Source organism: Panthera onca, chromosome C1 (assembly GCF_046562875.1).
Source record: "Panthera onca isolate mPanOnc1 chromosome C1, mPanOnc1 haplotype 2, whole genome shotgun sequence".
NCBI lineage: Eukaryota > Metazoa > Chordata > Mammalia > Carnivora > Felidae > Panthera > Panthera onca.
The window spans coordinates 14,640,572-14,770,390 of record NC_138346.1 but is presented as its reverse complement, the minus strand read 5'-3'; the positions used below and the strand labels follow the sequence as shown (position 1 = coordinate 14,770,390).

Genomic DNA, 129,819 nt, shown 5'->3' with positions numbered 1-129,819 from the left:
TCTTCAACCAACATCTCGTTTCCTCCGTTTCCCCACCCCTGGTGACCACTGTTCTAGTCTATATGCCTCTATGAGTTTAACTTTTTAGATTCCACATGTAAGTGAGATCATGCAGTATTTCTATTTCTATGCCTGGCTTATTTCATTGAGCAAGGTTCATCCAAGATATCACAAATGACGGGATTTCTTTCTTTTTTTTCATAACTGAAAATATTCTATTATTACCCACCCTCCCACACAAACACACATAAACACACACATATATACCACATTTTCTTTATCCATTCATCTATCAATGGACGCTTAGGTTGCTTCCATGTCTTGGTTGTTGTGAATAATGTTGTCATGAACTTGGACTGCAGGTATCCCTTTAAGATACTGACTTAATTTCCTTTGGAAATATACCCAGAAGTGAGATTGCTGGATCATATAGTAGTTCTATTTTTAATTCTTTGAGGAACCTCCATACTGTTTTCCATAATGGCTACACCAGTTTGCATTCCCACCAACAGTGTACAAGGGTTCCCTTTTCTCCACATTTTCACCAACACTGTTATCTTTTGTTTTCTTGAGAACAGTCATTCTAATCAGTGTGGGGTGATCTCCTCTTGTGGTTTTGATTTGTATTTCCCTGATGATTAATGATGTTGAGCATCTTTTCATATACCTGTTAGCCATCTGTGTATCTTCCTTGAAGAAGTATCTGTTCAAGTCCTTTGCCCATTTTTAAATCAGGATATTTATTTTCTTGCTATTGACTTCAGTTTCTTATATTTTTTGGATATTAACCTGTTAACAGATATATGGTTTCCAAATATTTTCTTCCAGTCCTCGGCTGTCTCTTCATTCTGTTGATTGTTTGCTTTGTGGTGAAAAACCTATTTAGTTTAATGTAATCTCATTTGTCTATTTTTGCTTTTGTTGCCCTTGCTTTCGGGGCAATATCCAAAATATCACTGCTCAGACCAATGTCATGAAGCTTTCTCTCTATGCTTTCTTCTAGTAGTTTTACAGTTTTAGATCTTAACATTTAAGTCTTAATCCATTTTGAGTTGATTTTTTTATATTAAATATAATTTATTGTCAAATTTTTTTCCATACAACATGAGTTGATTTTTTAAAATGGAGTGAGATAATGTCCAATTTCATTCTTTTCCACATGGGTAACCAGTTTTCCCAGCATCACTTATCGAGAGATTGTCCTTTTCCCATTGTGTGTTCTTGGCACCTTTGTTGAAGATCAAACTAAGTTTGTTTGGTTTTTTTAAGCTTATTTATTTATTTTGAGAGACATAGAGAGTGTGAGTGGCAGAGGGGTAGAGAGAGAGAGAGAGAGAGAGAGAGAGAGAGAGAGAGAGAATCCCAAGCAGGCTCCACATTGTCAGTGCAGAACCCAACAGGGGGCTCAATCCCATGAACCAAGAGATCATGACCTGAGCCAAAATCAAGAGTCAGATGCTCAACCAACTGAACCACCCAAGTGCCCCTCAAACTAAGTCTTACAGATAAGCTCTTTACTCCACTTTGTGGGTAACTTGGCTGAGAGCTTTAGAATCAACCATCTCATGTAACAATTGTCTTTGTCACCACATGTGTTGACCACGTTAGGAAGCAACCCGATCTTGATTTTCAGTGAAGTTTCAAAGTCTGCATTTTAAATAAATGCCCACATTTCAATGAATTTTAAAAGTTTTAAATAACTAGAAAACACCATAACGTGTAGAAATTTACTTTGCTACCTTGGAGGTATAGTCACTATGCCTCCTGGAAATTGTCACATGGTATATAATCTTTATCTGATGGGAGATGACGTTTTCTCAATGTACTGCATGAGAAGAAGTTTAGAATCATAATTATCATGTTTTTTGCTTTATCCTTTTTTGATAAAATTCATTGTGGAAGTTAATTGTGTCAGGGAGGGAAGAACAATATATACTAGAAACCAAAATTCTTATAATGTTAAAGAATTTTTATAAATAAAATATTCACCTTCTTTTATTGAAGGGGTTTGGCTCTGAATGTCAGGGCATAAGTCATAAAAACTCACTAGGTGGTGATATCTGAGGACCAAAAGAAACCAGGCTCTTTCCCCAGACCCCAGCCTATAGAATTTGAGGTCTTCTTAATAAGGTTATATTCTGTCTTACAAAGAACACATCTCTGAAAACAAGGACTTGAGGGCCACGACATCACAAGTGAGGAGAAAGCAAATTTAAAAGCCCTCCTCATCTAGCAACTTTAAGAAAAATCATCCTCAGGATGTTGGGTGGGAGGATGGGCTAAATGGGCGATGTACATTAAGAAGGGCACTTGTTGGGATGAGCACTGAGTGTTATACGTAAGTGACATGTCACTAAATTCTATTCCTGAAATCATTATTACACTATATGTTACCTAACTTGGATTTGAATTAAAAAAAAAAAAAAAGTCACCCTCAGTCTGGAGTTTTAAATATCTGTTGAGAACACAGCCTTTTCTTTTTTTTTTTTAATTTTTTTTAATGTTTATTTATTTTTGAGACAGAGACAGAGCATGAATGGGGGAGGGTCAGAGAGAGAGGGAGACACAGAATCTGAAGCAGGCTCCAGGCTCTGAGCTGTCAGCACAGAGCCCGACGCGGGGCTTGAACTCACGGACTGCGAGATCATGACCTGAGCCCAAGTCGGACGCTCAACCGACTGAGCCACCCAGGCGCCCCGAACACAGCCTTTTCTATCAACACAGGTATAAATAACTCCATAATGGAACACCGTTACCGTTTTCTAAGAATTAACCTGAGAAAAGATATTTTTACTTCCAAGAAGAGATCATAGTAAAAGTGACATTCTAAAAGGGCAAAGTTGAATGGTGACAGAATCATAAAACCTCAGCATCTTGAGAACAAGACTCAGCTGTGGGTCACCACCAATGGAAAAATCTATTCAATCCAATGTCTAGAAAATGGTCAGACCTTCACTAGAGAAATGAAATCCACACGTTTTGTTAGCGTTCTCTTTGCATTTCCCGTCAGAAAATTCTTTTCCTCCCATCTGTTACCGTTTACACCAATTTTCCCTGATTTTTATCCAGAGAGTATATCAAAACACAATATCACACTATCCCAGGAGTAATAGCTAACCCTTCACATATTTGAAGATGCCTTTTGGTCTACCATAAATCTTTCTCCTTCCAGAAGAAATAAGTCTGGTTTCATGTTGTCTTCATATTGGTTCTATTTGCAGATCTCGAAATCACTCTTGTGATTCCTCCAAGATTTCTCCATAGGCTAAATGTTACTTTTAACTGGGGGCACTCAGATCTATGTCCAAAGTTCCAGTGAGAGGCTGGAACTAGGTCTGAGTTTAATTGTGGATTCCCTTCTAGTTCTTCTACGTTGCAACATTCTCTCAAGATTGGGTGCCTGCCTTTGTTTTATCTTTGAGAGAGGAAGAGAGAGAGAGACAGAGAGAGAGAATATGAGCGGAGGAGGGGCAAAGGGAGAGAGAGAAAGAGAGAATCTCAAACAGGCTCCGTGCCCAGCAGAGCCCAACTCAGGGCTCGATCTCATGACTATGAGATCATGACCTGAGCTGAAATCAAGAGTCAGATGCGGGGCGCCTAGGTAGCTCAGTCGGTTGAGCATCCAACTTTGGCTCAGATCATAACCTCACAGTTTGTGAGTTCAAGCCCCGTGATGGGCTCTGTGCTGACAGCTCAGAGTCCGGAGCCTGCTTCGGATTCTGGATGCTGTGTCTCCCTCTCTCTCTGTCCCTCCCCCGCTCACACTCTGTCTCTTTCTCCTTCAAAAATAAATAAACATTAAATAACTTGAGTCGAATGCCACCCAGGAGCCCCTGCCGGCCTTCTTAAACAAGGATCACCGATGTAGGACAATGAACAAAGAGCAACTCCTTACTCTAACCATGAGTTCAAAGAGAAGGATGATTAGGAACGTGATACACACATCTATAAAGCCCGTATAAAATACAGAAATGCGTTCCAAATTCAAAAGAAGCAACAAATTGATTCAAGTTTATCCCATAATTGCACTGCATAAGGCAGTGTTGAGAGATTTAGTCCTCTCAAGTTCTGCTCTGAAATGAAACATGGCTTGTGTTGCGGTGTCTGGTGTCTATCACACCCCAGAGTTAATGGTCTCGCTTGAGAGAACCGGCAGAATGAGCTGTATGAACTGTGGTGACACACAAGAGTTCGTCACCTCCCGCAATTAACTTTGTCCAATTCATCAGTCTAGTCATTCAAGGCCTATTTGAACAATAGGCTTCAAGAGGTTAATCAAATACCTTCATTGATTAGCATTAGCTTGAGAGCAGGAAAAAGAGCAGCTGGAAGGCTTTTTTCCAATATTTACAAAGAGCCAACTTACATTTCAGTTAATGTCATAAACAAACTTCATCTGACTTCAGAATACAATACCCAGACATTCCCCTTCCATAATATTGCTGAGACAAAAAGAGTAATGGAGAGGCAGACTGATAATACTCTTTCGGAAAACGCCAACTCCAGAAATAACCACACAATCCAATGAAGTGTGTTGAGCAACGTTGACTTCCTACATTTGGCCCAAATACCTTGGCGGGTGGCCATTTTGCTTCACCAAGATCTCTCATCCCTACCCCAGAAGCCCTTCTGAGGGGTCTGGTTCTGTCCCAAACGATCCTTTAAATCCAAACATGTCAAGTTAATCCAAGAATGCCCAGTCCTCAGAATGTCCACTAGTATAATCCTCGACCTGATGGAAGATAGCCCGAATTTCTCACTTTGACCCAGAATGCAAACTGCTCTGGGCACTTTCTTAATTTTATTTCTGAAGTATGTCCAGGGAGGCACCATTTGGCCTTTTAAGGATGCGCCAAGCAGACCAGCACCGAACTATTTAGTCTGCTGTTCTGAGCCACTGTTAGCATTTTCCTTCTAGTCGAAGATAAAAGGCGAAAGCATCCGATAGCAGCTTTAGTTCTTAATGTCTTCAAATCTCCCTGCTCCTGACCTGAACCCATGGAGTAGACGCAAAACTAGCTTCTAAGGAGAGAGGTCTCCAGGAGCCTCTTCCTACCTCCAACACCGTTACCCCAGGCTAGCCTGTATTTCAGGATCTGAGCTGCAAATATAAATACACAGAATACGCTCCTTTCCTCCCATTCCATCAACTTGATAGGCCCTCTGGTGCCCTGTATCCCATGATGCCTCACTTAAACAACACTATTGCTAGAGTCCTTGCCTCCTTAGCCTCATTCCCAACTTCGGCAACCACTCTACAAACTCCTAGCCCAGATCAGCTCATCCACTCTCCTCTCTGCTTCCCTGCTGAAGCATCAGGCACTCCCGATCATAGAAAAATCAGAGGACTTTGCAGACTGGTACTACTTTAGATGTAGGAAGGTCCGGCTCAGTGAACTCCCCAGTGTTATTTGGGAACTCTCCATCCACCTCTTCCTATAAAGGGTTGCTAGGCAACTCCCCCTTCCATTTCTCAAGGGGGTTATTGCAAGTCACCGTAATGCCCCTCCTATTCCCTACTTCCACAATTACTCCCTGACTCTGGGAAGATAAAAGTCGAGAGGATAAAAACCATTCTGCAGGGTTTCCTTAGCTCTCCCGCCCCCAACACACCTGTATACTCACATGCACAAACTTGGTCACCCCCCACCCCTGCCAACTTATTTTCTCCCTGGGTCAGAGGACACGACATCATCTTCTGCCCTGGCTTTCAACCCTCACCGATGTCTTCAGGAGTGTGGATCCGTCATTCTGACACTGGCCCTCCCTTCTGAGACACGTTACACATAGATATTGAGTAATTCCAAGTTCCCTCTCATGTTTAAAAAAAAAAAGCAGTGATCCTCAGGGCACCTGGGTAGCTCAGTCGGTTAAGTGTCCAACTTCAGCTCAGGTCATGATCTCACAGTTCGTGGGTTCGAGCCCCGCGTGGGGCTCTGTGCTGACAGCTCAGGGCCCGGAGCCTGCTTTTGGATTCTGTGTCTCCCTGTCTCTGCCTCTCCCCCTCCCCCCACCACCTTTCTCTCTCTCAAAAATAAATAAACATTACCAAAAAAAATTAAAAACACAGTGGTCCACTCTGGAATCCCAACCTGGACTCAGCAGTCAGTGTCAAGAGTCCAGAAAGCGCCCATACCTTCTGGCCCAATAAGCCTGCTGTTTAAATCTATATTAAGGATGTGCCTTAAAATGCAGATAAGTATTTAGGCCCTAATGCTTACTGTAGTTCTTTATAGAAAAACACACATACATACAAAACAAATACAACTATAAACTACCTAAATTAGCAATAATAGAGAAATTTTTAAGTGGTATTTGTTAAATGATTTCAGTAAGTGAGACTGTCTATAGTACAATGTCAAGCTTAAAAGAGGAATATAAGATCGTACATGAAGTATTATAGCAACAATCTCAAACTATACTCACATAGAAATTATATAAAGACACTAAATGGTTCATAGTGTTTATCCTGGAAGAGTGGAATTCTAAATGCTGTTTTCTACTTTGTACTCGCCTGGAATTTCCCAAATTCATACGCGTGATTTTATAATTAGAAAAAAAATGCATAATGAAAAGAATATTAGCAAATTCAATAAAAATCAGTCAGCATTCTATCTGGCGGCCAAACACTACGTAAATGTCAAGGTGCTTGCAACAAATACAACTATACCTCAAGGAGACCGTACTCTACTCAAGAGACCCTGCAGTACTATGTAATCAGACAAGTGGGGCTCACAGCTGGTGTCCTGGCCACACAACTATACAAGCATAAGGACAAGGGCGGTAGGGAAGGAATATGCAAAATGATCATTGTTGCCATACTGACATGGGGGGCCCTGATAGCTATTTTTCTCTAATTTCAAAACAATGCTATTTAATTCTGACAACGAAATGAAGAAAGGGAGAGGGAGCAAAAGTGGACCTACAGGTTAGGCTTTACTCACATGAATGAGAGTATTGCTTTTACGACAGGCTAACAAACTCAATGGACCACAATCAGCATTTGTTTTATGTATGTATGTATGTATGTATGTATGTTAAATGTAATTATCGGCAAGTTAGCTAACATACAGTGTATACAGTGTGCCCTTGGCTTTGGGAATATATTCCCATGATTCCTCACATACAACACCCAGTGCTCACCCCAACAAATGTCCTCCTCAAGGCCCGTCACCCATTTTCCCATTCCCCCTGCCCCCCTCATCAACCCTCAGTTTGTTCTCTGTATTTAAGAGTCTCTTAATACAAAGGTTTGCCTCCATCTTTGTTTGAACTCTTCCCCCCCGCCCTTCCCTTCCGCAATGGTCTTCTGTTAAGTTTCTCAAATTCCACATATGAGTGAAAACATATGATATCTGTCTTTCTCTGAGTGACTTATTTCACTTAGCATAATAGCTTCCAGTTCCATCCACACTGTTGCAAATGGCCAGATTTCATTCTTTCTCATTGCCGAGTAATATTCCATTGTATATATAAACCACATCTTCTTTATCCATTCATCAGTTGATGGACATTTGGACTCTTTCCAAACTTTGGCTATTGTTGAAAGTGCTGCTATAAACATTGGGGTACATGTGCCCCAATGAATCGGCACTCCTGTATCCTTTGGATAAATTCCTGGTAGTGCTATTGCTGGGTCATACGGTAGATCTATTTTTAATTTTTTTAGGAACCTCCAGACTGTTTTCCAGAGCGACTGCACCAGTTTGCATTCCCACCAACAGTGCAAGAGGGTTCCCGTTTCTCCACATCCTCGCCAGCATCTGTTGTTTCCTAAGTTGTTCACTTTAGCCACTCTGACCAGTGTGAGGTGGCATCTCACTGTGGTTTTGATTTGTATTTCCCCTGATGATGCGTGATGTTGAGCATCTTTTCATGTGTCTGTTCACCATCTGGAGGTCTTCTTTGGAGAAGTGACTATTCATGTCTTCTGCCCATTTCTTCACTGGATTATTTGTTTTTCAGGTGTTGAGTTTGGTAAGTTCTTTATAGATTTTGGATACTAACCCTTTATACGATGTTATTTGCAAATAACTTCTCCCATTCCATCGGTTGCCTTTTACTTTTGTTGCTTGTTTCCTTTGCTGTACAGAAGCTTTTGATCTTGATGAGGTCCCAATAGTTCATTTTTGCTTTTGTTTCCCTTGCCTTAGGAGACATGTCAGGCAAGAAATTGCTGCGGCTGAGGTCAAAGAGGTTGTTTGTTGCCTGTTTTCTCCTCTGGGTTTTGATGGTTTCCTGTCTCACACTTAGGCCTTTCATCAATTTTGAGTTTATTTTTGTGTCTGGTGTAAGAAAGTGGTCCGGTTTCATTCTTCTGCATGTCGCTGTCCAGTTCTCCCAGCACCATTTGCTAAAGAGACTGTCTTTTTTTTCCACTGGATACTCTGTCCTGCTTTGTCAAAGATTAGTTGGCCATACATTTGTGGGTCCAATTCCAGGTTCTCTATTCTATTCCACCGGCCTATGTGTCTGTTTTTGTGCCAATACCATACTGTCTTGATGATTACAGCTTTGTAGTACTGGTTAAGGTCCAGGACCGTGATAATTCCAGTTTTGGTTTCCTTTTCGACATTACTTTGGCTATTTGGGGTCTTTTGTGGTTGCTTGTGGGGTCTTTAGGATTGTTTGTTCCCAATCAGCATATTTTTAATGAAAAAGGACAGAACAGAACATAGCAGAGCAACCACATATCTTAAAGGTATGTGGTTCAAGAAACTTGTTCCTATTGTGTATACTTATACTGAGTAGTCGTGTAAAGTACATTTCTTGCTATTGGTTGTGGCTAAAAGAGGGACAGGAGGAGAAGGAGGAGGAAGAGGAGGAAATGGAGGAGGAGACAAATACAAAGACACTGAGCCTAGTGAAAAGGTTGTCCACTGAAGGTAAAAACATAAGGAAAAAATATTTTTATGCGAGGCTAGTCAGTAAGGGAATGTTAACATAAAAATAGCCCTTTATTCAGCATTAATATTTTAAGCTCTTAGAGAATGTGGGGTACCAGAAAGAATACTCACATACAAATATTTTTTCCCCCATGGGAATGCAAGCTGGTGCAGCCACTCTGGAAAACAGTATGGAGGTTCCTCAAAAAACTAAAAATAGAACTACCCTACACCCCAGCAATTGCACTACTAGGCATTTATCCGTGGGAGACAGCTGTGCTGTTTCGAAGGGACACATGCACCCCCATGTTTATAGCAGCACTAGCAACAATAGCCAAAGTATGGAAAGAGCCCAAATGTCCATGGATGGATGAATGGGTCAAGAAGATGTGGGATATACATACAATGGAGTGTCACCTGGCAATCAAAAAGAATGAAACCTTGCCATTTGCAACTACACGGATGAAACTGGAGGGTATTATGCTAAGTGAAATCAGTCAGCCAGAGAAAGACAAAAATCACATGTCTTCACTCCTATGAGGACTTTAAGAGACAAAACAGATGAACATAAGGGAAGGCAAACAAAAATAATATAAAAACAGGGAGGGGGACAAAACAGAAGAGACTCATACATATGGAGAACAAACTGAGGGTTACTGGAGGGGTTGTGGGAGGGGGGATGGGCTAAATGGGGAAGGGGCACTGGGGAATCTACTCCTGGAATCATTGTTGCACTAGATGCTAACTAATTTGGATATAAATTTTAAAAAATAAAATTATTTTAAAAAATGAAAATTAAAAAAAAATTTTCTTTTCCCCAAATATGAGAAGCAGCCATTTGGAGTGGATCTCTGGGTGTAGCAACCATGATATCGCAAACAGTGAGAAAGCCGACTTTCGATAAGAGCAGCATAAGGTCAAATAACTAAGTCCGCTTGTGACAACAGGAAGATGCCCTCTTTGGAGTAGGAGTGAACTCAAACTTCTTTTTTCTTAATGCAGACAAACTAAAACAGCAAGTAAAATGGAGGGAAATGCCTCACTCAGCCGTGGGTGTGACTCTGCCCTTAGAACAAATAGAAAAAGAAAGTAAACCACTGGACACAGTAAGAAAGCAAGGAGAAAAGATCAGTTGGCAGGTTTCTTCCCGAATTATGTCCAGTTCCATTCTGTGCCCATAACAGGGACTCAATACCTATCGGTGGGACTGTTGGATTTTGAGAAATGGCAACTAGTCCTGTAGTAATATTCTGAGAACTGAGTTTTCTTAAGGCTTAGAGAACATTATGGTTTTCTCGAGTGGACCTTTTAAAAGCCTGGGGTTTCATGGGGCATCGTAAGTTTACAACTGGAATCACTCTTCTCCAGATGCAATACATGCGTCTAGGATTTGTATCTTCCAGGAGTTCTGGCAGCTTTTCCCGACTGGTTTAGTAGTCCTCTGGTCCAAAGAGCTTAACAGCATCCACAAACAGAGAGATCCAGCTACTGTTCTAGATCGATTATAACCGTGTTACACACAACGGGTCTGGGCACTCATTCCTTCAGAGCTGCCGCCTCTGAAGCATCAGAGGGGCTTCTGGAAGGTGGGATGGGACATCCACGGTTTCTTTACCAGCCCCATGCGTTCCCCTCCTCAAAAGGGCTCTAGCCACACACAGCTCCCTCTTCTAGAAGCCCAGCAATCTTCTCTCTCTCTCCACAAAGGTCATTTGCTTAGCTCTTTCGTGAGGTGCCCTTTTTACAGATTTTACCAGCACACCCTGAGCGGCAATAAGATTTTCTAGACTACGCTTTCCCAAAAGCTACATCGTGCTTTCAGGATAAAGGTTCACTGACAATCTGTCAGTCCTCCAGCTTAGTGACCCTTTGGAAATTTGTTACATGCTAGAAATTAAAACTGTACTTTTTTTTAAGTATATTTATTTATTTAGAGAGAGAGAGAGAAAGAGAGACCGCATGCATGCAAGTGGGGGAGTAGCAGAGAGAGAGGGAGAGAGAGAATCCCAGGCAGAGAATCCGTGCTGAGAGCACAGAGCCCAACATGGGGTTCGATCTCACAAACCACGAGATCTTGACCTGAGTCGAAATCAAGCATCAGACACTTAACCGACTGAGCTACCTGGGCACCCCAAAATTTTACTTCTTTAAAACTTGTTGGGGCACCTGGGTGGCTTGGTCATTGAGCATCTGACTTTGGCTCAAGTCATGATCTCGTGGTCGTGAGTTCGAGCCCCGCACGGGGCTCTCGGCTGTCAGCACAGAGCCCGCTTCAGATCCTCTCTCCCCCTCTCTCTCTGCCCCTCCCTCACTCATCCCCTCCCCCTCTCTCTCTCCCTCTCTCAAAAATAAGTAAACATCTAAAAAATAAATAAATAAAACTTGTGACCTGTCATCCAACCAAAACCATGTGTCTCAGCCACTGTTGCGGATCACATCCTACGTATGCTGTGCATTTACCGCTTGGCCAGCCCAAATTTGATTAAGGGCATTTATCACCAGGCCGAGCCTCCAGGGGCTGCAAAGATAACACACGTATCAAGCCCAGTGCAGAGTCTAGCACAGAGTAAACTCTCAATAGGTCTTGCTATTGCCATAAATCACCCAGGAGTCAGCTCTACCCACTGATACTGCCATTGGTTTTCACTGGGGCCAAAAATTCTCTGCTCCCTCCTTTAGAATCACTGCTACCCCGTCTGTTTTCCCTCCTCGGTCCCCGCGTTGATATGGAGAGTCTCTGCCAGGCACCCACAAAGGCATTCTGTTGATTCCTGGCGTCATGATAAACCATCCAGTTTCTAGCTGACTTGCTACCTAGTCTCCTTAATTAACCTGCCTAATGCTTAATCATGAGTCTGCCCCAAAGACAGCCCAAACTTGCATGTAAATCCTTCAGAGCTCCTTTCTTTCTGGAGACCGATGGTCTTCTGATCGTGTATCTACCCATTCTCTCCCAAGTTCTCTGTGAGGTGTTTACTTAAGGGCTCCCCATTTCTTCGTGTGTGTGTGTGTGTGTGTGTGTGTGTGTGTGTGTCTCCAGTTTCCTTTTCTACACCCGAGTGATGGCAGCCCATGTTGTAAAAAAAAACCTTTTTTTAACATTTTTTATTTTATTTTTTGAGAGACAGAGCGTGAGCAGGGGAGGGACAGAGAGAGAGGGAGACACAGAATCCGAAGCAGGCTCCGGGGTCCCAGATGTCAGCACAGAGCCCGATGCGGGGCTCGAACCCACGAACTGTGAGATCGTGATCTGAGCCGAAGTCAGATGCTCAACTGACCGAGCCACCCAGGGGTCCCTGGCGATTCATGTTTTAATTATTAGTGTTTGCCTTCTCTCCTAGCTCTTTGTTTGAAAGGCAGGGCTCCTCTGTGCAAGGTAGTCACAGGGGCAGCCTGGGTTAGCAAGAACCGTGTGGCACTGAGTCAGCCATCAGTTCCCCTCTCCAGGCCCCGTGTCTTCACCTAGGGAACAGGAGAGCAGGGTCACATATTCAAATACCTTTCAAGGGCTGGGCAGAGGCAGGTAACATTTTAAACAAAGGTAAAGGTTCAGGGTAACATAAGAGGGGGTGGAGGAAACAGTGAAACTGGAAATCACACATTCCGACGAAAGGGACAGGCATAACTCAGCCATACGAAAGCATTGCCAAGAAAAACTAGGAGCCAGTCTCACTGGGTCTTCAGATTTTCTCTTTTCCAAAAGAAGCCTGAAATCTGGGTGATTATGGAAAATACTGTGATTATTTTAACATTGGCAATTAATAATAATAATTCTAAGAAAACACTATATAAGCTGAGCAAGCAGACTGTGAGTGGCTGCAGCCTCGAATGGCATTCAGGCTGCAGGCCTCATGTGACACTGTTGAATGAGGGGGCAGCTCAAGTCACAAATAGCATGCGTGCCCTCAATCGATTTCCCTTTTCTTGCGATTTCTGAATCTATCTGTTTGAGGAGGTGGTCCTCCGACCCGACAGTCTCGCTCCCACATCCCAGCCTAATAATATTGTCAAATCCATTCTGAATCAGAATCTCCTATGAACTTAATTCATCAAATTATACAGGCTTCTTTTCTGCAAGATTTCTAGTTCTGGTTTCTGTCTCCACAATAAAAGAAGATGAAATTTATATGGAAAGTCAAATCTACACAATCTGAGAATCTCATTTGGGGCTGGCAGTGCTAGCCTTTTCCTGGAAACTAAATATTGAAAAGCGGCCACGTTGGCCAACATCTTTCGATTCTTTTCCCAATCCTTGCACACCATCTGGTGGCAGAATGGTCTGCTTATGACAAGTGACATGCTCGGTGAAGAAGGCGAACGGGATGAGGAGGAAAGAGGAAGAGCAGAATTAGAGGGACAGCCAGAGAAAAGGCAAAAGGAATGAGATAGAAACAAAAGTCACCAGTCAGCCGCGAATTAAAGGATTCACTGCTGAGAACTAGCTGGGGACCATTTATGTAGGACTTTAAAGATCCTTCTGTGAAGAAAATTCCTCATAAGACTGTCTGGTATCCACCCACCTGTACTGAGCAGTAGTGTTTACTGGGGGGAAGGATGGAAGGATGGCTGGCTGGGGAGCAGCATTAGAAGATGGAACAGGTAACCTATTGGGGGTAGACTGCATCACCCCAAAATTCATATGTGGAGGTCCTGACCCCCAGTAGCTCAGAATGTGATCTTGGTCACTGCAGATGTAACGAGTTAAGATGAGGTCATATTGAAGAGGGTGAGCCTCTTCTCCAATATGATAGGCACCATTCTAAAAAAGGCGGCGGGGTGGGGGGGGGGTTTTGGACACAGGCACACACACAAAGAGCATGCCGGGGGGGGGATGGAGGCAGAGGTGGGAGTGATACAGCAGAGACCAAGAGTGCCAAGGATGGCCAGCAACCCCCCAGAAGCTAGGAGAGAAGTGTGGGACAGATTCTCTCTGGGCCCCCAGAAGGAACCAGCTCTGCAGAAACCTTGATCTTTGGACTTCTAGCCTCCAGAACTTTGAGGTGATAAATTTCTCTTGTGTAGGCCCCTCAGTCTGTGGGACTTGATGACAGCAGCTTGTCTGTGGCTTTGAATTTTATGTCTTCTTTTTTAATCTCAAAAAGCACGACTGCTGTTTTCTACGCCATTATAATGCCTATCCTAAAACCGCGTCATCTACATTCCAGAGATAAAGTTGGCAGATTCCACTCAACTTTGCAAATATTTATTCAGTGTCTACCACAGTGAGGTATTTTAAATGAAATAATCACGCATTCCTGGACGCACGAAATGCTGACGTTAGCAAGGACAACAGCGCTGGGCTGGGGCAAACCTTTTCCTCTGAAGATGAGGAAATGCAGACCCAGAGAGCTAGGGGGCTGGACCCTCAGTTGGGTAGCTACTGAGCAGCAGAGTTAAAATGATCTCCTGTCTCCCCTCCCAAGGCTCTTTGCACTCGATGCATTCAACCCCTTTGGGTTTCCAGCAAAGCTAAAATTATTACTCTTCTTCATTTTTTTCTATTTGTGCAAATAATGACAAGCAAGCAAGTCTCATGCATGCTAACACCAGAAACCTATTTACGATGGTTGACACGTGGGAACATGTGGTTGTAACCACACCAAGCACTTTCCATGCAGCACCTCATTTAATCCTCGTCAGCATGTTGTTATTACCCCCATTTACTGATAAGGGAACTGGGGCCCCCCAAAAAGTGAAGTGCCTAGCTCCAGGTCCATCAGCTAGAAGACTCCAGAGCTGGGCTTGATTCTAGAGTTCACCCCTTAAATGGTTCTACAACATCGTCTCCCTGAAGACAGCAAGTACACATCCGTGGGCACCAACTGGGCTGGCTTCACCACTTTTAAGTCAATATGATACTGAAGCACATTTGTCACTAGAAGGCAATGTTCTTCTATGACTGCCTGAACCCTGCTTAAAGCAACTTGAAACTGCAATGATATCAAATGTGAACCAATACATCTACCAGCCGTCAAGTTTCTTCTTTCTTCTTGTAAATCACTCGTGCTCGGTGTGGACAACTCACCCCAACTCTAAGATCTAGCCTCAGAGAGATCACAAACTCAGGCAGAGATCTTCCTCTTTCAGAAAGCCAAAGCTTTATTCAAAGTCAAATGTAGCCAGTAGGTTTTTTTCATTTATCTCCAAGATGAGTCAAGAGGAGCCAAAATGGCATACAAAAATTAGATGCCATCAGGTTTATACTGAGCCAATTTCATGATGCGTTTTAGTGTTACTAAATATCACCTCTCAGAATTCCGTATGTAAGTGCTGTTCGCTTCGTGCAACAATTAATTGGTTTTATCCTAACAGCATGGCACCTAGCGTGAGGGTAAAGGTGATGGGTCCAGCCATATTGGGTACTTAAAGAAAATTGCTCTTGCAAGTCCCAGGGTGGCAGCCCTGCCACTGGGGTGAAAATTGTGTGCCTGAATTCAGAAAACATGTGGGAAAGTTGACGTAACTAAAACAAGAGAGAGGAGCCATGATGACAGAAAGCTCCAAAAGGTATTTTTTAATAACGGATATAATTTTCTTGGCCTTTGAAAGGAGGACTGGACAGAAGCAACGTGGGATGCAAGGCTGTCATTATTCAAGTTCAAATAGAATGCTGAATTGTGACCCACCCTATTCTGCATCTCCCTTTCCTATAGGCTGAGCAACAGCCTTTAAAAACAAAACAGGGGCGCCTGGGTGGCTCAGTCGTTCAGCATCTGGACTCTTGATTTCGGCTCAGGCCATGATCTCTGGGTTCAGGAGATCAAGCCCCCAGTGGGGCTCCGTGCTGCTTGGGATTCTCTCCCTCTCTCTGCCCCTCCCCCGCTCATGCATGTGCAGGTGCACTCTCCCTCAAAATAAATAAACATTTAAAGAAAATAAAAACAACAAACAAAACAACTAAAAACTATTGCAATGAGAGCCAGGTAAAGTTAGAGCCTCCCAATCGATGTCTACGTTCACACACTTAAATTTAGGTCCCATCCGTGGCTTAAGCGTGACAGAACAGCCATCAGGTGGGGGCTGAGCACACGTCCCAAATGCTCCAAATTAGTGGCTGTGGATCTGAGCTGCCCACTAGGAGGTGTAAGCACTAATTAACATCACAATGCACGCTCAAGTGAACATGCCCGCTTTGCCAATGCCATAATTCCCTTTCTTCCAGTTTCCCGGCCCACTGATTCCAAACTATGGGATGACAGAAAAGACCAGGATCTTCTGGATCAAATGAAACAAACGGAAGTTTTTTAAAGTAAGGATATTAATGGTAAAATCTGCAACTTGTGTTTGTACGTCCATCTTCGATACTGCATCTTAGAAGACTTAATTTTGCAGCAGCACTGCAGGAATGGGCACTCTGGTGCTGGTTAGTTGGAAATCGCTAACTCCTGAAATTATATAGGCTTGAAACGCATGTCAAATGCAAGTCACGTAAAAAGAACCCAGGAGAAAACAGTCAAGAAGAAACCACCACTGAAAGGACTTGCCTCTGAATGGCCCAGCAAAGAAAAGGCCAGCATTGAACAGAAGCCTTGGACACCTGTCAGCGGGCTTAAGAAGAAGGCAATTGTGACTACTACAGCTTTAACACGTGTTTACGTGCAGTTTCCGGAAATGCTTCCGGACGGTTTTGTTCTCTACCATTACATTTCCAACATACATTGCTAAAGTCAGGACAAAAGCATTTGGTCTCAAAGTTTATTCTGCCAAGTAAGTGACCTACGAGAAGCTTCAGGTGTGTATCCGGCACCGTTGTAAGTTACTTTAACAAGTATATGCTAATACCTTGTTGTAGGTCAGAATTACAGCTCCCTTCTTCTACTTGGGAATATTACCCAGCCATCAAAAAGAATGAAATCTTGCCTTTTGCCATAATGTGGATGGAGCTGGAGTGTATCATGCTAAGCAAAAAAAGTCAGAGAAAGACAAACACCATACGATTTCACTCATGGAATTTAAGAAACAAAACAGATGAACATAGGGAAAAGAAAAAAAGAGAGAGAGGGGCAAACCCTAAGAGAGACTCTGAACGATAGAGAACAAACTGAGAAGTGCTGGAGGGAGGTGGGGGGGGATGGGTTAGATGGGTGACGGCACTAAGGAGGGCACTTGCTATGATGAGCACCGCGTGTTATATGTAAGCGATGAATCACTAAATTCCACTCCCGAAACTAATATTACACTAATATTATGTTAATAATATTATATAATAATATTATATAAATATAATAAATATATAATATAATATATAAACTATAAATATATATAGTTTATAATATATATTATAAATATAAAATAATATATAAATATAAAATAATAATATATAAACTAATATTATGTTAACTAGAATTTAAATAAAAACTTTAACAATAAAAAAATAAAAATTAAAACATTAAAAAAATGTAGTCTGATCTTGCCAGCTGATCCTTAACCTAGGCTGTTTGCAAGTTTGGATGAGTTGAAGTTGTTTTTTTTTCTTCCCTTTTGCCTTATGCTTTTTGCCCAAGCAGCATACATAATTTAGTTATAATGTTTTTCAGAACTTCTGCAAATGATGATGATTCTGAGATTAAATCTGAAGGCACCTTCTGTGCCTTCCCTAGTCTGAGTACATCAGAAACCTCCATTTCTAACAATGATTGATCAAGGTCCGAATCACAAATGTTACAGGAGAATTGGTACTGTTCCAAGTAAAGGCTGGAGAGAGAGAAAGAATGTCAAACTAACTTCTAGAAAAACAAAAACACAGACAGACTTGGTTACAAACACTAGAAAAAACTTCATGGCTCTCCAGCAGGCATGCTTGCCAAGTTAAAAAGAAACCAGACAGGTTCCAAATGACCACATGCTTTCATTACTAAATGTGCCAAACCCAAATAACCCCTCCTGGTAATCACCCCAGTAAAGTGAAATGCACGCTTTGTAAAATTCACGGTCACATTTCAGTTTCTGATATAAACAAAGCATTATTTTATATCATTTTACCTAGATATTTTATATCACTTGGCTGATTATTTTTATATCACATCATTTACCTGTGTTTTATATCTTTTTGCTGCATATCTTTTTACATCATTTTAGACTCTCCCTTTTACGTATCTTACTTTTGAAAGTTGACTTTTAGTCGGTTACGCATCTGACTTCAGCTCAGGTCATGATCTCACGGTTCGTGAGTTCAAGCCCCGTGTCAGGCTGTGTGCTCACAGTTCAGAGCCAGGAGCCTGCTTCAGACTCAGTGTCTCCCTCTCTCTCTGCCCCTCCCCAGCTTGCACTCTGCTCTCTCTCTCTGTCTCTCTCAAAAATCAATAAAGCATTAAAAAAATTTTTAATAAAAAAAAAAGGAAGTTGACTTTACACTTTCAGTATTTAGAACATATGTGTATTCATTTATATACACGTGATTGAGACTTTAACTGTGCTTTTGGGAGGGAGCCAATAATATCAGATATTGTTCATCTTTATTTTTTTATATTTGAATGAAAAAGTAATTGTATAAACAACATTGCAAGCTTCGCTCGCATTTCCCCCTTTGTATTTCTGCTTTTTCCAAATTTTTAAGTTTTAAAAATTGAAGTGAAGATTGCTAGGGAAACACAGAACGCAGGAGCGACTCTAACAAGGGAAGGGGCTTCCTGGGGTGCTGGGCAGCTGGAGGCAGAGCTGTTATTCAGGGACATCGGAGCAAGGACTCTGCCACACACACCCCCACCCCTGCCCAACACACCTGCTCAAGAAAATACGGCTTTGCTGACGCGGGCTTTAGGTCAAGAAATAGCCCACCGAGTATTTGTAAGCATTCCCCTCATTAAGAAGTGAAAAAATCGTTAATATAAATTCTTCTCGGAGGCAAGTAAGACCCCAGAACACAGGGAGGTGACATAGTTAGAACTGAGCTCCAAGGATTCGGAGACCCCTATCTTGCTGCGATGACTTCACTGGCAGCTTCGAGCCAACACCATCCCAAAGGCCCCGGATACCCAGGATGGGATGAAGTCTCTGCTCCCCCCGCTGTGCACCCCCCTCCCTTTGGATACATTTGAACATCTAGGCTATTACGGAGAATTTAATCTAATACTACATGGAAGTGAGGGGCGTGTTTTTTCTTCTGGTTATTCCATAGGCCCCCCAAAACACTGCAGAAGGAAGGACTCTTTTCAATCACATTTACATTACAAAGTTGCATGATGTATAATTTCCACTTTTAAATAGCTCAGCTTTTCATTAAAAGGCAGACCAAAAACGAGCCCTCAATTTTCGTACTCTGATGGTCAATCAACCAGAATGCACCAGGTTAATATTAGCACTGGAAAACCATACAGCTGCATTTCCTTAGAATACTCAACATTTTCTTTTCAATAAATTTTAACAGGCTGGTGAAGTTTTAAGAGACTTCATTAGCCAGGTCATAACAGTGACTTCATCCACTGCTCCCTTACCATCTGTTCTTAATAAAGCACCCAGACTACAATCGTAGGACAGGCCACTCCCTTGCTCAACATGTTCTCTCCGAGAAACAGCCAAGTTTTCACTGTGACCTACATGGCCCTACTCAATGAGGCCCTCTCTACCTCTGAGGTCACCAGCCACTTGTCCCCTAACTCGCCCTATCCTTAGCCACGCTGGCACACCCTACCTCAGGGCACTAGCTGTACCCCCCGCCCAGCACATTCTGCCCCCACATATCTTCATGGGTCACTCCCTCACTTCCATCAAATCCGTACAAAAATCTACTTCTCAGTAAAGCCACCCTGACCACTCTACAGGAAACGTACTACCCCATCACTGGCCTGGCCCAATACTCTTAATCTTCCAGTCTTACTCCATTATTTTTCAAAGTACTTGTGACTTAATATTTTACTTTATTATTTTATTATACTCAATACACATCATACAATATATGCCCAATGAGGTAGTCATGTTGTCTTTTGTTTATTGATGTATCCCAAGCTTCCAGAACAGTGGCTGGCACATAGTAGGCCCTCAAATAATACTTTTTGAATGAATGAATGATTATGGCAGATCTGTTCTTGTAAGTAGTTGATGAAGCAGTAATTCACTCAGTAGTAGTTCCGTAATACAAAAGAGAAAAGGTAGCGTGTAAAATGTAATTATTTGGTTAACTCACAATAGAGCTGTGAGGATTTAGAAGATTAATGCTTAGTATAATATTGATGGGTTATTATTATATAATTATGTCTAAATCAATCATTGCTTCACATTTTAATGGCAGAATTGTGCCCATGGGAGAGAAGATAAATTAATTTCTTCTAGGGGATGTTGATCTACTAATCAGCCTACAAGTATATTTGGTGCCAATCTTCTTGGATAAGCCTAGGACAACAGATGAGAAAGTAACATGAGAACACTATGAATTTTTCTTCCTATAAATTTTATAGTTAAAAAAAAAGAAGAATCCATCACATATAGTCAAAGAAAATTTCCCTTAGTGCATTTACCAAGACTATCTTGGAGTAGAGGACCTGGGTGGCTCAGTCGGTTGGGCATCCGACTTCAGCTCAGGTCATGATTTCACAGTTTGCGGGTTCGAGTTCCACATCAGGTTCTGTGCTGACAGCTCAGAGCCTGGAGCCTGCTTCAGAGTCTGTGTCTCCCTCTCTCTCTCCTGCTCAATTCTCTATCTCTCTGTGTCTCTCAAAAATAAAGAAATGTTTAAAAAAAGAGAGAAAGAGAGAGAGACTATCATGGAGTAATTGCCATGGGGATGTAACATTTAGTTGATTAACATTTAACTTTTCAACTGGAAACCAAGTATCTCTTCTTCCAGGACATTCAACGTTACCCTTCCCAGAAAATGAGAGGATCAACTATCAGAAAAAAAAAGTTACAGCCAAAGGAAATATCTTGACAACACAAAAGTACACTGGGCCGTGCTGTCTAGCATGTACCTAGATTGTGTGAATGACCGTTGTACAGCCAGCACAACGGAAGCCTCTAAGGACATGTGAAAATTTAGCTAAGTAGGAAATAAAAGAATTTTCTTAAAACCACTCATTAGAGGTAGCCATTTCATTTTTCTGTTTCCCTGGGGAAAAAAAAAATTGTTTCAATTTCCAAGCCAGTATTTTCGGAATGGAGAGCCAAGCTTTTGTCACCGTCCATCCCTTCATGTTTTGCTTATGAATTTTCCAGGTGTCGTCTGAATGGCAGAAAAGTGGCAGGGCCCACCCGCCACAGGACTCGAGAGGGAGTTAATAATGGATCCCATCAGCACTAGCATCAAGGGGGCTCAAGAGGGGTTTTCACGAAAATGTTTCTCTAACAACACTGAGAATCCTTCTAACACCAAGATGCTTTTACATCTTTGACCATACCTCTTCTCAGGTCTGGGCTATTACCTGAGTCCACTGGGTTTCCTACATTTAACTCAAAAGCAATCTTCAAGAGCTTTCTTGATTGCGAAATGAGAAAAGAGTTAGATGGATCAAGAGTCAAGAGCAAGATGTTTTAAAATTTGTATATGCGCTAAAAAAATCGCATAGAGTTCACAAAATGCTAAAGCTGAATAGACTATTGGATACAGTCTAATAGAAACTCAATTCTAGAGGAGAGGCCACTGCCCAAAGTTGCATCACTAATAAGCTGATGATTCAGGATCATTGCCTGGAGACCGTGACCACAAACACCGTTGTGTGTGTGTGTGTGTGTGTGTGTGTGTGTGTGTGTGTGTGTGTTTTAAATTCCAGGACACAGCTGTCTTTTGACCAAAGAGAAATGCAGCTGGGGCAGTGAAAATTTAGACTACGTGGCTTATACATGACAGAGGGAAAATAAATGATACCTGACCCCATCCCAACTCCTCTCTTTCATAGTTTTTGAAATACACTACTCTTAAGTTTGCAGCTGGCCCAAGGAAGCATTGTTATTTCCTTTCTTGAAATAGCACGTGAAAGGGGTGCCTGTGTGGTTCAGTCGGTTGAGTGTCCGGTTTAGGCTCAGGTCATGATCTCAAGGTTTATGGTTCAAGCCCTGCGTTGGGCTCTGTGCTGACAGCTCAGAGCCTAGAGCCTGCTTCAGATTCTGTGTCTCCCTCTCTCTCTATCCCTCCCCCTCTCGTTCTCTCTCTCTCTCTCTCTCTCTCTCTCTCTCAAAAATAAATAAACATTAAAAAAAAAAAAAGAAATAGCACATGAAGTAATGTCTACTTACCTAAATGCAAAGATCAGCCATTTTCTAACACATGGCCCCTAAGTGGCAATGAGTGGGGCAGCAATGACAGATAAGTCATCCTCAGAATCAGAGGTACCCATCTCAGTGAAAGGGGTTAGAAGGAAGGGGCAGGCCTCACATCCACAAAGGATCTCAAACTTAAAATTGGATACTACTCAGGATGTCACAGAAAAGGCCCACTGAGGTCAAAAGGCAGAGACGTTCTTCATACGGACATAAGCTTGTGCCCATTACCAGTCCAAGCTCCTGGCATACACAGTGAATCAATATATTTGTTTTGTTTTGTTTTGTTTTGTTTTGTTTACGAATCCCTCAAACATTTTGCAAAAGGCAAGACGAAAGTGCGTGGTATTTTATGCATGCTGCCTGTGCTAACTGGCTAAGCCTAAGGCTTGAAAAGGTGCCACAATGTTTACAGCCTTGTTCGGGCACTCTCTTTCTTTTCACGTGCAGGTGGCTTCAGAATATGGAAGTAGCCTGCGTTTCCTGTGCCCCACCCCCCACTCGCCGCAATCCATGCCCTGACTCCCTGTGACTCTCGCTAGGAGGAAGGCTATGCTAAGTTTGAGAAAAATCATAGATAAGAGGCTGTGGTGGGTACAGCTGGTAATAGCTGGAATCTTACACTCTGCTTTGTTAACAATAGGAAATGGCCCTTCTCTGCTTTTGTTTTTCATTCTGTCTGGTTCACAGCCTACAGCCTAGGGACTGACATTACCAAATTCTGAAACCAAATGTACTTGAAAAGTCACATTTAAACCATCCCTGGTCACCATCCTAGGCCAAAATAATCAGAGGCAGGTGCCCAGGACGGATTCTCCAAAGACCCTAACAAACGTCATGTGAACATCCACCATTTGCAAAACAATCTCAGGCTTCAAACACAGCAACTCCTAGCTGTACCTCAATCCAAATGAGGCTTGCACATTAAACTAAAAACTATAGCAAGAATTCTAAGACTGTGCAAGATATTTCAGGCTGACAGTAATAACAAAGACCCGATTTTATTTTGTTTTTAATTTTTTTTTAACGTTTGTTTATTTTTGAGAGAGAAAGAGACAGAGCATGAACAGGGGAGGTCAAAGAGAGAGGGAGACACAGAATCTGAAACAGGCTCCAGGCTCTAAGCTGTCAGCACAGAGCCCGACGCGGGGCTCGAACTCACAGACCGCGAGATCATGACCTGAGCCGAAGTCAGACGCTCAACGGACTGAGCCACCCAGGCACCCCCCAATTTTATTTTCAATGAACATCAATATAATTTTTGACTTGGACTTTTAAACCATTTTACCAGTGGGATTGACTGAGTTAGTGAAACAATACCATTGATTCTGTAAATGTTCTATAAACCACATTGGAAAATGTTTGGGTATCTTCTGCTATAAAACTAAGGACAGTCTCAGATTCACCTTGCATGGTAAATTTTAGTCCTGGGCTCCAGTGTAAGACACATATTCCTCGGGAGGGAGAGTCTGGGGAAGGTAAGTCTGGGAAAAACCGTCCAGGGCTGATGCTGGATTCAACCCAAGGAAAGCAGAGAGACTGGGTTAATTAACTCCAGAAAGACCCAAAGTAACAGATCTTTAGCTTCTGCTTTAAGGGTCAGATAACAATCACTTTCCCCCTAACTTTATGAACCGACATCAGATTCCTAAGGACTGCGGTACTAACCTAAAATAAATGATGCACAGATTTGTAAAACCAACTTAACATGTGAACCTTGTAAGAAAACCTAAAGCAATGGGTCCTAGGTTCCTAAGAAATCTGAAAAGGTTTTAACTCCACAGCAAATCCAAGCACATAAACCAATCTTATAGGTACATCGCTTTGCATTCCACAGAACACAATACTATCAGAGTGAACTTTTATCGTCTCAGGTTAATTGGTTAAATTAGGAACGTAGTGTAACGTGTGTGGTGATAAGCCTCTATGACAGAGAGTGGATGATTATTCTTTTCATCCCCATACATTTGGAAAAAAAAAACTACTTCAACTGATAACCCATCAAAAACAAATCAAGAGATCAGATGGTCCTTTTCGAGCAAAGCCAGGGTTCCGGGCCATGAACATGCAGCGTTGCTAGGAGAAGCAGGAAATGTGAGTAGCCACAAGCCATCACAATCATGATAACCACCAGCAAGGAACAGATAGTACTCATATGAGGTCATGGATAGATGTTCTATGATACCTATGTCAGGGACTCAGCTCAAAGGCCAGTAAATGGCAGAGAGGGATTCCAACACACAGATACGTCCGACTCTAAAGCCTGAGGTTTTCCCACACAATCCGCCAGTCAAAGGCAGTCTTCAAACGTGCACAGCGCCCGTGAGACTGCTGGACATACTACATGATGCTTTTGAATCTCTGTTAAACAGATACATAACACTCTCGTCCACAAGACTGCAGCCTGTTCACAAAAGACTACGGGTAACCCTCATAATCTGGCAATGAAAATAAAATAGCCCATAGTGGTGGGATTAGCTCTCTACAGAAGACACAGCTCAATCAGCCACAGTGTGGTCACAGGATGACACGGCTGGGATGACAACCAGAAAGGGCCTCCAGCTCTTATTCGACAGGAGCTGGTCTGAAGAAAGCTGTGTTAGCAGCAGTGGTCTGCTCAGAGTTCTTGAAAAAATAGGACACTTTGGAGGAATCTGTGAACACATCTCTAGGGACAAAGGCACCTGTCTGGCCTCTCCGAGTAGCATCTGTTGACTTGTTTACCTAGAGTGGAGGTAGATATGGCAGCTATGAGGAGGATCACACTACAGACACTGTCACTGGCCCCCCATCTTGCTACTCTGATCCTGCACTCTTCCAAGAAACTTTCTGATCACCATCTAACTTCTCAGGGTCCCTTCTCTCCAGGAAGACTCCAGTCTATTAACAGACCGACCCATATGAACATACTATGCCACATGACAAATTTATTTATTCGTCAATAAAGACAATCCATTGCATGGCGGACACGGTTTGGGGCACATTTATATGTGTGTCATATTGTATTGTTTAATCCACATACCTAGGTGACATATCATATTGAATACAAAAAAAAATTAGTTATTGACACTTCAAAGACTTTCATGGAGTCTTCAAAGTATAGGTGGCAGGGCTAGGTATTGAATTCAGGTAGGATTCTATACCTTTATAATAAATCCCCAAGGTCTAAGGGTAATTTAAAAGGGAAAGGAGTGTTGGTAGACTTGAAAGTCTATGCAAACTTTTAGATGCAAACTTTTAGATGAGTGATTACTCTAGAAACCAGGTCCAGAAATTTTAGCAGATTTTAAGAAGGATTTTTATCCCAGAAAACTTTAAGAACCACCAGCACGGTATTTCGTGCAGGCTACATGCATTAAGGTGACATTACTTAATTGTTACCAATTTAAGTTTCAGTCACAGGCAAATAGTTTAACACTATATTAATTGCTGTTAAAGTAACTTCAGGGCTAATTACTTGATAGTGAACCTGACCTCTGCTCAGAGCTCATTATATGATTCCTCTCCGGGTTCCTTCTATTCTTAAGACGTGAGTAATTAAGGGTGGATGGTGATACGCACATGCATTGGCCGAAGTGCTTCTATTCTCTACTTGGTGGCCTTCATTTCCCTACCCAAAAGGGAGCATCAGACTACAGCCTGCACTGGGCTGGCCCATTTTGGGGTCATAGCAATCAGCCATGTGCAGGTAGGACTGAAGATGGGCTTAACATCTTCCATTTTGAACACCTGTTTCTTTTTTATTAGACTTCCCATGTAGCATAAAGTTTTATTACGGGAGAATACAACAGATGTTTTGCGGTCACTTTTGCTGGAAATCACCATTCCTTATACCACTCAGTAGAGAAACCGGCAATGTAAGATAAGTACAGTCTGTTTTCTCATTTCTTTTTCTTGTGCAACATTTTAAATAGTTACTTTAAAATTCAGAAATCAAACCCAATTTTAGCAACGTGTAGCTATGGAATAAACTCTAAAGTCATTGGCTCCCATAAATAATTGTGTGCATTTTCAGTAAAACTGATATTTAATTATAGATCTTTCTATGATGTTACCAAAAAAAAAATACCACCCCAAGATGCTTTGGTCAATTATATCTTAATAAAACTGGGGAGAAAAAAAGATGCTTTCTAAGAAAAAGGAAATCCTACTGTGTTTATGACTATCTTATTTCACAGTTAACAAAAAAGAAGTTTAGACCTTTTTTTTGGTCACTTTTGCTCAAGGTCTAAAACTTTTAGCTTCCGTAGTCAAGACTGTAGTACAGAATATAATTCTAAATTGGAAGTATATTTTAGAAACATTCACGTTGTAAATATTTGCTAAAAATATAATAATTATTGCAAACCTATTGATCTTAAATATTCTGTTCTTTGAACTCTTACTGATAAAATATGATTATACTCACTGGTTATAAGAAGGAGCTCAGGAAAATGGGATTGAAAGGGTAGTTTTATTTAAAAAAAAAGTCTCACCATTACTGTGTTGGAAAGATTCAGCGTGGTCTTTAGAGTATCAGCATTTTGACCCTGAAACTGATAAATATGGATAAACATCACTTAATCAGACGAGCACATTATTTTAAAGGACACTTTAAAAAACTGTTTTTCTCAGACCAATAGTTACTTATCTTGCAACTGACAAAGAATAAAAGTCCTTTCCAAAGCTTTACACAAGGAGCCAGAATTGGAAGTTTTCACTTTCAGTCCCTTATGTGCCTGGGCACCTGGGTGGCTCAGTCAGTTAAGCATCCAGCTCTTAACTTCGGCTCAGGTCATGATCTCATGATCTCATGGTTTCATGAGTTCGAGCCCCATGTCAGGCTCTGCGTGGACCTTGCAGAACCTGCTTGGGATTCTCTCTCTCCCTCTCTCTCTCTGCCCCTCCCCATTCACTTTCTCTCTCCCCCTCTTTCTCTCTTTCTCTCAAAATAAATAAAAATAAATAAAATTAAATTTTTTTTTACTTTTGAGCAAGTGTAATGGCTTGAATTTTAATAGGTATGGACAAACAGCTGCTCAATAAATATTTATTGCCTGAATTTTCTTTTAAACTGATTGTTGTATGGAAACCAATTTGACAATAAATTTCATATTAAAAAAAATTTTTTAAATGATCATTGGCAAAGATAGGCTCAAATTCTTCCGAGAAATGGGTGTGGTTACCAATACAAACAAGATGAACAAAAAACTTTGTTTCACTTTAAAACTTCAAATCAGTTATACCTATATGTGCACACGCTACCCCCTACCATCTAAAAATACTACAGAGGGACGGAGATTTCATTTAGGTGTTTGTCTCAAGCAGTGCCTGTCCACTGTTCACACTCCACATCTGTGAAATGATGGTTCTGAACAGAAAACAGGAAAGACAGACCTTTCGGGACTGTCCTCCAGAATGGCACAGAGAAAATCTCCTGTCTTTCAATGCCCTCCACCAAAGCACCAAAGTACTCTACTCTTTCTTGGGAGATATCTAGCTCCCAAGTATTTGGGGTATGTGTGTGTGTGTGTGTGTGTGTGTTTTCCAACCCATTCCCCCATGCAGCCATGCCAATCTGCTTACAGGCCCTAGAACATGTGTTACTGGGACCCACCTCAGCAGCTGGCTCCTCCTTCGAGCCCCGTGTCTGAAATACACTCATCACCAAAGCACGTCTGTAACATCCTTTCAAAACCTCTCTCCAGATTCACACTTCCCTCTGAACCCTAGTGCCTCCTGACCACATCTTCATTTTTCAACGTTCTTTGAAGAAACCCATGGTTTAGCAGTACAAACTGCTCTATTTATAGGTTTCCCTCCCCGTGGGATCAGAAGTATCATCAGTTCTGTTTCCCTCATAGCGCTTAATAATCTCCATTTCCGGGGTTAGACCACAGTAGGTGTTCAGTAAATTTGTACCTAAAGCAGAATAATAACGGTGTGCTTCTTTTACACTTATGCTGACTGAAGCCAAAATTGCACTTACGATCGTGCACTTAACGATGCACTCATGACGTTTACGCGCTGTAAACAGACAGATGTGTGAGGAATGCAATGACTCACCACCTAGTTATGTACCCTCAGTGTTGGGACGACCATCAGACCTTCAGGCCAGCTGCAGACATGGAAACTGAACCTGCAAGTTGCACCTAGGACATGTCAGGCATCAACAGCAACGTAAAGACACACGGATCAACAACTCAACATCACACCCCAACCCTGCTTCTGGTTCTGACACATTCAGAAAACAGTGTACGTTAGGTTTAGAGAGACATGGGATTTTCTTGCAGCAGGTAACAGACTGTGAGAGCCAGAAAGAGTTTTTAAGATCATGCCTCAGGTCCAAGCTCGCTTCACGTGACAGCAAGAACAGAGCCAGGAAGGCAGGAGAGCAGTGAAGGTCACAGTCATTGGTATAGCCGGGTGACGGCCCTGAGTTCTCTCATTCCCAATGCGGCAACCCCTACCAGTGCTATGTTCTTCTGTCTTCCTAGTGATATCTGTCTTAAGCTGCTATTATAATGAGCTTCCCTTGTCTTGGGGGTGCCTGGGTGGCCTGGTCAGTTAAGCGACCGACTCTTGATTTCAGCTCAGGTCATGATCTCATGATTTGGCTCATGGGACAGAACCCCACATTGGGCTCTATGCTGACAGTGCAGAACCTGCCTGGGATTCTCTCCTCCGCCCCTCCCCTCTCTTAAAATAAACTTGTTTTTAAAAATGAACTTTCCTTCTTGAAACATACATGAAAGTGATTGGAGGAAGAGAGTTTGGGAGCAGACATACAGGGTAGTGGAGGGAAGGAACAGCAGATGGTATTTTAATGTTTATTTATTTTTGAGAAAGAGAGAGTCAGAGTATGAATGGGGCAGGAGCAGAGGGACAAGGGGATACAGAGTCTGAAGCAGGCTCCAGGCTGTAAGCTGTCAGCACAAGAGCCCAACACGGGGCTCGAACTCACAAACCGAGAGATCATGCCCTGAGCTGGTCAGACACTTAACCGACTGAGCCACCCAGGCACCCCGGTATTTTAAAGGAACTAACCCACTCGGAGCTAAAACACACACACGCGCACGCACACACACGCATCCTAAATACACCTGCAATTTCTGTACCATTGTACTTTGGCTGCTTAGAAGGCAACTAACTCATCCCCAAAACCAAGCAGGGAAGTGAGGCTGCTTCAAACTACTTCTGATGAACTTCCCCAAATGCTTGAGGAGGGTATTAACACTTTTTTAACTCTAAAACTAAAAAAAAAAAAAAAAAAGTTTGTCCATTTTGCTCTCTGGAAAATCCACTCATTCCCAGATGATACTGGATGAATCCTGTCCCACTGGGGCTGATAGACGAGCAAAGGTGGAGAAGGTGGAGTCGATGAGAAACCAGGCTCTCCTCCAGGACTTGCATTTCCCTCAAACTGCCTGTCTCTACGGCCTGCTTATGAACCCTTCCCACTCACATGCATATCTACAGTACGTGCTCTTCTGAAAAGCTGCAGGCAGGATCGTCCTGCCCTTCTGGTCTCAGCCCAGTGCCCATCTCTCCCGTGAGCTCATACCGTGTCCTGTTCCTGCAGCAATTATATAATCTGAACAATATACTTCAAGTGCTTAATCATCCACTCCTGCGCATGTGAGAAATTTCTTCCCCACAACACACATATCTTGCAATCAAGAAACAGATCTACACTTGTGGGTTTTTCTTTTCTTTTTTTGTATTTATTTTTTTAATGTTTACTTACTTTTGAGAGAGAGAGAGAGGCAGAGAGACAGAGCACAAGCGAGGCGGGGGGAAGGGGAGGGGCAGAGAGAGAGGGAGACACAGAATCCGAAGAGGCTCCAGGCTCTGAGCTGTCAGCACAGAGCCCGACGTGGGGCTCAAACTTGTGAACTGTGAGATCATGACCTGAGCCAAAGTCAGACACTCAACCAACTGAGCCACCAAGGAGCCCCTGGGTTTTCTTTTCTAATAACCTCCCCAGTTAAAAGAGCTCAAGGATTCACAAGTGAGGAGAAAAAAAAAAAAAAAAAGCCTGAGAAGTGATTCACGTATGATTTCTCCATTCATTACTTCCTCTGGGCAGAGCAATCAATTTAGAACATACCAACAATACCTGTTAATTGCTTCACTTTTGTCTTAGAGTAACTATAACTCCAATTAGATTTTCTTCTAGAGTCTTTTGAGAGGCAGACTGGCCTTTGGTTCTGTTTCAAATCATTTAAGGACCAAAAAGATAACTGGAAATAGTGGGTAGAAATGTCAGGCAACATTCAGTACGACTTTGAAGTCCAACGAAACATGAATAACTTGGGACCCTATTCGTATTTCATAGTGATGCTCATTCAATCATTCTTAATGTGAATTTTTTTGTGATCAGGAACTTTAAGAGGCTATGCTTAATATGCTAACCTCGATGGTAATGACCACTTCAATGTTTATTAAGAACTTCCATTTTCCTCCTACTGGAGACTACTCAGAACTCAATAAAAATCTGTCCCTCGTGCCTTTATACCTTGACAACAAGGTCTACACCAGCGAACAAAATTTGTTAGGAGGTGGGCAATGGCACATCCATCATCCTCTTTCAAAGCTCAGGTTCAATCTGAGAGAAAGACCTGGCTTGCTATATAGTCAAGTCTTCCCTCTCCCGCTTATTTATTTATTTATTTTTTTACCAAGACTGTTGATATAGACTAGGTTATCTGAATCCTTAAAGTATAAAAGTCATGAGGCCGAATAAACTTTAAAAGGTTGGATGCATGTGCAGTGCACTTAGAATTGAGGTTTCAGCTTCTTAGTAAAGAAACTGAAAGTACTTATTTAGGAAATAAAAGAAAAATGTCCTATACATACACTGGGTTTTGAATCACATTGGAAAAACACTGTGATACTACAAAAACCCTCACCTTCTCCCATCTCCCCGGTGTTTACAGTCTATGATATTTTGTTTCTTTATTTCATTGGTTCAGATAAGTTTCCTGGGGGGGAGGGGGGGCAGGAATCAACTTATAACCCTTTTTAAACATTTTGTTAGGGTTTTTTCCTGTTTCTCTTAAAAATAGCCTAGCTAACGTTTATGGAATGTGTTCCAGGTGCCAGACCGCATGCAAAGGGCTTGAACTGTATTATCTCATTCAATCTGCAGGTAAACCGAGGAAGTGGGCCCTGTGTGAAAGGGATAAACCAAGTGGTCAAGGTCACAGGGCACACATGCAGGGCTTGGGGCTGTCGGCCTCATCACGTGCTCCTCCTGGACACATGGCACTGACATCTGACACCTGCCTCTGGAAATGAACACATGAAGGCTTTAGGGGGTGGGGGGAAGCTGGGCAAAATGCCCCGCGTGTCACTTCTACAGGGAACCAGCAGCTGAACGTTTTCACAACAGAGATGTGTCTTCCAGTAACACGTTCTGTCACCTGATGAAATTCGGACATTTCTCTTCAAAGAAACCTTTTTTTCCAGCCTTTTACAGCTTCACCTCCATATAACGAAAAGTTGCTGCCTTTTTTTTTTTTGTCCTTTTTTTTTTTTTTTTTTTTTTTTTTAAAGGAAGGCTTGGGAAGCTGGGGATATGCAGCAGACACTGAAATCAGGGGCAGAACAAATCAGTGACAGTCGTTATCTGATGCCACATTTGATGGGGCCTTCCTGACTTTTTCGGGGATGTGACTTCTTAATCTTGCTGGAATGTTCGGTTCTTTACTGAATGCAGGAAGGCCAACCTTAGGTGATCTGCCAACCCATCTCTCTACTTGAATGGTTCAGTCCTCTCTGAAGTGACTAGAAACATTATTCTACATTGTTACCAAAAGTTTTCAGAGTCACTGAAGTGAGAAAGATGGTTCACATTTTTCCCCTCAGGTTTTCTCAGTTCTCATATGAAAACAGGTACTAATAGGAGTCTCAGAAGGCTGGCCAAGAGCTCAAGTCAGAGAGAAAGCCTGTGTGTGTGTGTGTGTGTGTGTGTGTGTGTGTGATTTCAGGAAACTTCTGCCTACATCCCAATTCCAGACACATCCAACCTTAAGAAGTTCCAAAACACGCAGGGCACCTGGGTGGCTCAGTCAATTAAGTGTCTGACTCTTGATCTCCGGTTCAGGTCATGATCTCACTATTCATGAGTTCAAGCCCCGCATCAGGCTCTGTGCCATTAAGCACGGAGACTGCTTAGGATTCTGTCTCCCCTCCTCTCTGCCCCTCACCTGCTTGTGCTCTCTCTCTCTCAAAATAAATAAACTTTTAAGAAAAAGTTACAAAACACAGGGAAAAACCAAACAGAGTCTTGCTGGAGGACTAATGTAAATGGAGATATTTTTAAAAGTTATTTTTCATATAATTTAGAAGATAATTAACATTCAAATGGAGAGAACTGAAGTATCTAATAAAACATACAATACGAAGTGAAAATGTATCACACTGGATGCTTAGAGCCCTTCCCAGGAATAATCATTGTTTCTTTCATATCCTCCTGGAAGTCTCCAGTTTTTACACGGGCATATCGGTCTCATTTTACACAAATGAGGAACTAATGTACAGGATTTACACTGACAAACTACACCACACCTGGACTTTTAGGGCAAACCTGGAACGGGCTGGGGAAGCCTCGATGTCCTGTACCCAAGGGGATATGGGAGAAGGACATGGTTCCTGAACTCTCTGTCCAGTCACAACTGCTTCAGGAAGTGACCAAGGGCCAGCTGAGTTGGCCCGATGAATGGACCCACCTCCTCAGGCTGAGAAGGGGTGAAATTGCAGGGCCTGAAGTGGCCACCAACACCAGGACTGCCCCCAATTCCACATGCTCCCACAGGGTCCCACATTGCCCACATCAGAAACACCTACAACTTCCATCAAGTAAAAAAATGAGAGGACGATTTATGAATGCTTTATAATATCCTCTTCTGTGTCATTGGTACAAAATATTTAGAAAGTTTCGAGAACTTTCTACCAAGAACATGGGCTCCAGGACAGCAAGGAGTTTCTGGTTTATTTAACACAACCCCGGGGCCTAGACCCAGGGCTGGTTTCCATGGACACAGGGTTCTTGCCTAGAGCAAGTCCTTAGTTTAGTGCTCTGCAGTCATCTTGAAATTCTCAACAGTTTTTTGAGCAAGGGACCTTACATTTTCATTTTGTATTAGGTGTGACAAATTATATAGCCAGTCCTACCTGGTGCACTGCCTGTCCTGGGGCAGGTGCCCAATTCACTTGTCAAATATATAGTGAATGAATGGAAGTTACTTTAGAACGTAAGTCAACAAACTACAGCCGATAGCCCGATTCTGGCCCGCCCCCTTTGTTTATAAATAAAGTTTTATTAAAACATAGCCACACCCATTTGCATCTCATCCATGGCTGCTTTCACTCTATAATAGAAGAGTTAAGTGACAGTGACAGAGACTTTAGGGCCCACAAAGCCTAAAATACTTACGATCCAGCCCTTTACAGAAAAATTTTTCTGACCCCGTCTTCGAACACCATCTCAACCTTTTCGACCCAAATCACCGAGACAGCAAAAAAGGCAGGTAGCCTTGTGAGATGTAGAGTGCTAGTCTTAAGCAACTAGCCGTACACAAGCTACTTCTTAGGTTTTTTTTTTTTTTATCTTTAAAGTGTGTATGAATTCTGCAGCGTGGACTCAAACGCATTTGTGAGTTTTTTTAATGTTTACTTATTTTTGAGAGAGATAACGTACACACACACGCGCACAAGTGGGGGAGAGGCAGAGAGAGGAGAGAATCCGAGGCAGGTCCGTGCTGTCAGCACAGAGCACGACATGGGCTGCTCCATCCCACACACCGTGAGAGGGTGACCTGACCCGAAATCAATAGTCGGACGCTTAACCAATGAGCCACCCAGGCACCCCCATTCGTGTTTTAGTGCAAAGAAGTTTTAAATCTAAAATGATCTGTGCAAGTCATGATTATCCCTTGACGTCCGCTCTCTACAAGACCAAGTACGAGGCGGCCCAGCTTGCAAACCATGGCCTTAGATTCTCCTCTTTAATAACCCAGGGCGGCCAGAAGCCTCCTGCAGCATTTAAGTACGCAGCGAACCCCACCTCACACCCATCCTTTCTCACCAGCCCGGAAGCCCTACTAAGAGAGGATCCGACAAGGACATGGACATAGGAAATCCTGAGTGCCCTTGTTCTTGTACTGCAGGTCAGTGGCCCATCGCACTGACAGACTCCCGGACACTTGATCATTTTCCCCCGGGCGCTTTGCAGAAACTAGTCAGAGCTTTTTCAGAACTCACTTCTACCTGTCGGAAAGTTCCCGGGCTCGGGACGTGGTCGGAGCTTTTTCGAAGGCCAGCTTCCTCATAACATTCAACGGCATTTCGTTTCTAACTTAAATGATTTGTAGCGCTTCCTTTTCATTGTTAAAAGTCACCGTTTATCCTGCTATCAGCAGCCACGTAATCAGCACAGTTCCTCTGGCCGGTCAGGGTGCTGGCGAGACAGGTCAGAGCTGCCCTGGGAGGCCTGAGGGGCTTGGCTTCTGGTTACCCTGCGCATTCTCTCACAGCACAGGATCTGGGGGCTCCAGATGGTCCAAAGGGAGTTTCTCCCAGGTAAATGGCTAGGATAGGCACGGGCAGGCCCCAGGGAAGAAGTAACCCCAGTGAAGTCTCCGATCACTGCAAGAACCTCTGGCCTGGCCATAGTAACAACAAAATATCATCAAAGGAATGGGTCATGGGGAGATCCCAAAATGCTTATCTCTGGGGGCTCTTCAAGGAGTTTTCGTCCTTTGTGTTGGGGGATGGGCTTCGCTTTATCTGTTACGTCTTAGTCAATAATGAAATCACTCATGGGACCCAAACAGACACACATCGAAAATACCCTGTGGCAAGTACACAATCTGCTGACCATTTCCTTCCAGCTGTTTGTAAAATGTCACACAAAAATCATAAGCTGTTGACATTATTGGCCACAGAAACCAGGAATGGGAACTCAGGAATCACAATCCTGGGGTCGGGTAAACACAAGTCTCACTGGTGTTGTTGGGAGACCTGGGGGAAGGGCTGTCTGTGGTCTCGCCTCTGGGGATAACTGACCACCACGGAGGCCACGTTGCCCTCCCTCCCTTCTTCCCAACCCCCTCCCCCCCACTAATGGCTGCCCAGCAGCTCACACGAGGCTTTGGAGCAGGACAGTGCTCCTTGCTGTAATAAACTACTTCACCCTGGAACTAGAACTTAAACTGCCTAAATAACTACGTGCTTATTACAGTTCACTTAAGCCTTGGACGATTAAATTGATATACTGGGTAGGGAGGCGGGATCATAGCAGGATCTACAGGTTCATAGTTAGATTTCTCCCTCCTCAGCCCTCTGCAACCCTCTTCATCCTTCCTGTTTCCAGGCAATACGGTGAGATTAGGACGAACACGGGGAACTCTGATGTACTTGATTTAGGAGAAGGTGCCCTCGTGCTGTTTCAAACTGACTGTCGTCAACGCTGATCAAGAACTGGCTTCCCAGTTCAGCTCGGGAAAGTCTCTAAACTAAGATTTAAAATCACACCAAAGAATCTTCGACCTTTTTGTTTTTAGCGTAAGTGGATCTCACTTTAGATATAAGCAGCATCCATTATGATCATTTGCATCACAAGAGGATGATTCTTCATATTTCAAAAATGGGTCACCCCTGGAGTTTCTTTCAATGGGTAATTCCTCTATTTTGTTTGCAACGTGGTTTTAAAAGCCATTTCAACTTATCCGAAGCATATGGACTGCATAAAGCAAGGTCCGCTTGCATTTTTAGTAAAGGCGTCCCTACAGCCCTTCAAACTTCACCCTCTAAATCCTCACTGCTATCTTCTTACAGGGAAAAATAAATAAATAAACAAACAAATAAAAGAAAATCCTCCTTCCTCCACCAACATTGTCAACCATCCAACAGTAAAGGCTTCCCACTAAGATGTTTAAATACACTGTGCTCAGAAGCCACGGGGATCCCTGAAACACAATAACCCTCTCATTGCTTCCCAGGGCAGAGGTTTCTAAAACAAAGACAGGGTGCAAAGTTGATTCAAACAAGACAATTCGGATAAAAACCCAGGCCCCAGATTCAGGAGGTATAGAATCCCTGTGCTAGAAACCTGGCCCACGGCCACAGGGATGAAGAACCATCTCCTGTGCCGAGGGAGCAAGTAGGACCGCGTAAGCACCTTTCAGTTTCCTAAGGGAAGAGTTGGCAGGAGTCAAGAACGGAGCAGGAGAAAGACAGAGGGTCACAAAGTGGCCCTCACCAAGAAGGTTCTTCCCAGCATGTGGCAGTAATAACGGAGGAGACGTTATAGTCCCCGAGCTCGGACGGGGGCAAAGATACTGCCCTAAACGCATTCACTTGCATTGACTCACAGAACCTGCCTGTGACTCCTTCACACTCTTAAAAATAGACAGCTCCAAAGACCTTTTATTTATGTAGGTTATGTATGGTTATAGTTTTTCTTTTTGTAAAATTTAAACGTTTTCTTTTTAATTTATTTTTGAGAGCGACAGCATGAGGGGGGGGGGGGGCGGGCAAAGAAAGGGAGACAGAGGATCCAGAGCGGGCTCTGTGCTGACAGCCTGATGTGGGGCTCAAACTCACGAACCTAAGATCATGACCTGAGCCCAAGTGACAGAGCCACCCAGGTGCCCCTAGTTTACATTTTTTTTCAAATCTTCTCAATGTCTGGCTCAATAGAAGACAGCTGGACTCTCCTAGCTGTGTCCCTATTCAATCTGTCACATAATCCCGGGACATGTTAGTCTCAAGCAAACTCCACACACGGTCATGTAGGAATGAATGTGGAAAAGGCACATATCATAGTGCTGTTATAAACTATTATGAAATTCCTCGGGTCTTGTGGATCTCTGAAAAGTTTCAGGGACTCCTTAGGGTGCACGTGGAGAACCCCTTCTAACAAGTTTGGAACACTTACAATCTTCGCTTTACAAATAAGCCAAGTGGCATAGAGAGGTCAAGAGACCGTCCAGGGCCACATTGCTAAAAACGGGTCAGAGCAGGTAAAATGCAAAGAGCAGAACACTCACTTTCATCAGGAATTGCCTGAGATGGTGAATGGTAGGGTTGAGCATCCCGCTGGGCCTATCCGAAGTGCTCAATCACATGAACATTTCTGGTTGGGCGAGGCCTGGTGGTAAAGCCACACATTTCTGCACACATTTCTGACTACCTGATCATACGACACCAGCAAGAAAAAAAACAAAACTCAACGGCAAGTGTTGTCTAGAGGGAGGACCCTGCCCCAGTTCATTCCCACCTCCACCCCTCCAGCAGGCAAGTGATGCTGGCGAGCTCTGCACGCTGTCACCTTGTTCCTTGGGAAACCCGAGCAAACGAACAGAGCTGCTCCATTATTTACAGCCTCCTTTTTACACCGTGCTGTATTTACAAGGAATCCTCAACAAACAACAAGAGGCATCTCCGGCCTGTGCAGCCAGGCCTCTCCCCGGGGCCAGGATCTGTGGTCTTTGCGTCCAGGGGCTTAGCATTCCACCGATGTCCTTGACTATCTCCTGCCCAGCCTGCAGCGGGCCCTCAAGCCCTCAGACTGCCGGTCGCTTCTGTTCCTACTTAGATGTGGGACCTGAGCTCACCTGGGGAAGTGCGACTGGCACAGTTCAGGCCACCTCACTGTCAAAACGCTAGCCCTGGACAGAAGGCAACGGAAGAGGCACCTGAAGCTTCCACGCGAGGGCAGGTCACGACCTCTCACCTGGGGCGCTGGAACTGGTCTCCTTGTTTCTACTTTTTTTGAAACCCCTCCTCGCACCCGAGTCCTTCAGGCGACTCCGCCAACAGTCACAGGCATTTTTTTTTTTTTTTTTTTTTGCGTGTAGAAGGGATGAGATGAGACCAGTAATCTCGCTAAAAGGCTCCCAGGGCTCAACTAAGTTACAATAAAACCCAAACTCCTTAACTTGGCTTCTAACGACCCGCCTCAACTGGACCTGGCCCCTCTCTCTCTCTTTTTGCCACAAGCAAGGATTTCTTCTCGCTCCTCTTTGCTCTCTCTCGGCTCCCACCACCTGCATGGCCCCTGCGGGATCTCGGGCATCTGAGATGTCACCTCCCGCAAAGGGCCTGCTCCGCGATCTCCTCCCGAGGGGCCTCTCCCCTCCGCCATCCGGTGGTACTGGAGGCTTGGGGAGCACTCACTCGCGGCGGTTACCTTTACTTCCCCGGTCTGCCACCCGGCTCCCCATCTCGTCTCCACACCCTCCTCCCAGAAGGTAACCCCCCTGCCAGCGAAGGTCCCCCGCGTCCCCCGCGACACCCTGCACCTGGCCGCGCGCGCCTGGCACTGACCCCGCGCTCAGCGAACGAGCCAATGAATGAAGGAGCGCGCCTGTGGCCCCGAGGGGCCCGCGCGTCCGCACCGTCGGGTGGCGGACCGGGACCCCGGGGTCCCCCCGGCGGCCGCCGCAGGTGCCTCCCGCCGGCGCGCGCCCCCGGGTCACTCACCATGGTGGCCGGGCCTCCGCCGCCCCCTCCCCGGCCGCCCAGGAGCGAGCGGCGAGCGAGGAGCGGGGGTCACCAGGGCGCGAGGCGAGCGCAGGAGCCGGAGGCTGACAGGTGAGGCGCCCGCCTCAGACCATGGCTGCTTCCCACAATGCCCTCGAACTGAAAGTTTGCAGACTCCTCCCCGCGCGGCTCCCCTCCCTCCCTCCGCCCCTCCCCTCTCCCTCCTCCCCTCCCCTCTCCCTCCTCCACTCCCTCCTCCCCTGCTTTCTCCCTCCCCTCCTTCCGTCTCTCCACTACTTCCTCCCCTCCCTCCTCCACCTCCTCTCCCTCCTCCCCACACACCCCCCCCCCCCCAGCCCTCCCAGCCTGGCTCGCAGGCTGTGGCAGGTGCATAAGCACCTGCCCCCGCCTCTGCAACCCGGGCCACTGGGAACCCCTGAGCAGGGACCCCCGAGGGGGCTGCTTTCCTGATTCTGCCCCGGGGAATATGTTATTCCTGTATTCCAGAAATGTGCATCTGCCCCCAGCACTTGCAGATACCCTTAGGGAACGTGGCAGACGCTGCTGGCTTGTCCTAAACCGAGAAGGGAGGGAGCGGCTGGCAGAGCCGGAACTAGAAGCGATCCCTTGCCACCCCCCCCCCCCACCCATTCCCGATTTCTTCCCGTCTTTGTGTATTTTTTTAATGCTGCAATCCGAGGACATAGGTCATTTTATACAGGCCCGGTTTTAGGACGTCTCTCCTAAGACTTGGTGGCGTCGAATGTCCAGTCTCTTCCCTTCTCCGCTTGATGTTTCTTAAGCCTGGAGTTTTTACCTGGGGCCGTAGGAGTGTCCAGACCCCCACGTTGTAAGCAGAGTTTTTGGTGTGTGTGTGTACGTGCTTTTGGGAGAGGCTGTTGGTTTTATCAAATACCTGAAGAGATCCGTGCGGAAAGGTTAAAAACCTTTGCCCGGGTGCTCCCTGGAGGCCAAAATTGCTGAAAGACCTTCCTAGGATTTACTGTGTAATTTCCACGGGGTGTGGGCTGAGAAGATGGGCTAGAAGGCGTGCTCCGTCCGTCCATGCACTGGTGACACATTTATCAGTGCTAACTCTGTGCCGGGTCCTACAGAAGGGGCATGGGGGGCCAGCTGAGAAGAAACAAGCTGTCTTTCTTCTGAAGCTTTTTTTTTTTAATGTTTATTTATGTAAGGAATCTCTACACCCAATGTGGGGCTCGTGAACTCATGAAGCTTTTTATTTTCATCTTTATTTATTTAAGTAAATTCTACACCCAATGTGGGGCTCCTACTCAACGACCTCAATCAAGAATCACCTGCTCTTTCGACTGAGCCAGCCAGTCTTTGGAAGCTTATAGTCTCTTGTGGGACAACAGATAATAAACCGGTAAATAATGATGATTCAAGATAATAATTATAAAGTAAGATGACTGTTAAGTGGGTGACAGGATTCTAAGGAAGGTGGGTGCAGGTGGCTGGGATGGGCTCAGGGAAGGCTATGTACCTTGAGCCTAGGGGGGCAGGTGAAGGATGCCCCTGAGGCAGTGATGTAAGACCTGGAGGTGAAAAGCCGGTGCTTGGAAGGAAAAGAAGAGAGTTGTCCTTTTCGAAAGACCCCAAAGGGGACCTCTGTGGCTGGACTTAAGTGATAGGACGTCAGAGAGATGGCAGGAACCAGAAGCCTGTGGGCCTTCTCTGCTTTAGGGCATCACGTACAGGGCTTACAGCCCCCAAGACGGCAACCGCAAAGTTCTCAGAAAGCTCACCTCCATCACGCTTCACGCCTCCTGTTGGCTTCCTTCCCTGGTGTTGTGGCATCTTCCAGAGGATTCTGGAAGAGGATATGTAACAATTTATGCCCCATCCCAATGGGGTGAGTGTGCCTTCTGACAGATGCTCCACGATTTACTGTGAATTCAGGAGAGCTGCTTTCGAACTTCTGATTGTCACCCTGGGGTGTGCTTTCTGCCTATTTTTGGCCTTTCGACTTTACCCAGTTCAACCGTAACCTTTGCGGGTCTTTTTCCTTCCACTGACTTCAGGGCGGCGCACAGCCCTACCCCACTTGCCTTGCTGAGCCTATGAAAAGCACCCAGCGCCCTCTGCTTTGAGGGTTTTGTTGCTAGTAGAAAGAGCTGGAGTATCAGTGGTGTACATGAAAGATAAAGAAATCCCTGTGGTCCTGCCGAGAGGGTTAGGTAAAAGATTAGAGCGAGAGAAAGCTCCCTCGCAGAGTAGCCTGTGTTAGGGAACGTTTGATTAGAAAATGAGGGGAGTTTGACTTCAAAACCGTTAGCATCTTGGGGCGCCTGGGTGGCTCAGTTGGTTGAGTGTCTGCCTCTTGATTTTGGCTCAGGTCATGATCTCACAGTTCCTGAGATCGAGCCCCATGTCAGGCGCTGATGCTGCTTGGGATTGGGGGGTACTGTGCCCATTGTCCAGATGAGAGCCTGAACACAGAGGTGGTGAGACCGAAGCAGGCACAGGTGGCGAAGAAGAGGGAGAGCTAAGGCTGGTCTCATGGCACCAAGCCTCAAGCTGGTTCCCCCCGAAGCCTCATACGTGACAGTGGGACACAGCAGTGGGTGGTAAGCGATGTTTATTCAGAACGCCCATATGTCTCAGAGGAATAACTTGCATCTTTTCAGGCTGACTTATTTATTTTGAGAAAGAGAAAAAGAGTGAGTGCGAGTGGGGGAGCAACGGAAAGAGGGGGAGAGAGAACCTGAAGCAGGCTCTGCGCTGCCATCACAGACCCTACGTGGGGCTGGAACCCATGAACCGTGAGATCACCACCTGAGCCGAAGCCGAGAGTCAGACGCTCAACCAACTGAGCCATCCAGGCGCCCCTGAGGAATAACTTGCATTTTGGGGTCTTGCTTCTCTATCCCACCTTTGCTCCCTTTTGAACTCCACATCAGGTCTGCCAACAATGAGACTGACCCCAAGGACGACCCAGAGGCCTGTAGCTCAAGACGGTCCACTGGAGAAAGAGGCCCCCTGCTGCAATCCGGATGAGGTCTTTAGATTCGAAATTTACTGTTATAGAAAGAGACCAGCGTGCACAGTGTGCTAACGTGCTTCGGATGAGGTTGAGAGCAGGCGAACGCAATTCTGTACGTGTACGTTTATTCACAACACAATGCCCTGGCAAGAGATCGACTCGATTTATGAGTTTCACTTCTCAGATCGCTCCGGAACTACAGGGTGACAGAAGATGGAGAGAAAGCAGTAAAAGCCACCACCAACCAGGGAGGTGGGGGAGGGGGAGAAATTAGGGACATGAAAATAAAAGTAAAACCATGATAATCCGTAAACCAAAATACTAACTTTCCAGAAACTGGGAGGGGTCAAGCTACAAGGTTAAAAAATAAAGGAAGCAATAAAAGAGAGGCCAACTTCAAAGCCATCTTATGTAATAATCCCACTGCAGCACACAAACTTGATTGGAGCCTGGCCCTGTTGGTCCCCAGTGCCCTCCTATTAATGTCCTAAGTAATCAACATCTCCAATAATCCCTTCTGCAGTATACAGGAATTCACCTTGTCATGGGGAAACAGTTGGTTTAAGGCCTTATGTTCTTTGGAAAATCCCTTTTCTTGTCAAAACAGGACATTTTTTATTCCAAGAGGAAGAACCTTACCCAACGTATTTCTAAAGAATATTTTCAGGAAAATTTTCAGCTAAAAATAATGTAGGTTCATCGTAGATTAGGGAAATCAAGAAAAGCATTGTTTTAAAATCCCATTCTCGTATCAAGAAATAACTCCTATTATATCTGGTGTATTTCAGGTTTGCGATCTGTAGAGCCAGAGGAGGGGAAAGGCGTAGTTGCTAAAACAAAAAATGGAATCCTAGCATATATACCGTTTTACAGTCTGCTGTTTTGGGGTTTGTTTAGTAACATTGTTATTAAACAAATGTTAATTGAGCATTTGCTCTGTGCCAAGAACTATGCTGGCTCCCAGGTATAAAAGAGTTAAAACAGGAGACACAGTCCCTCTCAAAGCAAGTGCAGAGGGTCATAGTAAAGACAAATACTGAACAAATAATACCATAAGTAAATATACAGTTATCACAAATCCTGTGAAAGGAAAGGATAAGGTGCTATGCAAACCCGTAGTAAAAAAAATTCCTGTCGGACGTATATTGTTTGCCTCTTCTGGATTCATGCCTCTGCTTCTGTACTCCCACACACGAGCTGGTAGCCCTAGAGGTGACACATGACCTAGTCCTAGCCAATCAGAGCATTGCATTGTCACAGTGACAATGTTCAGTTTTAATATAAGCAAATACCTGGAGTCAAGTAACCCAAGCCAATGAGACTGAATGCTGGGACACTGTTTGGAATCCTCTTGGGGCAGTATATTAGCTTTTCCTACTGGGTTTGAAGGTGAATGAGGAGGCCGGACCAGCTGCAGCCATCTTGCCACCATGAAGGTTGAGCTTCTCCATGAAGGCAACGCTAAGGAAATGGGGCCTAGAGGTAGGGAGATAATCAGGTGCTGGTGACTTTTTCTGACCTGAATCAAGCCTGAAACTGACCTTGGGTTTTACAGTTATCTGAGCTAGTTTGGATTATCAGGGTTTTGGGTAATTAAGGTGATTAGGGGTATAAAGGTTTTCCTGAGGCCAGGAGGTGTAAGGTGTGACCTAAAGACCGAATGGGAGCTAAGCAGGCCTAAGCCAGAAGGGAGGTTAGGAGTGCAATTGAAGCAGATAGGATAGCGTGTGGCTGGCCAAGGGGCCTGGAGCAGGAGAAGCTGGACGATATGAGCAAGAAAAGCTTGAGTGTGGGGAGGGGCAGATCACATAGAGCCCTGGAGGTCACTTTAGGGGTTCAGAATATGAGACCAAGAAATGAGAAACCATTTAAGGCTTACAAGCAGAGAACTGTCCAGATTGCCTTTTAAAGATGTTTTGGGGGCACCTGGCTGGCTCAGTCGGTTAAGCATCTGACTCTTGATTTCGGCTGAGGTCACGATCTCATGGTCTTAAGAGGGAGCCCCGCGTCGGGCTCTGTGTTAGGTGTGGAGGCTGCTTGAGATTCTTTCTCTGTCTCCCTCTATGCCTCTCATATGCATATGCGTGTGCACGCTCTCTCTCAAAAGTAAAATAAAATAAAATAAAATAAAATAAAATAAAATAAAATAATAGATGTTTATGAATAGTCCCATTTGCTACAATGACGGTGTAGAGAACAGCACTGGAGGCAGACAAGAGAGGACGCAGGGAGGCTTGTTTAAGAGCCTTTGCAATATTTCAGGTGAGAGATGATATTGTGACTCCTACCAGGATGGTGGTTTTTTTTTTTTTTACTTCGTGTTATTTTGTGAGAATTTCTCAAAACCAATTTCTAATCTTTTTCAACGACACTTAGAGGACATATAAAGAGTCCATTCTTGGACTAGTTATATTCTATTTCCTTATAACTGATACATACTGATATTTGGAATCTAAGTCCTTACAACTAAATACGGACCTTGTTTCTGGTTTTTATATCACAATGGAAATCTTGCACATACAAATTTGGTCCAAGCTTCTGGTCACATCAGGATAAATCCATAAAATTCAAATTACTGGTTGAAAGAGTAAACCTTTCTTCAGGACTCTCAATCTCTCTCTCTCTCTCTGGATACATATATATATATATATATATATATATATATATATATATATATATACACACACACACACACACACACACAAACACACACAGGATGTATATATACATACATCAATAAAGATTGTATCAATTTACACTGATATGCACTCCTGGCAATAATAAATACCCAGTGTAACTCTTGAATGAAGAATAAATTTCAGTGTAAGCGAAGTTCCAGCTGAATTTAGCTGGAGAAAACTCGCAACTTAGCTGGCTGGTCTCACCTCAGATTGTTGCTCACAAATATAAATAGGCCTTTGGGGTCCAGAGAAGGCTCCCCTGTCACCCGGCTGCCCTTTCCTGAAGGAATGTTTTCCACCTTCTCCTCCTGCCTCTCTCTCAGCCTCCTACTGTGCTGAGAAAATGGAAGCAATCAAAAGAGAACTTCCTCATCCTTCAAACACCAAATGTCCCAGGCCTCCCGCCTGCCCCCACCTCCACCACCTGCTCATCCCTCTGTGACTACCTGGCTGGCTGGCCCCCGGGCGTCCACTGGGACACAAGGTCCCCGCCCCCCCACCCAACAGAGCAAGGATCCGGTTCTGCAAAGGCCACCCTCTTCTGCGTCACACCTCCCCCCTTTCCACGGACGCACTCCGATGCAATGTTTAAACATGCGGTAATATACTCCATCTTTTGAAAATAAGCCCAAACTTCCTTTGGCCCCACATGCCCTGCTAGCCTCCACCTGTGTCTCTGCTCCTCTGTGCAGTCATGCCTCAAACAGTTCACCCCCACTCTGTCTTCATATCTACTCATCCCACGTTCTTTTGAGCCGACTTCCATTAGGGTTTTGGCCAAGCGACTTTGATCCAGATCGCCAGTGAGCTCGGAGTATCCAACCCACTGGGGTAGCTCTGATCTTCACTCAGGTCCATCCATTAGCAACGTGGAATCAAACTGTTCATGACCCCTTCCCGGACGCTGTTTACTTGGCCTCCGGGACACCATTGGCTCTGCTCTCTTACTTCCTTGGCCATGTCCTTCTGCCTTTGCTAAATCCCCCTCACCCTCCAGTGCTCTCAGCATTGGCCCACCCAGGGTCAGTGTTCACACTCAGTCCCCAGGGTGGCCGAGAAGTGGCAGGAGTTAGGATAGTGGGTGTTTTAAAGCTGCTGATGGAGGTTTGGACCAAGTTTTGAAGGGCACCGGTGCCCGTCGGTTAAAACTTGTTTTACTTTTAGACGCAGTGAGGTGCTATTGGGTTTTTTTCCGGCAGGGTGAGGATGTTGGGGGCGGGAAGTGTAGCGGAAAGGGTTAGCGTGTGGCTGGAACACAGCTGTGCTTGAAGGAGATTAGCTTGAGAAGGTGTTTGGCCGCAGGGCATAAGGGCACGATGTCCGAAGGAACTGTTCAAACATGCTCTATCAGGTGGGACTTTAAATGTACTTCTGGAGATTTGAGAAGAAGCTAGTAATCTGGCCAAGAAATTCAGAGTGCGCGTGTCACTTGATTCACAGACGCGCACGTGGACACGTGTGCACGCGCACAGACACGCACACACGTTGCTGTTAAGGCAAAAACTCCACAGGGATGCAGTCCCTTTACGTTACGGGCTTTATCACTTACTGAATCACCAGGAAAGGCAGGATGGGAACTGTCAAATTGTTTCCATCTCCACATGAACGTATTTCCGGCATGGTTTTCGTGCAGTGGGGATTTATGGAAAGAGGGGTGCGAACCCCAGACCCAGAGATGTGGCAGGGTCGGGACAGATCCTTGAGAGGGTAGGAAAGCCACCAAGTCAAATGCTTCAGGTTTATCGTCACTCCTCCGTGTTCTTCTTGGCAGATACCTTGAGTAGGTCCCGCCCTCTTTTGGGGAAAGTTCTGGAGTGCCAAGCCTTTTTGGTCCATCCATAAGTAGATTATATCCATTATCTCCAGAGACCACAAATTGGCTTTAAAAGCATCACTACATACATAGTACCAAGAGTGGTCTTCCCTATCATCTTTTCTGGACATGCTGAAGGATTCATACAGACACGTCAACACCTCGCTCCATATGTGACGTTATTCCAGAACGAGACGAATGTCTCTGCAGTGACCTGCGTCTCTGCCTTAGAGTTGTAATCATCTATCCAGATGATGTATATACCAGTGCATACTATTCAAGTGTTACTTCCTCACACTGTAGACGCCAGATTTTCTTTAGAAAACGAGCGTGAAGCATGCATCTCGTGTGTGTGATTATGCAAAATGCTTCCTGATGGCTCTTGCATTCTGAGCCGTAGTCTTTGGGAATACACAAGACTTACTGAACATATCAGACGACGTATGTTAGGAAGCCAACAAGGTCTTTCTCTCCAATCATAATGGTTATCTGGTTAAGGGCCAACTGAACTAAAATGGGTCGGATGGGGCAGCTCCTGGGTTTCTCTTTTGAGTTGTCAAATATGAGATACTTCAACAAGGCAGGCTGATGGTTATCGTTGCTACACCGGAAAGAAAATGGAATCCAGCTGAACCCTGATACTGGCTGGCAGTTACAATCACCATGAAAAACGCCGACTACGTCAGCGCGCAGGTGAGACCGGGTACCTCCGAAAGAACCGAGACGTTCACATGAGGGCTAGCCTTTGATTTGATCAGTGCGGGTTCTTAGGCTCGCCTTCCCCACTCTGGGTCCTGGTAGAAAAGGGTTGGCATCATTCCTGGCTGGTGCATTCCACGTTTGTCTGGTTTTTGCCACCATTTCCTCCCTACTCATATCCACCCTACTTTGGAATTCTGAAGATTCAAACAATCAAACGATGGCCACACCCCCGGCTGCTCAGCATATCCAGTGCTGACACTGATGAATTACCCAAGGCATAGATGTGACATTGAGGGGGCCTGATTTATAGCTGGGTAGGAGGAGATACCCTCGTATTCGAGAGGCCTTCAGGTTGGTCCGAAACTTGAGGCCACACTGGTGTCCTATGTTCCCAGCCTCCGGACTCCTACAGAATATGCTGAACTCCCTGGTTGATATTAATTCATTAATTTATTAATGAATTTATTTATTTAGAGAGACAGAGCATGAGCAGGGGAGGGGCAAAGAGAGAGGGAGCCACCGAATCCAAAGCAGGCTCCAGGCTCTGAGCTGTCAGCACAGAGACCGACACGGGGCTCAAACTCACAAACTATGAGATCGTGACCTGACCTGAAGTCAGGTACTCAACCGACTGAGCCACCCAGGTGCCCCTCCCTGGGAGATACTTAAATTTCAACGTCAACCAGAGAACTGTTAGCCCTGGTGCCCCTGATGAATAGCAGTCTTTGGTTCTATAGCTTTTAGTTGTAAACTCCCCATGCAATCCTGTGACCATGCATAGACTGAGCATAAGTACAGAGTCCCTAGATAAATGTATATGTTGGGAAAGGGAACTAAACCTCTAGGCTGGTGATTCAAAATTTGGGGCAGGGAGCAGGAAGGGCAATGGAGAACAGATGGAGAACCTAGACCTCGAGTGAGTTGGGATAGGCAAAGTTTGAGAGTTCACCCCTGCCCATGGAAACATGGCCGCAGACCTGCCTGAGTGCTGGGACTGACTTACAGGAGGAGAGGAGTTACAATCAAAAGTCCTGAGTGCCGGTCTGGTTCCTCCTCCTACAAGCCACGTGACTTTGGGCAAGATGCTTAACTTCATTGTGCCTCAGTTTCCTCACTGGTAAAATGGAAATGATAATTCTTATGCTTCCTAAAGATGCTGCCAGGATTTAAAAGTCACTACTGAATAATTACAGCTCTTCTCACTATTAGTAGTAAATTTTCATTTGTGTTAACGTTATTACAAAAGCAGCTTGGGGCACCTGGCTGGCTCAGTCGGTTGAGCGTCTGACTTCGGCTCAGGTCATGATCTCACCATTCCCGAGTTCGAGCCTCACGTCAGGCTCTATGCCAGCAGCTCAGAGCCTGGAGCCTGTTTCAGATTCTGCGTCTCCTTCTCTCTCTGTCCCTCCCCTGCTAGCACTCTGTCTCACTCTCTCTCAAAAATAAATATCAAAAAAAATTTTTTTAGAAAGCAAACTTGCATACTCACGGACCTAAATACTTTTTCCAAAGCATGTTAAAACGTGACTCCCATGTTTCAAAGCAAGGGAGAGAGCTGAGCAGGAAGGCAAGGTAGCTTGATGGCCCCAGCATGCCACAGGCCAGGGGAGGCACATGGAACTCGAGAAAGAAGTGAATGGTGCAGAACGGTGATCTGCACACACAAGCGGGGGGCATGGGTGACCAGATGGTCCCAAGGCTCCGTAGGGGGAATCATGTGAATGCACACGGGTGCAGAAATTGTCACCTGAGAAAATGACAGCAAGCTGCCTCCTACATTCAGAATCCCGTGTGAGACAATACTTCCTCTTCTGCTGCCGAAAGAGCTCAAGAACTTTATTTCCTTCTTATTTCTGTCCTTAACAAATACTTTGCCATCATAAATATCCAGCTTCATACTGGCTCTTCTCTAGTATGGGTCAGTATTCTAAAAGCAGTGTTAATGGGTAATAGATGCTAGCTGTTAATCTTATCTTTAAAGCAAAACATTCTGCCCTTTTGATCTAGAATTGCAAACAATTGGCAGGAATTCACTCAGCAGCGGAGGTTTTCTGTGCAGGTCTATCCTCTCGTTCTTTTCTTTTTAATTTTTTTTTTTTAAATGTTCATTTATTTATTTTAAGAGAGAGAGAGTGGGGGAGGGGCAGAGAGAGAGAGAATCCCAAGCAGGCTCCGTGCTGTCAGCGCAGAGCCTGATGTGGGGTTCGAACCCACACACTGTGAGATCATGACCTGAGCCGAAGTCAAGAGTGGGACACTTAACTGACTGAGCCACCCAGGCGCCCCACTCGCCGCCTCTTTATTTTCTTAATCCACATTCTTTTCCTCTCACTTGTTTCCTCTCTGGTTGAGACGAAACACATTTTAGAAAATACTGAGGTTGCTGCCGATGTTGTGTACAAGTCATTATCCCTCTTATATAGATGAGGAAACCGAGGCTCAGAATGGTTAAGCTTGTGAAGGTCACCCGCCTTGTAAGGTGCAAAGCTGGAACTCAGATGGGCGATCTGAACCCTGAAGTCCGTGGTCTTTCCACTACGGTTGTCGTTCAGCACCCAGCACCCTAGCACCCAGACCTAGCTAAAGTCTTTAGCTACACTTTATCAAACTTTCCTTTATTCTCATCCTCTGCATTCCCACCTTACTGGGCTGCATTTATTCTGGCCAAACCTCGCAACATTTGTAAGAGTCTGAGGAGGGAAGGGGCGCCTGGGTGGCTCAGTCGGCTGAGCGTCCGACTTCGGAGCAGGTCACGATCCCGCAGTTTGTGGGTTCCAGCCCCGCGTCGGGCTCTGTGCTGACAGCTCGGCGCCTGGAGCCTGCTTCGGATTCTATGTCTCCCTCTCTCTCTGCCCCTCCCCCACTCACGCTCTGTCTCTCTCGCTCTCAAGAATAAATAAACATTAAAAATAAATAAATAAATAAATAAATAAATCATTAAAAAAAAAAAAAAAAAAAAGAGTCTGAAGAGGGTTCTCTGTCTTGCACACAGCGTTCATTCTTCTGTCTCCAGCCTGACGTTCAGAGTCACCACCCTCAACACGGGTTGGGGTCCTACGGATCAGACAAAAGTCCTCCCGAGACCATGGGAGCTGTTAGAATTCTAGACCCCTCTCACTAGAGCCAGGGGGCCTCAAACTTGGGTGCACACAGAATCGCCAAGGAGCATGTTAAAGATAGGCACGCCCAGCCCTGCCCAGAGAAATGCTGATCCAGAAGATCTCTTCAAGGGCTTCTAATGAGATAGGTGCAAGCGTAGATTCTACCACAGGGCTTTGATTTAATAAGTAACCTCACCACTTCTTAACTCTGCAACCTTGAACTGATTACCTAACTCCTCTGTGCCTTTTCCTCACCTATAAATGGAGATACTATTAACATGCGAAGTTTTGGAGTGAGAATTAATCACAACAATAATACCCAAGGGGCGCCTGGGTGGCTCAGTCGGTTAAGTGTCTGACTTCCCCTCAAGTCATGATCTCACGGTTTGTGGGTTGGGGCCCCACATCGGGTTCTGTGCTGATGGCTCGGAGCCTGGAGCCTGCTTCCGATTCTGTGTCTCCCTCTCTCTCTGCCCCTCCCCCCGCTCACACTCTCTCCGTCTCTCTCAAAAATAAAGATTAAAAAAAAAAAATTTAATAATACCTAAAAATTATTTACATGGTGCCTATACGTAGTAAGTGCTTAAGGAAATTGAACTGTTTTTGTTGATACCAAAGTTTGTGAACCTTTGTCGGAGGCAAAAACAAAGATCTCACTCGGACTGTTGTCTCCCTTGAGGCCAGTAGAGGAGCTGTAAATGGAGGTGATACGGAGGTGATATGTAAATGGAGGTGCACAACTCATATTTTGTTGTGAGAAGTAACCAGCAGGAAACCAGTACCCCAGCAAAAGCAGTAATAAAGCATAATTGGAAACTAGGAGGAGTTCCATGGTGGATAAAACCAGGGACCAGCGATGGAGAATAAGGGGGAATCTACTTAGAAGGGGCCTAAAGGAAGGGGCGTTGAATCTGAAGGCTGAAAGGGATTGGGAGACTTGGATTGGAGTCAGCCAGGTGACCAGGATGGGAGAGGACAGGTGAGTGGTTGGCAGAGTGGAAGGAAGGAGGGTGAGTCGGAAGCATATGGGGAGCAGAGCACTCCAGAAGATCTTGGTTCCAGGTGGGGCAATTCTTGTCGGCTCTGCTAAAGACTTGGAATGTTTTAAGGAAAAGAACCTCCTTCCTTCTTTTAGCTTTCTGAGCAAACCGGCACTCATGAGCTCCCCCTATTAAGGAATGCATGAACAGAACACTTGTTCAATACTCCCTTCTCTCCTCTCTGAATCCTATGTTCCATGGTGTCATTTAAGCACCTGGGTGGCTCAGTCGGGTAAGCATCTGACTTCAGCTCAGGTCATGATCTCACAATTTGTGAGCTCGAGCCCTGCTTTGGGTAAACATAAGCCCTGCTTCAGGTGAGCCCTGCTTCTCTCTCTCTCTCTCTCTCTGCCCTTTGCTCACTGTGCCCGCCACCCCTCAAATAAATGGTGTCATCTTTCTCAGGTCATGGCAGCGTGGTATCTGCTTACCTGAGCCCCCCAACACAAGAAATCGTTTTCCTTGGAATGTGGTGGATTAGGAGTGTTCCACATTTTCCATTGCTCCCATTTAATAACTATTGAACATTTGCCTAGATAGTCCTCTGGCGTTAAACCTATATACTTTCAGGCAAAAGGAAAAGTCTGAATGTTAACTCAGAGCTGCATTTCTGGTAACATGAAGCTCCCAGAGCAGTAAGTAACCTCTTCTATCCCTGCCAGACTTAAAGACTAGATCCTAACAGTTTTGTGAGAGGTGTAGTAAGGTTTTCAAGGAAGACCAGAAAACTGAGCTATTTGTAGGCCCAGACATGGCAGGGGAGACCCCCTGTGTTCAGTCTGAGTAATAGCTACCAGAATGAACCTTTTTTCTCCCATCTAAAGGTGTTAAGTGGGAAAATGTCCTTTATGCACCAGGCCCATTCTTAGGAACTTATTTATTCTATAATCAGTGGCCACCTTTCCAAATACAACTTAATTAACAAGAAGTCAGCTTAGATTCAGTGGAGCTAGGAAGTAGGACCAGTAAGCAGCGTCTTTCAACATCACTGAGCCTTAGTGTTATCATCTCTAAAAACAGAAAGTTTGGGAGCGCCTGGGTGGCTCAGCTGGTTAAGTGTCTGACTCAGTTTTGGCTCAGGTCATGATCTCATGGTTCGTGGGTTCGAGCCCCATGTCGGGCTCCTTGCTGACAGTGCAGAGCCTCCTTGGGATTCTCTCTCTCTGCCTCTCCCCTGCTCACTCTCTTTCTCTCTCTCAAATAAATAAACATTAAAAAAAACAAAACAAAACAGAAAGTTTGGACAGTACACAGCCCAGGGGCCTTTTCGATTCTATAATCCCAGGAGACTGGGATCAGAACCGGGGACTGGCTTCTGGCCTTGCCTTTGGCTTGGGTGGTCGAGCCACTGACCATCACCAGGTTCCAGGGTCACAGAAGAGGCACGGGAGAGGATTCAGGGCTCTCTTGGGCACTTTTCAGCTACTTTAAGCCCGTAACTTTCAAAACTTCCACCCAGCTTCACAGGCTTGAAAGAGTCACCATATCACCTCATCCAAGCCCATAGCCTCCCCCAAGCTCAGCCCTCCCATTACACTGTGTGCGGTAGAAAAGATATGGGTCCAAAAGACCAGTCAGGAACCAGGGGAGAATGATTCTGACCTGAAGCCATGGGGTGCCACCTGGGCTTTTCAAACAGCACCTCATCAAAGCAGGGCTGGGAACTGGGTTTGGCATGTGCCCGACCCTGTCTTTGCCTTGACAAGGATACCCAGATTCCCCCTGCTGGGATGAGGGACCTCTAAGTGCCTTGCAGCCCTCTGGAACTTACCAGTTCTTCGAAATTCCGTCTTCTGGCCCAGCTTGACATATCAAAATAGGTCAAATTTACTGGACATTGAGTATGTGGCAGGCAGTGTATGTGTTACTTCGTATGCACTGACTCATTTAATCTTCACCACGAGACTCTCTAGAGGTCACTACTCTCCCCACCTCACAGAGAGAGCAAATCCGAATCCAGAGGTTAAATGGCTGCTCAGGGGCCACACAGCTCCTAAGGGTCATTCCAGTAGCTGCTGTACAGCGGGTGCCCGACGAACACAGGCTCAGTGAATCAGTGTCCAGTGAAGGCTTGTATGAATCAAAATAGAACTCACTTCAAGATCCCACTGAGAAACATTCCCAGGCTGCAGATTCTTCTAGCACTTTCCCTTCCTTTCTAGACATTAGGAGACTCTAGGTCAGCAGCTCTATCCCTGGCCCTTGGGGCGATTTTCCCCTCCTTGACTACAGGGCACTCTTTGCTTCCCTTGGGAAGTCAGCCTTACCCACATCCCCAATCCTGCTCATTCAGACCTTCTTGTAAGTTCCTTCTTTAACTGGTAACAAGAGCCGAAGAGACTGGGCCAGAGAACTGGTATTGCCCAGTATCAGCCTTTCTTAAAAGCCGTGTACCAGGAACTCCAATGGGATCAGGCCACACACCCCAACTCCACCCTGCAGTGAGCTTTGCCTCAAGGGGCACATCCCACACAGCGCTCTCTCCTCCTCCATCAACGTCCCTAAAGTAGGTTCAATCCCTGCTTCATCTGCATCATTTCTAATTGAAGGGAGGCAGAAAAAAGGAACTAATATTTTTTTATCTACTGTGGATACTAGGCTATCCTGCTTTAAGTACCTTAATGTTTACATACACGATATCATTGTACTCATGTGACAGGTAATGAAAGCAATGAGTGCCCAGAATGTTTGCATAAGTTGCAAGTGTTAACTTGGCCGGTGAGTAGCCGCACTGGAATTCAAACCCAGATAAATGTGGAGCCAAAGTCCATGCTCTTTCTACCCTACGCTGTCCTGAAGGCATTCGTTAGCACTTCCTGTTGGCCTCCTCTGGGGGTCCTGCAGTCACCATTTGGGCAGGAAGTGGGAGGGTGTTTTAGAAGCAGAAAATCTGGAATTTGAGGACCATTTCTACAGAGCCCTTAAAAAGTTTAAATCAGGGGCGCCTGGCTGGCTCAGTCGGTTAAGTGTTCTGCTCAGGTCACGATCTTGCAGTTTGTGGGTTCGAGCCCCGCGTCAGGCTCTCTGCTGTCAGCACAGAGCCCGCTTCGGATCCTCTGTCCCCCACTCTTTCTCTGCCCCTCCTGCCCTCTCTCTCTCCAAAATAAATAAAATATTTTTTAAAAGGTTAAATCAAATAACCCAGGTGAAGAATTTAGCACCTTGGTCAGAAAAAAAATAGGCACTCACTGCGTATAAGCGATCCTTCCCCTCAAACCAGAACCGAGAACGGTGAAGAAAATACCCAAATGAATACGTAAATGAACAAATGATTCAATATTTATCCTCTTTGAAACCGGTTCTTCAATACTCTACCTCTTAATCTGACTGTGTTGAAGTAATCAATCGGCTCTAAGTAATAACCCAATTTTCCTAAAGTTCACCAGAGATACATAGAAAAATATAACGAGATATATTTCTTTCATTGAATTAACTCTAAGATAGCCCATGATGCCGGAAGAAAGACAGCGGCTGCAAGGCTTACATGAGGCTCACACCCTTCCTTTTGTGTTCCTTTCAACATTCGATTTCCAGGCACGAAGTGCAAACTGGCATCAGTTCTATAATGGTATTTTATGTTGTGGGATGTATATGCCCCTGTGGATCCTGCTGTGACTCGCTTTGGAGACCCAGGCCATAGGTGTAAATAAATTATGCACTTAATTAGAAGCTTCCACTGCATTCATTAGGAATGAGATGAATATTTTCAGTAGGAGATTAAAGGGCAATTGAAATGATTATGGGAGCACAGACACAACTTTGCAACTAGGGAGAATTTTCCTAAATGTGCAATTGCATTCTCAACACAGGTGCTTAATTGGGTACTAGCCTTAGTTAATACATTTCAACACATTAAACATCAGATTTTTTTTTTTTTTTAAGCTACTTTTGTCTGCTTATTGCTTTTGGAAATCAGAAAAGTGTACGAAGGCTTCTTCTTACCCTCTACCCCAATACATCACTAAAGTTTTAAATGGTTCATAGTTATACAAGTGTAATTGACTTGATATTTATAAACAATGTTTCAAGTTGTTCTAAGAAAACTGGTAAGGAGCCGGGTGAAAAAAGTATACCTCGCATTACCAGATACCAGCCACAAATTTGACTTCACTGCATAATAAAGACTTTGAAACTTTTTACCATAATTAAATATGGAGATTTGAGATTTTTAGTTTTTTTAATGTTTATTTTCAAGAAAGTGCATTTCTTTTTTTTTTTTTTTTCAATTTTTTTTTAATGTTTATTTTCAAGAGAGAGAGAGACAGAGAGCAAGCAGGGGAGGGGCAGAGAGAGAGGGAGACAAGCAGGCTCCAGGCTCTGAGCTGTCAGCACAGAGCTGGACACAGGGCTTGAATTCACAAACCCGCAAGATCATGACCTGAGTTGAAGTCGGACACCCAACCAACTGAGCCACATATCATATCATAGTATCATATCATATCATATCGTATCATATACCATAAGTATACAGACCTCTATTTACCACAGCAACAAAAACGGGGGGGGGGGGGGGAATCACTTGGGAATAAATTTAACATGAAGTGTTTTAAAACCTTATTGGAGAAAAAAAACTTTTTTTCCTGAAAGACACAGAGAAGATTTGAACAAAAGGGCACACATACTCTGTTTTGCATAGGATTACTCAACATTATAAAAATGTCAGTTCCAATAAAAATACCAAGACATTGTTTATGGAGCAGGACAAGTAGAAATAAAGTTTATATGTAAAATAAACATGCAAGGACAGTTAAGAAACATTTAAAAAAAAACATTTAAAAAACAGAGACACTTCTCTGTCTCTCAGAAATTTAAAAAAAAAATTGTTTTAAATAAATAAATAAAAGAAGAAAACATAGAGGTTTCTCTTTAACCTGTGTATAGGGAAGGGATTTCTTTTTTTTCTTTTTTTTAATGTTTTCATTTATTTTTGAGAAAGAGACAGAGCACGAGCAGGAGAGGGGCAGAGAGAGGGGGAGACACAGAATCTGAAACAGGCTCCAGGCTCTGAGCTGTCAGCACAAAGCCGGACTCCGGGCTCGGACCCAGAAACCGTGAGATCATGGCCCGAGCCAAAGTCGGACACCCAACCAGCTGAGCCACCAAGGCGTCCCAAGGGATTTCTAAAAAGAGCTAGAGTCGATCAAAGAAAAGATTGATAAATTTGACAAACAAGTATTTTTTTTTTAAATGTTATGACAGGAAACAAAAAACCACCACTAGTCAAAGTCAAAAGACAAATGAAAAACGGGAAAAAATATTTGCAACATATGCCATAGATAAAGGGCTAGTTCTCTGACATACAAAGGACTCAGGTTTAAGAAGGAAAAGATCAAAACACTTGATAGAAAAATGAGCAAATGGCATAAACACACACGTGCGCACACAGAAGCTTAAGTGACCCTTAAACATATGAAAAGATGTTCAACTTCACTCAGAACATGAGAGATGCAGATTAAAATTACAGAGATGCCATTGCTCACCTGTTAGGTTAACAAGAATTAAACAAAAATTAAGGAGCGTAACAGTGTAACAAAAATGAAGCCGTATAAAAATAGCATTTCTGATATTAGAAGAAATTAACATTAAGATGCTCGTGTGAGCCCCTGAAAGCATCACGCACTCTGTGCACTGTGTCCCCGAAACCTACTGGATTTGGAGGCCCTGTGTGTCAGAGGTTATGTTTTCATGGAGCTTTGTAGTCTGATGGGAGAGAGAACTATTTCCCATTATTCACATCAGTAAATAAATGAAGCGGATAGTTTCAGATGACGATAAATACAAAGAAAATCAGGATAATGTGACTCAGGGTTGGATTAGGGTGCAGCCTGTGAGTCTTGGTGGACAGAAAATTTAAGGAGTCAAGGCCAAGTTAAGTATCAATCCTGCACTTGCCCGGCCCTGGGGGTGAGCGTCTCTCACATTGTTTAATGACACCAGAAAGTGACTGAAGGCCAACAAGCTTCCATTTCATTTAAATTATAATTGGAAACAGGGAACCAAGATTAAAAAGCCCACAGGCACAGTCTGGAGCAGCTGTGACATTGCATGCATCCCAGAAACCAAAGAGTGCTTATCAGTCAGTAACGATCAAGGAACCGGGGAGCCTTCCAGATCTAAAATGGTATATTTGCGGGCCACCTGACTGGCTCAATCGGTTAAGCATCCAACTCTTGATTTCGGCTCAGGTCATGATCTTATGGTGGCGAAACTGACCTCTGCAGCTCAGCATGGGGCTCCGTACTGACCATTAAGCCTGCTTAAGATTCTCTCTTTCCCTCTGTCCCTCCCTTGCTTGCGCTTGCTTGCGAGAGCATGGAAGGAAGGAAGGAAGGAAGGAAGGAAGGAAGGAAGGAAGGAAGGAAGGAAGAGAAGAGAAAAAGAAAAGAAAAGAAAAAAGAAAGAAAAGAAAAAAGAAAAGAAAAGAAAAGAAAAGAAAAGAAAAGAAAAGAAAAGAAAAGAAAAGAAAAAACAAACAGTATATTTGGAATGGCTATTCCACAATGGGATAATTAAACACCCGCAGCTCCCTCTTCTCCAACTGAGGCCTCTAAGAAAATAGTCCGGAGAAGTCCCCACCCCCACTCCTTCCCTAGGGCTGACATTCCAGCAGGCATAGGGATTACACAGCAGTAATAATGCTGTCATTTCCACATTTCACCAGTTTCCTTCTTCTGTGGATATCCGCATATAATAGAAGTCTAGCAAGATGTAAAAATGTAGTGTCTCAAGCATTCCTAATTAACAGATCATTTGGCACCTCTGTGAATCCAAATATAAAATGGTTCCAAAGTCAACACAACAAAGACACAGAGAAACTATAGGTAACTCACATACCTATGCTCGGAAACCATAAGGACTTACCAGGAATTAGAAATTCTGTATCTATAATTAGAAAACTATAGGTAGGACCAAAAGCTATCTGCCTTAACAGTCTTTGGCGGCAACGGTGTTCAAGCTATATCAGATGACAAACAAAAGAACAGAAGCCATTCAGATTGAACGATTAAGGAAAACCAAGTCAAGTGGATTTGTAGGTATAAAGATACTGAAGTATCTATTGACTCAGGAGAGAGGAACTTTAGAAAGCAGTGACACTCTTTGAGAGACAGAAATAATTTTGTCTTCTACAGCAGCTAGACAGTTAAGTAACATATTATGGAAACAAACAAGCAAATAGTAACAAGGAGTGAAGAATGACAGACGCAGGGGAAGGAAGGGAATTGAGTCCTGGTTGCTCCACGTACCAGGTCAGGCAAGTTCTCTGAGCTTGAATGTATCAGAAGCTCACTAAACTGTAGTTTTCCTTCACTGTAAATGGTAGATCCAGCCTCATTCATTCATTGGGTGAAAGAAAGAAAAAACAAATGCATGTGGAGAAGTGGAATGTTAGCTTGGCGTTTGATCGGTTCTGGATTTGCTGGGTTCTTTTCCTAGTACAGGTTGAGACCAGAGTTCCAAGGCATCTACTTAGCTCAACAACTGATCTTTGTAATCATTCTGAGCTATATGGCGGCTCCACCCTTCCAGGTGCTTGGGGCAAACCTTGGAATCGGTTTTGACTTGCTGATTTCCCCTGTACCTCACACCCTGGGCATGAATAGTCACGCTGGCTCTTCCATCAAAGTATGTCCAGAAGATGACCACTTCTCACCCTCTCTGCCATCACTACTCCTGGCCAAGCTGCAATCATGTCTCCTGGGTTACCCCCACAGCCTCTCCAGTGGGCATCCTGCTTCTACTCTTGCCTCTACAAGGTATGCACAGCAGGGCAGAGGGACCTTCCTAACGTGCAAGTCAGATAATGTCACCCCAATACTCACAGCCTTTGCATGGCTCCCCCCTTCACTCTTAAAAGCCAAGGTCCTTCCAATGGCTTACCAGGTTCTACATGATCCAGCCCCCAGTGAGGTCTCATACTCTGTGCTAAAACTCTTGCCTTCCCTCACTCTCCTATAGCCACTCTGGTCTCCTTGTTTTTCCTCAGACGCATCAAGCTCACTCCTGTCTTGGAGCATTTTTGTGGAGCTATTCTCTTTGCAGGGGACCTCTTTCCTTGATTTTCACTCAGTTATCTTCTTCACCTCTTCCAAATTCTTTGAACACGTATCACCCCGATCTCTCTATTCGGCAAACTGGCCCCACTCACGGTAGCCTGCTTTTTCTTTTCTCCATAGCACTCATAACCTTCTGACACACTACATAATTTGTCTTTTTCCTAGGCTTATGGCGTATTGCCCTCCTCCCTGTGCAAGAATGAGAACGCCACAAGAATGAGGATCTGTTTCGTTCATTGATGTTCTTTTACGAATCTCAAACGGTACCTATATACAAGTGCTTGATAATCTTTCAATGAATGGTGTTACATCAACAAAAGCACTATAAACGAAATAATACACATCATCTACATCAATGCTTGGAAGCTGAAAATTTCCACAACTCAGAAGTTTCCGTGCCCTAATCATGGTACCCAACTTGCATCTACATAATGGGCAGAAATGTGGAAAAAATTGAGCACCCTTAAATACGGCCAAAATAAGAATCTAATATGCTTAGTCCAGACTGGGTTAGTTCAAACCAAATTCAATGTGGCCAAAAGGAAACGGTCAAATAAAAACTTGTAGAGGAGGTAGGGGGTTGGTGGCCTCGGTGGACAGAAACATGGAGGAAGTCTGAAGTGGATAATGAGGACCGTGACCCATTGGCTATAGGCTCTTAGAGTACCCTTATGGAAAAATCACTTGCTTCTGAAGAAGCTCACCGGTAGGGTATCGCCTTGTGTTCACATCACTTCTCTTGCTTGGAGATGGTGGGGAAGGGCCGTGCTCTGCCCTTTGGCTCCCGGATGAGTGGAGTCCAGTGGGTGGCCCTCTGCTCAGGTTACCATTGCCATGTAACAAACCATTCCACAGCTTAGCAGCTTGAAACAGCCGTTTTATTTTGTTTGAAATTTGGGTGGGTCAGAAATTCAGGAAGGGCTCACCTGGGCAGCTTGGGGCCTCAGCCGGGGCCTCTCCTCTCACAGCTGTGGGCTGGATCTGCAGGCATCTGAAAGCTCAACTGGGCTGAACATCCAAGATGGCGCACTCACAGCAAGGTCAGTGCAGCTGCTGACCAGAACCCCTCAGGCGGCTGGTTTGCCACAGAGAACCAGGTAGATGCTGCTTGGCATTTCTGATCTAGCCTAAGACATTGCGGAGCCACTTCTGACATATTTTCTTTTTCATGTTTATCCTTGAGAGAGAGAGAGAGAGAGAGAGAGGGGGAGACGGGGAGGGGCAGAGATAGAGGGAGACAGAGGATCCAAAGCGGGCTCTGTGCTAACAGCAGAGAGTCCGATGCAGGGCTCGAACTCACGAACTATGAGCTCGTGACCTGAGCTGAAGTCAGACGCTCAGCCGACTGAGCCACCCCGATGCCCCTGCCATATTCTATTAGTGGGTCACTAAGTTTGGCCCAGATTCAAGGGGAGGGAGCATAACTCCCACTGCTCGATAAGAGAATTTACAGAAATATTTAAAACCCCTACACCCATCAACCACGAAGCTGTGAAGTAGGCTGTCTTAAAGTAGGCCTTAGGATGATCAGACACCCAGAACGAGTGCTTGAGGTTTCAGGAAGACAAGCACATCGCATCGCACCCCTTGTGTGTATATCCACTATAACCTCACTACCCTTTTTCCCATCTGCTCCTTTCAGCCTGTGGAAACTGAACAGTGGCTAGGTAGATGGGATGGGGTGGGTACAGGTGAGGGTGGTGGAGGGAACAGCCATCCCCCACCACAAACTCACGAGGATGATTCACACATGTTCCTTTTCACTTTTGCACGTAATTCCCCAATTGTACACATACGGGCATTCCTTTGCTAAGTGCCTACTATGCGCCTGACACTGAGCTCAAGACTACTGTAAGAGCAACTTCCTCGTCCCAACAGAAACGAGGAGGAAAGCAAGAACTGTGGGGGCGGATAGGAGTAAGCAAGAACACAGACACCGGGGGAGGAATGACGGGACCTGGACTTAGAACCTGGGCTTCTACTGAGTGAAGAGCTGTGAGGGTTTTGTGCACAGGAATGGCATGATAAAACTTGTCACCTTTTAACAAGTGTGTTGGGAACAGGCCGACAGGGGCCGGGGCAGGAGCAGGGAGACTGGTTAGGAGGCTCCTGGAATCATCCAGATGACCCTGGACTGAACCATGGCAATAGCAGCTCAGTGACGCAAAGGGACCATGTTGGGATACATTCTGAAGGTACAGCCCATAAGCTTGTACCGAGGTTTGCGTTTGCAAACTTGCCCATGTTTCCAGCACACATGTGCAACTTGGGATCCATCTGATAGATTAATAGCTGATAGAACTCCAGAAGCAAGATATTAGATGTCGTTATCGGTTACAGACTTCCACTTGAACTCTAGGCTGTGGGAAGATATGCCACATTGCCCTGCTGATGCTGTAAAGAAATTTCCATTACCGCTTCTCCAGAATGTCAAATTCAGGATCTAAGATGTCTTCAAATCTGAAAGAGCCAGATGGGGTAAGACAAAAGGAGCCTGGGCTTTGAGGTCAGACACACTGGGCTGCAACCTTCAGTTTTGCACCCGGGTTTGCCTTGGGGCATCGTCCCAGGCCCCACTTTATACCACAGATGATGACCCTGAAGGTGGTCCCAGAATGTGCTTTTCGGCTTTCATGAGAAACCGTACGGGCCAGTATGTAATGAGGCTCCTGAGGGATGGTTTGTATGCCCAGTGCAAAGATTTAGAGAGAGATCTCAGGTATGGCCAAGGAGACTCAGGGCCTCAAGAGTGAAGGAGAGGAAGGTCGGAAACCAAGTACTTGAACTACCCGCCTGAGAATGCTTTTGACGTAACGGTAAGCTAGGTGAAGTCTAAAGAGGCCAGAAAGGAAAACGGGCTGGTGTCTCTACTTTCCCAGTGCGAAGAGATCAGTCGACTCCCCAGCAGCCGTGACGTCAGCTTGTCGTGATGGCATTACAGTCATCCCAGCCGACCTCTCTTCCTCTGTGTCTTTGGCTGCTAAGCAGCCTTCAGTGGTGATGTGGGTTCTAACTAGAAAGAAGTCCTAAAGAAACTTGGTCTGCTTGGCAGACAGAATTCTCATTGTAAACAAACTGAAATTCCACATATCAATTAAGCCACTAAGATACACGTTTTTATTCCCTATTCAAAGGGGGAAAAAAATCAAATGTTGGCAATGGTGTGAGGAGATTAGCAATAGGAATAAAATAACGGGGCGCCTGGATGGCTCAGTCGTGTCCGACTCTTGATCTCTGCTCAGGTCATGGGCTCACGGTTCATGGGATCGAGCCCCAAGTTGGGCTCCACGCTGACAGCTCAGAGCCTGCTTGGGATTCTCTCTCTGCCCCTCCTCCTCTCTCTCTCTCTCTCAAAATAAACAAACTTAAAAAAAAAGAAGCATAAAAAGCTTAAAATCTACATCTTCTTTCGGGGCACATGGGTGCCTCAGTCAGGGTTAAGTGTCCAACTCTCGGTTTCCACTCAGGTCATGATTTCTGTCTCGCGGGTTTGAGCCCCACGTCAGGCTCTGTGCTGACAGCGCGGAGCCTGCTCGGGATTCCCTCTCTTTCCCTCTCTCTTTCTGCCTCTCTCCCCCATGCTGTCTCTCTCTCTCTCTCTCAAAATAGGTGAACTTAAAAGAATATATATGCATCTTCTTTGACCTAGTAATTCCTACTTTTAAGCATTTATCCTGAGAAAATACTTGCAAAAGTGGGCAAAAACGAGCATACAAGCGTGCTGAGTTTAGTATTTTTTTTTTTTAATGTTTTATTTTTTGAGAGTGAGCCAGTGGGGGTGGGGGGGAGGGTAGGATGTAGGAAGCAGGCTCCGAGCTGTCAGCACAGAATCCAGGCAGGGCTCACCTTCAGGAACCACGAGATCATGACCTGAGCTGAAGTCAGATGTTCAACTGACAGAGCCACCCAGGTGCCTGAAAGTCTTTAAAATAGCGTATGCATGAAAATTATATTCTAAACATCCATAACCTAACTTCAGCATGGTAAACATTGGTAAAGTAGCCGCATGATGGAACAAGGGGATACTGCAGCCCAGGCTGGACGATGTTCCACTGCACACACGTGCTCCCCGCCCCCCACCTCAGTGGACTAGAACAAGGATTTATTCTTCCCTCATAAAATGGCTCCACGGGACGTTCTCCGTCAACACGTACTTCTGAGACCGCCGTGGGCCACCCACGGGGGCTGAGCCGCTTACCTGCAGTTCCCTGCTTCTGCAAGCACTTTGCCAGCTGAGGCAGGTCACGCGGCCTCACCTAGGCCGCAGTCGCGGGGCGCGTCCCACGCGTCCCACGGCCCAGAGCGCCTGTCCACCCCAACTGTGCAGCGAGTAAAAAGGCTAACGTGGGACTCCGCTTTTGATACAATAAGCTGTCCGTAATACAGTACAGCAGGTGGGAAAATGGCATGGCCCCTTAAAAATGGGTGCCCCCGGTCAGTGAAGGGTCGGGACTCTTGACTTGGGCTCAGATCACGATCTTGCGTTCGTGAGTTCGAGCCCCGCGTCGGACTCTGTGCTGATGGCCTAGAGGCTGCCTGGGATTCTGTCTCCCTCTCTCTCTCTGCCCCTCCCCCGCCTGCTCGCATGCACGCACTCTCGCTCTCAAGATAAATAAACTTAAAACAACAACAACAACACTGGAAAGACGTGCAGCATAAGGTTGACAGTATTTTCTTTGGGCGGTGGTAGGACAGAGGCTTTTAAAAAAAATCTTTGTTAGACTTTTTGGTGTTATCTTTTTATTTTCCTTTTCTGTTTATTCCTTTCTATTATATATTATTTTATTACATATTATTTATTCAATAAAGGTATATACTGCTTTGAAAAAAGCACAGTAAATGAATGCCTTGCTGGTTTCTCAATCAACTCATCAGTTCTCTTGGGTCTGAACCACGCTGTTTCTTCGCAAAACTGAGCTGTTGACGTGGAGAACTAGGGCACGGAGGCCGGTGTCTCCAGGGAGTCTAGATATGCTGAGCGATCTGACTTCAAGGCCGCACAAACTTCAAAAGAGATGATGATACCTAACCCCTAATGCTTACCTGACACACTCATTACACGCTAGCACATCAGAGCACGCGGTATGGAGAAGGCAAGTGCTTTCAAGTCACACAGACAGACAGGATCTTCTTGGTTTCCTCATCTGTAAAGCAGGGACAATAACGCCCTGTAGGAATGTTGGCAGATCAAAGAGCGTAACATAGGCAGAGCTCCCCGCACCCACGCGCAGTGTGCTAGTAAGTAGCATTATTGCCCTATGTCCAGATCAACTATAACAAAAGCTGAATTAAGCAACAGGGTAACAAGCAAGGAACATTTTATTGTGTATGCATATTCTCAAAAATAACACAAAAAAACAGAACCCACAAACAGGAGCAAAGGACAAAGTTTTCTAACTCTCTGGGACACACAGGGCACCATGTCTTATAGAAACGTAGCTAGTACAAGACAAAATGTACTAATCAACATTGCCCTTTGCTTCCCCAGTCAAAAAGGCTATAGAGTAAAACACTTTAAATTGTATTCTAATATAAATTTGTTGCACAATTAAACCTCAATTTACTCAAAGAGTTACTGTATAGTAAACTACAGAAAATAGAGTAGGCATTCAAATAATCTGCTCACAATTAACAATTAAGCAATAGACACTCGAATAAATACAGCATGTATTACTTATTTGTTAAACCTCACACTGATAATGAGCAGATGCTTTATCGTTAATAGTAACTGGTTCCTTACATTTTAGGAGACACCAGATCCAGTAACGGAAGTAGAAAGTAATTTAATGAAAACTCATTTTAGAAAATATTTCCTTGGGTCTGAGTCACTATGGTATTTATTACATATTCAGGCCAGTTTCAACAGTTTAAAAATGTAGGTACTAGCAAACTGAATTCTTTAGGGACAGAACCAAGTGACGCATTCGAGAGCACTATTTTTTGTTTACGTCCTCCAGGCAGCAGGACAGAAGCAGGACATAGTAAACAGAGATTTACAGCGTACTGAATAACGTTTCCGGCTAATGCTACGCCGGTGTCTCTATCATTTGCGTTCAACAGGGCAATTTTAGAACACATCTAGAATGAAGAATTGACATTTCCTTATCACTTACATAACTAGATCTAAACGTGAGGATTTTCTCTAACATTCTGTACTTTTGAATCCCATTTGTAGAAATTAGCGTGAGTATTCAGGAATGGAAAAACCATAAACTGTTACTTGAAGAACTATTTTAAATGACCTGTTTAAGAGCAACGCAGTCAAAATAAGGCAATAACTAGAAGTCTAGCGGTATTTTCCTTATGTGCCCAGTCAGCAGAATTGAGAAAATAATTTTTGCCCACCTCTATAAAAATATTACCCCATTTGCTCCCTAGTAAGTAGTAGAGACGAGACAAGCCTGCCATGTGTGTTTTTAAAAAGGAAAGTGATTAACAGACTCTGATGGAGACAGAAGTCAATCGAAACATTCCTTCCTTTTCTGGATACCCCTCTCTAGTTCTTTGTTATATATGCCTTTCCTCCTTGGCGTATATTAGCTTAACCCCTTAGCAGGTGCTCTCACAACCTTATATTCTCTATAGAACACTGGGTTTTCCATTAAGAATTTTTTACAGTTAAAAAAAAAAAAAAGGCTGAAAGCTATGGTGTGATATTGTGCTGTCTACCATGGACACGATAAAACCACATTGGACAGAAGTTAAAGGCAAACAGAACCACAGTTCAGTACTCTTTAACACGGCCAGAAACAGATCATATACTATTTTCCTTTCAGGACTTCATGAAATCCCCAGGATAGCACCTTTGTATGAGCTGGACCATTAACTGAACGAAATCTAACCTTCAATGCTGCCCTTTAAGATCCCACCACTCAAGCTTTCTTCCAGGCTGTGTATCATATGTTTTGGAAAGAGCTTAAGAAATGTTATTAAAGGTCATATAACACAAAAATTATAAGGAGCAACAAAATCCTTCAGTAGTATTTCTGAAGGCAAGTCAATTTTTAATGCAGATCATTCTAGATCATTCTAGAATCCTTTCCTTATTATTTGCGTCACTTGGCCATTAAGATATCTTAGTTTAACTGCCTGCCTTAAACATTATAGTCCCTCTCAGCCGTTGTGAAAAAACAGATTTAGTCCCTTCATGGTATGGCTCAGAACAACCACGCTGTCTTGATATGATCCCAACACAGTGACGCAGTAGTTTCTATCAGTATCCACCAGTAAGACTAACAAAAACTCTGTTGTTCTCTACTTTAAAATCTGTCTTTCAGAAAAGTAGGCCTCTCTCCACTCGCACAGACCTGAACAGGTACGTGTACTACTGTAAAAACAAACAGTCCAAGAAATAAATACTGGAATATTAAAAGACAGGCTCCCCCTTCCCCACCTCTTCCCCACCTCTTCCCCATCCTGGTACTAAGTGGCCACAAACTTTTAAAATGCCATTTGACACGAGAGAATTCGCTGGTTGTTATGAACGTGATTTACAAGGTAGGAATGACTGTGCAGGACCTGGTGAACAATTGCTGCTCTGGGTTGCCCATTCCCTTCTATGAAATATTAACAATATTCTTCACAGCAAAGAGTCAACACAGTTTAAAAAGCTCTGGAGTTCTTTTCTGCGGTGTATATCAAATTGCCACAATATCACAGGGGCTCATCTTGGAACTACAAACCGAACGCATGTGTCTTTTCGGAGGACTGCGCCGTTCCGTGGAACAGAACGATCGCTTCCCTTCGCAGTCATGCTGGTAGCTGGGTGGGTTTTCCATTTTCCATTGGTCGTTTCTGACTGTAGTCAGGGAGTCAGGCGGCTCGTGTGACTCCCACTGTTAACAGCACCATAAATACGTTTTGTCCTCAGAGCACGTCTGGGGCAAAGGGAAGAAGGTGGGCTGCCCGGGTTAATCTAGAAATTTTACAGCTCGCTTAGTAACAACCGTGAAGGTTGGCCGCGGCATATGGTCTGGGAAGAGGAAGCAACGAATGTGCCAAACACCGAGGGCAGATAACGGCCCTACCTGCCCAGAACAGGGATCCTTCAGAAGTTTGTCCATAACTAAGTGCACAGGATCCTCCCACGCGGACAGTAAGGAAGGAGGGGCCCTCTGGGCTCTTGAGTTCCTGCTGCGCCCCTCAAGACGGAGAGAGCATGTTCTCCTCCCCCTGCTCCCTGCTCTGACGACAGAGCCACCGAAGCCGACAGAGCCACCGAAGCCCGCGGAGGGCCCGCGAGCCTGACGGAAGGGGGCTTGCACCCGGAACTGCTTTAAAAAGCTCTAAGCATTGGCGCTCTTTTGTTCAATAGTTTTTCCTCTGAAACTCGCATTTGCCCGGTCGCTCCTTCAGCACACACGAGCTCCCTGTTCACGAGGGAGCCTTACCGAGGTCACTTCGTCCCCACAGGTCGTGCCACAAGTGCCCCCAAACACAGGTGACATGTTTTTCTTTTTTAAAAAAATGTTGCTTTGTCGTTTTGGCGGCTACTGGCCATTCCCGTGACGGGGACGGTGGCGCCATGGGGAACGGCTGCATTTGGTGAAGGGCGCCTCTGGGAAGGTGCAGGCCTCGCCCGGCTCCCGGATCAACACGGAGAAAACCCAGTTGCCAGACTGCAGCCCACCACAGGCGTCATGTCCCAAATCTGCAAGAGAGAGAAGACGCCAGCGAGGCAGCGCTCGTCACGGGCTCCCGAAGCAGAGCTCACACTGCAAACGGCTGTTAAACTGGGAAAGGGGTCAAAGGAACTCACTCTCTCGTTCTTCTGCTATGAAACCTTCTCAAGATCTACAGTGACAAAAGCACACAAACCGTTCACTAAGATGTGAAAAAAGCTTGTAAGCGCTCTCCTGTCACCTGAAGATTCCATCACAATGTTTGCTAGACATTTATTTTCATTTTTAATAAAAAGCCGACTGGGGAAAGCCCCTATTTTGAAGAATTAAGAGATAAAGCGTGTCATGATTTCACAACTCCAGAGCGGCACTGAGTCTAAAACGCTAGCTTTTAGTATCTGTTAGCGACCGAGGGATCGTAAGAAACAACGTGTGGTTATTTCTTACAAGTAGGAAACCTTCTGTCCAGGATCCCAGGACCACCAGCAAGGGAAGGACGACCGGCAGCAGGGGTTGGCTAAGGGGTCAGCTAAGGCGCAGACGAGCTGCGAGGCAGGAACCCTGGGCAGATGGCCACACTGGGTGCCAGGCCCCACCAGCTACCCTGAGGACGGATGTGGTATAGGGAAACACCACCGGAAGGAGCCACCACCAAGGGCCTGGGGACTCACAAACACGCGACTTGTTACTCAGGGTTTTCAACCGGCTGCAGGTAGCATGGCTGCTTGTAAAAAGGGAAGGCGAGCCGGCCGACCAGAAATGGGACGGACTAGAAGTCTTCCGTCCACGGCACGACCACGGAGCCATGTGCACGCACACGCTCGTCGGGACAACCAGGCAGGTTACCTTTACGATGCGGTCGGTCCCACAGGTCACCATCAGTCCCCTGGCAACGTCCATGGACATGTGGGTAATGTTATGCTTTCCTTCATGGAAGGTTGCTAGAGAAGTCCGACTGACCAAGAGAAAAGAGACCACTGAAAGCTCAGCTGTTTCTAGAGCTAAGGAGAGTCTTCTTAGCAACATAAAGGAAACACAATGATAGTGTCCACATTTGCTCCTCAAAATGTGCCTACAGTGAAGTTTATAATTAAAGGATGACAGAAGGCACGATCAGCTGCAAGACTGTTCTATAGAAGGTTTGGCAGAACTCCCCAGATAACGGATATGTATTGTTTTAGTGGGAAGGCTTATATATTCCTAGGCACTAAAAAAGCACTTTTAATAACGGCAGAGAAACTAGGGGCACCTCGGTTGGGCATCTGACTTCAGCTCAGGTCAGGATCTCACGGTGCGTGGGTTCAAGCCCCGCGTGGGGCTCTGTGCCGACCGCTCGGAGCCTGGAGCCTGCTTCGGACTCTGTGTCTCCCTCTCTCTTTGCCCCTCCCCAACTCACGCTCTGTCATCTCTCAAAAATGAATATATGTTAATATTATTTTTTTTTTTAATAACGCCGAGGGACTACACTGCATGAGATCCTGTCCTGTGGGTAAGACCCTGGCAGGGAGGCTGCAGGGGTCGAAGCTTCTCTGCGACCGGGAGCAGCTCTCGGGCACTGGCTCTCACTCTGCCCCTGTGCCCGCAGCCTCAGTCTCCTCGGGAACGAACTGACCCCAGCAATGCTGCACTCGCCTTTCAACTTGGGGCTCTGCCACGGTTTGCCAGTCTAGAACTTTCTAAGACGATTCAAAGGTAAGGGAAAGAAAATTAAATTTCCAAGCACAGGAGAGCAAAGCTTGCAGCACGGGATGGACCGGCTCAGCCACCGCATCAGTGCGTGCGTGGCCTTGACCCTGCGCACCGCCCTGCGTGGTGCGGGGGCTCGAGAACGTCCCTCTGCTCAACTCCCACGGTGTTTGGGAGAAATCTGCCTAGGGTCGTAGGGCGAGGGCTGACGGGCTTCCTCAGAAACTCTTCACGGAGCTGGGAAGGGGCGAACATCTCTCAGGCTGCTTCCCCCTGCAGGTGCACAGTAAGACAGAGACACGCGAACACTCACTCCTCGTCTTTGATGGAGTCGTAGCAGGAATCACACACGCGGACTTGGAACTCGAAGCCCATGACGGGGTAGCTGGAGCGCTTGCTGCTGCACTTGCCGCAGACAGCCTGCCCGCACTTCCTGCAGTGATGCTTGGGGGGGGGGGGGGGTACCGGGAGGAGGAAAAGGAGGAGGTTAACGTTTGCTTCCGCTTCGGGGCTCCCGGCTTCCCTTCGGGGGAGGGGGATGGGAGCGGGGTAGACGGGCCAATCTCAACACTTGTCAAGGAATTCCAAACCTCCTTGCTTTACTGGTCAAATACAGCTTTCGCCTCAGTCATATCATCTGTCTGGATGTCAACAAACGACATTACTAAAACCAACTTCGAGTTCGTTTAGGAGCTTAAACGACTGGAGGTTTCAGAGGAAAAACAAAATCTATTCCTACGTCAGTCAGAGAAAAGCTTTGAAATAAGGTAATGTGCCCTCATTAAGAAATAAATATCCATAATCATATGTTTTACTACTTCTTTTAATCTTCCAAACTGTGATTCTGGAAATAAGGCTCGAGAACATTCAAAACAGACCAGTTATTATTAACTTCGACATACTCTCTTCCTACTAAAAGTTTAGTGACCTGTACCTTTCCTCTCTCCATTCATAAGATGGAAATTAATGTCTTCACGTTTCCTGTAGAAGGAGGGGTTATCTATCTCCCCCATCAGTTACAACACACTAGTTACCACCAGACACTTGTTGTAGGAAACAGGCCAAAGATGGAATTCAGATTCCGTTTCAAAGCATCAGAATGTTATCCAACTGCTAAGATCACCCCTGTGTTACCTGCCAGTCTCATAATAGACCTTGCGGCAGTGTAGTTTTCTAAGTAAAATTAAAGAAAGTTCATTAATACACACAAACTTCAGGCCAATCCCTCATAGAGGTGCTAAGAAATAAAATCGGCATTCTTTTTTACTTACCTGCACAAATTCATATTCAATCTTAGTGCACTACCTTCGAGGTTGCTGTAGAAATATGGTTTTTTTTGGTAGAACTTTAGAATTACATGAATACTCAGTGATAAGAGCATCTTTGAAAGCTATAGGCTATTCAGGACATGTTTCTTTAATTAGAACAAAAAAATAAAAAAAGTACCAGAAACATGTTTAGTAAAAATGTTCCGGGTACACTTATATGGGACAATTTATGACTAATTTAAATTCCTAGTGTCAGAGTATTCCAATGAGGGCCAAACTGTCACATGTCTTTAATAAACCGCAGAAGCATAAGGCTTCCAGTCATATGACCTGCTTCATTCTAATTCTGTGCGTGGCTCGCATGGGATGCTGACGTAACAAGCAATTCTCCTAGACTGAAGGATCTCTCGTGTAGCTACAAGTAGGCACTCAGTGTTTTCTTGTGCATTCCTGATTTTCCAACGCAGGATAAAGCGACAGCACAGCTGGCCCCAGGAAAGGTCCCACTCGCTGTGAGTTACACAGAGACCGTGATATCAAAAACAAAGGGGTTTGCAGCGTTTACAGGAAGAAGCAGGATTCCAAACAAAATGACGGACTAATACCACAAATAACAAGATGCACGATTAACCTAGCGACAACTCAACGTTGGCTACTCACCTGTCTCAACCCCAGCGTCTTTGTGTCCCACATCTGTTTTATGTTCCAGAAAAAGGGCTGCTCGCATTTCTGACAAGAATCGCTCTCTAACCACTGAGGAGCCTGGGGGAGGAGAAAGTCAAAGCCACCATTAGAGCATCTCCATGTTGACTAGGATTTCTCAGGTTACTGATACAACACTTCTAGACCTTGTTGGTGCTGGCCAACGAGGAATTTAAAAAAAATTCCTCAATACATCATAGCGGTTGCCATATTCAATACTACCTGTGTTCAGTAATCTTTATCATCTTGGCAATGTTTACAGGACTGTCCGGTTTTTAATCTGTAGACAGGAAGGGGTAATTCAGTTTTCACTGGGAACTCCTAAGGGATGTCTTCGTAGATTTCTGTGCCAGAGTTGCTGAATATCGAAATCCAGTTGAGTGAAAACCCACTTCTTACAGAATCTGGGGGATGACCACCTGGGAAGTCTTGTGGGGTCACATCTCCCGGGGGCAGCTCCTGTCAGGCAGATTTGCCAGCCGGCCCCTCCGGCTCCCGTGAGCGGCTACCCTCCCTCGGGCACACGAACCGTCGGCACACCTCCGCCCCAGCACCGTGCTCTCTGGACTGTAATCCTATATGCACGTCTCGTTTCTCCCCCACGAGCCTGTCATTCGCTGCTCTTACTTGTCCTGATGTATGGACAGCCTGTCCCAGAGCAGGTCCCCAATGAATTGTTATTAAAACGGGACGATTAACAGTCTTGATGTCACTTGAACCAGAACTTAGAAAGTACTGCTCTAGACAAACCATTAGATTGCACCCGATTACAAGATGAAACTGTTAAAAGCCATTTATGAACCTCAATCACTTGTCATTACATATGTGCGATACAAAGAGGAGAGAACACGAATTTCTGTCAGGCCAAAGACTGCGAAGAAATGATTCTTTCTTGATCTTGAAAGTGCACACTCCAGAAAAATACACCTGGTGAGAGGAGACCATGACGGGAGAATGGCGGCCACCGCATTGCACCGGCCCCACCGACCCTTCTAAAACCGTCAGTAAGACGGAGAGCCTCCAAGACTGAAGCCGGGACTTCTGGGGGCTAAGAACAAGTGCCTCTGCGTCCTTCTTTTGCTTCCTATTGCTTCAGGACTTTGGGCTTTCCTGTTTCTTACTTTAGATACGTCGCGAGAAACAACTTCTGCAAAGGACTTTCTGGGGGATGGGGAGCACCACAAATAGCACGAAGTGGGCTCGGACAGAAGAGAGGTTTCTCTGGATAACCGGAGAAATACTGGAAAGAAGGGAAGGCGAAGAAAAGGGTGACAGAGACGTGCACCCACGTGGGAAGGAGGACGGCCTTGCTACAGAATTACCTCTTCCGCTTCTGTGATCAACAGAAGTGGGGGGGGGGGGGTGGGTATGGTGGCTGGGGAAGACTGCTCGGGAACAAGGCCCCTGAGGGAGGACACGGCGGGTCATGCCACCCACGGCATGGCGATGTCTGTCCGCGGGGAGGGGAAGCAGATGCCGCTGCCTGGGCTCGGGTCCGGGACGCACGCGGCACCACACACCCGTGGAAGAAAGCTCAGGGTGTCTTGACAGCAGCAATATCCAATATCCCAGCAGGAGCACCCACCTCGTGAGGTGGGGGAGGGGGGCGAGTCCACGCGTGGGAAGCGGGTGCATGGGGCCTGGCATCCCAAGTGCCCCAGGAGTCCGGGCGGGGCACCAAGTATTTCTTGTGCCTGACGCCACCTGATTTTCAACACAACCCGAGGAGACACGCAGCAGCGACACCCCCACGGTGCGAGCAAAGAGACCGTGGCTCTGGCGGCAAAGCGGCCGTAGGGGACTAGCGCGTAGCCGGCCGTCTAGGAGACCCTAGCTCGCCCGCCGCACTCGACACAGCATCCCAGAATGGGTCTTCTCTCTTTGAACGTGAGGCTCTCCGCACGTGGTTCTGGGGCGTGGCCACACTCCAGCCGAGCCCTTACCCTCAGGAACACACAATTCCATCTAGGGGCTTAGGAAAGAACATTCCTTGACTGAGCTGGGGTGGGGAGAGGGGCTCCAGGGAAGAAAGGTACGCTTTCCGCAACTTCAGATGACACACAAAAGACAACATCAGAAGTAAACAGGCTTTCTGGAGCGTTTTGTTGTAAGAAGCACCGCAACTTTCTTTCTTTTAATAGGATACAGTGCTATGCTCCAAGCTATCAGGAACCATCCTGTTCTGTGCTTATTCCCCTTAGGGAATTTTTTTTTTTTCTTTCCTGAGAAGAGCAGAAGAGAACGCCAATCAAGCACTGTTTCGCTCTTCCTTACATACCGTCCCATCTGCCTGTGCCGCACAAAAGGGGCGACGTAACGAGAATAATCCCCCGCACAGCTATTACCAACTGTTGCAATAATCTGCATGGTACTAATGTGCACCATATTGAACATCCCGCCATCTACTAGTTTAAAATAAGGTTCTCTCTTGAAGTGGGTTCATTCTAATTATTACTTACTCATTTATATTGCAGGTCAACTTCCAAAAAGGAGCCCCGCTAATTATGAGCTAGCAAGGGGGCAAATCTGCTTTCAGCCTGCCCCAATCAGTATTTCCCAGTGACTCAGTGAGAAATTCCAAGCAGCGTGGGGCTAGAGAATCTGGGACTAATTCTGTGTGCCCTTGCCTAAGGAAGACCTATAAATTGTACAAACCCTAACTCCTGGGCCAGAACCTTCTGTATCTGTGGGCTGTTTCCCTTTGCACTATACTCAGCTGGTTTAAAAAAAAAAAAAGAGAGAGAGAGAGACAGAGACACTACTAAAAACAATGCATCTTTTTGACCCAATTTGCTTCCCCACCAACACTGTCAACTACTGAGAGAGAGAAGCTTGCAGAGCGTGACGTGGAACCCGCCAGCATGCATGTGATCGGGGGGAATCTTCCACAAATGACTGAAAAGAGACGCGCCTACAAAGGAAGCATCCTGGGCGATGTGTTTTCTTTCCCTAGACGTACAAATGAACTCCACGATCGTGTACCCTTGAAGGGGGGAATCCTGCTTTTATTTTGTTAACTACTTTTTTCTAAAAGAATTTGCCAAGGATGAGAATAGTGGACTGAAATCCAAGTGGGTGAGCTCTTAGAAGACGCTCCAGCAGCACTGGCCCCAGGCGTCACCCTCCCACGCGACCCCGGGAACACAGCCTCCGAGCGGTCTGTGTGCTCAGAATAAGACTGAAATACAACGGGCCAAGAGTCCAGGAAATTGAGCAGTATGCTAGGTGTTTGCTCTTGATGCCTGCGAGAGCAGCTACTGGAAAACACAGTTAAAATAAATCTTTGCAAGGAAAACTGTATGTAATATTACACCAACGTGATAGATAATTAATAACAAGTCAGCTTAAGCCTTACCAAAATATTTTGCCGACTCTTAAGATTTTCTGTTTGGTCTCACAAGTTTACTAAAAAAGGTGACAATCACTACTTCACGTTACGAACTTCGCTTTATTATTTACGGGGGTAGTCTGTTTCCTTCAGGAGATTACAAGCTTCTTGCAGGCAAGAAGACATCGAGAGCATGGCAGCCGTGAAGTCTGGAAATGAGTCACGTCGTGACTGTTTTTTTAATAAACTGAACCCCCCGGATTACGTCTTCTGTGGCACGTGTGGTATAAGTCACGCGCAGAATCTGGTGGGACAGTGGCATCCCAACCAACGGGGCCCGGCACGGGGGCCTCCGTGCTGGATACAGGACAGCGCCCTGAGCAAACCACGTGACCTCACACCACGCAGTAGGCAGTGCCACGCAGGAGCGGCAAGCCCTTGTTTCCAGGCATCGGAGCCACCCTCGAGGGGCTCAGTAAATGTTTCTGAAGTTGAAACGGAGTCCTCGGTCCCTCAACTCTAAAATCTTCTCTTTTGAGTCAACAAAAAGTCAGCTCTTCTGCTACTTACATCCCAGGTTGGAAAAGACAGGTAATACCCACGCTGGCAGACGTGAGAATGGAAATCCTGCCTGGAAGTCATCTGACAACATCCATAAAAAGCATTGAGAACGTACACATCTCCTGTCCCGCAGGGTCTACTTTCAGAAATTTGTCTGAAAGAAATAGCTGAACAATCATACAATGACGAGGTCATGAATGCTCACTGCAGCATTGTTTAAAATAGAAAAAAAAAGACAGAGGTGCCCACAGGTGAGAGGACAGACTGGCGGTTGCCAGAGGAGGTGGTGGAGCGAGGGTGCGACAGGTGACGGGGGTCAAAAGGTACCAACTTCCAGGTTGTCAAAGAAGCAAGTCCTGGGGGCGTGAGGTACAGCCAGGAGGCTGAAACCGCGCTGGGTACTTCGAAGTCACTGACAGGGTGACTCGCGAAAGTTCTCATCACAAGAAACAAAGATTTGCAACTGCGGTGGCGGATGCTAACCGGACTCACTGCGGTGATCGTTCCCGGTATGTGCGAATGCCCAATCACTACACTGTACCCCTGAAGCTAATACAATGATATACATTGACTATTTCTCAATTAAAAAAAAAAAAAAAGAAAAAAAAAGACAGCGAGTTTGTTTAGACAATCAGAGTATCCGTCTCAAGAACCAGAAGCGGCTTTAGAAGGTGTCACCGGATGACTCTACTTCACCGAAGAGTGAACAGAGAAACGACGACACTCCTGTAAACGAGGCCCCACAACTCGTTAGCCGCGCAAACCAATCAGAACTCAGGTCTGCTGAAAAGAACACTACGTGGACACCACCCGGTAGAAAATAAAAGCAGAGAACAGTGACATACTTCCCAGGGAGACGAAAAGCACCTTGCTGCATCCCTCTCCCAGCATCCGCTGACAGGGACGCTGTGGGGCCCACTTCGCGCCCAGCGGCACCGGGGACCGTCTCCAGGCTGAAGACAGCCTTCGTGCAGTCTGCGGGCAGTGCCGGTCGCCGTGGAAACCCTCTAACGGGCAGGGGTGCGGTGCCAAGTGACACCCTGGAGCCCGTCAGGCGACAACCAACGAGCACGAGGGCGCAGAGCGGGGCTGTGCTAGTCGGCACTGACAGACGGCAGGGTGGGAACCCAAGAAGCCAGGTTGTGGGGGGGCCCCTCCACACCAGCCTCGTCTTGCTCGTTCCCTTACCTCCTCTCTGCTAACGTCCATGTTCCACACTGCGATTCCGCCATCCGACGAACAGGAGACGAGCTGCCTTGTGAGCTGAAGGTAACACAGGGACTGCACCCTGTCACTGCAAACAACACACATCGGTCACTTGTCTCGACGTGGAAAAACACAGGCTCAAATCTCGCCCCTTGTTGGAACCAGCAACCGGCATTCTGCCACTTTCAGGTGCGGTAATGTGGCCTCTGGCATACACTTTAGTCAGATGATGTGTAATGACTCTGTAACTTACTATACGGCATCAGAGTTTCTACGAAAGAAACACTACTTTCAAATCAGTCATTCAGCATCGCAGGCCACAGAGAAGACGATGGCTACAGCCCTCTGGGCCAATCCCTGTGGTCCATTCCTTTTCGGGTACGCAAGATTCACCTACTTGTTCATAACGAAGAGCAAGGAGGGGTGACGCCCTTACTGGAACGCAACCCGGAAACAATCTCCTGATCTACAGACTTGTGTGAAGGATCGTTCCTCGGCTACTTTGCAACCTGACTCTGCTTACAGTGGACAGCAACAGCCTACCTAAGAGCGAGGAAAGGAAAGGCCAATGTCCTCTTCCTCTGAACACTAGAAGGTAAGAACCTGAGTAATGCGACATCATGGCTCAGGTGACAGGGCCTGTGTCAAACCACACCCGCACATTACTTTTCAGAATAACCAAACCGGTTAGGCATCCAGTTCCAGACTGGCTTAGCATGGCATTCCGTGCAAGCTTCCCCGGCCAAAGTTCTCACCCGCAGTCCTTAACCCACCTGTGCCCTAAGCAGATATTTCAAGAGGATGACTCCTTGGGACAGACAGGTGGCAAGTGCTCTTTGGACAAAGAAGGAAGAAGACTCTGGGCTCTTTTTTTTGGGGGGGGGGGGCGTCTATAATACCAGACACGCAGGGCTAACAGAAAAGCAGTCCAAGTTAAAAGTGGACAGAGTGAGCCCCAGCATATGGCTGCCTTCACAGATGGGAGTTTGGAAAACAGAGTATCAGAATACTGATACTGCCCCGCCTCCCCCACACTCAGATTCTTTCCCCACCCCCACCAACAGTCACGCACTGGTGGCCCTGCAGCAGCAGTGTGCGGCCTTTCCTTCCTCCGATGTCCCACATGATGATGCTGTTGTCAGAGGCTCCCGAGAAGAGTAACCGCTGAATAGGGTCCCACCAGAGGCAGGCGATGCTACCTACGGTGAGAAAGAGGAGAGGTTAAGTACAGCCCTGCACCTGCGCATACACACTCAACAGCCAGACCGAACTAGGCCCGGCTGAGCCCCTGAGTAAAACTGTATCTTTGTTGTGCGAAAGGGCCTTCAACACTTTATCACGAGTCACGGAGAAGACACGGCACACCTATCACCCAGAGTTATAAGACAGTGATCTGCAGGTGGACATCAAACTACTTTGAACACAAAGATGTTTAAGGAATTTTTCTTCGTTCTGTACCAAAAAAAAAAAAAAAAAAAAAAAGATACATATTTATGAAGGGTTAGTTCAGAAAAAGCTTTTGAGGGGAAAAAATAAAAGCGGACAATATTCAATGACAAGAGACAGTGAAGATTACTGTGGTCAACTTAGGGAAGATAAATATCTAGATTATTCCAGGTTGCCGGGGCCTTGCAGGTGTCTTACCTCAAGATGCATATGTGTAAGGAAATTAAGTTAAGGGTCTCAGAAAACAAAATGGTCTGCACACAATTATGCCTTCTATCTTGGCTAAACTTGACAAATTTGATACCCTTGAGAAATCTTTCTACAGTTTTCTCTTTCAACAGATTTCTCTCTCGGTGGTTCTATTGATCACTGCTTGCCTAGAAAAAGTTGTCAATAAACTTAATAAAACCAAGCCAGTCACCCAAGTTAACACTTCTGGCAGGTGTAGAGAAAACCGATGAAGTCACATTCAAAAGCAAACAACAGAAGCTAGTTTCTCACAGAGACTTAGCATAAGGGAAAAAAAGAAGCGTTCTGCAAAACTGGCTTCAGGGAACAACTGTGCATAACTCCTGACCCTATTTAATGCTGTGCCCTGTACACTTCACTGGAGGCCTGACAGCAGATAAACATGGTCCTTCGCTATAAACACTACTAAGCAGTCCCCAGAACCCCGTCTGTCCTTAGCAACCCAGAGAACACTCAGGAGCCTGGGGACCATGAGACCATTAGTCATAAACACAAGTGGTTTCCTTAGGGGCTGTGCCTTCCTGCCCGAATACGTTCTAACTTACTTACCCCCCTTTGCTCTACAAGATCCCCGATCTGACAGACTCGTTTTCACTCAAATAGATTCTCTAGAAAGCAGAGTATAGAGTGTATTGAACGTAGGATACCTAAAACACTATTTTCATAAGTAAGTTCATCATTAGTTCTTTCAACAAATCCCCCATTCTTCCATCGAAACCAGACGGTGCTCAAGTGTCTAATTTGTTACCCAAAATGGCCAAGTGAGTTTTAGAACTCTTCCTAGAGCCTGACCAACTCACCGCACTGGAGAAATGATAAAATCCCACCCATTCTTTCCCCTCCGTCGCTAACCAAGCAGAAGCAGAACAGCCCAGACATCTCTCCTAATTGTATTGTCTACCAGCTCTTGTTCAGTGTCCTAGAAACTGACAAATTAAAAAAAAAAAAAAAATACAACATTCTTCCAAAGGTCTTACCATTTGTAAGAATTTTAAAAGATCTTCTGAAAATAATTTAATTTAAAAAGACAAAATAGACAGTATTATCCACATGAACCATCTGGACAGGGTTTTGACGACACGGAACCCAGCCCAAGAGCCTACTTACAGTTAGCCTTCACTCTTTTAGATCTATATCCCCCATCTGGCTAATCAAACCGGAACCGACAGGTCATAGGAGCTGATCATTCATGAAGCCCCAGGGCCGAGAACTAAATCCGGATGCCCAGATTAGGTGAAGAACCCGTGGGTGATCACACAGCCTACCTTCATGTCCTTTGAGGGTTGTAATAACTGAACAGGAGTTCTGTTCAAGCTTCAGCAGGGTGATCTGCCCAGAGTAATCGCCAACAAAAGCATACTGAGTATCGTAATCATATCTGTGGAGAAGCAGTCAAGGATATATAACACAATCCATCCGAAAGTTGTAAAATTGAAAAATGTGCCCTTTAAGGAAGTAAGCACAAGCCTAAAACTATGAGACAAAGAAATACCCAACTGAAATTCGGGCAACACATATTTAAAAAAAAAAAAAAAAAAAGGCTTTTCAAGGCGGAATTCTTGGGAAAATTAATACTCATTCATTTGACAAGAATTCACTGAGTACCTGTTACTATTCCAGCCAATACTCTAGGGTATTGAAAAAAAAAAGGTAAGAGCTGACAGAGAAGACAGACATGAAAACAGGTAGTCATAATCAAACTGTAATTAAGTACAAAAAGGAAAACACTCAATAATGAAAACAGCAAGAAAGAACTGGAACAAAATGGCTATTTATGAAATATCTCTGGAAATAATGCAAAACTGGTAGCAAATACAGACGCGAACCCATCTTTCTTTTGGCCTGGATGAGACAGCTTGAGGTGCAGAGGATGACTCATTTTAAGTTGCCGTGGAGGGTTTTAATCATCCAAAATGCAGTTATTTGAACAGCAGTAAATTTAAATTTTAAAAATACACGAACCATTGACAGCAACTCACTACTTTCTCGGTCACTTAATGGCCATAGAAACTGGTGGCCGAGCAGCCGTTTAAAACACATCAGGCTGCCCATTGCTTCAGTGCCAAAACTGGTTCAGAAGAACACCACAGCCTGGGCTCTGCCTTTGTGCTTCTGCACCATTTTCTCTCAATCCATATGAGAAGCCTACCCATGACAGAAACACTTCCTTAGCACAGGACGAATCAAAGTATTTTTCCCTTATCTGAATCTCAAATGTATGGTACTGCTTTGAATGCTTATTTTAAAGACCTCATGCTGTGCATTCATTTGTAGCAAACATTTTTCATAAAGGCTTTCCGTGGAAAAAAGGGATTTACCGTGCCAGACATCCAACTCTGGAAAAGGAACTACTCTGGGGGTATTTGCCTGTTGACAGCCTTGAGCGCACCGTCCCTGAGATACACCGCTGCCACGGGTCGCCTTTAAGGGCAAATTCTACAGGAAACAAGTTCCAGACAGTAGTAGAAAACTGTGAAAGCAGCAATTTGTTAGCGTTCTAAGGACCCTAAGGCATCTCTGAGAATATTAAATGGATTATGAACCCCCTCCACATACACGCCGAGCAACTATAAAACTCCTTTAAGTCCATTTATGAACTCCAGGGTCACAAATCCTTATTATATTCTTTCAGGGTCTGCAAATGATCGAATAAAAGATCGACCCCCTTTTTGTTTTTCTTTATTCAACAAAAAGGTCTTTATTCTCACCTTGAAATGCAAAGGAATGAGGGGGTGAGGGGGGTTGATTAAGGAGGTTTAGGTTTCCAAGGTTTTGTATTAAAAACAGACAGTACTTCCCGGCAGAGAACGGCAATTCACCTGATAATGATTTTTAGTAAACCAACCAACTCTATACCAAAGAAACGCGGACACAGAACTTCTTGGATTTTATGTGAAGTACGCAGGAATCGCTCAATCCCTGGATCTCAACCGCCAATTCACGATCAGATTCGAAAGGAACGGCCGCGACAAGGAGGCGCCGGGCAGGGGAAGGGCCGGCCCGCTGAAGGATACTGTAAACACGAAGCCCAGGAAGTGAAGAAGTGCCTCCCGAGCATGTTCCCGCTGCGGGTGCACATCCAGCTGACGCACTTGTCGTGGCCGGTGCTGATCACCCACTCGGCAGCCACGCTGAAGATAATCGCAGACACTCGGTTCTGATGAGCTGCGGGAACACAAAGGGAAGTCTGCGCCCTTCACGAAGAAACGTGACCTTCCGAATCCCAACGGAGGCGCGCGCCTTCTCGAGCCGGCTGGCCTGGGTGGGGGCTCACGGTCTCAATCACCCTACCACGGAAACGCCCGGGGTTCCGCGAGCCAGCTTTCGGATGACCTTCCCAGCCCCAGCTCAGCACCACACGCTTTCTTTCCGTGGCCCAGCTGCCCTGTGTCCCTACTTGGGTGGACGATGGGAAGCACAGCTCACTGAAGACTGATGCTCAAGAGGGATTCCAACAACAGATCAAAGAACAGACTTTTTTTTTTTTTTTTTTTTTTTGGCTGTACTCGAGAGAACAAACATTTTTCCTTTGCTATTAATTATCAGTCCCATATGGAATGCGGTAGTCTTTTCTTAAAGGAACAATTTTTTTTTTATAGTCTATCACTTTAGTACTTTGACCTTTTAGAAAACACTGACATTGTGAGCAGGAGAAGTTCAATTTTCTGAAATTAAAAAATAGTGCAAGCATTTTGATTCTGGAATATTTTCTGTTTGTCTGAAACTTTTTGTTATTTATAAAGACAAAGTGTGGAGTTCTGTATTCCAAAATAACAGCTGAGAAAAAGGAAGGCATTCTATCATGTGACCTGTCAAATACTTTCGTTTCCAGGTTGATTGCAAGCCACACTAGGGCAGTAACCTGTCTAGTCTACTTCATCTAGTATAGGACCTGGCATGCAGCAGGTGTTTAATAAATGCCCAGTCTGATGAATGAAGTTAGAGGCTGGACAGAGAAACTGTTTGACCTTGCTCTCAGCTGTACAGGCTGCTTCAAAAGAATTGAGGGACTCTTTCTCATACATTAATTCGAAAACACTACAACTCTATGAGTATATGGGCAAAATCATCAACAGACATTCATAAAAGATCACAAATGATCAACACTAAATAAAGCTTAAGTAACTTTTAAACTGAGAACTTTTTGACTATCAAACTGGCAAAAAACATTTGTAAGAGCAACGTTGTACAGATTTGATGAGCAGATACTTTCAGCTACTCGTGGGATTGTAAAAATTCACACTATTGCTGGGAAGAAGTTTATAAAAGAAATCTAGAGCATTAAAAAACTTGTTAATGTTTGAGCCAGCTACTCCATTTTTAGGCATCTGTCTTAAATAGAAGTAACCCAGGGCTAGGGGATTAGAGTCAGAATAATAGTCAAGACACACACACACATACACACACACGCACACATACCTGTGTATGTGTGTGTGCGCGTGTGAATGTTTCATATGCTTACCTATGTATATATACACTGTCATACAGGTCAGTGTGTGTTAGCGAAAAATGGAAGCACTACCCATGCTCCAAAATAGAAGAATGGGTAAATTAAATCCGATCATGCACCCAATGGAACAGTATAGAAAATTTTGAACGGGGATAAGCAGGAAAGGATGGCAAATATCTCTAAGACTTAATAGCCTCCTGTATAATTGGGGAAACACCACTAAAAAGTTCACGTGAAACCTAATTTTGATCATAAGAGGCAGTGTTCTAGTTCTGTGTGTGTCTATCTACACACATATATATGTAAGTATGTGTGTGTATCATAATTACCTGGGTAAGTCTTGATAAAGTTCATTTTATTAAAATCTTCAGAAACATGAAATTCCTAAAAGTAAACACATGCAATAAGAAAACAGTCATGGTTTTAAAAACAGGAACTTAACTTTCAAAACAAAGGAAAATCCAAACCTAGCTATGGCCAGAGGTGGGACTCAAGATTAACTCTAGAAGAATACTATGGAACTGCTTCTTTCATCAGGCTTGTCCTCAAGCCACTAGTTCTTTTGGGGACCAGACCGAATACGGAAGGTGCTGTGGACCAGCACAGTACTTTTCTGCAGTTCTCCCTCTGCGAGTGAGAGCTTTGTATTCCTTCTCCCTCCACTGCAGAGGAGGGCTTGTTAATTTTGCAGTCCCGGTTAGGCTGAGCATTCCTCAAGATGACGTCCGTAAAGCAAAATTACAAAGACCCATTATGAACAGAGTTCTCAGCTACACTGAAAATATGGCATTGGGTACCTCAGCAATGTAAGGGGGAAATTACGTATATTTCATACAGAACACGTACAAAAAAAAAAGGAAGTGTAGAGGTTGTGGGTGGTTTGCTTTTTTAAAATACCCTGTATCTTCCTAATTTTTTATAGACAGGGCAATACTTTATAAGTAGGAAAAAATAAAAGTATATACTTGTTAATGAAAAAATCAGCTTCAGCATAAAACGAAGACACAACTCTAAAGAAAAAGCACTATGAATGCTATTGATCGATGCTAAGTGATAAGTTCTTAAGACTCTAAGTAACATGGACATTGTGAATTGTTGACAAAAAGAAAAAAAAACTCACAAAGGAATACTGATCCCTTGCTCTCCATCTTGGTATTGGAAAGTACAAAAATGTACCAGTATATATTACCATATATATGTGTGTGTGTGTGTTCACATATGTACTATAATATATACTACATATCCTCAGATGTAAGATAATATATATAACACACAGTATATATGCCCAGTATAAATGTACTAGTATATATCACTGTATATATACTCATCTGTATTGGGTGGAAAATCTACAGATCATGTGCTAATGAACAGTAAACCGGATTCACATTGCCCCTTTGCACTGAAGAGCTGTGTGTTTTTTCTATGCTGTTCTATAATCTACCCCTGAACCGGGAGCCACAAGAAGGGTCCCTGGAGAAATCAATGCGCAACCACTGCCACCACTGGAGAAATTATTTGTGCTTCGTGGCTTCTGGTTACACACGTGCATGCACATTGGCACGGTATTCCTATAAAATTTTCAGGAGAGACACGAGAACATTTGCATTTACGGCTCCGTGAGGCATTCACCGCAGCCCCAGACTGACGGGCGAGGAGCTGAGCAAGCCTGACCCTGCCCGCCGCTGAGTGAACCACTTGGGCAGGGGGCCTGTCCTTTCCACCGGCTTCTTCCTCCCTGGCTCTTCCACACACTCGAGGCCTCTTATCTTTTCGCTTCAAAACCAAAACAAGCAAAAAAAACAACAAAACTGTTTTCAACAATCCTCCGACTTTCTTCGGCCCCTTCTCTGAGATCAGCCCACACTGGCTGCCCTCGGGCCCTCCAGCTGCTCTCTCCTGGTCGTTCTTCCACCCACCGCCCGCACGGCGCTGCCACCACTGCAGAGAAAGGGCTTTCCCTTCCTGGGATGTCCCCAGGGTCATCTTCCAGGCCTGACCTCATCCTCTCTGCTGCACCTGACAGTTACTCACCCCCATGTGAATTTCCCTGCCTCTCTGGCTTCCACGGCCACAGCGTCCTCGCTGGCTGTCCTCTGGCTCTGCCCATTCTGCCTCCGTCTCCCCCATGGGCTCCGAGCCCTCTGATTTCCCCTCCTGCTATTCCCAGGGAATGTGACCTTGGCCCTCGGCTCTTCTCAACCCACCTGTTGGAGCCGCCCGGCCACTGTTAGCAGTTTCCGCTGACACCTATGTTCAGAGAACTCCCAATTCCAGACCAAACCCTTGAGGTTCAGGCCCACGGACCCAAATGTCAAATCGGACCTCATCAACTTCCCCTCTGTATCAGCATCTTTTCTTAGAGGGCAGCTGACCGCTCACCATCACCATCCTGGCTAAAAACCTGGAAGCCATTTTCACACAGCTCTCTGTTAAGCACCCACATCCCACCAGACATCAAGCCTGCTGCCCAGACAGTTCTCGAAGCCATCACCTCTTCTCCAGCACTGCCCCCAGTGTTTCGCAGTCTCACGTCGGGGTCCTGAAGTAGCCTCTTAGCCGGACCGGCTCAGTTTCACCCTTGTCCCCCTGAACTCCACATACAGGCACGCTAAGCTCACAAAAATAGAAACCCGACGAGTCTATGCTCCCCGGCTTACTGCTCTTCAACGGCTCCCCTTCGTGCAGTGATGACCTAATGTACTTGACCCTGAGGTTCGCTGTCGAGAGAGGTCACTGAGAGGACATGACCACCAGCTGGCCCGTGAACTGGGGCCCTGGCAATCAGCAGTCAGAGACCCCTCACCCTTTTTCCTGGTCTCTGGTAAGCGTGTGTCACTTGGCCTCCCCTGTTCCCAGAGGCTGTCCCAAGGACACAGCCTTGATGGCAACATGCTGTTGGGACCATCTGGACAGTATACGTGACTGAACCCAGTGAAGGCCACTATTTAAAACTTTTAAGATTCGGGGTGGGGGGGGGGGCAGAGACTTCCTCATCTTGCAGCCATTCAAGACAAGCCTTGTACGTAGCCCCCTGGCTTCTTAAACCTGCTCCCCACCGCTCTGGAATGGCTCACCTCTTTCTTCGATCTCTCCCTACCTTCTGCTCATTCTCTCCCCAGGTAAACACAGCCATTCTTACAGCTGAAAAAAAAAAAACACCCTCGATGCTGAGGACTACAGCCGAGGCTCCCAGTGGGCTCCAGGCTTGCATATCTGATGCTAACTTGGCATGGGCGGCCACTGCTCATCCCCCTGGTCTCTCAACTGTACGGCTGGGTTCCTCGTTGTCCTCTCTCCCTCCAAATGTCCCCTCCCCACACGCCCCCAAGCCTTTGTCTTCTCAGTAAATGATACCACTGTGTACCCAGTGACTCGAGCCAGAAACCTGGCTATCACCAGCCTCCTCCTCTTCTTCCCCTCCCCACAACCGACCTTTCCCAGACGCACCTCAAATCCACCCACTTCTGTCCACTGTCCCTGTCACCGTCCTCTCTCCCAGGGTCACAGCCTGACCGTCCAGCTTCCATTCCTGCTGCCCCCCCCAAACTGATCCATTCTCCACCAAGCAGCCACAGGGATCATTTGAGTGCATAAATGATATCCTGTCACTTGCCTGCTGAAAGCCCCGCAGAGCTTCCCACAGAGTCTACAACAAAACTTAAAACTTTATCCAGACCCACCAGGCCCGACACGACCCGGCCTCAGACTGCTTCTCCCATCGCCCCCCAGCCCTTCCCTGGTGCTGAGCATATTGTTATCACACCCAAGGATGAAATCGTGGATGCTCTCACTGGCTCCAAGGTGGTGTCAAAAATATCAATCCAGCAAGCTAAACCCAGAGCAAACAGAAGGAAGAAAATAATAAAATTAGAGTTGAAATAAATAAGCGGACAATAGGAAAAACAAAAGAAAAAAAAAACAAAAAACACTGAAACCAAAACCGGTTCTTTGAAAAGATCAAGGAAATGGACACCCATTCAGCTGGAGCCAGGAAGAAACAGCGAGGACTCCAACCACTAAATCCAGCAACGGAAGGGGGACACGACTGCCAGCCTTGCAGAAGAAGCACCAAGGCTCGTGAAGGGCTGCTATGCCCACGTGACAGAATCCCATTCCACCATAAAAGGAATGAGCGCTAATTCAAACCGCAACACAGATGAACCTTGGAAACATGCTGAGTGAAAGAAGCCAGACACGAAAGGCAACGCATCCTATGTGACTGTTTACATAAAATGTCTAAAACAGGCAAATCTCTGCACTCGGAAAGCAGATTTGTGATTACCAGGAGCTGGGAGAAGGAGGCGTGCGAGTGACTGCTAACGGGTACGGGTTTCTTTGGTGGGGGTGGTGAGAATGTTCTGGAATTAGAGAAGGTTAATGGTTGTATAATCTTGTGAATATACTACAAAACCAGTGAATTACATACTTTAAACTGGCGAAATTTCACGCGAATTATACCTCCATTAAGAAAATACACATACATACACCCACGCAATTAGAATCATAAAAATACCTACAATCTATACTAACTTGAAACTTTGAATATCTAGCCCTTCGCCACAGGTAGTTTGAGAAGCGCTGCCTTAAACGGTCATATGAGCTGTTGGCTCAATGACCAGTCACCAACCTTGCCCTCTGTCCCTCTCCACGGTTACATTTACATACACTTGCACGTGTGTGCACACAGGCCGTCATGCCCACCCCCCGCCTGGCCCCCTTCACGGTTCAAGGATGGGGCTGCTGTAGGCCTCACATTCACCTTAGGAAAGCTGTGCTTTGTGGCTTAGGCTGAACACCAAACTATCAATCATGAAAACATTCTGAGCTCCGTGACTAGTTTAAAAATAAGCACTAATTAAAATTAATCCATTTTTAGGCCTAATACCCATACTGAAGTAAAAAAATCTTTGATGCCAAACAATCAGGCATCCATCGTTCTTTATTTCAACCGTCCAACGGGCGTGAACGCTGGGGGGGGTGGTCAATGTAACGCATGCACTCGGGAAGCGACCTACCATGACGGCTCCATTATCCTGGCCCACAAATATCCGTCTGCTGTCGTGATGGTAAGCCATAGCAGAGCAAGGAGCTGCCAGAAAGACAAAGACCATATTAAAGGCAAAGCTACGCATTCTAAGTCATTGTTCAAAACACGTTATTTAAAAAGCATACACGATTTAGGTTTAAAAAAGAGAGCAAGAATGTTCTGTAGAAAATAACGATGTAAACGGAAAAGTTAATGGTTATTAACCATTATTGAAGTTCCTATTGAAGTTCTTTCTGCTGCTGCAGTTTAAAATTCCAACTCAGAGGCGCCTGGGTGGCTCAGTCGGTTGAGCGGCCGGCTTCGGCTCAGGTCATGATCTCACAGTCCATGAGTTCGAGCCCCGCGTCGGGCTCTGTGCTGACCGCTCAGAGCCTGGAGCCTGTTTCAGATTCTGTCTCCCTCTCTCTGCCCCTCCCCCGTGCATGCTCTGTCTCTGTCTCAAAAATAAATAAACGTTAAAAAAAAAATTTTTTTTTAATAAAAAAATAAATAAATAAATAAAATTCCAACTCAAAAAAATCTCCTCAATTGTTTTTGCATCTCTGAACGGAGCAAGCAGGCATGCGGATTCATCTGGCTGGAATGCCCACCTGTAGGCTACGAAGTCCGCAGACTGGTGCTCGGTGCTCGGAGTGAGAAATCTGTTCCCTAAACTCAGCAGGCCGTCCTGCCCCACCACCCTTCCTCATCACAGGTAACAGAGTGGCTGGAATCATGGAAAAGGGGTTCCCAGCGCCAGAATTCCGATTCCACAGCATATGTGAGCCAAGTTAGGAAAGCCACTTTGGGATTATGTTTTCTCTTCCGATGGTCAAAAAAAAAAAAAAAAGCCGGGGAGGGGGGGGTCCCTTTGCGATGACACACACGGCCTCAGTTTGGAGTACTGCAGTGGTAAGGTGCACAGTGGTGTTATGTGACTGGGCTAGCACCTGCTTCTTCTCACATCCACAGCCCTTTCCAGGTTCTACCTATCTGTCTTCCTTCTTTCCTTCCTTCCTCCCTCCCTCCCTTCCTCCCTTCTCCCTTCCTTCTCATTCCAGAGAATGAGTCACAGAGAGGAGAAACTCCAAATCATCTCCTTCTGTTAAAAATCAGAATTAAAATGATTTGTGAAATGGAACACTTGAAATGTTTGGGTTCGCTGCAGCCTAAAGAATTTCAATTGACTATGCGAGAACCACCGTGAGGGAATACGTACCGTGAAACAAACTTGAGCTTACTTTGAGGTAACCCTTCTTACAAAAAAGTAAAAGAAAAAAAACCTTATCAATGGCATTACCATTTGAAAATGGTTTAATTTAAGGTTCTCTCTCTAGAAAGGGCTGACATTTTCCACTGAAGGACAAAAGTAAACTCGAACACTGGACTGCACCTGAAGGCAAAGACATAGATGGCTGCATGATGAGATGATGGGAAGAGGCTTTTTCAAGTGCAGAGAACTACCCAGCTGGAAGGCAGGTGTTACCGCAGTGTGCACACAGACTGAAGTCCGTACCCCTCATCCACCACACTGAACTGGGGGACTAGAAAGAATGACCAAGTTTAGGGCCACCTGGGTGGCTCAGTCAGCTGGGCATCCGACTCTTGGTTTCGAATCAGGTCACAATCTTGTGGTTTCGTGAGCAAGAGCCCCACGTCAGGCCCCGTGCTGGCGGCGTGGGGCCAGCTTGGGATTCTCTCTCTCCCTCTCTGCCAGTCCCCAACTCATGCTGTGCCTGTCTCTCTCAGACAAATAAAAGTTTAGTTTTAAAAAATTAAAAAAAAAAAAAAAGAACAATCGAGTTTAAGAATTATAACCCCAAAGGTATATGTATCTTAGTGTAATGTACTGTAAAACCTTGGTTTGCGAGCATAATTCATTCTGGAAACGTGCTTGTAATCCAAAGCACTCAGATATCAAAGCGAATTTCAAGAACCATCGGCTCAGTTGTGATGTGATGTCTGGCATCACCTACTGCTTGTACTGCAAGATATCGCTTGTTTATCAAGTTAAAATTCATGAGATGTGGCGCCTGGGTGGCTCAGTCGGCTGAGTGTCCGACTTCGGCTCAGGTCATGATCTCAGGGCTCGTGAGTTCGAGCCTCATGTCGGGCTCTGTGCTGACAGCTCAGAGCCTGGAGCCTGTTTCGGATTCTGTGTCTCCTTTTCTCTCTCTGCTCCTCCCCTGCTTGCTCTCTCTCTCTCTCTCTCTCTCTCAAAAATAAGTAAACATTAAAAAAAAATTTTAAAAACTCATGAGAAATGTTTGCTCATCTTACAGAACACTCACAGAACAAGGTATCTGCAATCCAAGGTTTCACTGTGCTCTTCAATAACCATCATAAAATTATCTTTGGCAAACCAAACACGCGTTGATGATTTCAGATTCACTGTCGTCATTTTTGCTTACTTCTAGGTTGGAACAAAATCTTAACACTTTAGTTTTAAGCTTCTTTCGATTCTTTTTATGTTCAACCCCCCCATAACAAACTGTCCATAAATATGTAAAATCCTCCCTTGTGTAAAATTTACAACGTGCTGAGTAGTTTTATGAGGCTAGAGAATTCTTACATTTAAAAAAGGAAGAAAAAAAGCTTCCCTAACTTATTTGTTTGGCATCTAAAGATGTCCTGGCTTTTTTCTTTTTTAATTTTTTTTCAAGTTTTATTTTTGAGAGAGACACAGAGAGACAGAGAGACAGAGAGACAGAGAGAGAGAGAGAGAGAGAGAGAGAGAAAGTGAGCAGGGGAGGGGCAGAGAGAGAGGGAGACACAGAATCCGAAACAGGCTCCAGGCTCCAAGCTGTCAGCACAGAGCCAACGCAGGGCTCAAACTCACGAACCATGAGATCATGACCTGAGCTGAAGTGGAATGCTTAACCGACTGAGCCACCCAGGCGCCCCTGTCCTGGCTTTTTTCTAGAAGGGAAGGTTCTAGTGAGATAAGCAATTAAAAAAAAAAAAAGTTTGGATATTCACACGGTTTTATAAACACGCAAAACACATACATCTTTAACTCAGTGGCCTTTTAAAAAGGCATCACTGCCATCCAAACTCCTATGCTTCCAACTCTAGTTTTGTAAATAAAGGTATTTTTGGGTTTTCCCTTCATTTATGCATTGTTTATGGTTGCTTTCATGCCACAGCGGCAGAGCTGAGCAGCTGCCACAGAGGCTGTGTGGCCTTCAATGTCTGGATGTTAGCTGGCCGGCCCTTTGCAGGAAAAGTCAGTGCCCACCCCGTGACTGCGGTGGGTGGCATCGCTCTGGAGCCAGACGGCAGGGACTGGAATCCCAACCACAAGCCACGGGCTTAACCCCTCTGGCATCGGTTCCCTCGCTGACCAAACGGTGAAAAGACCCCCTCCCTTGCAGAGCTGTGCGATTTCACAGAAAGGTCCTACCCGAAAAAATGAGGCACGAGTCACCTGGCAGATGTGGACACGAGGAGGGACCGTTTTCCCCTTGGCTAGAGCAGATTCTGAAAGTCCCTTTTGCTCGGTGAGGTAAAGTGGCAGAGCGACTCGAGTGCACAGAGCGGCACGCTAAGGGGCGGCTTCCTTCACTCTGTCAGGCCCCAAGAAAGAGTTTCACCTGGTGGATGGCCTCTCGCGCGTCCTCGACCAGACAACCCGCAGACGGTGTTCAGAACCAACTGCCACTTGTCACATTTTGAAACCCATTTGGGAACAAAAGTCATCGCGTTGGGGCGCCTGGGTGGCGCAGTCGGTTAAGCGTCCGACTTCAGCCAGGTCACGATCTCGCGGTCCGTGAGTTCGAGCCCCGCGTCAGGCTCTGGGCTGATGGCTCGGAGCCTGGAGCCTGTTTCCGATTCTGTGTCTCCCTCTCTCTCTGCCCCTCCCCTGTTCATGCTCTGTCTCTCTCTGTCCCCAAAAAAATAAATAAATAAATAAATAAATAAATAAAAAAAAAAAAAAAAAAAAAAAGTCATCGCGAAACAGTCATGTCTCGGCATTCATTCGCCCTGTTTTCTGCCGGCGGTGTTCTCGCAGTTTCACCAGGGACGCAGTTCCAGTGGAGCACAACACAGAAGCATCCGGAAGCACTAAGCTGAATGTGTTTGGGTGCAAACATGGGGGTGGCAGCCACCGACAACAGAGAGGCTGGGCCTGTTCTCCCCAGCTGTCACTGGTCTTTCCAGCCGCAGCATTCTGGGAGCTACTTTCCAGGGGGGACACTTAAGCCAGGTTAGCAAGGGATGGCAACAGAGAGAGCCCACGCCACGGGCCCGAGACCTAAAAGCCAAGAAAGAGCGCACACTTCCACTGCCAGGTTTGGGGAGAGAAATTACAAAGCTGTACTAAATATCTGGGATGCACACAAACCGAGGAGTAAGTGAGCAAAATACAGGACAAAGTCTCTATTCCAAGGAGCACGAACGACTCCAAGGTTGAGGACTCGGGGACGTGAAGCTGTGCCCAAAATGTGAAGTGGAGGTGTGGGGGAGAGGAGGGGACGGGAGGGAGGAATAAGAGTGGCAGCATTAACAAGACTGTCCACGAGGATGACAAATGTTCCCCGGCACTGGCAGGACCTCCTCGGGCTGTGGCTACTGCCGGCCGTCAGGGCCATCACTGGGCCACTGCAGGTGAGGAGTTACCCATCTGAGAGACGCCTCTACCCTGCTCCAACACCCCCCCCCTCCCCGAAAATTTCCCAGACGGGCTCCACAAGTACATCTGCCAAGCCATCGGTCATCACCGCTGAGAGGGGACAGGCAAGGTGACGCACGCTCCCTATGTGTGCGGACGCGGGCAACAGTCAGTCCATAGTCCTCAATTATGATTAGCTTTTCGCGGAGTCTTCTAAGGTGCTACGTCTCATAAAGTCTTATGGTTCCTTTTGTAATGGTTATCTTTGTCCCGGTATCTTCGCTTTCAGTGACTAACCACCAAGACAGAGGAGGTGCGCAGCCTGCCCAAGCTGTCCCGGGCAGGCAGAAAAAAGGAAACTCCTGACGGACTACTAATTGTTTCTGAGCACGACTGCAGGACCCGAATGCACGCGCGCGCGCGCACACGCACACACACACACACACACACACACACACACACACACACACACTGCAAGAGACAAAGGAGGAAGCGCAGCCAAGGAAAGAGGCCCTCGGAAGGATGACCCCGACTGATTACTCGGAATCAGTGTCTAACACGCCCCACTGGCTCTGGGCTAACTCTTAAGCTGTGAACGCAGTCAACAGCGTGTGCAGCGAGTGGCAAGGACCTTACAGCGGTGTTCAGACGTAACACAGCATCAAGCAGGCCCCAAAGCCTTTTTTCTTTTCCTAGGGGGTCCTCTGAATACTGGAACCCTTAACCGAGGAAAATGCCTCATTAAGGAATTAGCAGCCAAGGATGGCTTCTATGTGGCCGTTTGGGACGGCAGGATCCAAGCCCAGCTTGGGCCTGGGTGGCACCCAGGCCTCTGCTGCGGGGCTTCCTTTTCAAGAAAGGATGAAGAGAAGGAGTGGGGGGGGGGGGGGGGGGGGGGGGGGGGAAGGCAGTGCTGCTGACATCTGCACAAAGGGCTGGAACTTAAGTGTAATTTTAAGTCACTGCATCCCAGGGCGATTTCAAAATCCCAGTGCAAAGGCTGTATCTTCTAGATTGAGTTTTTGAACACATTTAACTCCTGAGAAAGTTCTCTGCGTAGAAAGGGTTGTACTTTGGACCCAATCTCTCAGTAGTACTGGAAGTTTGTGAAAAGACCGGGCCGGAGGCTGGTTATGAAGGCAGGGGGGTGCACAGAGCTCGTTTTTAGTGCCAGGATCAGCTATTACCAAGTACATGGTCACTAATAATGCAAGTTGGCAAAATAAAAACAGAGGAAAACCTGGGGGTGGTGGGCATGCCCTTCCCCCCACCTCTCCTTTCTTTTTTCAGTTTTGCTCAACTCAGCTTCAGTTAAGCCAGCAGACCCAACTTCCTTTGCAAAAGAAAAGAAGTCTTCCCGCGATTTAGCATCGTCTGTTGGGGTATGAGGCAACTAAGAAATTCATTTTGAAATCTAGTAGCACTGTTTAAAAAAATTTTTTAATGTTTATATATTTTGAGAAGGGGGGGGGGAGAAGGAGAGGAGGATCCCAAGCAGGCTCTGTGCTATCAGCGCGAGCCTGATATGGGGCATGAACTGTGAGATCGTGACCTGAGCTGAGATCAAGCGTTAGGTGCTTCACCGACTGAGCCACCCGGGGGCCCCTAGTAGTACCTTTTAATCAGGCATTTTGAAATTTGATTCATCGGGGGCGCCTGGCTGGCTCAATTGGTTGAGCATCAAACTCCCGCGTTCGGCTCGGGTCATGATCCTAGGGTCATGGATGGAGCTCCGCACTGGGCACGGAGCCCACTTAAGGTGCTCTCCCTCTCTCTTCCCCCTCCCCCCACCCCCCCATTCCCTGGCACGCTCTCTCCCTCTCAAAAATAAAAATTATATTTGAAATTTGAATCATCAAAGCATTAGACACACTTTTCTTGCTCTCAAAAAAATAAGTATTTGAAATATGAATCATCAAAGGCATTAGGCACACTTTCCTCAAGTGGAACAGCTCAGCTACTCACAGGCCATTGTGTGGTAAATGCTGGGCCAGTACTGACCGCTGTCTCTTTTCAGCCATACTCGAATGGTTCTGTGGAGAAAAGAACGAAAGAGTACTTTTTAGTAATTTTATCTTCTTTTGTGCTCCAGGGAAATGTAATTATTTATTTTATTTTCAGTAGTATTTCCCAAATGACCTCATAAGGTTAATCAGGTGGACAAACTAGAGAAATACACCAGGACCCACAAGTACAGCACATAATACATTATATGTAGTCCATACACTATTCACACATACACACACACACACACACACACACACACACGTGATCTACAGTTACATATATATGACCACATATGGCAAGTTATGTAGTAGCTCACAGTCAGGATTTCAAGTGAGTTTAATAATACATAAAATCTCATTATATGAGGATACACCAAGAAAACGGGAGAACTATGCACTGCTTTTCTTAGTAAAAAACAAACTGTGCAAATTTGGTTGCTTGCCATCTGGGCCAAATGAGGACAGCAGAAGACACAGACGGAACGACAATGCTTCTGGAGTAGCGGGACAGATGCGCATGGGAAGCAGAGCCCACAGCAGTGCTCATTTCTGATAAGTCCCAGCCTTCCTGCCCCCGGGGGGAAATCACCCCACGCCAGGTCTCTGGGCCTCTCCTTTCATCAGAACACACACAGGGAGATGAGGAAATCCTGTACACAGGCAGGAAAATGACAAATGACCAGAATAGCCAAAGATTGGTATTTTGGCTCATGTCAGAAGAACAATAAGGAACACTAAGACCCTTCCTCCTCCACTCACAGAACCTCCTCCAAGCTCCAGGCCTCTTCCTCTTCAGAACCCCTGGGACACTCGTGCCTCCTCCCGCACAGGCACGCTCTGCCTCTGCAGTGAGTCCCAGCCATCCCACTGTCCCTTCCTGTGAGCTCTGTCCCAATCCCTCTCCTATTTCTAACAGCAGCACCGACTCTGGCACACAGCTGGCACTCATTAAATGTTTTCACCTTAAACTAAAATACAGAAGGCTAAATGTTGACACGACGGGTCTCCATCTTGTTTGAAGTTCAAGGCAAGTACGACTGGTCTATGAGGATAAAAATCAGAACAGTGTTGCTTCTTGGGGAGGAAGATAGAATGTAAAGGGACACACAGGAACTTTCAGGGCAATGGCAGAGCTCTGGGGAGTTGGTTACACGAGTGTATCAATTTGTCAGGACTTGTCCAGCTGCAATTAAGACCTGTACAGATTCCTGCGTGTGATTAGATCACAATAAAGGAAGACTTAGACGTTGACCTTCACTCATCCAAATAAATAAGATGACCCAGTAGCACAGTGGGCAAATGACTACTTTGTAGAAGAGCTGAACACAGGCCTCGGGGTAGGAACAGCCATGTGTACAACATGCCCTGTCTTCCGGCCACTGCCAACTGGTCACAATGGAACCTTTGCCAACCTTCTCCACATCCCGCCCCTGATCACAAGTGGCTAGACCAGAAATGGGTGTCTGACCCTAGCTGAACCAATCAGCTCCTCCCTTGGGAAATCAGAAACAAGGAGCGAGAAAAACAGATCACTGTCTCCAGTAGTTGAAATGGCTGTTTCCGGTCATATGTTTTGCGATTTGGATTGCAGAATGTATGAAGTCAACTTATTAAAAGGAGAAACGAGCTGCAGACGGTCCAGGTGAAAGTCCCTCATGCCCAAAGCAGAGCTATTTCCCGAGACTGGGGTTTTGCGAGGCAGACACCCCAGCATCCTTACCAGAAACACCCTCATCAAGCAGCCTAAGTCAGTCTGACTTATTTCTGTTGTTTGCAATCAAGCAAGTACCATATACCGTGTCTGAAGAGACACCAAGAAGAATATCAAACACCATCTGTTCAGCTGAGCGCCATTAAACGAGGTTCACAAGGCAAGATAACCAGGCAGACTTTCTTTTGAGGTACCTGTATTGTGAAAAGAAGCTCTAAAGTGTCCAAGTTCACATCCAAAATTAAAAGAGAGGGGAGAACAGACTAAAGCATGTAGAAACAGACCTTTAATTTTTACAGTTTGTAATTCCACATGTTAAACCAAAATTTAACACTCTTCAAGGTAACATTTAGACTTCTCTGTTATGGGGTCCTTGGTTGCTGTTCATGATTACCCGACCTTCTTCTTTCCCAAACCTCAGAAGTTAAAAATTTTTCATAATACAGACCTTTGTAGTTTGGAGCCATTTAAATCAAGTTATGAAAAATAGCTAATGGCATAGAAAGTGTTCACGTTATAATGTTAAGTGAAAGCCCTCTACAAAACCAATAACGGCAGTATGATACCAATTTTGTTGGAAGATACCATCTGATCAAACCTCTAGATTCAACTACCAATTTACAGGAAATACAGAGGAACATAAACACCACCCCACGGGTGCATTCAGCAAAACTCAAGACCACAGGCAAGGCTACAGACAATGACCCAGTTCCTTCTACAAAAAATTTGCATGGGGAAAAAAATAGAGATAGAGGATCAGGCTATAATTAAAGCGGTTTTAAGAGATATATCTAGGGGCACCTGGGTGGCTCAGTTGGTTAAGCGTCCGACTTCAGCTCAGGTCGCGATCTCGCCGTCCGTGAGTTCGAGCCCCGCGTCGGGCTCTGGGCTGATGGCTCGGAGCCTGGAGCCTGCTTCCGATTCTGTGTCTCCCTCTCTCTCTGCCCCTCCCCCGTTCATGCTCTGTCTCTCTCTGTCTCAAAAATAAATAAATGTTTAAAAAAAAAAAAAAAAGATATATCTAGCAATCCCAATGCATAGACCTGTCTGGATCCTCGCTCAAACAAACTGTTAAACACACGTGTATCATCGTGAAACTGAAAATCTGAACACTGACTAGATATTTGATGGTATTAAAATACCGTTCATTTTGGGGCGCCTGGGTGGCGCAGTCGGTTAAGCCTCCGACTTCAGCCAGGTCACGATCTCGCGGTCCGTGAGTTCGAGCCCCGCGTCGGGCTCTGGGCCGATGGCTCGGAGCCTGGAGCCTGTTTCCGATTCTGTGTCTCTCTCTCTCTCTGTCCCTCCCCCGTTCATGCTCTGTCTCTCTCTGTCCCAAAAATAAATAAAAAAACGTTGAAAAAAAAAAATTTTAAATACCGTTCATTTCTTTAGGTGTAATAACGGTGTTGCAGATTTTTGCTTATTTGCTTTTTTAAGAAGTAAGCAGTGATTCCAAAATGTGATGCTGGCCCTTGCTCTCTGTTATCGGTACACCCACCACAGCCTGGCTCCGTCAGCTCCTCTCATCACCTGGTGGCTTCTTCCCTCCGACACGGTGGGCCCGCCCCGGGGCAGGTGGACCAGCGGCTGCAACTCCCAAGGAGCCACGCATTCCGTTGCCCCGTGCTGAGAGCCCACCAGCAGTTGGCGGTCTCGAATCAGGGGTCCGTGTGACAATCAGTGCCTATGACTTCCCAACCCAGACCTCTATCCCAACGAGCTGCCGTCCTCAAGGGCCCCAAGTACCCCGAGCTCCAGTTAGGCCCTCAGCCCTCCACCCTCGCCACTCTACCAAGAACTCCCCTCTCCAGATGGTCTATCTGGGCATACCGCAGCACGGGTGCCATCTCAGCATGACACAGCCTGTCACTCACTACAGAAGGCTTTACGGATACATTTCGTTACTTACGTTCAACATGAGGGATGAAGCCAAGGGAGCTGTAAGAAGTTAAAGGCCAATGCCTTGAGAAGCCTTAAATCTACCCCAGGGTCCTACTCCAGTTCCAAAGGCAGGATATAGGAAAAGGCAAGGCACCGGGAGATCAGAGCGTCGCACAGCGCCCCGTCAAGTTCACAGGCCTTCATTCACGCGGATCACAAAGGGGTTAAACCTGCCAGGTTTTTTAAGGGCCTAAAGAAGAACAGAGTACAGACACATTCTAAAACCCTTCAAATCAACTCCAAAAGTTGTGGGTCATAGACACACTGGCATCTCAAAGAAGCAAGGACTCAGTGCCACAGGCTCTTCCTCGGGTCCTCTCGTGAGAAGAGCGATTACTCAAAGGCAGAAAAGGCAGCCGGAGAAGGGGAAACCCTAAAGGTTATCTCTTCCAGCCAATCATCTAACCTGGAAAGGTCTAATTTTAAGTCTGCAAAGCTCAGAATGATATTCAAAATAGCCCAAGGTCAAAATGAAACCTACCTAGACACCGGCATTTTTTGAAATACAGTATCATTTCCCGTAGAGGACAAACATTAGTACTGTACTTTGGCTTGCACCCAGCTGACACACTGGGAAACTGGCAAGACTTAAATGATCTCATGGGATGTTTCGGTTGAAAATCGATCATATCCGGGCTGCGAGAAGCCCATCCTTTCTTGGGAATCAAGTTCCAAAATCGGCACTTGACCTTGACAAGGTCTCTTTGTAGTCACACCTTCTATCTGGAACCCTGCCTCTTCTCTTTTCAAGCCAATCTCTTTCCCTTCCTTCCACAACAACGCTAAAATCTCTCACTTCCAAGATGAAATCAAGACAGTGCTAGGTTTAACCCCTAACACTCCCGCACTCCCAAGAACCTATGCATTAAACAAAGTTGTATAATTTCTACTAAATAATATAGGAATGTGTTTTGTATGGTGTTTAGAATAGGTCTCATTTGGTTTAAAGAATGACTGCAAAAACAGGCTTAAGTTGGGCTGTTTATTTAAAAAGTCAACAAATGGGGCACGTGGGTGGCTCAGTCAGTTAAGCGTCCGACTTCAGCTCAGGTCACGATCTCACAGCCCGTGGGTTCAAGCCCTGTGTCGGGCTCTGCACTGACAGCTCAGAACCTGGAGCCTGCTTCGGATTCTGTGTGTCCCTCTCTCTCTGCCCCTCCCCCACTCGTACTCTGCCCCTCTCTCTCTCAAAAGTAAATAAAACATTAAAAAAAAATTTAGGGGCGCCTGGGTGGCTCAGTCAGTTGGGCGTCCGACTTCAGCTCGGGTCATGATCTCACAGTCTGTGAGTTCGAGCCCCACGTTGGGCTCTGTGCTGACAGCCCAGAGCCTGGAGCCTGCTTCGGATTCTCTGTCTCCCTCTCTCTCCGCCCCTCCCCTGCTCATGCTCTGTCTCTGTCTCAAAAATAAATAAAAATATTAAAAAAAATTTTTTTTAATTAAAAAAAAGTCAACAAATTCCACAGGCTGAGAACATTTACTATTAAATAAATTGGGGGGAAATCTATTCAATAAGTTCTAAGCAACACAATACAGTTTGTGACATTTACAGGAGAAAACTATTAAAAACTCCAGGATGTTATTAAGAGACCATATAATCACAGAGTATCAAGATCAGATGGTTTTATTTCTACAAAACCACAATATTGCCTGCCTAGACGAATGTCTAAGCTGCTTTCTCTACGGAGTTAAGATACAACAGCTTAACTTTTCCTTTAATATTTTGACAAGTTTACACCCACGCACCTCAACTCATTTTCTGTTTTGCTTGCTGCTTATTCTAGCCATTTTTCTAGAGGATGGATTTTCTTTGAGATTCCAAGACCATGTCAATCTGAAAAAAAAAAAAGTCTTGCCTTACAACCGAAATCTTAGAAACTGGTTGATCTTTGCGAGGCTCTATTTTTAAGCTATTTTAAAACAATAGCTTGATAGTTTTCCGAAAGGTACTTGGAAAGGAAATGTGTCATTTCTTTCAGGGTCTGCATACAATTTTTTTCAGACTTCTCCCCGCTAAGATTACCTACCTCTACCTCCTCCGGCCTCCTAGTTAGAGAAGCCGGGACTTACATACAGCTGCGGCATTTTCCGCGCGCAGATGAGAAAAGGTATTTCTATGTGAGACGGTAACGTTAGGTACGCATCGCCACGCTGCCTGCACGCCGCTGCCCACGCCTTATTTGTCTGCCGGTCTTCAGCAAGGTGGATGGTCCGCTTATTTTCTAGACAAACGAAAAGCCAACGCTGGCCTGTACTTTCTTGTTTTAAAGGTTTCGAACTGAAACGTGTTTAAAAATGCGGGGGTGAGCAAACGGACAACTGAAAACAATAATAAAACGCCATCGCTAGGGTTCTCATAATTTTGTGTCAGCACCGCAAATCAGAACCAGCTCTTTGGCAAGAATTTGTTCCATATGGTGAGCAAAAACATTTCCCGCCTAACACTGCTGGTTCTGCTACCAACAGTCATGACAACAACAAAGTGATTGAGACACTCCATGCTTGGCAACTGATTCTGAAGACATCAGTTCATAGGAAAAAAAGAATTACGCATTTAAAAAAAGTTACTCCGAGCGCTATTCAAAGGAGTAAAAACTGGGGGGGGATGTTAAATAATGAAATGGGCTCCAGGCATATTAATTCAACGGCTTACGCAGTCATTACAAATAGTTATGAAAACCATGGGTTCGTGATAAGCTACTTGAATTAACAGGCTGGTGTAGCCGTTAAAAATAGTTGCCAAGACCATGAATCCATGAGAAAAGGTTTATGAAATGTTAGTTTTTTTTTTTTTAAAGCATAATGTAAAATGACAGAGCTAACTTCCGTAACCGGGCTGAGCAGGACCGGTAGGAGAGGAGAAGGAACGCACCTGTGACACAGCCGAGACCTATGGCTCCCTGTTGGGGTGGGGGGTGGTCCTGGAGCCCTGACATCCAGAGAACTGCGGGGTCCCCCACCTCCAATCAATAAGCAGAAGAACAAGCCAACAATCAAACAAGGAGGAGGTATCTTGTGTGACGTCAAGACAGCCATCTAAATGTGAAGACTTTTCACTCGGCAAGAATGTGTCTGCCAAATCATTCCCAACAAGCGCAAACCAGGCTGAGGGGTAAAACAGGCCTCAGATTAGAAGCTCCAGTGCCAAGGGCGGGCACTAGAATCAGAGCAATCTCCAGCAGGGTGCAGACCCTTCTCTTTCTTTCGAAAGGCAGATCCTAAGAGGCTCTGGTCATCCCTCACGGGAGGTTCTCCCTCGGAGATTCGTACTGTCCTCAACAGGACCTCACGCCACGGGCGAGGGCCTGACGTCTGGAGCGTGTCATGCCCCCCGGGGTCTAGTCAAGGATCTGATGCATCCAGGAGGCCAGTGCAGAGGGTCAAGGACGCCCAGAGCTCATAAGGAGACTCGGACCGGGACACAGGGTTAGAGACACTGGGCGAACAGAGAATGTCACGCCCCGGGAGCGGTGAGCAGGGGGCACAGCCCCACAAAGGAATCAGATGCAGAAAGGCAGAGAAGAGAAGACACCCAAAGGCCCGGGGGCACCGGGCCTGAAAGAGACACGGCAATAAAAAACCATGCCTCCTGATCAACACGTGGCCCTGCCTGACCTCTTCTAAGTTCACAGTAGTGAACTGTAGCGGCAGACAAAGCTGCTTCCTGTATTCTAGACACACATTCGGATTCGAGAAAGACGACGTCGGTCGAGAACGTGATGCCACATCCTCATGGCAAAGATGACAGCCAGGACCTCCATTTTATACTTAGGGAGACGGAAGGAAGGAGAGTCCAGGCCCTAAAATCAAACAAACCAACGTCAATTTCTTTGGCCGTTTTGTCCAATTCCATTGCTCTTATGTCAGAGGATGATGAAAATTCGCATTTCAAAACATTACAAAAGTAATTCAAAGCAAAGAGGCTTTATGTGATAAATAACAAGTAAAACAAGTAAAAAAAAAAAAAAAAAAAGGCTTTTCAGAAAATTCCACATTTTGTGCTCCGTAACCCCTAAACAATAAGGAAACATGAAGCGTTACTTTTTTTCCTCCAAACAAATCCAGACTGTGGAAAAGTCTACATCTAATTTCAAAGCTCTCATTTAGTTCAAAGAAACACTGACTTCTGTGTTAAACAGGAGCAGTATTCTTACAAAGTCTCTCTCGATTAAGACATATTCTGTGTATTTTATTATATACTGTATTTTTACAGAATAAGCTAGAAAGAAAAAATGTTAAGAAAGTCATAAGGAAAATAATTTATAGTTTATACTATAAACTATATGTACCATAAACATATAAAATAATTTATAATTTATACCATACTATAGAAAATCCACATATAAGTGGCCCTGCACAGTTCAAAGTCATGTTGTTCTGTTCCAGGAAGGGTCAACTGTACTTGCTGTTTTAAGCCACTGAATTTTAAAGTGGTTCGTTTCATAGCAATAACCAAATGATACAATTCTACCTGTTCCACAAATAGAATACCTTTAAGAATACTTAGGATTCTGACCTTAAAAATTTAAAAAAAAAAACAACAAACATTTGGCATTTACTGAGTACCAAGGATTTAAATGTACTGAATAAACAAATAAGTCCACTTCAACTTTTAATTGAAATACAGGATCTTCACTTTACACAGATGTTAATTTGAATCCCAAGAAACTAAAGAAGTTACTGTAAAAGCTAAATGAAGTTATTTCTCTTAATTAAATATCAGTCAATATTGTTCATCCTATTAAGGATCATAATTCTGCATGTTCTTTTACCTTACTATAGCAGATACATGAAACGCAGACTAAAAACCACAAGTCTGGTTAAGAATGAAGTACTTATTCCAGGAAGACTTAGTCTGTGATCTTCTCCAAGATATGCCTGCCTGATGATCAGAATGGGTAAAGAGGCTCCTTTTATCACTTCTGGTCCCTCTGATTCCCTCAAAGAGTGATAAAAAGCAAGTTAAACATATAGTTTAGGAAATCAAGTCGATAAAGCCTCCTCTGCTTAAGCTGGACTAGAGGAGGAAGGCAGACAGAGTCAAAGCATGGTTTTTCCTTGTGAAAAGCACGTATCTCAAACCAGAAGGCATCTTGTGGGAGTGGTGATTAATTTCATTTTTTAACCTGAAACTCCATGAGAACGCACATCTGGATCCAATACATTTTATTTTCCAGTACGATTACCTTGAAAATCATGCCTACACTTTTGATAAATAGATTCAAAGAGCACACGAGGGCTTTGGCAAAATCACAAGGCCAAATTCTGTCTCGCTTGACACAGCAGCATTTATAAAACGAGATCTTTTTTGAAAACTCTCAAAAACCACCCTAATCATCCCCAAACAGCTAAATGAAAGCAATTCAACCATCTTTATATTATAAACTGATATGCCAGCATTATTCAATTAACCAATTAAACACAAAATACAGACGATAGCATATGTTACAAATTAAGCGCAAGGCCTGATTCTTTTAAACGCTTACAATAGTACGTTTGAGGAAATCTGATTTTCCGGTCACTCGTAAGGCTGCTGATACTATTTCATATCTTGATAAACCACCAAGCATCTCTGTTACCATCAGCAAAGGATATTTTTTCCTACTCTGACTACCTTCACGGGCTACAGACATAACGGGTAATTCTGGTAGCCTCCATGCTTTCTATAACATGAGGATGTTAGCCTGCAAGAGGAAGAAAAGGATGTGGTCATCAATGCAATCTGCTTTTATCAAATAAAGAGCAGTTTCCTTTCAGCCAAGTCTCTTGAACTCTGCCCTCTTCATTCCTGCCACAGAAAGAAGCTTTTCTCCTTTGGTAACAAAAGGGGAAAACACTAGATTTTTATTGAATTGACCATCTAAACGGAAAGGCAGGGAAATCGGCCTCTTTTCACTGAGGCTAATTAGATTGGCTGAGAAAAATTTAAATTTCCATCTCCTTTCCCAGGGAAGGAATTCAACTGTCCACGATGATGACTCCTGATTTTGTCACAGGCAGATCTCTATCCCAGGAGGGAGGCCCCTTGTGTGGCATCTCCCAGGGCTCCTGAGGGAAGAACGCTTCTCCAGAAGCCAGATGGCTGCTTTTCTGCTTTTCTACCTGCAGGTATTTTCTTTTTCACTTGAGGAACCATTCCTGCTGTTACCTGTTCACTATTAGCATCGAGATGATTTCTTGTGACCTCTGTGCTATCAAGAAGACTAAAAGCCATCAGAACCTCTAGGAACAGGAGCAATCCAGGCAGGATGCAGTCAATTTAGGGGCTGTGCAAAGCTTTCTTAACTTCCAAAAAAAAAAAAAAAAAGTTCAAACTCTATCCCCAGCCTAGTCTTGAAACACAAGGTTAAACTCACCCCAGAGAAGCACAGTTTGAGGAACTAGGAAGAGTAGCCTGGTTCCCAATTCTGTTCCATGCTTTATTCCTACCAGGTCTGTTTAGTGATTCACTCATACTAACATCATACTAACATGATTCACTCATCTGGATTTTATGAGACCACGGCATGCCTGCTTTCCTTCTGTGAGTCTAGAATTTTGTCAAGTGCTACGGCCAGCCCCCCATAAAAGCAGTGGGTCTTGAGTCTCTAATGAGCTTCCTGGTAGACAGTATTTTACAGATGTGGACATAACACAGGAGCACTTCCTGTGTGACTCCCCAGGGCAAGGACTCATGGAAGGTGACTCTGAGTTCCTCTGGACTTCAACCATTCCTTTCCTTTCACCGATTCCGTTTTGTGTCCTTTGTAATAAATCACGGCCATGAGGACAACCATCTCCTAGTGAATCATCGAACCGAGGGGGTGATCTTGGGGCCCCCAAACACAGCAGGGCAAAGATTTTATGAGGAAAAACTAATGACTGACATGACTTGTAAATGACCAAATACGGAAATGATGAGAAGGCACAACTCAAAGACTGTTATAAGAACTTAGGTTTGTAAGTCACTCCGAAAATGGTATTGCTTTATTTATACAGGAAAAACTATTTTATTGAGACACAGACACACACACACACACACACACACACACACACACACACACACAGAGTAAGCAGATATCTTTAGCTTTTGATGAGATTAAAGTAATTAAATGGGAAATAACAGCCAACATATATATGGTGCTTTCTCTGTGCTGGGCACTGTTCAGTGTACTTTGCATACTAATTCATCTAAATCTCACAAAACCGTGAGGCAGATACTATTCCCATTTTGCAGATGAGAAAACTATGGCACAGAAAGAATAAGTAACCTGCACCAGGTCACATGGCTGGGATTCAAACTCTGGCATTCTGGATCCAGAATCTGTTCTTAACTATGCTATAAAAAGAAAATGAGCATCACAAAGAAGGCCCACTCTAACGAGAGAGGAATAAATGCTTCTTCCCTTCTCACTTCTTGCTTTTATTTTCTAACACAAATCAAAGAGTCTACTTTTAGGCACTGCATGAAAACAAAAACACAGCAGTTAACGCCCTGGTTATCTGTACAGGCTAACAACTTCCGGCTATGCCAGGTTTTCTCCTAAGCATAACACTTAAAAATCAAGTGGTTTATTCGAAATTGTTTCTGCATGAACAGTTAGTAAAGATACACTCTTTCCCTCAAACCATCTTTTCAGTCTTAGAAATGCCTAAAAGGAAATACACATATTAAGTCAACAGCTGGCATAACAATAATAAGAAAAGAAGATGCCACAAAGAATATGCTACGAGTTGGTTTTCTGTCATTGTTATCGTTTCCCAGCCTAAGCGCAACATCCTAAAATATTTCACAACACAGGAGCTCTGCCTTTGTGTGACTTAGGCCAAGCAAAATTTCTTCTCCAGGAAATCAATCGTGGCCTCCGGGCCCCTGATGCAACAATAGCATAAGCACGCTCATCCTCAAACTGTTTCCCAAAATTGAAGACCTCAGGACCACAGCCCTAACTTATTTCTAAGGTTTTATCATAAAGGTTTTTTTCTGTTTTTAATTCTATCCTCCAACTGACTCTACATTTTTGATGCAGTCCCCAGCAAAACAGTTCAAACGGCCGGTGTGTCCAGGGAATGGGTTTTCGCTGTCTCACCACATTGCAGTTCTATTCTGAAAGCAGTCTCGTCTTCTGTTTCCACTCTCAGGAAAATGACTGCTGTAGCTCAAGCCCTTCAACTTACCGCTCAGGCTATTGCTTTTATTTTTACAGTTTCCCCGACTAGAGAGACAATCATACTTTATTCACTGAGGAATTTTTCTTTGTAAAGTCCTCGCATGTATCATTCTTCTGTTTTGCATGCTCAAAGACTGCCCGTTCCAAAGTGCAGGCAACTGGAAACTGAAGAGTTTAGGGTAATTACCACTGTAACAAAATCTACATGAATGCATACAAAAGAGTAGGGCCGTTTTCTGTTAACCCTTTGCGGCCCAGTAACCCCGAAGGTTTCTGCCCAAACCATGACCGGCGGGTGACCCCAGCATGATGCAATTAAGCTCGGTATCCCACACCGGTTTAATACTCTGAGCGGATTGTTCCCATTAGCTTTGTCATATACACAGTTTGGTTTCAATGGGAAATAAACTCGTGCATGTAACAAATGACTCCAGGCAAATGTATCCCAGAAACTGACATAAAAGAGGACAGACAAGGTATAAACGGTGTTCCCTCCCAGTGGGCCTACACAAGCAAGCACCGTGACCCGGAACTTGCAGAACCGGGGTTCTCAAAGTGGGGTTCCTGGGCCAGCAGCAAAAACAGCACTGGGAACGTGGAAGCGAGGCAAACTCTCGGGCCCCAGCGCAGCCTTGCTGAAGCGGAATCTCTGGGGCAGGGCCCAGCTATCTGTGTTTTAACAAGGCCTCCATTTGGTTCTGATACATGCTCAAGTTTGAGAACCACTGTCTAGAGAGAGCAGATAAGTAAGTACATTAAGCCGAAACCAGGGTATCTCAGCCACGGCACCGCGGACATCTGGAGCCGGTAATTCTTTCTGCGAGGTGCTGCCTCGTGCATTACAAGGTGTGGCGTGTCATCTCTGGCCTCTACCCACCGGATGCCAGCAATACCCTCCTACAGTCGTGACAACTGAAACGTCTCCAGATATTGCCAAATGTGCCCTGGCCGGCAAAGTCACCCCTCACTGAGAACCAGTTTTTGAAACTGTCAAAGGCCCTCCGCGGTAGGGTGCATACCCTATGTGTTCTAGGAGGCTCCCAGCAGGGCCTGGGGTAGCACCTGCAAGGGACATGCACTGCTGTTTCCCCGGCAAAACAAATGGACACTCACACGGCATGGGATAAATCGAGATTACAAACGGTCTCATCTATTCAAGTGGTAGCACCAGTGAGTTTTCGGGCCCAGTTTACAAACAGAACCACTTTTGACTTTTAAATTTTTTTTTTTTCAACGTTTTTTATTTATGTTTGGGACAGAGAGAGACAGAGCATGAACGGGGGAGGGGCAGAGAGAGAGGGAGACACAGAATCGGAAACAGGCTCCAGGCTCCGAGCCGTCGGCCCAGAGCCTGACGCGGGGCTCGAACTCACGGACCGCGAGATCGTGACCTGGCTGAAGTCGGACGCTTAACCGACTGCGCCACCCAGGCGCCCCCACTTTTAACTTTTAGAATGTACTGAATTTTGGAGCTCCTGATGAGGGAAGTGACTGTACTACCCACCTCAAGGGGAGATGTGAGGGCTGGATGCCGCCGAATACATGGGTTCAATTCTGTACCAACCGAGAGGGGAACTTTTTTTTTTTTAATTTAAATTTTCGTTCAGTAACACACAGCACAACAATGGCTTCAGGAGTAGAATTCAGTGATTCATCACTCACATACAACACCCAGTGCCCATCACAAGCCCATCTAGCCCACCTCCCATCCCTCTCCCTCCATCAATCCTTGTGGTTGCTTTCCCTCTCCCCCTCCCCACCTAGAGAGAAGGGACTTTTAAAAGGTTAGCTGTTGTTATTTCCAATGTACCAATTCTGATCGCGTCGCTTGCTTTGAAGTCTTTGATGGTTCCTCACTAGCTACGAACTAAGGTCAAATTCCTAACAGTGGCATACAAAGAAGGCCCTTCCAAACCGGGACACTAGGACCGTCCGGCTCTCAGTACTCTCTCCTGCCATGGCCACTCGTCCCCACTTTGCTCCGGTCACCTAGAAGCGACGGTGGTTCTTTATTCCCTCCTGTTCTTTCCATCTGCCTGGACCAGGGATGTGTGTCCTCCTCCCTTCACACAGCCCACTTCTCTATCCAGTGACATCTCCTCTAGGAGACTTTCCTCGAACTCTGGCCCTCAGGGACACTCTTTCCTCTGTGTCTCCCCAGCACCCTAGAAGCCGAGAGCACAGGGCATCTCTTCAACCAGTCCGTCCAGTCCTTTGGAAGCAGAGATTTTGGCATCACTGGTGTCTCTACACTACAGGTCCAGCACACAGTAAGTGTCTAATAAATGCTTGTTTGATAAATAAGGGCGGTCAGTGTTCTGTTTCCTCCATATGCTGGTTTCATCGGGTCCAGGGCCATAAAAATCAATGAATCAGAAGTTAGGAGGGCAAGTGCTGTGGCTTTTGATCCCTGTTGTATTCCCCAGAGCCTGGCACTCAATAGGTACAGTATTTCTAAATATATGAATGCATGAGTGAATAAATGATTGAACAGTAAGACACCTATTTATGACAATGTAAAGACAGACCCCCCACATCCAACAACAACAAAAACCCATAGCCACGTGCTTTCATAAATCTCATAAAGGCACCTGCTAAGTAAACGTCCTACCTTCAAGAAAGCTCCATGGCCTGAAACACAAATTGGAAACACAAGGCTCTAACAACCTTCACCTGGTCCGGTCATCAGCAAAGGCCTTGCTGTGTCCGAGTTAAAAAAAAAAAAAAAAAAAAAAAGAGCTGATCTAAGGCTCCCCCCAGAACATTTCAGTCCCAGAGCAGCTAAGTAATCACTTTCCATAAAACATTTATTAGCACTGCTCCTGGCCAGTAATCTCAAATATTCAGCAATTTACCCAACACGCATGAGTCATGGATAAGATATTTTACTGAATAAGATAGCTAAGTTTTATGAAATGTTGTCTGCATCTAAGTTGATTATCACGCAAATATCATTCTTGTGCCCTTTGCCTTTTTTTCACATTCCCTACGTCTCCCTGTGGCTCATATCCCCCTCTCCCATTCCCTGCCTGCCTCTGCACACCAACACCCAGGTCTTTTGCAATCACTCCCCACCTCCTCTGAGGTTGGCTACATTATACAAGCCAGGAGAGGCTATTGCCTGCTCATAATAACCAGACTCGAAAAGCAAAATACAAAGGTCAACTAGGCAACCCAGGAGGCTTCAAGTTTTCCGTGCCCAGAACAGGCCCTCAGATGTTGCTTACTTCAAAAGAAAGGACCACAAAAAGCTGTCAGCTCTAAGCAAAGAACAGTACCTTCCATTTCCAGAAAGCCTTTTGGCTTCTGGAATATCACCATTTAAGAGCACTCATTGTAGCAAGGAAACACAATTTCACTCAGCAAACATCCGTCATTTCTTCCAAATTCCTATTGTAAAGCCACAAACCTAAACTTTCAGGGTTTTAAAAACACTAAAGTTTTAAAACAAACCGTATCTCTCCAATCCAATCGCACTGCCCTGGGCAGACCAAAAAGGTAAGAGTCCTGGGTTGCATTTCTGGCTTCAGCAGTATCTCTGGGGCTTTCCTAGGGCCTCAACTTCCTCTTGGTAAAATGACAAACTCGCACCAGATCAGTGTTTCCCAAATGTGTGAAGGGCATTCTTCAATGCCAGGTGTCTTAGTACAAGAATGAGATGACTTCAGGTGCACACAGGATAACATACTCTAGTTATTAGTTTAATTCTTTATGGCAGGTGATACTGGGTTTCTGCTAATAGTGGAAAACACATTTTTCTTTAAAATAAAAGCACCCAACCTTTTAAAAAATAAGTCTCTTTTAGGAAAGAAAAACAAAACTATGTAGTAAATAGAGTTCAGCGGGTCCCAGCAGCTGTGAAGCAGAAGGGAGACAGTGAGTGCTCCTGGAGATTTGCTGAGAGAGGGGAATCCTTCGCAGCAGGACCCGCGGTCACCTGCCTCCAATACTCCTGGCTCAGAGGTTTGGAACTGACTGCGGAAGGCCAAGAAATCCCCCAGAGGTCGCGACGCTTTCGAGGGGCAAGCAAAACCCCACAAAGGAGAGGCAGGGACGGGGGTCCCGGGCTAGACAGGCGCGGTGGGGGTCACCGACGGGAGAGGCGCGACGGGAAGGGGGTACCCCTATGGAGGGGCGCGGCGGGAGGGAGTCGCCGACTGGAATGGGCACCCAGGGTCCGGGGTCCCGAGCTGGAAGGGGCGTGGATCCTGGGCTAGAATGGCGCGGTGGGGGTCACTGACTGAAGGGGCGCATTGGGACAGGGATCCTCGGTTGGAAGGGCGCTATGGGACCGCGAGAGGAGGTCCCCCGCTGGAGGGAGCGGTGAGACCGTGGTCCCGAGCTAGAGGGGTGCAGTGAAGGTCCCAGACCGGAGGGGCGCGGCGAGGTCCCGGGGGCCGAGGACGCCCCCTCCCGGAGAGGGACGAGGCCACCGACCCCACGATCCCCACACCCCGCCGCCGGCGGGAGTACGGGCCGCCCCCGTCGCGCCTCCGCCGGCGCACGACCCGCCGGCCCTACCTGTCCTCGCTGGCCGTGATGACGCCGTCCTCCTTGGGGATGAGAAGCGCGGCCGTGACGGCGTCCTGGTGCCCCTCGATCTTGCTCAGCAGCACCGGGCGGCTGCTCTGCGGCCTGGAGTGGATTTCGGCCGCCATGTTCGCACGACGGCGGCGGCGGCAGCGGCCTCCCGGGCGGGAAGCCCATCAGCTGACGGCCGGGCGGGCGGGGACGCGCCGGTTCCGCTCGGGCTCCCGGGGCCGCGTGGGCGCCGCGCCGCCGTAAGCTCCCGAGTGCTGCCGCCCGCGCCCGTATTGCCTGGGGAAGCCGCGCAGCCGAAAACTCCGAAGCCGGGAGAGAGCCCCGGAGGCCGTCTCCCAACAAGTGGGGAAGTGACAAAGGTTGAAAGGTAAAGGCATTCACCCAGGAGTGGATTGAGCCGTTGGAGGGGACGAGGAACTGTCCCCCAAACCAGAGCCTTCTGGAAATAATGATACTACGTCGTGCTTCTTCTTAGAAGCCATTGTTTGGAAGATTTCGAAGATGTGGCAAGCGTGAAAAAATACAGTGCCATTTTTAGAATCCTCGAAAGACAGTCGGTGACACTCATTGAGTGGTGACTCTATACCAGGCACTATCCCCATTTCCTGACACGGATTATCTTATTTAGTGCTGAAAACAACTTTAAGAGATGGAGAGATAGAGCTCTTGTATTCTCTTTGTAGCCGTGAGAAAACTGGACCACGAAGAAGTTAAATCACTTGCTTTAGGGCGCACGGCTATTAGAAAGAGAAAACTCCAGGAGATGGCGTGGTGCTGTGATCCAGATGTCAGTGCTGCCGGGAGCTGGCCCAGCGCTGACAGCTGCTTCCTGCGGAACATAAACACCAAACAATGCCACTCCATAATCATATATAAACACAGCCAAAACATGAAATTGTCCAAACCACACAAATGAACAAACATCCCTCTATGCTGGCTAACAAGAGTGACTCCTGTTTCTTTACCAGTTAGTTCCAGCTTTAGCCTCTGCCTAGTCTTCCTTCCTCTAGACAAGATTTAGTAAAAGCTCCAATCATAGAATTACCCCTATTTCCTGACAGAATCCAGTCCAGTCCAGAGGATAGCCCTTCTTCCTTAAGTCCTCCCTAAAATCACCGAACACAAACCTAAATCCTACAGTAAGTTCTATCACTAAGGCCGCATAATTCCCACGATATGCCTTCTCCTGCCAGTTAGCAACCAACCCAACGTGATCAAGTACAGGTGCGTTCCTGGTGGCTTTTGGCTAGAGCACATCAAGAGCTGCTAAGTTACAGTCATGATGGGGACCCAGAAAATCATTGACTCCCGAGACCTCCCCTCTCCAACCCACACTCCCCCCCCCATATTATTCTGACCCATGAACTGCAGACTTGCACTAGAGATGTACCGTACCCATGGCTATCCAGCACTTCCAATGTGGCTAGTCCAAACTGAGTTATGGTATGAGTTCAAAATACACACCGAATTTTAAAGACTTAGTACAAAACAAAACAAAATAAGGGATTTCATTAATAAATTTTATGTTGATTACATGTTGAAATGATAAAATTTAGATACATTCAGTTAGATATTTAAAAAGTTAATGTCACTATATTTAATACAGCTAATAGATTTTAAATCACATATGTGCTTCACCTGGTATTTCTTTTTTTTTTTTTTTTTTTTCAACATTTTTTATTTATTTTTGGGACAGAGAGAGGCAGAGCATGAACGGGGGAGGGGCAGAGAGAGAGGGAGACACAGAATCGGAAGCAGGCTCCAGGCTCCGAGCCATCAGCCCAGAGCCTGACGCGGGGCTCGAACTCACGGACTGCGAGATCGTGACCTGGCTGAAGTCGGACGCTCAACCGACTGCGCCACCCAGGCGCCCCTCACCTGGTATTTCTATTGGACTGTGCTATACGAGTACTTTCTTACATGAAGTTAATAACATTTATTCGTGGATTTATTTATTCAACAAACATGCATTGTATACCTACTAAGCACCATATTCTGACAAGATTAATAAGACATGGTTCTTGCAAGGCTTTTACAGTGTGATGACTAGACTGAACAACTTTTTTCAAACAACATTTATTGAGTGCGTGCTATGACCCAGACACCAGTCTAAATGTAGCTGTGCTCCAAAGACACAAAGGTTGCTCTACCATTAGGACTTAGATTCCAATGAAAGAACCGGATGATAAACAACAGAAATAACTAGATGACATAGTATATCAGAAGATGTTAAGGGCTGTGAAAAAAATAAAACTGAACAGTGATAGGGGTGATAGAGGGTATGGCAATTTTAAACAGGATGGCATGGAACGTTCCAAGATATGTTGCATAGATCCACCTTCATAGAAGGAAGGCGGGCCACAGATGCTCTCTAGCTTTCAGCTCCTTCAGGGTTTGCCTCAGCTGCAGAGAGCCACCGAGGCTTGACCATGCCCTTCACGGGGCAGCCCGAATTCTGTAACTAAATGAGAGAGGAGTATAGAGGGCTGGCTATTTCAGTCCAGTGTGGGACACACTGATAGGCAGAACTTGCTCCAGAGCTCTCTCATGGGTTGGATGAGAATTTGTCAGGCCTGTATTGCAGCCGACTTCTACCTAATCCTGTTACATCCGCCTCTCTTCATAGATGTGGATTTCTAATAAATATCCCGCACACCAATCTCTGTCTCAGTGTCTGCTTCCAGAGAATGCAACCCAAGGGAAGGCCTCACGGAGAGGGTGATGTTTGAGCCAAGAAGGAGAACAGGGAGTAAAACAGGCAGAAGTGTGGAAGAAGTCCTCTCCTGCAAAAGGGCACAGCAAGTGCTAAGGCCCTGAGGTGAGAGCATGCCTGGGAATTTCTAGGGCTGGCAAGGCAGCCAGTGTGGCTGGAGCAGAGTGAGTGAGGGGTACAGAGAGATGAGGAAGAAGGGCCACCGGACAGATAATGTTGCCCCTGGAGGCCATGGTCAGGAGTTTGGCTTTTACTTTAAGTGAGATGGGACGCCAGTGGAGGATTTTGAGTGCAGAAAACTACCTTGATCTGCCTTCAGTCTTAAAAGGCAAGGGTGTGAGTCGGGAAGCTAATCAAATAAGGCAGTCGAGAGACAGTGATGGCTTAGAACAGAGTGCAGGCGGTGAGAAGACAATAGAGTCTAGACATTTCTGGAAGGTGGAGCCAATGAACTTTGTTGGATATGGGGTATGAAAGAAAGAGGAATCAGGAATGACACCGGGGTGTGTGGGATGACAAACTGAAGAAATTGAGTTGCCTTTTACCGATCTGGGGAAGATGTTTGGGCAAGAAGATGGGGAGTTCAGTTTTGGACGTATGAAGCTTGACATGTCCATTTGGAGTTGTTAGGAGACGATTATGTGCAGGAGTTTTGTATATACACAACTGGGTAGCAGAGAAGTCTGGACTGAACACATAACTTTGGGATTTGAAGGGACATAAATGAAGTGCATCAGGCAGCCCTGGGTGGGGTCTGTTTTCTGAGCCTGGGTCCTAGAACCAAGTAGTCCCATTAGCATATGTTTATTGAATAAACAAACTCATGAATGAATTTTAAAAACTGCTTAATACCTCAACTCCGTGAGTTAGTGGGAAAAGCTTCTTGAGACCCTACATTTTTGCTTTGTATATTACGTTCTCATTGTTGTATTTACTGAGAAACTCTCAAAGACCCGTCCTATTAACATAACATTATTTGCTCCAACTAGATTACTAGATTATTTCTCCCAGTAAATGGACTGTTACAGAAATAATAGTTCCTGTGCTTTCTTCTAACCCATGTATTTGACTAATGTTCAATGAATTTTGTTCACATGCAGTGTAAATTATTGAAACACAAAGACCAATCATGATTTTCTCTCATCCCTTCTGAGAGAATTTGCTTCACCCAAAAATCCATCAGCTTGTCTTATGATACGTGCCAACCTCCATTTCCTCTCTCCCTCCCCAAAGAGAACGCTTTTATAGCCTATGATGAACCATTCAGACTTTCCCTCTTGAAAGGTTAAGAGACCCCAAACTGAGTTGTATGATCTGCCAAAGAAAAACAAGAGCTAGACAATAAAGACAGATTTTACTCAGGAACTATTGCAATAAGGGAAAAGAGACCTGTATATAGAATTCAGCTCAATTCCAAATACAGCATGGACCAGTGGGAATTTATACCCAGGCGGGCTAGGAAGTGTCCATGAACATTAAACTAAGTGGAAACATCAAGGGTAAAGGCGGGGCTGGGGGGAGGGGAGGATTCTTGACAGGATTCTTCTGAAGGCAGGCCAGGGTGATCAGGTATAACGTGGGGATAGTGGCAGGTGATCAATTTGATTAGCTATCAAGGGTGATCAAGATAGTGAACGTGTGGAATTCTTCCTGAACTGACTCCGGATTCTTGCTGAAAGTGGGCTATGCAGGCCTAACAAAGACAATGAAGCCTGAGGTTGAAGCCTAGTTGAGAAGAGGGCTTAGGGGATCCTGACCATAGTTTGGTCAAGGGGAGAATCCTTATCACAGCCTAATATTAGGGATTCTTGAGTTAAGTAGTGGCATGCTTGGGTCTGTGTTTCAGGGAGATGAATGAAGGTGAAGAAAGGAAGGTGCAAGGCCTGGCAAGGAGATAAGGATAGCCATCAGGTAGCTGCTGTGGAAATAAACTGAAAAAGGACTTGGCTCCTGGACAAAAGAGGGTGTTTGTGGAAATAGAAATAACTGAAAACATCGGAGCCCAATCTGGGTTACTGGGGGGGGGGGGGGGGGGGGGCGGCAAGGGAGGGAGACACTGATGCCATGAACAAATAGAGAGACCACAGAAAGAGGTGCCTGCCCTTTGGGGATCTAGATGTTCAGCAGGCAACTCAAACTTGGAAATTCAGACAAGTCTTTTGTGAATTAATATTAGATTAACATTTATATTAACCGTTTGGTAGGAAAGCAATATAATAATACTGCCAAAGAAAAGATAAGGGGGAAAAGACATAATTCCATTGTTCCATTTTGATGCATTTTTTTTCCCAATCCTTTTTTTTTTTTTTTATGCTTTAAAAAGTTTGTACTGTTAGAAATTTAAATTTTGGTTAAGTCAAAATCCCTTAGTGGAGGGCTCCTGAAACGAAGGCTTTTGGAGACACGTTGGGCAAATATTTGTTCATAAATAGTGGCTGGATTGATTGTCTGTAACTCTTAGGACTAAATATATATTGACAAGGAATGGGTTTTTCTGAGACTTTAAGTGTCTTCTTCAAACTGAGAGTGAACCAGGTTTTTGACAAGGAATGGGTTTTTCTGAGACTTTAAGTGTCTTCAAACTGAGAGTGAACCAGGTTTTTGCGTTAATGAGAAAGGAAGGACCAAGAAAGCAACCGCCAGGGCGCAGCAGCTTCCACGAATTTTTGGAGCCAAATGCCCCTCAATCCGGGATCACCAGGGCAGGAACTAGAGCTCGCACATGCGCAGTAAACACTCAACGGCAGCCGCCCCGCCCCCTGCGTACTAGCCCCGCCCCGGTTTCGCTCTCCTCGTCCAAGTCCGGGGTCTGTGTTACCGAGGCACCGGTCCGGCTTTTTTCCTTCCGCCCTCCGTTGAGTTTTTTTTTCCCCCCCAGCAATGGCATCCGGCCTGGGGAGGCTGCTGTTGCGGGGGCCTCGCTGCCTCCTGGCCCCGGCCGCCCCCACTCTCGTCCCGCCTGTTCGGGGCGTGAAGAAGGGATTCCGCGCCGCCTTCCGCTTCCAGAAGGAGTTAGAGCGCTGGCGCCTGCTCCGGTGCCCGCCGCCGCCCGTGCGCCGGTAGGAGCCGCCTCGGAAGGGGTCGGGTTGGCGGTGGGGGACCGGGCGGCGGCGGCGGCGAGGAGGGTGGCTCCTCGATAAAGCGCGCCTGGCCTGAGCCTGGGACACGTGTGGTAGAGACACCGGTGGAACGTGGACGCGTGGACTGAATCCCAGGGAATGGATTTCTGCCTTGGGGCGCCGCGGCACTCTCCCTTCGATCCTATCAACCGCGAGTTGTGAGAAATGAGGCCTCCCGAGTGTAACCTCTATGCGGGCCTGGGGGGTTGTAGACCCTGTGTTGCAATGGCTGGGAATTCTTGGGTACGGATAAGAGGGATGAAAGCGTTCCACAGCGTTGCAAGAGCGAACTTAAGTGTATGCACAAGTCCACTTGCCAGAATAAAAGGAAAACAGTAACAGTTGAGCTTTAGGGGTTTTTTGGGGTTTTTTTTTTTTTTTTTGCCCTAATTTATCTTGTTTGTTCTTAGCCTTGTTGCAATAGTGTCTGGCAGTAGCTTGGCAGAGAGGTCCAGTGGTCTGGTAGAGAAAGTCACAGGTAGCGCCACCTGAGATCTGCTGCACGTGAGGTCTCGGATCTTCTTGTCTCTGATAAGGTGTCTTTGACATGCAGTCGTGGCAGTGTGCACCTCAGTCTTTTGACTTCCATTTGTAGGTATTTGAGTTCCATATTATTGCTATTACAGCAGTGACTAATTTGGAAGTTACTACTCCTTTGGAATTAAGTATGAAATTTCATAGCGGCTTTAATATTGCCCCCCCCCCCCCAAAGGTGAACCGATTTAAACATAGATCAGTAGGAAGAGAAGTTCATATTCTTCTGTTCTTTCAAAACAATGTTAAGTTCTTTTCCTAATAGGCAAAAAAATAGTTACCTCTTCTTAATTCACATTTCTTTGATTATTGTGAGGTTAGTCATGTTAAGCTTTTATAATTGGAAGAAACTAAGCATTATATAGGTTATATACATTTTATGACTTATAGCCAAAATCTTTAGCTTTTCCTATTTTAAAAACAATTTTTTTTAAGTTTACTTACTTATTTTGAGAGAGAGCGAGCAAGCAGGGTAGAGGCAGAGAGGGAGGGGAGAGAGAGAGAATCCCAGGCAGACTTCAGACGTTTAACTAACTGAGCCACCCAGGCATCCCTCCTATCCTTTTTTACTTAAAAGAGTTTTATTTTGGTCTTAGTGTCTCTTTAGAAAGACCTTGTAGTCATTTCTGGGAATGATCACGAACTTTTAATCTACTTACTATGATAGTAGATTATTTAGTTGCTAATTTAAATGGGTGTTTGTAAAACTTGATAAAATAAGAGCTGAATATAATGTACTTATTGTTTATATCTTGAGCCTGTGAAATTATAATGTGTATTTCATACCTGGGTATAAAGCATAATTCTGTGGTTATAGGAGAAATGAGGACTCTAAAAGGTAGGGTAATGGCTCAGTCTCTGACGTTGAAGAACATCTTTAACATTGGCTCAAAGGGAAAATGAGTGCACTAGTGAGTATAGCAAAGAACTGCAAGTACTCATCTGACTTAAGTTTTAACTTTTAGAAAAATCAAAGCCTTGTGTTAAAATGAAACCCAGTCCGTGGGGCACCTGGGTGGCTCAGTCGGTTGAGCGTCCGACTTCAGCTCAGGTGATGATCTCACACTCCGTGAGTTCGAGCCCTGCATCTGGCTCTGTGCTGATAGCTTAGAGCCTGGAGCTCGCTTCGGGTTCTGTGTCCCCCCCCTCTCTCTGCCCCTCCCCTGCTCATGCTCTCTCTCTGCCTCAAAAATAAATTTAAAAAAATTAAAAAAAAAATGAAACTCAGTCTTTTTAAATTTCCTTTACATAATCCATCAAATTGCATCCCAATGAAAAGTTCTTGCATCATTGCAACATCTTATTGTTCTCTTTACCATCTCTTACTATCTTCTGTTCTATGTTTTCAGTTCAGAGAAGCCCAACTGGGATTACCATGCTGAAATAGAAGCGTTTGGACATCGGTTACGGGAGACCTTTTCCTTAGATCTTCTCAAAACTGCATTTGTTAATAGCTGCTATATTAAAAGTGAGGAGGCCAAGCGCCAAAACCTTGGAATAGAGAAAGAAGCTGTTCTTCTGAATCTTAAAGATAATCAAGAACTCTCTGAACAAGGGACATCTTTTTCAAAAACTTGCCTCACACAATGTCTCGAGGATGCATACCCAGACTTGCCCACCGAAGGCATTAAGAGTCTCGTTGACTTTCTCACTGGTGAGGAAGTGGTATGTCATGTGGCCAGAAACTTGGCCGTGGAGCAGTTAACACTGAGTGCAGAGTTTCCAGTTCCCCTGCCTGTTTTACAGCAGACTTTCTTCGCAGTAGTTGGAGCCTTGCTGCAGAGCAGTGGCCCTGAGAGGACTGCTCTTTTCATCAGGGTAGGTAATGCTTGATTGCAGAGGCTGGGACATACATGAGGTGGGCAGAAGAAAAAGAAGTTTAAAAAAAATTTTTTTTAGTGTTTATTTTTGAGAAAGAGCGCGAGTGGGGGAAGGGGCGGGGCGAGAGGGGGACACAGAACGCGAAGCAGGCTCCAGGCTCCAGGCTCCGAGCTGTCAGCACAGAGCCTGACTCGGGGCTCAAACCCACGAACCGTGAGATCACGACCTGAGCTGAAGCTTGGAGCTTAACCAACTGAGCCACCCAGGCGCCCCTGAAAAGACTGTTTCGTGATTCGTTCCTTTGTTAAATGATCTTGGAAGCTTATATGTGAATTTTTCTCCCTACCAAATCCTGAGAAAGCCCTAAAGCTTATGGTAGTGTCTCATTATTGAGGACATCATCAGAGGTGCATATTCAGTGCTAGGTTGTGAGTTCCCAGGACTGCAAGCCTGTCTTCAGCTTTCCATCATTAGGTCCACAGGCAGTGCCTGCATGGTACATGTTCAGTAGGTGTTTAGTGAATGAACGACACTAACTATTCGAAGGCCTGGGGTGGTTAGGGAGCTTCGTGCTGAGGCACCAGCTGCTGTTCCACTTTTACAAGTAGTAAAATCTTGGATTTCTGGGTCTCTGTGATGTATACCTAATTCCTTGTTAGCCGGTAGCTTAGCTAGTGAAAATACTTACGTAATTGGGATTCCTTGACTCCCCCTGTTCTTTTAGAATTTGACTGGGAGGATTTTTATCCCCTGCATTGGATGAATGCACGAGTTTTTGGTCACCTTTACATAATGGCAAATTCACACAATTACTTTAAGTCAAGAGACAGTCTTGATTCAGACATCTGAATGTCGGGGTCCTTGAAATCAGCATCCCTTAACTGTTGGGATATCACTTCGTTTTGATCACTTCGATACAGAAGAATACCTGCATTGGCCAACACTCAGGCTTTGTTCGTATCCGTCTTCCTCCTTCCCCAACTAGGGCCTGTAACAGTTGGGCCACCTCTCTGCCTTTGGGAAGCAGGTACATTAGCGGCCCTTCTGGAGGGGGAGCTCAGAGAAGGAAAAAGGAGAACAGAAGAGTTTTACTTGACCTGGTGGCCGTCAGCTGGTCTAGTGCTTTCTGAGTCTGGATGATGTTCAAAACAACTGCGGGGCATTGTGTCCCCTGCTGGAACCTTCCAGCCATCTTCCTTGACCTGGGTATTGACTCTTTTTCCCACATCAGCTTCCGGTTTCCTGCATAGGATTCCCTTACAAATGATATCCCTTCTGTGAGTTCCACATTAGGTCTCGAGGATATTTATACCTTTGACATGAGTCGCAGGCTTCTGCTACTGGCAGCCTCTGCCAGCCTGTTGCCTGTAAGCAGAGAATGTGTGTTGGCGGCCAGGTGACTGTATGTTTCTCATCTCAGATTTGGAGGCCACCGGACTCTTTGAAGTCCTCGCGGCTTGAGGTGAAAAGGAAATCCTCTCCTTTGCCCTCTCCTCTCCCAGTAAAATAGCTTTTTCTAAAGAAATCCTCACTGAGTCCTCCCTTGATTTCCATTCTCTTTGTCCCTTTAGCTTCTGTGGAGTCTTAGAACTGTCTAAACGAATTTTGGTCGCTTTGCTTTGATATTTCCACAAGGTAGTCCTGAGACCATTTTGGAAATTCATCTTTTCTGTGTCCTAGTGACTCTGTTGACAGTTCTATTTATAGATCCTGTTAAAGATAAGTAGGTCAAATATCTGTGTTTATTCCATTCATTTGTCCACCTAGGATCTGTTGTTTAGTGTGTGCGAAACACTTTGCTGAGCACTGGAGCCGGAGCAACATGGAATACGATCCTTGCCTCCAGGGTCCTAGTCAGCTCCTTAGGCGGTTCGAGTGGCCGTTGCTCTCAAAGATGTGTTATAAAGGTGCAGAGGGAACTCGGGAGGCAACAGTCAGTTATAACAGGGTTAGGGAAAGTTCATGAAAGTGATGCTTGCCCCTAGGAAGGACATTCCAGGAAGAAACCTTGAGGACAAGCTTGTGTGTGGGGAAGCGTATTGAGGAGTACATAGTGGATGGTCTTGTTACGACTGCTCTAGAGAAACCTGGAGGAGTTTTGATAGATTTCCATGATCATAGGTGCATTTTAGAAGCATGTCTTCATACTGTCTCCCTGTTCTGGGGAGGTGAGATTGGAATGTTCAGCCTCCACTTCCACTGAAAGTTCTAATAATAAACTAATAAGACCAGGAACCTATCGGGAAAAAATAGGAGGCATAGGTAATCACCAGAAAAATCTAGATTTCTTTTTCTATTCCTACTAATATCTTAGGCATTCAGATTGTTTTTCCTTACCCTACCGTTGGGTTATTTTATATTGCAGATAATCCCAGGGATTCATATATAGGTGTAATTAACATATGTGTCTTGTAAGGCAACTCTATACATTAAAAAATTCAAAATCCCCAATAAGGACTTAGAAATTAAATTTTTTTTTTTTAATTCCAGTGTTATTGTACAGTGTTATGTTGGTTTCAGGTGATAAATATTTTTTACTAATGAAGCTGAAATAGAGTTCTGGTGCTTGGGCAAGTGTTGTAATGAAATTGACTATTTTATGAACTAAGGTGTTTTTTAAATTTCTCCCCTCCTATCCCCATTTACCCATCTTTTATTATATACTGGGTTTTTTTTAATCTTTTTTTTTTTTTAAAGTTTATTTTTTGAGAGAGAGCGTGAGCAGGGGAGGGGCAGAGAGACAGGGAAAGAAAGAATCTCAAGCAGACTTCGCACTGTCAGTGCAGAGCCTTATGCGAGGCTTGAACCCATGAATCGTGACGACATGACCTGAGCCCGAAACCAAGACTTGGATGCTCAACCCACTAAGCTAGCCAGGTGCCCTATACTGTGTTTGTTAACATGAGTTACTTGCAGTATATTTTAATGAAAATTTATGTCCCCTTATTTTCTGTCAATATTGATAGTTGTTTTATTGGCAAAATTAATTCTTTGTTCATAATTTTTCAATTTTCTTAGTCTCATAAATTGAAAATATCAGGTCTTAAATAGGTTCAAAAGACACTTAACGTGAAATTATTTAAATGATTTTTTTAAATCATAAATTTAGACAGTGAAGTACTACCCTCTAGAGGTTTTTTGGTTTTTTTAACATTTATTTATTTTTGAGAAACAGAAAGTGAGCAAGGGAGGGGCAGAGAGAGAGGGAGACACAGAATCCGAAGCAGGCTCCGGGCTGTCAGCACAGAGCCCGACGCAGGGCTTGAACCCACAAACTGTGAGATCGTGACCTGAGCCGAAGTCAGACGCTTAACCGACTAAGCCACCCGGGTGCTCTAGGAGAGAGGATCTTAAGCAGGCTCCACAACCAGTGCAGAGCCCAGGGCTTGATCTCAGTATCCTGAGATGATAACCTGAGCTGAAGCATCACTTAACAGCTACCAGCTGCCTCCCATAGTAGTTTCTTAAACGAGTTTCTGCTGGAAGTTTCTACCATCTATTCATTAATTCATTTGCTTTAAAAATCTTTTTCTTACTGATAAAGATATATTTCTAAGATAAGATTTCACCTTCAACTATTATTTTTATTTTTTTCTTCAAGTTTTTATTTAAATTCTATTAACATATAGTGTAATAGTAGTTTCAGGAGTAGAATTTAGTGACTTATTACTTACATATGACACCCAGTGTTCATCCTGGTGAGTGCCCTCCTTACTACCTGTCCCTCATTTAACCCATCTCCCCCACCTCCCCTCCAGCAACCGTCAGCTAGTTCTCTGTAGTTAAGAGTGTTTTATGGTTTGCTTCTTTGTCCCCCGTACGGTCTTCTCTTTTGTTTCTTAAATTCCACATATGAGGGAAATCATGTGGTATTTGTTTTTTTCTGACTCATTTCCCTTAGCATAATACACTCTAGCTCCATCCACGTTGTTGTAGATGGCAAGATTTTATTGTTTTTGACGTCTGAGTAATACTGCTTTGCAGATATATACCACATCTTCATCAATCTAGGGACACTTGGGCTCTCTCCATAGTTCGGCTGATGTTGATAGTGCTGCTGTAAACATCGGGGTGTCCCCCTTCACATCGGCAGTTTTGTATTCTTTGGGTAAATACCTAATAGTACAATTACTGGGTCGTAGGGTAGTAATAGTTTTAATTTTTTGAGGACGCTCCACACTGTTTTCCAGAGCAGGTGCGCCAGTTTGCATTCCCACCAACAGTGTAAGAGGGTTCCTCTTTCTCCGCATCCTCACCGTCACCTGTTGCCTGAGTTGTCAATGTGAGCCATTCTGACAGGCGTGAGGTGGTATCTCATTGTGGTTTCGATTTGTATTTCCCTGATGATGGGTGATATGGAGCATCTTTTCATGTGACTGTTAGCCATCTGTATATATCTTTGGAAAAATGCTCATGTCTCCTGCCCATTTCTTAACTGGGTTATTTGTGTTTTGGGTATTGTTGGTAAGTTCTTTATAGATTTTGGATACTAACCCTTTATCAGATAAGTCATTTGCAAATATTTTCTCTCATTCTGAAGGTTGCCTTTTAGTTTTGTTGATTGTTTCCTTTGCTGTGCGGAAGCTTTTTATCTTTTTTGTTTTAATTTTTTTTAATGTTTATTTTTGAGAGAGAGAGCGTGCATGCACGTACGTGTGCACGAGTGTACGAGTGAGTCGGGGAGGGTTAGAGACACAGGGAGACACAGAATCTGAAGCAGGCTCCAGGCTCTGAGCTGTCAGCACAGAGCCTGTTGCGGTGCTTGAGCTCACGGACCTCAAGACCATGACCTGAGCTGAAGTCTGACACTTAACCGACTGAATCACCCGGGCGCCCCAGAAGCTTTTTATCTTGTGAGGTTCCAGTAGTTCATTTTTACTTTTGTTTCCCTTACCTCCAGAAATGTATCTAGTAAGAAGTCTCTATGGCCAGATTCAAAGAGGTTTCTGTCTGTGATCTTCTCTAGGATTTTGATTGTTTCCTGTACTTAACTTTTGTGTATAGTGTAAGAAAGTGGTCCCGTTTCATTCTTCTGCATGTTGCTGTCCAGTTTTCCCAACACCATTTGTTAAAGAGACTGTCTTTTTTCCATTGGATATTCTTTCCTGCTTTGTTGAAGATTAGTTGACCATATAGTTGTGGGCCCATTTCTGGGTTTTCTCTTCTATTCCATTGATACGTGTGTCTCTTTTTGTGTCAGTACCATATTGTCTTGATGACTACAGCTTTGTAATATAGCTTGGAGTCCGGAATTGTGATGCTTCCAGCTTTTTCTTTTTCAGAATTGCTTTGTTTTTGGGGGTTTTTTGTGGTTCCATACAAATTTTAGGATTATTTGTTCTAGCTCTGTGAAAAATGCTGGTGGTATTTCGATAGGAATCGCATTAAATGTGCACATTGCTTTGAGTAGCATAGACGTTTTAACAATGCTTGTTCTTCCCACCCATAGCATGGAATGTTTTTCCATTTTTTTGTGTCATCTTCAGTTTCTTTCATAAGTGTTCTATGGGTTTCAGAGTACAGATCTTTTACCTCTTTGGGTAGGTTTATTCCTAGATATCTGACGGTTTTCGGTATAATCTTAAATGGGATTGATTCCTTGATTTATCCTTCTGCTGTTTCATTATTGGTGTATAGAAATGTAACACTTCTATATGTTGATTTTGTATCCTGTGACTACGGAATTCGTGTATCAGTTCTAGCAATTTTTTGGTGGAATCTATTGGGTTTTCTACATAGAGTATCATGTCGTCTGCGACAACTATGATTTTTGTAGTAAAACTTACGTGAAAAACTACACAGAAATGAAAAAGAATAGTACATTTTGTCTTTTTCAATTCCCAGTAAGTTTTTAAATTATCTTAAAAGTGTACTTTGAATTATGGTCCTTATTTTCATCATACTAATTTCAATGTATAAATTATATTTTTATGCGCAGGACTTCTTAATTACTCAGATGACTGGAAAAGAACTCTTTGAGATTTGGAAGATAATAAATCCCATGGGGCTACTGGTAGAAGAACTGAAGAAAAGGAATATTTCAGCTCCTGAATCTAGACTTACCAGGCAGTCTGGAAGCACCACAGCTTTGCCTGTGTTTTTTGTTGGCTTGTACTGGTTAGTAAAATTTTAATCTTAGCTTCATAACATTGATTGGAAGCCTTAAAAACTGACTTCACAATTCCTTAATATAATCTCTAATTGCATTGGAAGATTTCTAAAAAATTTTTTTTTAACGTTTATTTATTTTTGAGACAGAGAGAGCATGAACGGGGGAGGGTCAGAGAGAGAGGGAGACACAGAATCCAAAGCAGGCTCCAGGCTCTGAGCTGTCAGCACAGAGCCCGACGCGGGGCTCGAACTCACGAGCAGTGAGATCATGACCTGAGCCAAAGTCGGACGCTTAACCGACCGAGCCACCCAGGCGCCCCTGCATTAGAAGATTTTTAAAATCTCATTCCCACGATTATCTCTTTACTACTTCTTTTCCTGCTGGTTATTCTTAGGGGAAGCCAAGTAATCTGGGGTTTGCTAATAGTAGCTTTTGCTAACCAAGTATACGTTGTATACTTGGAGGTAAGAACTTCATCTTATTCTAACTATTTCTGTAGAAAAAGAAAACTTCTGATTCAAAAGTGTTACCGATTGAACCGTAATCCACACTTGTAACAGCTTCAGCTGAGCCTAGGACTGGAAAAGGAAGGGTTTAGTTGTCCATCAAAATATATAAATCAACCCACGTTGAACAGGTCTTAGTTTTGTTAGTAAACAGTTGACTTGCCTCACACTGATTGAATAAGCGACCTCAATTAAATTAGGTAAATGTTTTCCTAATCTTTATGTGACGAAGAATTTTCTAAGTTAAAGGCGATGGAAGACATCACAAAGGAGAAAATGGATAATGTAAAAAGTTTCAACTTGAAGTGCACAGCACAATGATGAGATACTTCTGCTTATCAGATTGAAAAGTCTTAAACACGTCCTTTATCTGCAGTTCATATACTCCTGGCAGAAGAACAGAGTGGTGCAATATTTCGTAATTCTGACAAAACGCCAACAGTCTTTAAATTTTTCACGTTCTTTGATTTGGTGTTCTCACTTTTGGGTGTGTCTCCTTCTGGACATCAAAATGTGTAAACAAAGGTGTTCATTTGTGGTTTACCCTTTATCCCCCATACCTACAACAGTTCCTAAGACATAGTAGTCAGTAAACAGTTGTTGAGCTAATAGTTTTTAAATAAGGCAAAAAGTTAGTATAAACTTTGGTATCCAGCAAGAGGGAAATGACAGATACACATGATGGAATATAGTACAGCTAGGACAGGTGATGTTCTTAAAGGATTTTTAATGATACATGGAAAGTTTGAAGAATGATCTCTTATATTTAAACAAAAAAAGGAGTTTGCCTTGTTACTAAAATTATTGTCATCAGGTAGTAGAATTATTAATAATTATTATTATCTAGGGCAAAATCTAGATTTTGCATAATGGTTTTTAAAAAAAATGAACAGTGATACATTGCCACCATCATTGAGGTAGAAACATGATAAATAAACATTGTATAGTTGAAATTCACTTAGATGATTTTCTCTATCCTTTATTTTGTACAAATATGCACTGTGTAATTATTATGGTAAAGTGTAACCTATATGATTAAGCTTTGTTTCATTCCATAGTATTACCACAGCAAGTGTTTCTGAGCAAATTCCTTCCATATTGTTTTTCTTTTATCTGCACAGTTCTGCTTGTCTTTCTTTGATTTGAGTCTTCCTTAGCTTTCAGGCCAATTTATATTGAATCAAAGCTACTAAGTGGAGTTGCTGTTCATGAAATGTTCAGAGATGCTTCTTTTAGTTGGATAGGTCCAGTTTGGGGTCAGGAAATTTCCAGGAAGTAGTTAAAGATAATTGAGAAGTAGCACATCCATACCACACTTATTCAGTGCACATCCTTTCCTCCCTTGCTGGATCATTTTTTACACTTTTGGAGAAGAGATTGCTAGTTATAGTAAGACGGATATCAGTAAAGCAGAATACCTATTTTTGTTGTAATTTGGTTTTAATAGAACACCAATAGCCTTAAGTGTTCACTGTGCTATTTCAGTATCCTTTGGGAATAAATCAAAATGGATTATAATATATAAATTTTTTTTAGATCTTAGCAAGTTTTAAAGATCTAAAGCTCTTACTGTAAAATCTAGAACCGGGGTAGCTCAGTCAGTTGAGCGTCTGACTTCTGATTTTGGCTCAGGTCGTGATCTCATGGTTCATGAGATCAAGCTCTGTGGTTGGGATTCTGTTTCCCTCTCTCTCTCTCTCTGCCCCTCAACGTGTGCACACTCTCAAAATAAATAAAACTTTAAAAAGTATATATATAGAACTACTATTTTATTTGTTTTAAAGTTTAGATGAGAAACCAGAAAGGCACAATTTAGTTCCGTAAAATTTTCCTCACATTACAGGTTCAAGATAAATTAAAAATAATGTCAATTTTCCATGAAGAGTCTTTTTTTTGTTTTTGAGAAAAAGGGCACAAGTCAGCAAGGGGCAGAGAGAGAATCCCAGGAGGAGAAGAGAGAGAGGGAGAGGGAAAAGTGGGGCTCACCCAGAACGGGCTCATGTTCACCCAAAGCAGGGCTCGAGCTCACGAACCATGAGATCATGACCTGAGCCGAAGTCAGATGCTTAACGACTGAGCCACCAGGCGCCCTCCATGAATTTAGTTTTAATAGTTTTGAGTTTTAGTAGGAAGATTTTTATATATTCTTTCATCACTAACAACAACAGAACAAAACCATATTTACCTAGATGCACCTTGGTTTTTGATTTGAAAAATATTGGGTGCACCTGGGTGACTCAGTCAGTTAAGCATCTGACTTTGGTTCAGGTCATGATCTCGGGGCTCGTGAGTTCAAGCCCTGCGTCAGGCTCTATGCTGACAGCTCAGAGCCTAGAGCCTGCTTCAGATTCTGTGTCTTCCTCTCTCAGTGCCCCCATCCCTGTTCGTGCTGTGTCTCTCTCTGTCTCTCTGTCTCTCTGTCTCAAGTAAACATTTAAAAAAATTGAAAAAAAATATTGGACCTACTAAGTTGTTGATATTTCTATGGAAATGTAAATATTTCTTTTCTAACTACTGTATATAAGGAATTCGCACAAAACCCTACTATTCAAAAGATACTACATACAAAGCTCTTGTGTTGCTCCTGATAGATATTCTTGCCAAAATAAGGTTTAGAAACCGTAACAGGCTTGTGGCCCATGTCTTATGATGCGCGGATAATTTCAGACTACTCTCGGTGTTTTGTCTAGTGATAGAAAGCTGATTGCGGAGGGACCTGGGGAGACCGTGCTGGCTGCAGAAGAAGAAGCTGCTCGCGTGGCGCTCCGGAAGCTCTACGGGTTCACGGAGAACCGCCGGCCCTGGGACTATTCCACACCCGGAGGGAATTTCAGAGCAGAGAAGCTACCCGGCTACCCGGCCAAGCATGTGGCAGCCTGAGATCTGCGAGCCAGGCAGTGAGACACAGGTCAGAGATGCTCACAGCTGGACATTGTTCAGATTGTAAAGAAATAGGTCTTATTCCTCATCACGAGTTCCTAAAATTAAACAAATATTCATCAGGTCAGTGATTCTTTTTTTTTTTTTCATTTTTGTTTTGTCAAAAGTCTTTTTAGATATCTTCCAGTAAATTTTTTCTGAAGTCTTTGATTTTATTACTGTATCTCACATGTATAGTTAGGCGTATTTGATTCCTTTCCGGCTTCATCATAATTTGGGTATGTGTTTCATGCGAACTTTAATGCCAATAAAAAAGTCATTCTCCAAAGACTTCATTGTAGTTTACGTTGATATACCCAGGTTGGTGAACTTTGCCCCTCAAATACTATTTTAGCTAAAATAGTAATCATTCTTAACCTTTAGAAATGTAAAGTGCAGATGATCACAGTTGGGTATTTACATGGTCCTTAGATTCTGTCAAGGTTTAAAATTTTGTATACTAAACGAATTCATCTCATAGTTCTTGAATTTCTATAAAACAAATGGCAGAAAAGGTTAACTTTTCAAAAGCAGTTTAAAATACGCTAATTGAAAAAGTATACGTTTATCAATGCCAACGGAAAAATAAAGTATGTGTTTACCAACTTAGTGTCCCAGAATCACAGTCCTGAGGCTGCTGTGCACCAAGCATGTTGTAAGTATTTTACCGTAACATTCAGCTTGTGGAGGGCAGAGCTCAGCGTGTCTCCTTCCGGTTCTTTGGTCCTTCGTGTTTGATTCAGTGACCCTCCAACCGCACATTCCCTTTGTTTGTTTCTAACTTTTGGCAGCAGTGATAATTTTTGGTTTCAGTCAGTCAGTAGTCAGTCCCAGGGGTTAACAAGAAAAGTGGGACTGGGGAGTTGAGAATAGAAATGTTAAAACTGACAGCACTTTTGCCGTGAAATCTTTTTTTTTAGTTGAAATATTTTTATTTTATGTTCAAAGAGCTGGCATTAAGATGGACACAATGGATGACCCATCTCGTGAAGTCCACTTAATCCAGCTTCATGCAGCCTGGGTCCTTTGCGTCTTGATGGAGACCCCGGTGGCACATCCTTAGGCCGTAATTCCGGGTCAGATCATGCCCGTTGGAGCAGAAGTGGCGAGAACAAGAACCCTGGCTGAATTTCCTCGGCTCCAGTAGAACTGCTGGTTGACCCGCCTTGCTTTCTCGGTGGCAAAAGACTTGCCATAAAATCTTTCTATTAAGGAAGATAAAGGGCCTTTGGAACCTCTTTCCCGAGACGGGTCAGGACAGTGGGACTTTTGTCATATGTAGGAGGGCTTACAGCTGTCACAGGAAAAGTAGAGACTGTTTTTAGAGAGGAAAGTCTCAGAATTACCTAATTGGCTGCATTGGTCGGTCAAAAGTAAAGTATTTCACCTTTCTTTTGAGAGTTCGCTCCAGCTCCTAACACTTGAACGCCGGGATAGAGGGCCAAACCTAGTGGTAAAGTGCCACACTTGGGTGTGTCATCCACAAGTAAACACGATTTGTACGTATCTCATGGACACCAGAGAAGAAGAGATCATAGAAAAGGTTCTGAGAAGAAGAGACTGTAAATGTCCTCCAATCACTTAACTCATCCAGTATATGCAAAATGTCAGATTTAGCTAGAGTATTACTTTTTTTATGAATACTT

At 45.0% G+C, this 129,819-nt stretch overlaps 3 protein-coding genes across 4 annotated transcripts in view; 1 reads left to right on the top strand and 2 right to left on the bottom strand.

Annotated features, from left to right (window-relative positions):
* The window catches only part of AP1S3 (adaptor related protein complex 1 subunit sigma 3), a 56,317-nt gene extending 17,609 nt beyond the window's left edge, over positions 1-38,708 (bottom strand). Inside the window, exon 1 of the mRNA XM_060623881.2 lies at positions 38,544-38,708. Within this exon, the coding sequence (XP_060479864.1) occupies positions 38,544-38,546 (3 nt within the window). The 5' untranslated portion in view covers positions 38,547-38,708. The remainder of the gene's footprint in view (positions 1-38,543) is intronic.
* Positions 38,709-64,242: 25,534 nt separating this feature from the next.
* On the bottom strand, positions 64,243-110,669 carry WDFY1 (WD repeat and FYVE domain containing 1). Of its 2 annotated transcripts, XM_060623883.3 has the most exons (13): positions 110,429-110,543; positions 99,504-99,591; positions 94,062-94,129; positions 87,474-87,547; positions 82,788-82,842; positions 81,023-81,173; positions 79,274-79,386; positions 77,386-77,512; positions 76,296-76,401; positions 71,177-71,278; positions 69,562-69,692; positions 68,409-68,517; positions 64,243-67,591 (listed from the first exon to the last, which is right to left on the bottom strand). In XM_060623883.3, exons 3-13 carry the CDS (start codon positions 94,066-94,068, stop codon positions 67,532-67,534), a joined length of 1,035 nt encoding a protein of 344 aa, XP_060479866.1. In that variant the 5' UTR covers positions 94,069-94,129; positions 99,504-99,591; positions 110,429-110,543; the 3' UTR covers positions 64,243-67,531. The 2 variants fall into 2 exon arrangements, with proteins under 2 accessions (XP_060479866.1, XP_060479865.1); XM_060623882.3 differs by lacking the exon at positions 99,504-99,591 and having other exon boundaries at positions 110,429-110,669.
* Positions 110,670-115,947: 5,278 nt separating this feature from the next.
* On the top strand, positions 115,948-128,464 carry MRPL44 (mitochondrial ribosomal protein L44). Its single transcript, XM_060623897.3, has 4 exons — positions 115,948-116,221; positions 118,165-118,633; positions 124,575-124,753; positions 127,945-128,464. The coding sequence occupies exons 1-4, from the start codon at positions 116,043-116,045 to the stop codon at positions 128,132-128,134; spliced, it is 1,017 nt and encodes a 338-aa protein (XP_060479880.1). The 5' UTR covers positions 115,948-116,042; the 3' UTR covers positions 128,135-128,464.
* The last annotated feature ends 1,355 nt before the right edge of the window (positions 128,465-129,819 follow it).

Excerpts from the sequence above, each read along its gene's own strand:
- WDFY1 (XM_060623882.3), bottom strand. The coding sequence starts at position 110,565 with ATGGCGGCCGAAATCCACTCCAGGCCGCAGAGCAGCCGCCCGGTGCTG. Across the intron at positions 87,548-94,061 it reads CATTTACCACACAATGGCCT|CTCCTTGCTCTGCTATGGCT; the intron begins GTGAGTAGCTGA and ends TCTTTCTGGCAG. Across the intron at positions 76,402-77,385 it reads CTGCTGCTGCAGGGCCACCA|TGACAGGGTGCAGTCCCTGT; the intron begins GTGCGTGACTGT and ends TGTTGTTTGCAG.
- MRPL44 (XM_060623897.3), top strand. The coding sequence starts at position 116,043 with ATGGCATCCGGCCTGGGGAGGCTGCTGTTGCGGGGGCCTCGCTGCCTC. Across the intron at positions 116,222-118,164 it reads CCGCCGCCGCCCGTGCGCCG|TTCAGAGAAGCCCAACTGGG; the intron begins GTAGGAGCCGCC and ends CTATGTTTTCAG. Across the intron at positions 124,754-127,944 it reads TTTTTTGTTGGCTTGTACTG|TGATAGAAAGCTGATTGCGG; the intron begins GTTAGTAAAATT and ends TGTTTTGTCTAG.